Source organism: Solanum stenotomum, chromosome 1 (assembly GCF_019186545.1).
Source record: "Solanum stenotomum isolate F172 chromosome 1, ASM1918654v1, whole genome shotgun sequence".
Classification (NCBI taxonomy): Eukaryota; Viridiplantae; Streptophyta; class Magnoliopsida; order Solanales; family Solanaceae; genus Solanum; species Solanum stenotomum.
In genome coordinates this window covers 19,624,274-19,764,983 of record NC_064282.1, presented here as the reverse complement: position 1 = coordinate 19,764,983, position 140,710 = coordinate 19,624,274, and the positions used below count along the sequence as shown (strand labels likewise).

Here is a 140,710-nt window from a genome sequence, read left to right as displayed (position 1 = left end):
AATAGTAGATTTTGAATTAAAATTTTAAATTTTATCCTTAAATATATATTTGACCATAAAATTTGATTTGATTTCATATTCAATTTTTTTTTGGGGATTTTCATTCACAAAATTTAATTTTTTTTCTAAATAAATGCATGTCCAGATACATTTTAAAAAATTGGAGTTTTCATTCACAAAATTTTCAAGGTTTTTCTAAAGATAGAGTATGTCCAAATACAATTTAAATATTTATTTGACCATTACATTTAATCAGATTTAAATTTAAATATTTGTTTGACCAGAAAATTTAACTAGATTTGATCTTCAACTAGTTTTAGGGGACTTTTCATTCCCAAAATTTTACTCTTTTTCTAAATAGTTCAATAAATATTCAAAATTCAAAAACCACAACTTCAAAAATTTCAGTGTTTAACTGTAGATTTTGAATCATATTTTTAAAATTTCTCTTTAAACAATTATTTGACCAAAAAAATTGATCATATTTATTCTTCAACTAATTTTTAGGACTTTTCATTCACAAAATTTTGAGTTTCTGCCAAATCTAGTGCTTGTCCAAACCACAATTTTAAAAATAAAAAATCACAACTTCAAAAACGTAAGTGTTTGATCGTAGATTTTGATTTTGAATTTGATTTTAAATATTTGTTTGATCATAAAATTTGATCATATTTATTCTTCAACTTTTTTCAGGGGACTCGTCATTCACTAAATTTTAATTATTTTTTTCAAATATAACGCATATTCAAATACAACTTCAAAATTTAAGATCATAACTTAATAAATTTCAAGTTTAAAATCTATGATCAAACTGAAGTAAGAAAGTAGGTTTAACTACTTTATATATTAATGTCGTAAATATTACTTTAGTTATTTGTTTGAATTAATCCTCCTTGCATAAGATTTTTTTAAATCTTCTTATTTGAGTTTCTAACCCCGTCATTGTTGATAGGCATTGAATTAGCGTTTGAGTATAAATTTTGAATATTTATCTTCAAATAGTTTTTGGATTGAAAACTTTTACTCATAATTTTTTTTAAAAATCAAATATAATACATATTTAAATACAATTTAAAAAATTTAAATTTAAATTTCAAAATCAATAAACAAGCGGAAGCGGGAAAAATAAATTTAACTTTTTACTATTGACACCATAAATATTACTTTAGTTATCTCGTTTGCACTATCGCTATGTATAAGTTAAATATTACGAAATACCTTACGCACTAAGCATGGGAAAGATACTTATTAAATTATTATTAAAAACTGACTTTAATATTTCTATGTCGTTTTTTTTTTGTTGGGGGTCAAATATTTGTATGTTGGTTGAAAGAAACTGTTAATTAATGTAGTTAATTATTTCGACTTGGTGAAAAATAATTCCATTGAACAAAAAATATATATTTTAAAATACATTTTTACCTGATACGTGATACTGTTTATATTCTTATGACCAACACGGCTATCGATATACCAGTTCTGAACTTTAATATTTCTAATACAACTTGTCGTCATATATTTATTATATATTTACTTGATAATATATACTATCATCTCTTTTTCATATTATTTGATCTCTATTTATTTAAAATTTCTTAATTTTTTTATTAGATATGTATTTTATAAAATTAATCTTTTTAACATCAACAAATGTGATGTAGTGGATGAACTGCTCGTTCCCTAATCAAAGGTCTCGAGTTCGATTTATGAGTATGAAAAAATTATTTATATAGAGTACTTCCCTGAATGAGACTTTACGTGATGCGTAACGTATCGAATTTGATCCTTTAGTATGAAAAATCTTCAGTTAGGAGCGTTTCCCCCTAAATGGACTCTATGTGGCGCGAATTCGAAATAGTTAGACTCCAATGTAGATATCGAACACCACGTGAAAAATCTAAAAAGTTGATCTTATTAAATAATATGATGAAATTTTAAATTTGATTTTTATTAATTTATATTATTAAATAAAAAAAATACAATTATTTTAATTTGTTGAAATAAATAAATATAAAAGAGAGAAGAGGACAATGGAAATGCTGGGAGGAGGACGTTTTTGCCGGCCTATGTTCTACTTTGTGTTGTCCTCTCGTTATTATATTAGCATGGAGTATTCTACTTTATTTTCTTTCTTTTTATTGCTATATATAATAATATATTTGGTTTCTCTGCTTATGATAAATTTTAATTTTAAATCTAGTGATATTTAATAATTGCTAGTTATTAATTGAAAATATATATATTTAATTATTTTATTTGTAAATATTAGAAGTGGATATTTAGTGTTTTCAAAGTTCGATTTTGATAATTGATAAAGTAGATATCAAATATGTTTGGTTCAATAAATTAAACATCCTTACAGTATTATGTATCAAAGGAGAAATTATTTTGATAAGATAGTATTATAATTAACGAAGGAGAAATTATTTTGATAAGATAGTATTATAATTAACGTACTATTCTTTTAAGGAATCATGACCTAGAGGTTAGATCTCCACTCTCAACTCTAACATTATGAATTTATCGGCATAGGTTATTCAAGACATTCCAATTACTCCTTAATATTGTTGTCCACATATATGGTAAATAATTCATTAACTAGAGGTAAGCATTCAATCTTTGCTTTAGTATTTCAAAGTTTTGTTTCAATAATTAAAAGTAGATATCAAATATCAAATTTTGAAAGTTCAGTATTGTTCGCAACAAATTTTCGTAGCACTGAAAATTAACTGTAATAAAAATAAATAAAAGAAAAATGTGATTTTTATTAATGAATCTCATGAGTACAATTCTGTTGTTCTCTTGGTTCTTCTCTCCTAATAATTCTTTGTGATTCGAGGGCTGGTAGTAGCGTGTTTCTCGAATGTAGAATGATGTAGACCTCCTTGAGATGTGTTTGATCTCCGGAAACGTTGGGCGACACTTTGTTGTTTCAAGTCAATCTCCAAGAATAACTCTGTTGACCACTCCTTCGAAGAGCTATGTAATTGATGTTGTAACTTTCTTCAATCCAGAATGCTTGTTGAAGTGTGTCAGAAACGTTCTCAGAAATGTCCTTGAATGTCATGTTTGTCACGACCCAAACCGTTGTGATTGGCACCCACACTAACCCTCCGGTGGGAGAACCATTACTACAACCCAAACTAAACAACTCACCCAAAAACTAAGGCATTTAAAGTTACAGAAGCATATTTAAATGCTAAAGGAAAAGAGTTCCCATAAACTCCAAAAGTCTTAATCAAACGATTGCAGAAATAACGCCTAGAACCTGAAAGTCAATGTACCAAAAGTCTAACAAGGATTATAAGTCTAAAGGAAATGGGTACAACTCAATTAAACATAAGAAAACCTAAGTACTAGTCTAAGTCCGAAAATGTGGACGTAAACAAAAAGAGAACTCATGGCAGCCTGGAAGAACTGGCTCACCCTTGAATTCGATTGATCACTGATCTTCTAGACGAGGTTTGTCAATAGCCGCCTGAAGATGCCCTGTACTCAACAAAGAAAGAGCAAGTGCAGTATCAATACACAACCACAGTGTATTGGTAAGATTACGCGGCTATCCCAATAAATGAAATATATATAAGTCATTACAACAGTAATAAACATGCATACCCCAAACATATACAATATCAATTATCACTTACGAACAACACACAAATCCACATGCTCAAAATACATCAATATGACAAGTCAATAGTCCTCTCATGGAACCCACACCCAAACTGTTAGTGTATCGGTACGTGGTACTCGATCCAAGTTAGTGTGCCGGATGTGACACTCGATCCCATATATGCGTCGGAACGTGGCACTCGATTCAAGTTAGTGTGTTGGAACGTAACACTTGATCCATTCAACAAGCCATAATCACAATCACAATGTACATTCTCATAATAATACAATCAAGTGTTGATTCATGGCATACAATGTACATTCTCAAATTTGATGTCGTAAAGTCGTACGAATTCCTCAACGTCTTAGTTATCTACTCATGCAATCAAATTCCTTATTAAATCCACCAATCATTATCAGATTTCCCTAGACTCACTTGACTCCGATTTCATCCAATTTTGGACTAGGCTAGGAAATTTCAAGTTACTACAAAAAAGTTTTTCGGTCAAAAAATTTTCCCCATTGGCTTTTCTATAACGACGGGAACAGGTCGTTACAATGTTTATCCCCTATTTATAAAATTGTAGGGGGTTGACAAGGTTGCTTATGATTGACCAAAAGATGTCATTTTGACACTTGACGGATATGATTGATTCTTGATTTGAATAGAACTCACATCATTTGGACACATGGCGTCATCTTGTTGGTCTTGGAAGCCTAGTCATTGTGACACAAGGCATGAGTTTGGGCTTCGAGGTGAAATGAACCTTGTATTAGAATAAATAAATATGGATTTAATCAAATTTAGTATGAATTTAATCCAAATTTAGTGTGAATTTAATCCAATAAAATTTATGTGTCTACAAGTACAGTATAGTAATTAAACTCCAATACGATAAATCTTAATTTGATTTTGTAATTCAATTTTTGGAGATTTATATCCACTCTTGGTGGATGGATACTCATAGATTTTTAGCTAACTAGTCAAATCTCTAACATAATTATTGAAAACATCTACACTTTAAAATAATTATTAAAAATGTCAATATATCAATATTTTAACAAATAAAGTGTATCCATATCTTCACATATATCATTATCGCTGATTACAATATATTAATTCACAATAATATTTTAATCACTTAATCATAATATTTTAATTATCACTTAACCATAAATTTAGATAATTTGATGTAAAAATCAAATATGGGTAAAATCTTAGCAGAAATGCAAAGTAATCTGTTTTTATATCAACCTAAGTTTGGTAAGTAAAATTATTCAATATTTTTTATGACAACATATATTAGGTAAAATAAGAGAAGTTAAGTGAAATCGGTTGAGGACACGCCGTATAATAACAGCAACAAGAATAATTTTGAAATCACTCAAAATTTGATCGCATTTAATTTTAAAAATAATTTGAATTAAATTCTAAATTTAAAATATATTAGATCAAATAAATAATATTAGTCAATGTAATTGGATTAATTATATAAGTCTAATAAAAATAAATTTAATTAAGGTTCAATCCAATCCATTTAACTGAGCTATAAATGATGAGCCTATTTTGTTAAGCTCAATATTCATTTTATCCCATAGACCCAATTTGGTGTCATTTCTCAAATGGCGTGGCACACCAAGTCAAATGAAAGAGTTAATAAAATCATGTCAAAAAAAATGTCCTCAAGTCAATTAAATGTTGCAATTTTACTTCAATCTTACTCCCTCCGTCCACTTTTATTTGTCATGTTACGCTTTTCGAAAGTCAATTTGACTTATTTTCAAAGTTAAATTAGATTAGATTAATTTGATTTTTTAAATAAAAAATTTAGATATTCAAAAACTATACGAAAAATACTATACATTGCAATTTTTTACATATCAATACGATGAAAAAATATATCCTAAAATGTTAGTCAAAATTTTTATAGTTTGACTCTAAAAATGGAAAGTATGACAATTAATAGTGGACAGAGGGAGTATTAATTAGTCGAAAACATATTCTCATTATTACGACTCTCTCACCTACAATTATAAATCAGAGTCCTCAAAATTAAAAAAATGGATCAAAATTCAAACAACGAGGCACAATTAAGAGCTCACGGATTAAATACTACAAATTTCTATACAAGTTATAAGTTCAAACAATCAAATAAATTAGAATTCGGAAGAGTAAAGATAAATACAAGATACAAAAATATTAATCGATTTTATGTCCATGACAACTATCCACGCTACTTTACCTACTTAATGAAAGGAACGAACTACGTTTGTGCCTTTAGGCTTTCTTTTTGCTACTTTTAATGCACTTCCGAATAAAGAAGGCATATCATTATATATATATACTCCTTTTCTTTTCAATATATATGGAAAAAGGACAAATATAACCTTGAACTATCGTAAATGGTATGCAGATACCCTTCGTCATACTTTTTGGACATTGGTGCTCCTGCCGTTCAAAAACTAGAGCATATATGTCCTTCACTCTAACGGAAGACTAAATAGGGACACGTGGCACAATCTTATCCGTCGATCCGATATTTAATAAATTTCGGGTCGGGGATAAGATTATGACACGTGTAAGTCAGTTAATATAAAGGTTATATTTGCTCTAGTTTTTAGACGGCAGGGGCATCAATGTCCCAAAAGTATGACGGATGGTATCTGCATACTATTTACAATAATTCGGGGATATATTTATCATTTTTCCCATATATATATATATTCTACTATTATATAAGAGGGAGTTTATGATGGGACATTTGAATGTCCCATCATAAACTCCCTATATACTCCCTCCGTCCCTATTTACTTGTCCATATTTCCTTTTTTGGTTGTCCCTATTTAGTTGTCCATTTTGACAAATCAAGAAAGGACAACAAATTTTTTCCTATTATACCCTTATTTACACTTCTTGAAAATTGTAAAAGTGTATGTTGTTTCCCTCCAATTTATTTCACTTTAATTCAAATAAGTGGTTGTAATTTTGAAGTGAAAAGTTGTCATAAGGGTAAAATTGTAACTTCACTGTGCTAATCATTGTTGCCTTAATCTGTGTGCCATTTCTAAAATGGACAACTAAAAAGGGACGGAGGGAGTAATACATAATATAATAATATCATATAATAAATCATTTTTTATATATAATATATATTTATTTTCTAAGGGAGTTTATATAATATATAATATAATATAATATAATATATACATAAACTCCCTTTTATTATATAGTAGAAAATAAATATAATATATATATATAAAATATAATATAATAAATCATTTACAAATGACTTAAAATATTTAATATTTAAAATTCTACCATAAAATAGGTTGACTCTCAAAATTCTATCCGGGTCACATATATTGGGACAGAAAAAATAACATATATCATTTTAAAATTACCAAAATGGTATTATAAATAATAATAATTAACAACTGAAAATATCTGGAAGACATTTTAAAAGGGTTAATTTTGTAATTTTATCCATATCACATAAATTAGGAAGTTATTTGAAAGTTACATAAAAATATTATAAATCACAATAATTAATAACTTAAATTTTTTTTTTTAAAAAAAGTGCAAATTTGGATGACTCTTCAAATTTCATTTGTGTCACATAAATTGAGACAACAAAAATAGCATATATTGCGTCCATTTTAATTTATTTGTCTTAATTTTTTTTTATATTTACAAATTGCGTAAAAATACTATAAATCATGATAATTGACAACATAAAATATGTTTTGAAAAAGATACAAAAAATTGCACTGATTCTTGAAGTTAATCTATCGTAAAAATACTATAAATCATGATAATTGACAACATAAAATATTTTTAAAAAATATACATATAAAAAATTTCGATTGATTCTTGAAATTAATCTATCGTTAAAATTTATGTATAAAATACAATAAATCGTGATAATTGACAACTTAAAATATTTATTAAAAATGCACAAAAAAAGAAATTGACTGATTCTTAAAATTAATCTATCAATGTCACATAAAATGAGACAAAAGTAGTAATATGTATTATTTAATGTCAAATTACTGAAAACTACGTAAAATGTATTGTAAATCTTAACAATTAACAACATTTGATTAACTCTTGAAATTTTATCTATGCTACATACATTGAGACAAGTGGAGTAATATATATTAAGTATTTACAAATTACGTAAAAATATTATAAATTACATTATTAACAACTTAAAATATTTAAAAATCATATTAAATTTAAATAACTCACTATATTTTATCTGTGTCACATACATTAGGACAAAAAATAATAGTTATTGGGCCCGTGCGTAAGAGAGTTTATGCCCAAGTATAATATATAATATTCAATGACTCTCCAAATTTCATTTGTGTCACATAAATTGAGACAACAAAAATAACATATATTGGGTCCATTTTAATTTATTTGTCTTATTTTTTAAAATTTTTTATATTTAAAAATTGCGTAAAAATACTATAAATCATGATAATTGACAACATAAAATATGTTTTGAAAAAGATACAAAAAATTCCATTGATTCTTGAAGTTAATCTATCGTAAAAATACTATAAATCATGATAATTGACAACATAAAATATTTCAAAAATAAATACATTTAAAAAAATTTGATTGATTCTTGAAATTAATCTATCGTTAAAAATTATGTATAAAATACAATAAATCGTGATAATTGACAACTTAAAATATTTATTAAAAAAACATAAAAAAAATTGACTGATTCTTAAAATTAAATCGTGATAATTGACAACATAAAATATTTCAAAAATGTTGCATGTGGGTAGTCTTATTGTGCCTTGAATAGCGTCAAAGAAAGTACAGGTTTGTGATAAAAAAACTTATTCCTTTATCCACGCAAACAATCGCTTCAAAAACTTCGTTACTAGCTCCAAAACATACCATTTATATTATTGGGCCCGTGCATAGCACGGGCAACATTATCTAGTATATATAATAAGCCACAATACAACTATCATTGTAACTATCTTGTTAGCTTTCAACCAAAAGCTAACAAGATTTTTAGTTACATATTTATTATTTAGTTAAATAATAAATATGTCATTTCTATATATATTTTTCTATTACTATATATAATAAGTGGGAATATCTATTACTTAGCACATGACAAGTGTTACATGTGTTTAGATAGTGTTGTACATTCTTCTTTTATGGTTGTACCTTTAAAATTTATATTATTGGACAATTTAACACCATTAATCACAATAATTAATAAGTTAAAACATTTTTTAAAAAAATATGAAAATTTGGATGACTCTCCAAATTTTATTTGTGTCACATGAATTGAGACAACAAAAATAACATATATTGGGTCCATTTTAATTTATTTGTCTTTTTTTTTGTGTTTTTATATTTAAAAACTGCGTATAAATACTATAAATCATGATAATTGACAACATAAATATGTTTTGAAAAAAATATAAAAAATTCCACTGATTCTTCACGTGAGTCTATCGTAAAAATACTATAAATCATGATAATTGACAACATGAAATATTTCAAAAATAAATACATATAAAAAAATTGGATTAATTCTTGAAATTAATCTATCGTTACAAATTATGTATAAAATATAATAAATTGTGATAATTGACAACTTAAAATATTTATTAAAAAAACACAAAAAAAAATTTGATTGATTCTTAAAATTAATCTATCAATGTCACATAAAATGAGACAAAAGTAGTAATGTGTATTATTTTTATTTTACTATATATAATAAGTGGGAATATCTACTACTTAGCACATGACAAGTGTTACATGTGCTTAGATAGTGTTGTACATTCTTCTTTTATGGTTGTACCTTTAAAATTTATATTATTGGACAATTTAACACCATTAATCACAATAATTAATAACTTAAAACATTTTTTTTTAAAAATGAAAATTTGGATGACTCTCCAAATTTTATTTGTGTCACATAAATTGAGACAACAAAAATAACATATATTGGGTCCATTTTAACTTATATGTCTTTTTTTTTTTGTGTGTGTTTTATATTTAAAAATTGCGTATAAATACTATAAAACATGATAATTGACAACATAAAATACGTTTTGAAAAAAATACAAAAAATTCCACTGATTCTCGAAGTGAATCTATCGTAAAAATACTATAAATCGTGATAATTGACAACATAGAATATTTCAAAAATAAATACATATAAAAAAATTCTATTGATTCTTGAAATTAATCTATCGTTACAAATTATGTATAAAATATAATAAATAGTGATAATTGACAACTTAAAATATTTATTAAAAATACACAAAAAAATAAATTGACTGATTCTTAAAATTAATCTATCAATGTCACATAAAATGAGACAAAAGTAGTAATATGTCTTATTTAATGTGAAATTATTGAAAACTACGTAAAATGTATTGTAAATCTTAACAATTAACAACATTTGATTGACTCTTGAAATTTTATCTATGCTACATACATTGAGACAAACGGAGTAATATATATTAAGTAGTTAAAATTACGTACAACCTTATTGCTTTTTGTAGGCTTCGAATTATCGTGGTCATTTTTTAGGCTGATACAAGTTTTGTACATTTTCTATTTAATTTTTTTTTAATATTATAAAACTCAATAATTAATAATTTAAAATATTTAAAAATATATATTAAAAATTGAGTTGGTTTTGGGAATTTTATTTATACTATATAAAATGGGACAAAGGAAGCAACATATATCATTTACAAATGACGTAAAAAGCATTAAAAATTACAATAATTATCAAACTAAAATATTTAAAAGCTATATAATAAAATAGTTTCACTCTCAGAATTCTATCAGGCTCACATATATTGGGACAGAAAAAATAACACATATCATTTTAAAATTATCAAAAAAGTATTATTAATTATAATAATTAACAACTTAAAATATCTAAAAGACATTTTAAAAGGGTTAATTTTGTAATTTTATCCATATCACATAAATTAGGACAAAGTGACTAGTAATGTAGGTTATTTGAAAGTTACATAAAAATATTATAAATCACAATAATTAATAACTTAAAACATTTTTTAAAAAAATATGAAAATTTGGATGACTCTCCAAATTTTTATTTGTGTCACATAAATTGAGACAACAAAAATAACATATATTGGGTCCATTTTAATTTATTTGTCTTATTTTTTTTTTGTGTTTTTTATTTTTAAAAATTGCGTAAAAATACTATAAATCATGATAATTGACAACATAAAATATGTTTTGAAAAAAATACAAAAAATTCCACTAATGCTTGAAGTGAATCTATCATAAAAATATTATAAATCATGATAATTGACAACATAAAGTATTTCAAAAATATTGTATATGGGTAGTCTTATTATGCCTTAAATAGTGTCAAAGAAAATACAAGTTTGTGATAAAAAAACTTATTCATTTATCCACGCCAACAATCGCTTCAAAAACTTCGTTATTAGCCCCAAAACATACCATTTATATTATGGGGCCCGTGCATAGCACGGACACCATTATCTAGTATATATATATATATATAACAATTAGTTGATGATGAGAAATGAGAAAGACAATAAATATTTTACTAAATTAGGTGATGGTGATTCTCACGGTACGTTGGATAAATATTTTATATGATAATCTAAACTATATTATCTCATTCGATGATATATAGCTAAAAAATTTATTAAAATGTATCAAAATATCAAAAAGTAAATACACGTAAAATAAAATAAGGGAGTAAACCTATTAAATATATACATAAAAATTAAATTCTTAATCTAATTGATTAGCGGTGAATGTCATTTGACACTCTTTAGGATAAGGTGACTCTGGGCACAGAATAGATTGTGAGAAGGTGTAGATATTCCAAGACTTCAGCCCCTCGTACAGGGGAGAACTCACTCTATGTCAAGGGTGTTAATCGAAACTGCTTCGTTGAAAAAATTAAGTATTTTATATACAAAAAAATCTAGAAAAGTGAAGGTATTACTATAAATAATATTAATGACACTATTTGGACGTATGTGCTTCTTTGCTCGTTGGTTTGCAGTGCAAACAGAATTGTCAATCTTTTCAGCGTGGCCGTGTTCGAGCCCAGCAAGACCGAATTTGACTTTTATTTTTGAGGCTTTTTCAAGGGAAAGTTTAATTTAAGGGATTCGAACCTCCAACATCCTATTTCTAGTCAAATTAGGCTAAAATAAATCAATTGCGCCGAGGAGAGTTAAAGTAGTTTACTTGATTTATGGTTTATTAGTGCATTTTCAATAGTTTTTATTAATATAACATTATTATATCAATTATTAATTTTTAAATATTGACACTACTTATAAAAAATCATACATACACCGCTACTCTCGTGTGTATATATATATATATATATATTAGTTATTCACAATCAATATATTATGCAATATATGTATTTAACTAGTGATCTTGTTCGCGTCTTGCGCTATTGAAAAAATACATTTACATATTGATTTTTTTCCTTTTAAATTTGGTGAGATAAAATACATAATTTTAATAATACCAAAATCAATAAGGATTTATTTTTGTCCATACTTTATCATAAAAATAATAATATATGACTAAACAACTTATATCATAAATTTAATAAAAGAAAATTAGTCTTTATTAATCAAACACTTTTTTTTAATCATTCAACCAAATCTTCAAAATTCTTGGCAACATATATTACAAGAAAATGATACAAATAATTTGTAAGAAAACATAATCTATCACCATTGTGTGAGACAGAGAGAGAGAGAGGGGGGACTAATTTAATTTAATATATTTTTTATTCTTCATAAAAGAAAGGAATGATTGGAGTGATAAATATTTAGGCTTTTAAATTGTATAATAATGAATAGCTATAAGCCTATACGTAGAGTAGCAAATTTTGAAACATGTAAGTTTTTATAATAAACAATAGAAATGAACGGAGGAAGTAGTTATTAACACATTTATTTGTGTATAATAATAATAATTATAAATAATAATAATAATAATAATAATAATAATAATAGAAATGTAGTAGAAATTATTTTAAAACAATAAATAAATAAATATCTAATATTTAGATTTATAAGAAATAAAAAGGATAACCAAATAAAAGTTAAAAAAGGAGAAAAAAGAGAGAGAGGGGACTAATTTAATTTAATATATTTTTTATTCTTCATAAAAGAAAGGAATGATTGGAGTGATAAATATTTAGGCTTTTAAATTGTATAATAATGAATAGCTATAAGCCTATACGTAGAGTAGCAAATTTTGAAACATATAAGTTTTTATAATAAACAACAGAAATGAACGGAGGAAGTAGTTATTAACACATTTATTTGTGTATAATAATAATAATAATTATAAATAATAATAATAATAATAATAATAATAGAAATATAGTAGAAATTATTTTAAAATAATAAATAAATAAATATCTAATATTTAGATTTATAAGAAATAAAAAGGATAACCAAATAAAAGTTAAAAAAGGAGAAAAAAGAGAGAGGGGGGACTAATTTAATTTCATATATTTTTTATTCTTCATAAAAGAAAGGAATGATTGGAGTGATAAATATTTAGGCTTTTAAATTGTATAATAATGAATAGCTATAAGCCTATACGTAGAGTAGCAAATTTTGAAACATATACTCCCTCTGTCCACTTTTATTTGTCATGTTGCGCTTTTCAAAAGTCAATTTGACTAATTTTTAAAGTTAAATTAGATTACGTTAATTCGATATTTTTTTTAAAAAAAATTAGATATTCAAAAACTATATGAAAAGTACTATAAGTTGCAATTGTTTGCATATCAATATGATGAAAATATACATCGTAAAATGTTGGTCAAAGTTCTTATTGTTTGACTCTAAAAAAGGAAACCATGACAATTAATTGTGGACGGAGGGAGTAAGTTTTTATAATAAACAATAGATATGAACGGAGGAAGTAGTTATTTAACACATTTATTTGTGTATAATAATAATTATTATAAATAATAATAATAATAATAATAGAAATATAGTAGAAATTATTTTAAAACAATAAATAAATAAATATCTAATATTTAGATTTATGAGAAATAAAAAGGATAACCAAATAAAAGTTAAAAAAGGAGAAAAAAAGATAAATATGGTTCTTGATCAAAGAGACATACTACATCACCTCTTCTATATCTAACTTTATTTAATTTACTCTATATTAAATAAAAATCTATTCATTCATTTTTATTTTTTTTTATTTTTACTCTCCCCTAGGAGCTCCCGCCCCTTTTGCTCCCTTGGTGACTCGAACTTGTAACCTTCGGATTGGAAGTGAGGGGTGCTTACCATCCGAACAACCAGGGGCGGCTCAACGTATTTGGAGGCCTAAAGCGAAATTTCAATTAAAGGCCTAAAATCTTTTAGCTGAGGCAATTATTATATAAATTGTTAACATTATTCTATAAGTAATAAGTTGACAAACTGCTTATAAACCTTTTTCTTTATTGGTTTAAAAACACATGAAATAAGTCAATCTAAACAGACTTGTAATTCACTTTATCCAAAACATGATTTTTACTATTGATTCATATTTTTTATAGAGCTCTAACTTACATATAGTATAAAAGGAGTCTAGAAAATTATAACGCGAGAGTTAGTGAAGAGAATGTAAGAAGACAAAACAACATTTTTCTTGATTTCTTCTATTTGATTGAGGTTAAGGAGAATAAAATAATATATATTTTTTAAAGAAAAATACATTTGCTTTAGATAATTAATTTTTTCTATAAAAACAATTAACACGTAATTTATCGTGGTAAAAATTAGAGGCCCCCAAAAATTGGAGGCCTAAGACATATGCCTAATTTTTATAAGCATTGAGCCGGCACTGCGAACAACTCCCTCTCATCATATTTTATTCATAATTAATCAACATGCATCATCTTATTTATTGAATAAATAACATGGCTATAATAAATTTATATTATTTGTATAATATAAATATTTGTATGAATTATGAATAAGTATTATCTAGAGAGACAGAGATAAACTTTGAAATAAATAAACAAAACAAATGAAAAATGTAACAAGTTAGATTTATCCAAAATGAAAAAAATTCGTACAAAATAATAGGTCTTGTAGGCTTGATCAGCTTGTCTTGGGTTCATGGCCGTCGAAAGCTCCTTTCTTGTCGATTTCAACGCTTGATGTCTGTCCTTCAACTTCATTGAAAAGATGAAGGAGAAAAAAATAAATATAATATAAGTATAGTATATATAGATTAGTTGTACACAATCAATATACTCATTCTTTCTTCCTAATTACTTGTTCATTTTTTCTTTTTTAGTTGTTTCTAATTATTTGTCCATTTTGACAAATCAAGAAAGATCAATTTTATTATACATATTATATCCTTAATTAATTATTTTGAAAAATATAGAACTTGTTGAAACTCTTAAGTTTTTAATTCATCCACTTCATAATTAATAGGGGTAAAATGAGAAACTCACTATATCAATCATTATTTTCTTAATAGGTGTGTCAATTTAAAAATTGATAAGTAATTAGAGAAACAGAAAGTATTTGATATATCTTAAAATTAAAACGAAAAGTGAAAAAAGTTAAAGGAGATATCAAACTCTTTTCCATTATAATAATAAGGGCAAACCACATAAATCCCACTAGTTTAGGTCTTAATTATTAAGATTTTCAATAGTTTCAAATATTACTTCTCGTACCATATTTTATGCTTAGGATACATGAGTCTAAATCCATGAGATACATGCAGTATCTGTCGAATTTTAAAATTGAGATACAAAATTTATTTATTTAAATTAATTGGTTGAAACTGATTTCCTTAATTAGAGGAGTAATTGAGGATTTTCAAAATATATAGATAATTAGTTTCATTAATATTGGTATATATAGTAGTGATGTATGTCTAATAAGGTAGTTTATGTTAAAAAATCCTAATAATAATAATGTAAATCTTTGTTGGAAAGCAGAGTGGGGATACCTGAGCCGCCATTAATACATAAAATAGCGGTTTGTCTTATACCTTAAAAATAAATACAGCACCCACTATTCTTCTCCCCTTATTTTGTGGTACTGAATTAGACGCAAAGGGAATGGACCATGGAATAGTATCGAGGAGATATAGGGTTTGCCTCGATAAAAAATTACATTATATATATAAATTTTAATTTTTTTAAAAAAAATTAAAAAATAAAGCTGACTCAATAATTAAGAAAGTTTAATTTTTTTTTATTTTTCTGAACTTTTGTAGCAACTTGGATCTAGCACTGAAAGCGTGACACACACAGACAAAATTGCAACTTACTGTGGCTCCAACGAGGCATGCAGCATAATTATCAATATAATATCCACTTAGGTCTATCTTTTTATAGGCCAAATTCATTGTACTAAACATAGCATTTGGCTTGTATTTTGATAAAATTGGATGAAGTGCGGTTCATTTTACATTTAGCATAACGTTTTCAAGTTTTCTGCCATAATATATACCACCAAACGTACATTCATAAATTAAAATTTTCAACATGACTTGTTTTTTTTTAATTCAAAGTACATCACTTGTTTGTTGTATTTAAAAATTTGCAAAAAATAGAACATGACATGTCTTTGACTCTTTGTACCAAGAACAAGTCAGATATGTACCGACACTAGAGGATGAGCAGAAGGAGTATTTATAATCAACACTTTATATAAATATCTGTAACATCTCGCAATTTGAAATAACTAGGAAGAAACTAAAATTGGAAATAGTCATTTTTGGAAAGAATGAAAATCTGGAAATTTTATTAAGTTAGAATAAGTTGAGTTTTGGTCAACTTCAAACGACCATAACTTCTAGCTCAGGATGAGTTAGGTGTACTTCCAGATATGGTAGGAAAGATCTTGGAATGATCTTTCCAAGGCCGGAGAGTTTGCGCGATTCCAAGTTTGTATGAGCGAGTAATGCCCTTTGAAAGTTGGGTTATTCGAATAAGAAAAGTCAAAAACCGGATTTTAGAAGGGTAGTTTGGTCTTTTCCTTACCCAACTTAATTAATTCATTTTTAGGAGTTTAATTGGGGTAAAGTCAGATTTTAGTCAGTTTAGAAAAAGTGAATTTCACGCTAGTGCTTGGAGAAAGGAGAAAAGAGGAAAAAGGAGAAGAGAAAGCAAGATTCATCAAGATCGTCGAGTTTAGCTTGTGGATTTCGTCAAGGGGTGATCCCTACAAGGTATGTGAGATCACATAGCGTTGGGTTAGTTCACCCACGTGCCAATCATGATTCAATTCAGCGAAATATGTTTGATTTGAAAGTAAATCCTTTGAGTTCTTGATGAAATTCGTTTGAATTCTTGTGGGTTGTTTTGTTGAAACTTCTTGCGCTTTGATTCATGTTTTCGGGTGTAATTTCGGTTTGAATCTAGTATATATTGAGGGTATAAATGATTCTAAGTGTTTGGGCAAATAACCATTGAAGTTTAGAGGGTTTAGAGATGAAAAACGAGCAAGAAAAGTCGGAGTTCACCTGGACAGGGACTTGGGGAGTCGCGCTTCTCAGAGCCCCATGAGAGGCTCTCTGAACTTTTACCTCTGGGGCGCCGCGCCAGCCAAAACGGCCCAAGTCAATCTTTGAACTTTGAGGGTTGGTACCCCACGCCTTTCAGAGCGCCAGGGATGCCAGTTCTCCCCATTCATTCCACACCTTTTAGTACTTGTTCCGAAGCAATGTACCTATCTTTTCTAGTTGATTCTTACACTCTAAGGTACATCTAAATATCATGAAATCATCCATAAACATGAGATCATGAACCTTGAATCCATAATCCAATTTAAGGAACGTTAAGATCAAAGTCAAGAGAAGTTTATGAACTTTTCAAAAGTCTTTCAAAACGTTTTAACTTTGTTTAAAAACTCAAGTTTCAAGTTAAGCAAAGAGTAAAGAGTTGAGTTCATTCCTTCAAAAGAAGTATATCGGGACTATGTATTCCCAAATAGTAAAATGTTTTCACATTTAAACAAGAAAGAAAACCTTGATTTCCAAAGAGCCTTTGAGCTAATTTTCAGAAAAGAGTAATCGCTTTCTAAATAAAGCAAGAGAGGAAACTATGATTTCCAAGATAGCCTTTGAGCTAAGTTTTTTAGCAATTATCTCAAATTACAAAAAGAAGTATATTTTAAAACATAAGAGCTAATATCACATTTTTTGGAGTAGTATTGAACACCGATATGGGGGAGAATTCAGACAACTCACAGCCCTTATAAACCATGCAGCCATGATGGGTAGAAAAGGGTCATACTTTTTAGATGATTCCTTTAGTGCTTTTTAGCATAGACTAGTGAATCCACTTAGTAGTTCATGCTTTATACCTCAGCAAGGTATAGAACGGCCCTGGCAGCATGAGGCAAAACGATGTATCATCACAATAGCTCTTACGTGATGGTTGTCAGTTAGAAAAACTCCCACAGAAGTAATTGTATTCTTAAATACACAGTTTATTTGTATTTTTACATACATCTCAGAGTTATATGTATTTTGCATACACACAGAGTTGACATCATGTTTTAAATAGCTTTTCTTTATATTGCACTTGTTTTAAACTACTTTATATTGAAATAAGTTCAGTTATGTTGAGTTGAGTTCAGCCAGGTAAGTTCTTCAGATTCCATTCAAGCTTATGTTGTGTTTAGCATTCCAACTCGCATACTCGTACATTCAATGTACTGATGTCAGTTGGCTTGCATCTCATTATGATGCAGACACAGATAACTAGGATCAGCATTCAGCGCATCGTTGATCCACTGAGCACTCCTGAGTCAGTTGGTGAGCCTCCTTGCATTTCGGAGGACTCCTTTTTATTGCTTTCAGTTATTTTATTAGTTCATTAGGATGTTGTGATGTTTGTTTCGACATCCATCTCAGTTGTTTTAGAGGCTTCATAGACAGCCAGATGTTAATTCTTTAGTCTTTTTATTGTCATTATCTTATGTTAAGACTTGAGTTTGCCTTAATGGCCAAGTTGAATATTTCATTATAACATTCCAGTTTATTTCATAGACTTGACTTTGTTGAATTACGTCTTCCACTGAGTAAGTAAGCTAGGCCAAGGGCTCGTTTAGGGACAGTAATGGTTCTCTAGTGTCAGTCCCACCCAGGGTATAGGCTCGAGAAGTGACAAACTTGGTATCAGAGCACAGAGTTTAAGAGTCCTAGAGAGTCTATGAAGTCGTGTCTGTAGAGTCCTAGTTATCGGCGTGAAGCGCACCACATCTATTATTAGGAGGCTGCAACACTTGGGAAATTTTCTCACTTCCTTCACACTCATTTCGTGTGTTAGAGTTTGATCTCTAAAAAAAGGTTTCCTTCTAATTCATATTTGCACGTGTTTTCAGATAATCATGCCTCTACGAAGAGCTGTCAGAGGTCGTCCTGCTAGACGCAATGATGAGGAATAAGAGTTAATTACCAAATCCACCTGAAGTGCAACCTTAAGGAGAAGTTACCAATGCTGAGTTTCCTGAGGCTATCCGGATGTTGAGCCAAGTTGTGACCAACCAAGTTGGGTAACAAAGAGGAGCTAGACAGGAAGTGGTTGATATTTCTAGGATCCGAGAGTTCTTGAGGATGAATCCTCCAAGTTTCACGGGTTTGAGCACTACTGAGGATTCGGAGAATTTTATTGAGGAGCTGAAGAAAGTATTTGAGGTCATACATATTGCCGATACCGAGCTAGTTGAACTAGTTGCATATCAACTGAAGAATGTTGCTAGGACTTGGTTTGATCAGTGTAAAGGGAGTAGAGCTGAGGATGCATCACCTGCGTGGGCTTGTTTTGAGGAGGATTTCTTAGGGCGTTTCTTTCCCCGAGAACTGAAAGTGGCTAAGGTATCAGAGTTCCTCACACTTAAGCAAGATTCTTTGAGTGTTCATGAGTATGGGTTGATGTTCACTTAACTATCCCGTTATGCTCTGTAAATGATTGCGGAAATAAGGAGTAGAATGAGCTTGTTTGTTGCTGGATTTGCTCGTCTGTCGAGTAAGGAAGGTAGGGCTGCAATGCTGATAAGTGACATGAATATCTCAACATTAATGGTATATGTGCAGCAGGTTGAGGAAGAGAAGTTAAGGGATAGGGAAGAGTTTAAGAACAAGAGAATTAAGACAGAGAATGAGTCCGGAGAGCAGAAGAGTAATGCCAACCGGTCATCCTTCCAACAGAAACAGAAGGGACTTGCTCCATCATCTGCTAGTGCACTTGCACCTAAGAACAAATGTGAGTACAACAGTCAGAATTTCAGAGCTAAGCCTGGGTATTCTCAAGGTAGCATGGCGCAAGGGGGTAGTAAGCCTCCTGCCTACGCTAAGTGTGGTAGGAACCACTTAGGTACATGTCGTGAGGGCTCCACTGGTTGTTTCAAGTGTGGTTAGAATGGTCATTTCATGCGAGAATGCCCAAAGAACAAGCAGGGTAATGGTAATGGGGGCAATAGAACCCAGTACTCTTCAATTGCTGCACCAGACAGAGCTGCACTTAGAGGGGCTACTTCCGCTACTGGCGGAGGAACAAACCGCTTGTATGCTATCAATAGTCGCCAAGAGAAAGAGATTCGCTAGATGTTGTCACTGGTATGATCCAAGTCTTTGATTTACTGTTTATGCTTTGCTAGACCCAGGAGCGAGTTTATCTTTTGTAACTCCATATGTTGTCATGAATCTTGATGTTATTCCGGAGAAACTTAGTGAACCATTCAGTGTTTCTACATCTGTTGGTGAGTCTATTCTAGCAGAGAGAGTCTATCGTGATTGTCCCGTTTTCGTTAATCACAAGAGTACCATGGCTGATTTAATTGAGTTAGACATGGTAGATTTTGATATCATTCTAGGTATGGACTGGATTCATGCCAGTGATGCCATAGTTGATTGTAGATCTCGAGTTGTCAAGTTCCAGTTTCTAAATGAGCCAGTCTTAGAGTGGAAAAGTAGTTCAACATTGCCTAAGGGTCGTTTCATTTCATACCTTAGGGCAATGAAGTTAGTTTCTAGGGGGTGTGTCTATCACTCAGTCCGAGTTAATGACTCGGGTGTTGAGATACCTCTTATTTAGTCAGTTTCAGTAGTAAAAGAATTTCCAGAAGTCTTTCCAGATGATCTACCCGGAGTCCCTCCCGAGAGAGATAGACTTTGGTATAGTTATTCTCCCAGATACTCGTCTTATATCTGTTCCGCCGTATAGAATGGCACCAGCAGAGTTGAAAGAGCTTAAAGAGCAGTTAAATGATCTCACAGATAAGGGCTTTATTCGACCAAGTGTCTCACCTTGGGGTGCTCCGGTCTTATTTGCGAGAAAGAAAGATGGTTCTCTTAGGATGTGTATAGATTACCGTCAGTTGAACAAGGTTACCATCAAGAATACATATCCTCTCCCAAGGATTGATTATCTTTTCGATCAACTTCAGGGTGCCACTTGCTTCTCTAAAATAGATCTCAGATCTGGCTACCATCAGTTAAGGGTAGGGGAATGTGATATTCCAAAGACAGCTTTCAGAACCCGTTATAGTCATTATGAGTTTTTGGTCATGTCCTTTGGTTTGACCAATATGCCTGCAGCATTCATGGGCCTTATGAATAAGGTATTCAAACCTTATTTAGATATGTTTGTTATCGTTTTCATTGATTACATACTAATCTATTCAAGGAATGAAGAAGATTATGCTAGTCATCTCAGAATAGTTCTCTAGACTTTAAAAGATAGAGAGTTATATGTCAAGTTCTCTAAGTGTGAGTTTTGACTTGAGTATGTGGCATTCTTAGGTCATATTGTGTCTGGAGAGGGGATTAAAGTTGATACCCAGAAGATTGAGGCAGTGCAGAATTGGCACTAGACCCATATCTCCAACTATTATTAGGAGTTTCTTAGGATTAACTGGCTATTATTGAAGGTTCGTAGAGGGTTTCTCATCTATTTAATCTCCTTTCACCAAGTTAACTCAGAAGACAGTGAGGTTTCAATGGTTTGAAACTTTGTGAGAAAAAATTTTAGGAATTGAAAAAGAGGTTGACTACAGCCCTAGTTTTGACCTTACCAGAAGGTACTCAAGGCTTTGTTGTCTAGTATGATGTGTCTAGAGTTTGTTTAGGTTGCGTTTTAATGTAGAATGGCAAAGTCATAGCTTATGCCTCCAGATAGTTGAAAGTTCATGAGAAGAATTACCCAACCCATGACTTAGAGTTGGCTGCTGTAGTATTTGCTTTAAAGATTTGGTGTCATTATTTGTATAGTGTTCATGTTGATGTATTCACTTATCACAAGAGTCTTCAATATGTGTTCACTCATAAAGACCTTAATCTCAAACAAATGAGATGGTTAGAATTACTCAAAGATTATGACATGAGTATTCTTTACCACCCAGGTAAGGCTAATGTTGTTGTTGATACTTTAAACAGGTTGTCTATGGGTAGTACTGCCCATGTTGAGGAGGAAAAGAGAGAGTTAGCGAAAGATGTGTATAGACTTGCATGCTTAAGAGTTCGACTAATAGATTCCATAGAAGGAGAAGTAGTGGTGATGAATGGGGTTGAATCTTCATTAGTGTCAGAAGTGAAAGAAATGCAAGACCAAGATCCAAATTTTTCTTGAATTGAAGGCAAATGTTCATAAGCAAGAAGTATTAGCTTTTGAACAAGGGGGAGATGGAGTATTGAGTTATCAAGGTATGTTGTGTGTACCAATGGTGGATNTGAATCTTCATTAGTGTCAGAAGTGAAAGAAAAGCAAGACCAAGATCCAAATTTTTCTTGAATTGAAGGCAAATGTTCATAAGCAAGAAGTATTAGCTTTTGAACAAGGGGGAGATGGAGTATTGAGTTATCAAGGTAGGTTGTGTGTACCAATGGTGGATGGACTCTAAGAGAGGATCATAGAGGAAGCTCATAGCTCCAGATATTCCATTTATCTGGGTTCCATAAAGATGTATCGTGATTTGAGAGAGGTGTATTGGTGGAATAGTATGAAGAAGGGCATTGCAGAATTTGTTGCTAAGTGCCCAAATTGCCAACAAGTTAAAATAGAGAACCAAAGGCCCGGTGGTTTGGCTCAGAATATAGAACTTCCGGAGTGGAAGTGGGAGATGATTAATATGGACTTCATCACACATTTACCAAGGTCTCGCAGGTCGCATAATTCAATTTGGGTGATTGTCGACAGAATGACAAAATCAACCCATTTTTTGTCGGTAAAGACTACTCATTCGAAGAAGATTATGCTAAGTTGTATATTTAAGAGGTGTTAAGACTTCATGGGGTTCCGGTATCCATTATTTCAGACAGATGTGCGTAATTTACTGCATAGTTTTGGAAGTCATTCCAAAAAGGCTTGGGTTTAAAGGTGAACTTAAGTACTGTCTATCATCCTCAGACAGATGGGCAAGCAGAGCGCACTATTCAAACCTTAGAAGATATGTTGAGGGCTTGTGTGATTGATTTCAAAGGGAATTGGGATGATCACCTACCTCTCATTGAGTTTGCCTACAACAATAGTTACCACTCGAGCATCCAAATGGCTCTTTATGAAGCTTTTTATAGGAGAAGATGCAGATCTCCTATAAGATGGTTTGAAGTTGGTAAAGTATGGTTGATAGGACCAGAGTTGCTATGGAGAAGGAGAAGGTGAAACTGATTCAAGAGAGGTTGAAAACGGCGCAGAGTCGTCAGAAATCCTACAATGATGTTAGGAGAAGGGCATTAGAGTTTAAAGTAGATGATTTGGTATATCTTAAAGTTTCACCCATGAAAGGTGTTATGACATTTGGTAAGAAGGGGAAGCTTAGTCCCCGATATATTGGCCTTTACAGAATATCAAAAAATGTATGTAGTTTATGAGTTGGAGCTACCCCAAGAGTTAGTTGCGATTCATCCGATGTTTCACATTTCTATGTTGAAGAAATGCATGAGAGATCATTCATTGATCATACCAACTGAAGATATTGGGATCAATGATAGTTTATCTTATGAACAGATTCCGGTTAAAATTCTAGATTGCCAAGTTCGCAAGTTGAGAACAAAAGAGGTAGCATCAGTCAAAGTCCATTGGAGGAGCCAATTTGTTGAAGAAGCTACGTGGGAAGCTAATGAGGATATGTAGAAGAGATATCCACATCTCTTCGAATATGGAGAAGTTTCTAATTAAGGTACTAATTCTTTCTTAGTATTTATTTATAAGTTGACATGTTGTTTTGCATTTGCTTGTGGGTGTTTGAACTGAATGTTGAATGTTACACCCTTAGCCTAGTAAGAGTAATCTCATTTGAGGATGAATGTTTCCAAGGGGGAGATATTGTAAAATCTCAAAATTTGAAATAACTAGGAAGAAGCTAATAATTGGAAATAGTCATTTTGGAAAGAATGAAAATCTGGAAATTTTGTTAAATTAGAATAAGTTGAGTTTTGGTCAAATTCAAACGGCCATAAATTCTAGCTCAGGATGAGTTAGGTGTACTTCCAGATATGGTAGGAAATATCTTGGAATGATCTTTCCAACGCCGTCGAGTTTGCGTGATTCCAAGTTCGTATGAGTGAGTTATATTCTTTGGAAGTTGGGTTGTTCGAATAAAAAAAGTCTAAAATCGGATTTTAGAAGGGTAGTTTGGTCTTTTCCTTACCCAACCTAATTAATTTGTTTTTAGGAGTTTAATTGGGTAAAGCCAGATTTTAGTCAGTTTAGAAAAAGTGAATTTCACGCTAAGGCTGGAGAAAGGAGAAGAGAAAGCAAGATTCGTCAAGATCGCGAGTTTAGCTTGTGAATTTCGTCCAGGGGTGATCCCTACGAGGTATCTGAGATTACATATCATTGGGTTAGTTCACCCACGCGCCAATCATGATTCAATTTAGCGAAATATGTTTGATTTGAAAGTAAATCATTTGAGTTCTTGATGAAATTTGTTTGAATTCTTGTGGGTTATTTTATTGAAGCTTCTTGCGCTTTGATTCATATTTTCGAGTATAATTTCAGTTTGAATCTAGTATATATTGAAGGTATATATGATTCTAAGTGTTTGGGAAAATAACCATTGAAGTTTAGAGGGTATAGTGATGAAAAACGAGCAAGAAAAGTTGGAGTTCACCTGGACAGAGGCTTGGGGAGTCGCACCTCTCAGAACCCCATAAGAGGCTCTCTGAACTTTGACATCGGGGCACCGCGCCAGCCAGAGCTCCCCAAGTCAGTCTCTGAACTTTGAGGGATGGCGCCCCGCGCCTCTTAGAGCGCCAGGGACGCCAATTCTCCCCATTTGTTTCCCACTTTTTAGTACTTGTTCCTTAGCAATATACCTATCTTTTCTAGTTGATTCCAACACTCTAAGGTACATCTAAACATCATGAAATCATCCATAAACATGAGATCATGAACCCTAAATCCATAATCCAATTCAAGGAAAGTTAAGATCAAAGTCAAGAGAAGTTTATAAAATTTTCAAAAGTCTTTTACAAATATTTTAACTTTGTTTAAAGACTTAAGTTTCAAGTTAAGCAAAGAGTAAAGAGTTGAGTTCATTTCTTCAAAAGAAGTATATCGGGACTATGTATTCCAAAGAGTAAAATGTTTTCACATTTAAACAACAAAATAAAACCTTGATTTCCAAATAGCCTTTGAGCTAGTTTTCAGAAAATAGTAATCGCTTTTTAAATGAAGCAAGAGAGGAAACTATGATTTCCAAGATAGCCTTTGAGCTGAGTTTTTGAGCAATTATCTCAAATTACAGAAATAAGTATGTTTGTAAACATAATAGCTAATATCACATTTTGGGGAGTAGTATTGAGCACCAATATGGGGAAGAGTTCAGGCAACTCACAGCCCCCATAAACCATGTAGCCAGCATGGGTAGAAAATGGTCATACTTTTTAAATGATTCATTTAGTGCTTTTTAGCATAGGCTAGTGGATCCACTTAGTATTTCAGGTTCTATACCTCGGCAAGGTATAGGACGGCCCTGGCAGCGTGGGCAAAATGTTGTATCATCACAATAGCTCTTACGTGATGGTTGTCGGTTAGAAAAATTCCCACAGAAGTAATTGTATTCTTAAATACACAGTTTATTTGTATTTTTACATACATCTCAGAGTTATATGTATTTTTGCATACACACAGAGTTAACATAATGTTTAAATAACTTTTCTTTATATTGCACTTGTTTTAAACTATTTTATATTGATATAAGTTCAGTTATGCTGAGTTGAGTTCAGCCAGGTAAGTTCTTCAGATTCCTTTCAAGCCTATGTTGTGTTTAGCATTCCATCTCACATACTCGTACATTCAATATATTGATGCCAGTTGGCCTGCATCTTATTATGATGCAGACACAGGTAACTAGGATCAGCATTCAGCGCATCGTTGATCCAGTGAGCACTCCAGAGTCAGTTGGTGAGGCTCTTTGCATTTCAGAGTACTCTTTTTTATTGCTTTCAATTATTTTATTACTTCATTAGGATTTCGTGGGATTTGTCGCGACATCCATCTCAGTATCAGATGTTAGTTCTTTAGTCTTTTCATTGTCATTATCTTATGTTAAGACTTGACTTTGCCTTAATGGCCAAGTTGAATGTTCCATTATCCATTCCAGTTTATTTCATAGACTTGTCTTTGTTGAATTAAGTCTTACGCTGAATAAGTAAGCTAGGTCAAGGGTTCACTTGGGGCCAGCAATGGTTCTCGAGTGCCAGTCCCGCCTAGGATATAGGTTCGGGACGTGGCAATATCGTTGAAAACTTTAGCGACTAATAATACGATATTATCTCAACTACCACTAAATATCTTTTTTTTTATTAGATAGTCAGATAGTTTTCTTATCACTAGTGGTTCATGACTATCCCCTCACCAATGACTCACAACTATTATTGATGATTTATAACTAAAAAAACATAAAGCAAAGAAATTCTATTAGATTAGGTTTGCTTAAAATCCCAAGGAGATAGAAGTTCCACATCTCACCCGATTTGGAACTCAACGCATGTGTGCACGCCTAGTTAGGATTAATTTGATATATAAATCTTATATTATGATAAGAAATGAACTTTGAAACTAATTTAACTCAAGAACTAGCTCAAGTCCATATAAAGACACAAAAGTTCAACTCACCAAATATCCATCCATACTTCTCTAGAGGTGTGGGGTTCGAGCCAATGCGTAAGAATTTAGTAAGGATTCTTAAGATGAAATTTTTAAGTGTGAATCTGAATCAATCGACTCAAGAAGTATGTAACAAACACAAGATGGTAAATAAAAAAAAGAATGTATATATATATTTTGAAGTGAAACGTTTTGATATTTTCAACTTTTACGGATTTTCTATTTCAAATAATAATAGGGAAAATTGTACTTATAACCACAATTTCATCTAATTGTAATTCGTAGCAAACACTTGTCATTCGCCTCTCTCCCCAGAGAATCTCGCTCGCCACTTTCCCCCCGCCTCTCTCACTTTATACAAACACAAATGTATAAATTGTGTTTGTATAAAGCGAGAGAAAATTGGATATACAAATACATATATTTTCGTCATATACACTTATAATTATACAAATACAAATCTCCCCCTACCATTTCTCTTTTGCCTTTCTCTCTTTCTCGCTATATACAAACACAAATTATACAAATTACAATGTATAATTTATGATGTATAAAGCGAAAGAGAGAGATTTGATATTCAAATGTTTTATTTCGATTCAATTGTATACAATTTCAAATTTTATGCAGATATACAAACACAATCATTGATACATATACATAGTAGTTACATATATACAATTATCTAACCGATATACATATACAATCGCTGTGTTTTTATACAAACAAGAGGCCTGTCATCGATTTATACAAATCTAATGCTCCATAGCAAACTTTATTATGCAAACTATAGCTATAACATACAAATATAATTTTTATGTTTGCTAAACCTAAAATTTACTCATAATAATAACTATCCAAACACAATTTCTAACTTCTACAAACTATTTTTCTCTCTTTAACGTATAATGATTATTTTCTAATTTCAATTCAAATGCATATCCAGAAGGAAAGTTGACACATTGATAAACAGGGGAAAACTATAGTACACGATTGTCACATTCCAATAAAATTCATTAACTTTATTTCAAATTTTATTCAATAACTTTATAGAGATAACTATTCATATTGTAAATCATTGCCCATTAACTAAACATGTTGGCTCCGCCGCTACTGACAAATGTCACTTCAAAATAATCTTAAAAAATAGTGATCCCTTGTCACCTTCTTCTTGTATTTTTTCAGTACGTACACTCGTAGTTTTGGAACACTCTAGATTAATCTCCTAAAAGCATAAGATAAATCATATTTAAAAAGATTGCAATCTTTTAAAATGGAGAGAGTACCACAATATTTGTGTGTTAAAGCAAAGCAAATAAGCAATGACAGGTAAATGGACATTGTACACTAGTTCAGATTCTTGGCTGGATTTTATGGATCGGAGTAGTCTATCTTGCTTTTGTACTGATTGTGATTGAAAATTATCTTATCCCCTACAGACTATTGTCCCTAGATAGAAACAAAGCTTTCCTAATTTGCTTTTCATGAGTATATCTCATGGCCATACACCCTCACTTCAATAATATTTCAACTGTTTCATTTTATTTGTCTGGTTTCAACGTGATAGAAAATTTAAAAAGTAATTATGTATTGTGTTTTTGTATATTCTACATGATTCAGTATTAAGTTAAAACCAGACAAACAAATACAAACAGAGAGTGAATAAATCATTTTTGTTTCATTCTATAGATTGGTTGTTTCTAGCTCTAAAGAATCTATATCACTTAGATGTATATTCTATATATTAAGCATATTATATTGTGTCACAATAATTGCTTGTAGAATTATATTGCTTGATGAATATTGTGACAAGTGCAATGACATATGTAGTGTGTATATGCACATATGAAACATAAATCTAATCACATGTTTATCTTCTTCTTTTCCTTCTATTCTTTTTTTTAAAAAAAAATACAAAGAAGAAAAGAATCACATGTTTATCATATTATACCTTATGTTTATCATTTTTTGTTCGAAAATTTTAATACACCTTGTTTGGATGGTCATTAACTTTTGTGTTGTATTATTAATTTAAATACAATGTTTATTTTGATTATTATTTAAATTTGATTGTATCGTATCGTTTAAATCTATCGGTTAGGGTAACAATGAAAAGATCTATTTTATAACGATCGATTTGGTGTGATCGCGTCATTACCTTAATATTTTCTTCTCATTTTGTCTTTATTTATTTATTATTTAATCAAAATCATATTTCCTTTTGTATCCTACTTTTTCATATTAGCTCTACCTCGTACCTACTTTTCTTGTAGATTTATCATCCAAATTATGGATATATGACATTATGTACGATGGAGAACGATACAATCTATCCAAACATTGTATTCACTAAAGCAATATAGCACAATACAATACAATATAATACGATACATTATTAAACAATATGTAACAACCATTGATCCAAACAAAGTGTTAAATTGAATCGGGCTCTAATGTGAGTTTCGAACACCAGGTAGAAAACAAAAACAAAGACTAAATTTGTATCAAAGCTTTGATGATATATAGACTAGAAATATGGGTTTTTGACTACGTTTTGCCTTTTATTAATTGCTACACTTTAATTAATTGTGTTTGATCTAGGATATGTGTGTTTTACTTATTATGTGAGTTTTATTATACAGGACTTAATATTGAGCTAATTAGGAGCATTTTTAAAGCTAAAATGAGCACTATTAAAGGACCAAGTCTGAATAATACATTGGCAGTAATCATTTGATTATTATTTGTGTCATAAAAATTGTAGAAATAAGAAAAAAGACAAAGTGGTGTAAGGGGAATTAAGTTGATGATGATAAAGCAGTTTCAGTAGAGTAACCAACTGTAAAAAGAGATTAAAAAGTCAAAAGCAGACCAAAAAACTGACACATACATATTTAGAAATTAAAAACGTAAGGCATACGAACGAGCTATACGATCATCAAACAATATAGACTATAGTATAATATAGTATAAGTAAAGAATATCACTTCGAAATTACCAAGGGTCAACCTAACTCTTGAAGGAACAAGATGGAGCCAAAAAAGTTTTAGCTTCAACTAATTTAGGAGAAGAAGTATTTGCGGAGTCTCAGATTTTACTTAAGGGGATTCAACTTTTATACAAATATATACATTATTTGTGTATTCATATGGAACATAAGTTTATTAAGAATGAGGAAAAAAGATTCATGCTCGATATGAAAAAATTATTCGTATTCTGTAGGAGGATTTTATCGAAACATAGCTAGTTTCTACTATTATTGATTTATAAATCTATGATTTGTTTATTTGGTAAGATTATATAAGAGTAGGAGAAGTTTTGATAATTTTCACATACAAAATCTAGAATTTTCTTGTGTATTAAAAGATTTAAATATTTCAAATTATAATTAGACGTCATGTCCATGTAAATCCTTAGTATAACTCTAATGTTTTTCAGATATTTGCACGACCTTTTCTGCTGTAATATTCTTGAATATAGAAAAAATCAGAGCAGATTTAAATCTGTTATTTAGGAAAAAATTAAAATAGAGAGAGTGAAAATCAAGCCTTGTTTTGCAATAAATTTCTTTTGTTCTGGACACATTCTATTACAGTATTTTTTTTTTGTTTTTGGTACATTCTGTTGCATTAATTAGGCGGTAGATGGATTCTGGCCACAATTTCAAATTTAAAAGAGTATTTTTGTTGTTTTGCATTTTGTGTGTCCTGATGACTTCTGCCAATGTTTTGTTCATAAATCTTATTTATCTGCCCTTCACAAAACTTCCCCTCAAGGGAAAGATATTTTATTAATATTACCTACTGTATCGAGGAAATCTCGCATGATAAAAAAGACGAATCAGATCATGACACACGTAACTAGAAAATTTGGAGGGATCATAACCAAGGCTGGAACTCCTCCCGTGGACAAGCCCTCTTGATAGTTGTGAAACGCCTTCATAATAACTTTATGGAAGATCAACCATCAATATCGATTATTTTGTGTTGTCGGGACTTCCTCAATAAAAAAATTCGAAATATAGAAAATCATTATTTATTAGTTTGATATGGTTATAAATCTGTATTTTTACTAAATAGGATGGATTGAACTTATGGATTTATTTCATATCATAATTCAAGCGTTAAAAATAGATTTACTCTTCTTTTTTTTTCGATGCTCGTGATTGGTGATTTATTAAATTTGTGATTGGTGATCAGTGATCAGTGAATCCAATGCTATATAAATTCTGTTTGAATTGGCTTATGTCTTGAATATTCTGCCATGACAGTAGTAAAGGCGGTGGGTTTAGGATAAAGATATTTAATTGGTCATTTGTATAGTGGCTGCAGCTCTGCAATGTGATTCTCAGCTACATTCTTTTCTTTTTCTTACTATAAATAAGAATAATGGTGGAACAATATATGTATATATATATATATCCACCAATGAATTAAGTAGAAACTTCAGAGTTTGGTTTAAAGAATTAATTACTTATTATTAGATATCTAAAGTGGCACTTGCAAGTTGCATGTGATATATGCAGAGAGTTCAGAATAATGTTTAGAATTTATTATACATATCAACCAATGAAATACTGTAGGTATATCTCGTGTGTCGCACGTGTATCTCATATCACTTAAAATTAGACGCGGAAGGTCAAAATAATGAATGGTAATCCTAATTTGATAGTGGCATGTGATTTATGCAGAGAGTTAATGTGTATTGGCAGGGGCGGACCCACATAGTGTCCTTCAGGTACTCGAGCATCCATTAACCTTGTCTCAGAATATATATATATATATATCTGTGTAGAAATTAATAGGTATTTGTATAAAATTAACATATCACACTCAGCGACCAAATGATCTGACTTGTACTGTTGTACATTGGCTCTTGGATGGGTGCTTAAGGCTATTTTTGTGTTGCTGAATCCGAGTTCAAATCTCACTTTTTACCATGTCTTTTTTATATTTGCTGGAATACTATAGATCCACCAATGAAATGCCTCCAAACTTGAGCTTTCTTTAGCATTTTCATGATATATATATTGCAGAATGAGTCGTTTATTGGATGATTCTTGTAAATGGCAAAACCACATAGCCTATCCCTAGTGTTGATTACGCCTAAATATGGAAAAACTACTTTACTATGCAAATATTTCTACTACATTTATTAATTTTTTTATAGTTTGAAATAACATATATTGTTTTATTGATTAATAATTTCAAGTCAAATATACCTAGGTATATGTATTTTTGCTATCAAATACACTAAAATAGGGAGAGAGGCAAGTAAGAGAGTCAGATACATGTAAATTCACTTGGATATAGTGTATCTAAAACAAATTGCACCTAATTTTAACCTCATGTATTCAAGATACATGTATATGGATGTATCTAACGTCCAGATACATGTGTTCGAAGTCTAAAATATCATAACATAATATTACAAATTAATCCAAATAGACTCTATCATTCATAAAGTTCCAAGTTAATTTTAAAGTTGCTTAATTTGCTAAGGTTAATAAAATGGAAAAATTACATAAATTCCACCTTTTAGTTTGCTTATTACCATTATCCCCTATAAGTTTTACAAATCTCCAAAATCCCTCATTTTCGTGCATCAGATTAGTGTATCTCGTGCATCAGATTAATGTATCAGCTCTTATATTATTGTATCTCACGCATCAGATTAGTGTATCATGTATAAAATGTACATTATCTTACTTAACAATCAATGTATCTCGCGCATCAGATTAATGTATCAGCGCTTATATTATTGTATCCGTTTGAGGGATTTCTGTAATTTTAAACTTTTAAGGGATAAATTATAATTTTACCTAAAAAGTATGTGATTTATGTAATTTGCCCTAATAAAATTGACTAGGTCTTAAGTAGGGTCCTAAAATTGCTATTTGTGCACTTCGTCCCCTTTGAGAATCATGAGGCCCAATCAGCAGTAATGGGCCAAAGGAAGCTCATAGGGTCAGTAAAATCCATACTAAGATAAATGTCTCTAGTGTGATAAACAATTCAAATTCAAAAATAGCAAGTAAGCTTTTTTTTGGATAATTTCAGTGAGATCTTTAGGTTTAATCTCATAACACTACCTTCTTCGTGATTTGGATACCATGCATATCTCCTTATTTTTAAAAATAATTCTTATAATCTATTTATCATTGCAGGGTCTATTTTTTGGGGACGGCACATCCATAGGAGTTTATCTCTAAAATATCTAATTACAGACGGAAGAATCTCAATTATCCTACCACAGTCCACAGGTATTGAACGGTAAAGTAGGGTCCCAACCCGTCTACAAAATGGGGCTAGAGTTCAGTCTTGATTAATTCCACCTCTTTGCAAGGTGACAACACTAGTAGTTGTGGAGCACAGATGACGGTTAGATAAGTTTGAGAGGAAAAACTTTGGAGAAGAAAAAAAAATATTTTTTTTGAATCTATATAATTTAACAAGAAGGCTAGTTTTTTTAGACTATAAATTTGCAGCTCTTCAATGAGAACTTAATGAGCCATTAACTCTAGTATTAAAAAAGGAGTTAGTTAGCCATCAAACTGACCATTTAATTCAGAAAAATAAATTAGTCATTAAAGAGAAATAAAGTGGTTGTTACAAGAGTTTAATGCTGAACGAATCTTGATACATTTCTGGCACACTCAAAAATAGTAAATCGACCCATTTTGCCTTACGAGCCCAATTTTTACATGCGCATACTACCTTTTTACTACTCCCTCTGTTCCTAATTACTTGTCCATATTTCCTTTTTCAGTTGTCCTTAATTACTTGTCCATTTTGACAAATCAAGAAAGAACAAATTTTTTTTACCTATTATACTCTCAATTAATTACTTTGAAAAGGATAGAACTTCTTGAAAGTCTTAAGTTTTTAATTCATCTACTTCATAATTAATAAGGGTAAAATGATACACTCGTTATGTCAATTATTGTTTTCTTAATAGATGTGTTAATTCAAAAGTGGACAAGTAATTAAGGACGGAGGGAGTAGCTCTTTACAACTCCAAAGAAAGACCATATAAAAAGGACCCTTGAATTTTATTTTGCTCAAGTTATGTCTAAATATTATCCCAATTCAACTTTAAGCAAGTTTGAATTTGAGATTGTAGTGATTTAAAATATTTATATCACAAATTGATATTTACTTGGTGTTATTTTTAAGCAATGCCAACCTATAACCTATTGAATATAGACATAGGAGCTTTTTTTTATTTATTTATTTACAACAATTATTTACACACATATAAGCAACAACTTTTTTGCCAAGTAAAGAGTGCCTACCCCAATGATTACAACAACAGACTTTATAAGGTGTAACACATGAAAACATTACAAGTTCAAACAATGTCTAGTTCTTTATGAGTAACATGTAGCAAAAGCAAAAAAGAGTTTTAACATGGAGTTGGCCTATAAAACCAGTTAATTATTAGTTAGCCCTTGAACTCTCCAGGTTGAACTTCAGTGTCTGGTGACTCTGCATAGGATATTGAGATCAACTCCGACCTGTATTTATCATCTCTGATGTCGTTAAGAGATTTCACCACATTCTCATAGTTGGAATTTTCAGGTACAGATTCAATAGAAGGATCTATCTCTGGTTCACTGTATGATATGGCGATTAGTGACTCCCGAGTCACTTCTTCAGAAATTTCCTTGCCAGATTCTTTCTTATCCATAAAATGATTCTCCTTGTCTTGTAAAATTACAACCCTGAATGAAAATATAGATCAATAAGACATGACATACAAAGAAAAACTATAGTAAACAGGAATAATAACATCGGTAAAATGCAACAAACATCTTGATGGACAAACAGGCAATGAAACATCAACAACTAATACAACATCAACATTATTTGATTTCAAATTCAGATAATGCTTATTGGTTCCCTCTTCAAATTCTACCAATTCGCACGCCATTACTTTAAGACTTTCTGTCCTAAAGCAAAACATCATGGGGACTGAACACTTCAGGAAAAATATGCACTATATTCAGCTTTAAAAGTCGGTCTCATCAGTTTACCACATGGAAGACATGATTTAACATATTAAAGGCTTGAAGAGCCCCATACTTCATATTCAATCTTTTGATTGCTTGCTATTTCGGGGATAATGTCAGTGTTTGTTAACCTCTCTTCAAGAAACGTTTTAGATGAAACATGAGTGTGCCACTAGGCCCAAAATAACATAGACAGGGGTTGTCAAGATAGAGATAGATCACTTTGAGACAAAAAGGAGCACTTGGTTCCCACATAAACCACCAAACTTGAAAGTTGAAACTGTGCAGACGATAAAAATGAAAAAGGAAAAGGGGTATAATCTCACAATTTATACATGTTATACACCTAAAGAATTCTATAAAATGCACCATGATTAAGAAGATGAGCAAAAGTAACATAAGACTTGTAAAAGAAGAAGTAAAGCAGCAGACTACAAAGTTTGTTTTAAGCCATTAAGTTTAGTGGAGCCACATCATAAGATCACTTACAACCACCCCCTCTACCAACAAAGAAACCAAATTCCTTCAGCATTTGTATCCCTTTCTCATGTTTACGAAATTGCACAAACAAGCTCTATCAACATTCTACCTTCTTAGCTAACTAGCGGATAAGTCTTAGGAAAGATAATAATATTGATCAATCAAATGTAAGATTCCTGTTTACATTCTCAAGAAGCTAAACATAAGAAAAGACACAGAAAGTCTAACACACTGAGTAGGTAATGCTTGGCCAACTATGCGAGTCCTATTGGAAGAAATAAAGAACAAAGTTCCAAATTCAAGAAACATGCATAAACAACACCATCACATTCAGCTCAGTCTCCCTAACTATCATAAACTTTCACTGGCAAAAGGAAAAGAGACCTTTAGAGTTCCTATACCTATAGTGTCTTGGGAAACAGATGGAGAAAAGGACAGCAACTCTAAGCAGGCAAAATTCATGCCATTAATACTTATGTTCAAGAACCACATTAGAATTTCAGGTATAGGCGTATAGCAACTACAAATTTTGATAAGCCACAAATTTTTCCATCCCATAAGAAAATCTAAAAGATTCCTCTAACGTGGAAACAACAAAGCATTTAGGAATGAAAATACGGTTGTTGCCAAGTCAAACTCAAGATCCTGAAACAACTTCAAGGAAAATACAAAGGATAGATCATTTCATGAAATGGTTTGAACCCTGTGCTAAAACCACTATGGCCAGAAAACCACAATACATAGTGCCATAAGAGCTCAAATGACATGACTGACAGCTGGAATGCTATAACAAACATCTAGGCAAGCATAAGAGCAAACCAATTTCAGTTGGTCCAGTCTATAATTTAGTAACAACCGTTACTTTGAAGCGGAAAAACATTTTGCAAAAGGGGAACACCTGCTATAACATCATGCCTCAGTTACATTCCGTTCTGTTCCTTCAAACATCTTTTTTCTACCTACATAATTGACTTAGTCAAGACTCATCTCAATGAATCAAATATGGGGATTATGATACTCATTGACCCCTTCAGACTGGATATCTGTCAACTAGCTACAACAAGATCATACATAATATGCTAAAAAAAAAACACAATAGTTATCCATTCCATACACCACATCTTACACAATATCAAGATATTTGTTGAAATAACACAGAACCCAAAACTTGCAGAACATTCAGTTACATTCCCTTTTGTTATTCCAAACAACTTTTTTCTATCTAATTGACTAAGTCAAGACTCAACTGAATCAAATATGAAGATCATGGTTGACCCCTTCAAACTGGAAATCTGTCAACTGGCTACAACAAGACCATAATGTGCTAAAACCCCCACAATTTTATCCATTACATACCCCACAATTTGCTGAAACAACACAGAACCCAAAACTTGCAGAACAATACAGAAAAAGAAAAAACAAACAAGAGCTTTAACCCCTTAAACCAGCATAGTTGACCAAACCCATCAAACAACAACAAAAATCAAGAAAACTACCAAATACCCATGTGAGAAAGAACCCCATATTCACCCCCAACAATCAAAAATCCAAGTTAAAAGCTCATTAGTTGAATGGTTTTGCATAAGAAGAAAGGATAAGATAAAGCAGAGAATAAATTCATTGATTATTTACATGAAATTTAGAGAAAAGAAAGATAAGAAGAGGGAGGGGCTCTGTTACCGTTCTTGATTCTTGAAAATAGCTCCGAATCAGGTCCAGCTCACAACTTTGTCAGCATATATTCATGTCTTTATACTAATTGCTAGTGGCCAAGCCTTACCTCACCTACACTTATATTTTATTTTGTGTGTAAATATAATAAAGACAAGTTGGATACACCAAAGAAAAAAAAAAAAAAAAGATACACGCAAGTTGCACGTTTTTCCAAATGTGGAGAAATATTGTTCACATTTCAACTATACAATCTTCTTATTACCAAACGCACCCATCAAACATATAAAATTACCAACTTTGACACTTCTTCGTCTTTTGACAAAGTGTTTAAGAATAGTGTGAAAATAATATTTTTGTTATACTGAGATTATTTTTTATAAACTATTTTATTGTATAGAAAAAATAGCATATATTAGGAGTATAATTTATGAAAAAATAGTTACTTACAAAAATATCTTAAATATGGTGGAAAAGATCTTGAGGGATAATTGTGTGTTTTGATCATGCTAATGCATGCATTAAAATAGTTTGCATCACTAATACCATGAATTTGCATGTAACAGTAGAATCCCTCTAAATTAGTAAACTCTATAAGATAATGCTTTTTTCCCGATCTTACTAGGGCCTGGGAAAAAATTATCGATTTTGATAAGATAATATATTTTCGAAAGACCTTTATATAAATGCATGTCTCACTGATATTACAAATTAATTATTTTTAAATTACTAAATATCTAACATAATTCGGTGAATTTTTTTTATAGATTATATATATTTAAGACAATTTAGTGAAATATGAATCTTTATAAATTATATATATTTAAGAGTTTGTTGTAGCTATAATGACAGTACTTTCTTAGAAGAAAAATATATATAATTTATTAATGTGATGATTAGAATATTTCAAGAAATATGAAATATTGTAGAAGTCATTATAAGAATTTGAAGTTTTGGGATTAGTATTTCCATGGGGTTTGTTTGATTGCTGCCAAGTTAGCCTTGTTTCCAGAAAGTGCTACAATATATTTTTCAAAATAACTTCCAATTTTAATCCGAAGTAAGTAGTATTTCATTTTTCGCAAAATTTGAAAAACAAAATTAATGTTGTTAGTCGATGATTTTTAGTTGTTTTTTTTTTTTTTTTTGAAAAATGACAGAATTAAAAAAGGAATTCACTTGTTTTTTTGTTTTAAATGACAAAGTTGATAAGACATTTATTTTTTGTGCAATATGTGTTATGAATTCAAATTTTATCTCAAACAACTCGTGTACATAGATGATAAAGAGTAAAGAAACACATATTTTTTAAATAAATGACAAATGACAAAGTTGACCAAACGATTGTTTTTTATGTGAGGTTAAATGTGTGTTATGAATTCAAATCTTGCCAACATGCAAAAATCGTATAGGTAAGTGAAGAAAGGTAAAGACACATACGTATTATTCATTGAGTTTCGTATCGTGTTTCATTAGTCGTTTTAATTTACGATTATTAAAAAAAAGATATTTTATATTTATGTTATATTTAGCCATATAATTTATTATATTTAAATGTAAAGTAGATTGTAAATAAAAAAAAGTGACAATAAATTAAAATAACCCTTATCGTAATAATGTATATATAAGACCAATATTAGATTATAAGCTTCTTTAATAATATCATAGTGGATCTTAGCAGTACATTATGCTATGGATTTGGAGAAACTTGAGAAAAAATGGTTTGGAATACATGATAATTATTTATATTAATTTAAAATGAAGAGTACATTACTAGTTATTACTAGTAATAATAAGTAACTAAAAAAAGAAAAGAGTAAGTACATATGTTATTTTCCTTGAAGATGTCATATTAATTAAAAGTAAATATTCTGCATTTAATAGATTCTTGCCTTGAAAGGAAAGTAAATATTTTAGAATATTACTAATAAACTAAGAGGGTGTTCTACAAGTCAGTTTTTGACTTGCAGAAGTGTTTAACAAATATAAAAATAACTTAAAATAAGTGTTTAAGTCAGTTTTTGATTTCTAGAAGTATTTGATAAATATAATAATTATTTTTTAAAAGCATGTAAAGTCTAAAATAAATAAGTAATATTTGGCTGCAGTAGTTTTGTGGGTGTGATTAAGTTTTCCAATATTGTATTTTTGCTTTCACTTTCCTATATTAGACTTTTTTTCCTTTTTAGCTTTAGGCATTTAATTCATCACATGGTATAAGGGTATTAAATTGTATAAGAGCATTAAATGAGAATTAGATGTTAGCAAAACATACTCAACGCGTTTCTAAATCATAAAAAGGCAAAAAAGGAAGAAAAAAAAGTAGTTACATGAATATATACAAAGTTCATATAGTTACACTTATGCCCCTATATGATAGACAAAGGACCCGCTTGGTCATAGATTTTCCAAGTAAAATTTGGAGAGAAATTTGGCAAATAGTGTCTTCATATAATTAGTCATTATTTGACAAATATTTTTGGCAAATTTCCAAATATTAGAAAAAACTAGTATTTGAGTCAAATCTCATTATTTGGGAGCTTTTAAAAATTCAAATTCTACACCAAACTTTTATCCTTTACAAAAACATCTTTTATAGTAGTTGTTTGCGCTGTATTACATAATTTTTTTACGTGAACACCAAAGCAGTGATGAAATCTTCAGTGAATATGAAAGTTATGATATGGTTGTGATGTAAATGACGAACAATCGGCTTAAGGTAATAAAGCCATGTGTTTCGTATGATGTATGGAGTGATGTTTGTTGCACTCACTCTGAACAACCACATTGCTCCAATATCATGAACACTACTTGTTATTTATTGCAACGAAGATCCAAATTGACTTGTTGTGAAAGTCATGAATTTTGTTACGTCAACATTTCTATCTTGCTATGTAATACAAACTTATGGTTAATTTTGATAGTTTTTAAAACTTATGGTATAAATCATATTTATTAAAAAAGTGAAATATATTTCCCAAATATTATAGCCAAACACATAATGAAATTCTCATCCAAATAATATTTATCAAAAATATTTGAAAATTTATGACCAAACGCTAGCTTAAAATACGAAAGATTTGTCAAATGAGAACCAACGAATCTTCCGTGCACGGTTCAATAAGATCAATTCAAAGTATATAATATAAAAAATAGGAAAAACTACTAACAAGTTTGGCTAAGAAAAAAATGAAGAGAAGAAGACAAGACCATGTTGAAATCTTTTAAAGGTGTTAAATTAATGAATTCACTTTCTAATTTATGTCCTTTCTGACTTTTAGATTGTGACTTTTCTTGTTGTGAGTGATATATAATTATAAAGATGATGCACTAAGGCAAATTTTAAAAATAAAATAAAGAATTTTAAAAGTTTTCCTATGTGGAGGTAGTATTCCACTTCACACACTATGAATTATTTATGGTCTACTAGGTGGATAATAATTTCACTTTAAATAAGAATAAGTGATATGTCGATTGGTTGAAAAACTAAAGGGAAAATACATAAAAAAAAACCCTGAACTTGGCACGAAAACTTACTTTAGTACTTAAACTATACGGATGTTTATATACCCCCCTTAACATCTTTTATGTGAATTATTTTCAACCCTCCGAACATCAGCCCAGTTGAAGGCTGGGCATTGTTACCCACGCGTGTTTTCATTGGTCCACGTCGCAAAGGGTATTAAAAATATCTTACCCGTTTTATATAACCCACCCGTTCCCAAAATACAACCCAACCCATTTTTAAACAAATATCCCTAAATCTCTCTCAAATCTAAAGACCTAATCTGAAGAATAACAAGTCATTAGCGTGAAGGATTTGCTGAGTTTAGGATTTTCGTGAAGAAACAAAGGATTTGCGTGAAGAAACAAAGTTACCAGGTTAGTAATCTTCGTTTAGATGATTGTAATATTTTACCGAGTTTAGGGTTTTTGTAAAGCTTAGTTTTTTTTTATCTTTTCAGTTTGACGATGGATGTGTACGTTACCTTAAGGTTTCACCATGGTGGAAAACTACAACAAAAACCTTGTATTAAGTATGAAAGAGGTATTGTCACTGATTGTTTTGATGTAGAAGTTGATAAATTGTCCTACTTTGAATTTGTTGATATAGTTAAAGAAATTGGCTATAACTGTTCTGCTTGTGTTGTTTATATTAAACCACCTAAATGTCGACGTGTTGTTGAAGTTAAAAGTGATAGGGATATTATAGGTATTGTACATAAATTAAAAAATGAAGATATTGTTGAACTTTATGTGACTCATTTAGTTGAAGAAGCTGTTGTGCCCCCCCCCATCCCGAAATTGGATATCTAAATGATGTGGGTGGGAAATCTAGTACTACTTTTGATAAGGAATCTAGTCAAACTTTTGAGAGTAGTAAAGGTTTAGGATTTGAAGAGGCTGCACAACCTGCACAACCTGAAGAACCTATTGTGGGTGAAGAGTTGGATGAAATGTTGGGTAGGACATCTGCTAGTGTTGGAGAGGACTTGGGTAGGGCTTCTGCTGGTGTTGGAGAGGACTTGGGTAGGGATTTTGTTAGTGTTGGAGAAGACTTGGGTGGTACTTCTTCTGCTGCTGCTGCTGCATCTGATATTCCAGAAGTTGGGTTTGATTGGGAAAGTGAAACAGAAGCCAGTGATGATTCAGACAATACAAATTTGTCTGATGAAGGAGAAGATGAGTATGGTAGTGATGTTCATGAGGAGGTTATAAATCTTAGGAAAGAGAAAAGGGCTGCTAAAATAAAAAAGAGAAAAGAAAAGGGCCCTAGATCTGAAGGAGTTGATTTAGGAAAAAAAGGAGTTGATTTGGGATTTGATGAATATTTATCCAAGAAACAAACTACTTTTGAGGATAAGATAGCTGGAGATGAGCCTTACTTTGATTCAGATGAAGCTGTTAGTTTTGAAATAGATACTGATGAAGATGTTAATGAGGAAGATGAGGTTGAACAACCTATAAGAAGACAAAGAAAAGCAAGAAGAGCAAAAAGAAATAAAAAGAAAGTTGTATTTGATCCTACCTGTCAGTTAATAGTTTGGGAGACTGGTCTTGCTTTTGAAAGTGTTAAGCAATTTAGAGAAGCTATTACTAGATATGCAGTTCAAGAACATGTTGAATTAGATAAATATGTTAATGATGCAACTAGAGTGAGGGTAAAGTGTACTGCTGGTTGTCCATGGTTGTTGTTTGGAAGTATTGATTCAAGAACAGGAGATTTTGTGGTGAAGAATTATAATCCAGTACATAAATGCAATGGCACAACCAAAAATAAATTGGTGAATTCAAAGTACTTATCAGAAAGGTACAAGGACAGAATTATTTCTGAGCCTGGCATTAGAGTTTTTCAGTTTCAAATTTTAGTGAAGAAAGAGTTGAATGTGTATGTAGGGAGGACTGTAGCAAGGAAAGCTAGAAACATTGTGTTGAAACAAATTATGGGTGATCATGTGGAGGAGTTTAAAAGAATTTTAGATTATAGAGATGAGCTCTTAAAGACTAATCCAGGCAGCACATGTGTGGTGAGACTTAGTGAAGAAACTTTTGAAGGTGACAGAAAAATGTTTCAATCATTTTACATATGTTTTAATGCTTTAAAGAAGACATTCAAAGCTGGAGCTAGAAGATGTATAGGATTTGATGGTTGCTTCTTGAAAGGTGTTTCTAGAGGTCAATTACTTGTGGCTGTTTGTAAGGATGGGAACAACCAAATGCTACCACTAGCATGGGCAGTTGTTAAGGTTGAAAACACATTCACTTGGAAATGGTTTATCAATCTTGTAAGACATGATCTTGAGCTAGGAGATGGAACAGAATTGACAACCATTACTGCTATGCAGCAGGTATTTTTGTTTTCTTTTTCATTTATTCATTAAGTTAGATCTCATGTTATTCTAAATGTTGTTGTTTAAAGGGTCTTGACAAAGCTATTCAAGATCTTCTGCCAAATGAAGAACAAAGAATGTGTGCAAGACATGTTCTAGCCAACTGGTCTAAGAATAGGAAAGGCATTGAAAGAAGAAATTGTTTTTGGAGATGTGCCAAATCTACATATGAACAAAAATTGAAAAGAAATTTGGATCATATGGAGAAGTTAGGCACTGGAATATGTGATGACTTATTGTGGTACAATATAGAGAGGTGGTCTAAATTATACTTTAAGTTTTTCAGCTGTTGTGATAGTGTTGACAACAACATGGTTGAAAGCTTTAATTCATGGATTTTGGGGCCAAGACACAAAACTATCATCACAATGCTTGAAGAAATAAGGATCAAAGTGATGAGAAGAATAGGACAATTGAGGGAGTTCTGTGATACTTGGATAACAAACATATCTCCAATGGCCTTAAAGGTATTGACAGAGAGCACAACAAAGTCAATGAAGTGTAACCTTGAATGGAATGGTGAATATGGTTTTGAGGTTAAAGACAGCTGGGATAACACATTTGTTGTGAATCTAGGCAATCAAACATGTACTTGTAGATCTTGGATGCTAAGAGGTATACCTTGTTGTCATGTTATAGTTGCACTTCATTTTAGAAAATTGGAGCCCATTAACTATGTTGCACATTGGTATAGCAATGAGACTTATCTCAAGGTCTATAGTCACTACATTCAACTAGTTACTAACATGAAAATGTGGCCACAGTCGGCCAACCCTTCTGTTATTCCACCTGTTATAAAAACACTACCAGAAAGGCCTAGAAAGTGTAGGAGAAAGGAGCAGAATGAAAACAAAACAGGAAAATTATCCAAGAGAGGTGTTGAGATGACCTGCAGTCTTTGTCATGCAAAGGGTCATAATAAGAGGGGTTGTCATTTGAATAATCAAGCTAATGCAGGCAGAGGAAGAGGAATGGGGAAATGATGTGAGCCTAGTTCAATAAGGTCAAGTGTTGGTTCTTCTAGAGCACCAACTGAATCACAATCAAGCACAAAGAGAGGAAGAGGTCGACCAAGAGGTTCTACAAAACAGGTAATGTTTATAGTAATTCATTTAGTTGTTAATTTACATCTTAATCAGTCTAATATTTTTGTTGATCAACTTATGTTATAGGCTAGTGCTACTGGAAAGGGAAGAGGAACTGCAACTGGTAATGGAACATGGATTGGTGTTGCTGCTGATAGTTCTGGTGACACTGGAAGGGGAAGAGGAACTGGAACTGGTTTAGCTGGAAGGGGAAGAAGAACTAGTGTAGTTGCTACTGCTACTGATGTTCCTGGTGCTACTGGAAGAGGGAAGAGGCCAAGAATGGTTGGAATGGGGATACTACATACACAGAGTGGTTTTACAATCCACAATGTAAGTTGTCTTAATTATTTACACACATTTTAATTTTAACTTATGAAGCATCTAAGACAACATATTTTTGTGAATCTAGCCTGGAATGCCTATGAACTCTTCAGTAGTGACTGGAAATCTTGGGCATCATAAACCAATATTAGGCTTAAAATGGAAAGGAAAGGCTGCTGTAACTCAACAAGGTCTTCAAGAGATGAGAGAAAACAAAAGAATGAGAACAAGGTCCAATGCTGCTGAAGTTTGATATGGAGACTGCTTTAGTTTGATATTTTAGCTGTTTTTGGAACATTATGCAGCTGTGACTGCATTAGTTTGATTTGTTTGTTTTTGAAACAATTATGTTGCAATTGTGACTACATAGTTTGATCTATGTTTGTTTTTGAAACAATTATGCAGTTGTGACTGCATTAGTTTGATATTTTAGTTGTCTCTTTTTGAAACAATTATGCAGCCAGTTTTGCATTACTTTTATGCGTACAATTATGCAATTGTGACTGCAATTTAGCGAATGCAGTTGTAAATAAAACACAAACAAATACACAAACCACCAAATTACATTAAGAGAATAAGAAAACTCATTACAAAAGAGTTTTGCACCTAATTGGTTACAACATAAACAGTGCTACACCACACCAACATTGGATCTCACTACATCAACAACTTAAGGTAACTTCATTGAACATTTCTTCATATTTATCACCCAGAACCAATAGCTTATAGCTATAACCATAACGCAACAACAAGCTACAGCAAAAAAGAGCACATTCTGCCATGTTCTTCTCCATTTATTCTGCATCACTTTCATCTTCTCAACCTCTTCTTGCAACATTTTCAATTTCATACCTAGACCATCATCATCTTGTTTGAAATCTCCCGGCTTGTCAACTTCTTCAGTAACCTCAATCAATTCAAATGCAGTGGCTGAGGTTTGAGAGGATTCTACTATATTCTCAAGCTCACCCAATTTCTGTATTAGTTTAGGAATCACAAATTTCGACCTTGAATCAATATTTTCTTTATCCTTCCAACACCAAAAGTTGCAAGATCTAGGACTCTTCAATAATGAAAAAGGATGAAGGAATTAGTGGTTAATCAAATTCTTAATCGGCTAAAAAAATTTAAACAAAAATGATCTTTACCCCATAATAAGGACATGACCAATATCTTCTTCCGGGGTTATTTGAAGTCCAAGATGTTTTCAAACGCACCACAAGTCCATGATTACAATAAACTTTTTTCTTCGTAGTATAATCATCTTCTTCCATACAAAGATTTGTCAAATTAATTGATCGCATTGTGTGCTACAATTTTGTGCAAGAATTAACGAGAATCTGGAAAAAACAGAAAATAAGAAAAAGGGAGGAAAGAAAAATCAAAATAATAGATGAAGAAGAGTAGGTTTGAATCTTACATTTTGAAGAACACTTCCTTCAAAGATTCAACTTTTAGGTTTGAATCTTACATTTTGAAGAACAATTCCTTTAAACATTCAACTTTTAGGTTTGAAGAGCTAAGATTTGAGAAAAATAATGAATTAAGTCGCCATTTTTTGGATGATTGGGTTGGTGAGGGAGAAGAGGTATTTAGGGTTCTTCAAAAGTGAAGATTGTTCTTCAAATGGGTAATGGGTCGGATATTACCGTTGGAGGGGTAAATTTAATTTTTTAAAAATGTTAAAAGATGACTAACGCGCCGTTCTAAGCTGTAACAACACGCGCACAAGGTTGGTGTTCGGAGGGTTGAAAATAATTCACATAAAAGATGTTAAGGGGGGTATATAAACACCCGTGTAGTTTAAGTACTAAAGTAAGTTTTCGTGCCAAGTTCAGGGGTTTTTTTATGTATTTTCCCAAAACTAAAGTATATAGTTGTCTCTTTCAGAATAACTTTTATATTTCCCTATTTTACTTTAGGTGTGTTTGATACAAAATGAAGATATTTTCTTGAAAGATAAGTGAAGGTTTTATCTTAGTTTTTACGGTATGATAATTAAGTAAGAAATATATATTTTAAAAGCATGTATATGTAATCAAGCTAAATATTAGGAAAAAGAGTCTGAAATATATCCGAACTTTGATCGAAATTGTTGTTACGATACAAAACTTTATAGAGGATCTTTTACCCCTGCACTATTTAATAGTGTATTTTAAAGGTATATATGTGCCCGCGTGGACATCATAAATATTGCATCGTTTTTAAATAGTAATGTGTCCACGTGGGCACATATATACCTTTAAAATACATTATTAAAAAGTGCAGGGGGATAAAAGGTCCTCCATAAAGTTTGGTATCGTAACAACAATTTCGATCAAAGTTGAAGTATTTTTCAGACCATTTTTCCTAAATACTATGACTCATTACAGGTTGAGGAGTAAGATTTCAATCGATATAGAGAAGACAATAGACTTGAAAATTCATTTATGAAATTTACATTTTCTACTTCCATTAAAATGGTTATTTTCTTCATTTTAAAAAAACTATATATAAAAAAAAAATTGAAACGAATTTTCCTCCATAACAAATACAACCTAAAATAGGTGCATGAATCCATCATAATTTTGAATTTGTGACATATCATGATGAGACCTTTTCATAAATATGAACCACACGTTCAACTTTTAGAGTTGGACTCTATTTTCCTTTGGGATGAAGAAGCCAATTAGTGTCGGTCCATTTGCAATCATAGCACTAATTTTTGTCTTATAAATTAGTGGACTCGAAAATTGTAAAATTTGAATTCAATAATTAGTGAAACAAAACAACTAGAGTCTCATATAATTAGTTTCAGTTGTGTATATAAGTTTTCGATTATGTTAGATCAAACTTCAAAGACTATGAATTTCTTTGAGCATGCTTCTTCACATACTATCATTCATATCACATGAACTATGCCAATTTGTTTCTACTTAATAAAATAATTACAAGGAATTGCATATACTAATTTTGCAATTATCAGCCTAATGAAATGAGAGGACTAAAAGCAAAAATTGACGAATCCAGAATTTATAAAATATAGTATACTATTAGAGTAAGTGTATTAAGTAAAATTGATCAGATAAATAACTTAATATTCAATCAAATACAACATTTAACTTTACAAAAAGTATATGTAAATACCTACTTCTACAAGGAAATTATAAATTCACGTGTCTCATAATTTACCGATAAGTGTATATATATTTCTATTTCTAATACCAACTTCAGACTTATCCATATCAACATAGTTAGTTGGGACTTCGGATGGATTTGCTATTTGTGTCATAGATAGGGTATGGGCTCACAGACTTATCTCAAGCCCCATAAAAATGACGATTCTCAACGAATGTTTGGGCAATTGAAAAAAGTTCATACGTATTCGATTTTGAAATCGTCATCTAAATTATATTTATAAAGAGTAAAAATTATAATTTGTACCTCGAGAAAATTTTATGGGACTTGACAAAGTATTTAAAATTTCATATGATTCGAGTTCATTTATTTTTGTTTTAAGTTCAAACCTATTTCAAACTCCACATATATTAGAAAATGTTTCAAAGTGGATAAATTTGTGAATTTTTTTAAAAAATAAATACATGTTAAATAATAATGTTCAAATAAAATATCCTATAAAAAAATACGATATAAGGGAGAATCTATCGATCTATATATTTGATTTCGACTTTATATGAATCTGATATAAATTTAAAATCGTTATATCGAAATGTACATGAGCATACCAATTAATTGATCATATATATTTTCTCACATTAATATATTTGTTTTAGGTCCTGCATTCTTTAGAAATAAAATATTTTAGCCATAATACAAATTTTGCTGGGGTTTGAAGTCATATAACCACTTTAACTTGCTTGAAGTCACATCATAACTTGATTTAAAAAAGTATTTTAGCTTTTAAATTCAAAACAAAAGGTCAAATTAAAATGACTTTTAAATTAAAAAAATAAAAAAAGTAAGGAAAAACTTACTTTTGATTTTTGACTTATTTTAAGTTATTTTTTATATTTATCAAATATTTTCAAAAATTAAAAATTGACTTAAAAAAATAAATCTGAATAACTTTTAAGCCAATCGAAACACACTCTAATTGTTGTATAAAATTTGAAGATAAGAGTAACAAAAAGAAGAGAAAGTAATAAAGATCCACTTTTGTAGTAGTAGAATATTCAATGAAGTATCTTCTTGCTTCTTTTGCATTAAAAAGGCAAAAGCTCTGCAAACTTTTTTTTTTTACTTGACTGTGGGGTGCCGCCTACACGTCTCTCCCACACACTCCAACAGTATCCTCTGTAAAAGGCTACATACTCTTTTATAACACTTTTCATTACTATACTGTTTGCATTAGCGAAATTAGAAATTTCGTTAAAAATATCTAAAATTTAATAGTAATGTTATCATCTTTATTTTTCATATACAAAAATTAATGGACGTAAAGTGAGGTGAAACAAGAAACTTATTTTGATGGTGAGAAGTGTTGAAAAGCATATAAGGCAAAGCCCAGCCCCGCCCCACCCCACGTTGTCTCTCTCTTCACGTGCTCATCATCGAGTTATCATGTGACTAAGCCCCTCTATTCTCGGTGTCTCCTTCTTTGGCGGCCTCTCTTTCCTTTTTGTGTTCTCACTTTCTTCCTATACTTTCACTAATCATTACTATCTAGCTCATATTTGTTATCCCCTTTTTTCCCTAACAAAAGATTTGATTTTTGAAACACCCATTCTTGATTCTTGTGTGTTTGAGTTAATAAAGAGTTTAGTGAGTGTCCATTATTGTCTATGTGAGCTGATGAAAAATGGGCTGTTTACAGTCCAAAACTGTAAATGTTCAGTCCCCTGATAAAGAACCTTCTCAAGATGACTCTAAAACAGATCTTGGTATTCTTCATTTTACTTAATTTATTGTATAGTTACTTTGGTTTTCTTCTGTGTGTTCTTGGTGTGTGTGGTGGGGGGAGGAGGCTTGTACTTGCTGGTTTTTGAGTTTTTGTTAATTGCATGCTTAATCTTTGATCTGGGGTTTACTCAATTTGTCTCCCTATTTGGGTTATACACCATCTGCCTCTTCTAACTGTACTGTTATTTCTGCTTTATTTAAACTTATAGTGGGAGTTTTGATCCATGAATTTTGTGGAATATTCATTGTTTGTCATCTTGTCCTGCTGCTTCTTTTTCCATTCACTGATTTTTAGCCAAGATTTTTTTCTTCTTCATATTTCTGTATAGGGTTTCTCATTAGTACTAAAATTGATGTGGGTATCACTGGTTTCTTGTTTTTGTATGCTTAGACAAGCAGGTAAGACAGAACTATATGTACCTGAGCTAAGATTCTCAAGTTTAAGTATGTTGTGGTTTATGAGTTTTATCTGTAATCAATTTCTCTGTTTAATTTGCCTGTGTTGTTGATGAAGCTAATGGGGATCAAGTAGACCAAGATCAAGTGCCTGCATTCAAGGAATTTAGTCTTGCGGAACTCCGGGCAGCAACAAATGGCTTTAGCAGTGAATTAATAGTTTCTGAAAGTGGTGAGAAAGCTCCCAATGTTGTCTACAGAGGGAAGCTTCGTAGCAACAGGCTGGCTGCCATCAAGCGCTTCTCTAGACAGTCGTGGCCTGACGCTCAACAGTTTGTGGTAAATCTGATTATTAGTCTGCAGATTATATAGTTTTGGTCCTTTTAGCCTTTTTCATTGGTGAACGAGAAGGGCTTAGATTAAAACTTGTGCTATAAATTCGACATGACTTCATTGAGACACTCTAATTGGTAACTGACAACATCTTGTCCTTTATCGCTTTCATTCTTTTGTTGCTTTAGTGTGATCTTTGTTAGCCTTCATTAAGAAGGACACTGCGAGTACCACTTCCACCCCAAGCTTCCTATGTTCTCATTTGGTTTTCTAGTTCCCAAAGCACTCGGTATCAGTTAATGCCATGTTTTTAATACAATTTGTTTGTAAAAACTTGTGTATATGCATGCAAGTTACAAGTAAGATGTAGAACTCCAATATCAGAATATCTTTGCTTGTTCAGTCAGTTGTCTCTATGAACTTTTGGTTTAGTCCTACTCATGTACTGCAGGCAGAGGCAGCTGGAGTTGGCAAGGTTCGGCATAAGAGATTGGTGAATCTAATTGGCTGTTGTGCAGAGGGAGATGAGCGCCTATTGGTTGCAGAATACATGCCTAATGATACTCTCTCGAAGCATCTCTTCCACTGTATGGTTTAGTCTTTTGCCTGGTCTAGAACTTTTAAATGTTGAATTGAAAAAGGAGAACATTTTTTTGTGCTATTTCAATGGTCCAATATCAGGTTTTTCGCCTTACCTTATTTGGTGATGGATTTTTATATAATTAAATTAATGATACTGCTTTGGATCTCTAACTCCAAGGTCATGCCATAGTAAGGCTTCATGACCTTTGGTGTTCATTTGACATCAGTAAGTGCAACTTGTAAGAGCTCCCAGCTAAAAGCTACAGTGCTACACTATTCTTTGTGGTTATACCCGCTAATTCTGTTTCCTCAGAAGTCAGGCTACTGCATCAACTTGGTGAACTTTAGAACTAACAATCAAACTGATCTTTTAATATAACATCACAGATTTAGATTTGAGATTAGTCGTTTGGAGTTAATTAGAGGCCACATGAATGATTAGCTTGAGTAAAGCAAAGAACATTAGTTCTTCTTTTTATAAAAATTGGACTCACATTTTGATTACTTCACGTTTAAGATGAATAAAGAGCCTCAAATGCACCAAACAATGCTGTAAGACATGGGACGAAACTTTAACAAAATTTAACTTCCTCCGAATATTGACAAGCCATGGGAAGAACTGGAAGTGAGATTCAATGATGTCAGCATAGCAGAGGACTTGATTGGTACTTCAGTTTGGCTATTCAAACTCAATCAAATGGTAATTCAGTCAGTTTTCCCTCTGGAAATTGACTTAAGACAACAGGAAATGGTAAAGTATGATTTTGAGTAATACAAAGACTCAGTGGAGCAATAAAGGTACTACTTTTGCGTAAGTAGCTGGTACAATTTTCAGTGTGCTTTTTGCAATAATGAAATACTTGTCAATAGATAAAATAATTAAGCAATATAATTAAGCAATTGCATGGCTGTCTAGTATCACACTAAGAGTTGGCTTGTATTACAGCTTATTCCAGGGTTAGCACACATTTAACTGTTCAATATGCTAAAAAAAATATGGACTTTATAGATGCATACTGTTAACGCCTTCCATACCTTCCAATCTCCAGAGCTCCTTCACTTACCTTTTATAAGTATCTTTTGCTCTCTATACATGTTTAAGCATGTATACAACATCTCTGAAGATGAAGCTAAAATTAATTTTAGATTTGTGAGCAGTTCTATATTTTAATCACTACACATTCAGGTTTCTTATTAGCATGCATGTCTTTTGGTGCTGCAGGGGAGAAACAACCATTGCCCTGGGAGATGCGAGTAAGAGTTGCATACTATATTGCACAGGCTCTGGATCATTGCAATGCTGAAAACAGAAAGATATATCATGATTTGAATGCTTACAGAATTCTTTTTGATGAGGTATTCAAACATAAAATCAGGATAATTTAATTCATTTTCTGGTTCTTTTAATTTGAAAGGAATTAGATAGCATTGATTCTTGTACTATTAGGTGGCAGGAAGTGATCATTTGTTTGTTCTAATGTATGGTTTTGCAATATCTTGATACCATCTGATCTTGAATTTGCTTAATTTAATTGATATTTCAGGAAGGCGACCCTCGATTATCTAGTTTCGGTCTAATGAAAAATAGCAGAGATGGAAAGAGCTATAGCACCAATCTTGCTTATACACCTCCTGAGTTTTTGCGCACAGGTAGACACATCACTAAACACCACATTATAGATGGATGAACTGGTAATCATTTAAAAATGCTTTGAGATTCTTGATTATAATTAAGAGAGAACCAATTGCATAAACGTATAACCATTCTCTGCTACATGTCAAAAGAATCTACTCTTTGCTTTATCCAATAAAAAAAAAAATCTTGTCAAAATTAGTATAAGCATTCTCTGTTGTTCTGACAATTGTGTTGTCATGATATAATTCATTAGAAACACTAAAATGATACTCCCCCTGTCCCTAATTACTTGTCCACTTTTGAATTGACATATCTATTAAGAAAACAATGATTGACATAGTGAGTTTACCATTTTACCCCTATTAATTATGAAGGGGATGAATTAAAAACTTAAGATTTTCAAAAAGTTCTACCTTTTTCAAAGTAATTAATTGAGGGTATAATAGGTTAATTTTTTTTGTCATTTCTTGATTTGTCAAAATAGACAAGTAATTAGGGACAGCTAAAAAAGGAAAAGTGGACAAGTAATTAGGGACAGAGGGAGTAATATTAACCCCCATCATCCTATCGGGAAAAAATATTAACCCTCATTTTGTCTAAGTGGTAAGAGTGCTACTTTTGATGTATGAATTAGGTGCACGTTACAAGTTCAATCCCTACCGTGAACAGAAGCTTCTTATTTAAGTGGAGAGGGTTCGAAAGGCAGGCCCATCATTCACTAAGTATTGAACCGTGCACCATTTGCCCTTGGGGATTTACTCCGGAAAAAAGAAGGATGCATAGCTAGTTTTGTTCGGATTCATTTCTTCATGTATATAGGAAATATAGGTTCTTATGTGACTACACTACCCACTTGTGGGTGTGTTGGACTCTTGGCAAAACTATTTTATTTGCCATATTTGATGTGAAATACTTTAATTTCACAACATTGGGACCATGTTCAGTTTCTTACCTTGTTTCACCTTTTCACTTTTTTGGTTTCCCAATTAATTTCTATCTTATTCAGTTCCCTAACTTGTTTTCTTCTTCCCTTTCTCTTTTTTTCCCTTTAATTTTTATTTATAGGCCGAGTAATTGCAGAAAGTGTAATGTACAGCTATGGGACTGTTCTGCTGGACCTGTTGAGTGGAAAACATATCCCACCAAGCCATGTAATGTACTCTGAATACTTGAAAATTTCTAATACCTTTGGTTCAATTTCTTTTTTCGTTTATAATTGTTAACTTATTGCATCTAGAATCTCTCAATGATGTTGGAAACTAGATCTAAAGCTGTTTCACTCTATTACTATGGGGTTACATGATAGTCAGACCCAGTGAAGACTGTCATCTACAACCACTGAATCTTAAGTATTTAACTTTTATTATTTGATGGTAATTTTAATTACCTATTGTTGTGCTTGTGTTGTCTAGAGGGTTACACTGATTGTAAAATTCAATTATCTTTCTCTATTTATATGCAAAAATTGTAAATGAGTGTTGCATGAATAAGTAAACTTTCGTTGTTGTCCTCTGAATGTTTTATGGAAGTCGGACATTAAATAAGTTATCCAATACATGGGGCGAAGTTTTTACTTGGTCAATGAGGTATATATGTTGATCACACTGGACTGTGTTTATTGCCTAATGATCGACCGTTTATATGCCCGCTTTACCCTTTTGTTTTTGTCAGGAACTGCATCAAGTATTTTCTTCCTCTTGCTTGCATTGTCTCACTGTTCTTGGACTTTTCTCTCTTTCCAGGCACTAGACTTAATTAGCGGTAAAAATGTGTTGTTATTAATGGATTCATCCTTGGAAGGACAATATGCCAATGAAGATGCAACAGCATTGGTTGAACTTGCTTCAAAGTGTCTCCAATATGAGGCAAGGGATCGACCTGAAATCAAGTTCATTCTTAATGCAGTGGAGCCCCTTCAGAAGCAGAAGGAGGTATGCTTCTTAGAACCTCTTTGATCCTGATGCAACATTCCCTATATTTCTAATGGATTGACCCCAAGTTCTAGGATTTAAAGTGTTCCTGCACATTGTTTATCTTAGGCCGAGTCACATGTTCTGATGGGTCTTACAAAAACTCCAGTGGTGCTTCCAACCATGCTCTCTCCTCTCGGAAAGGCTTGTGCGAGGATGGACCTCACTGCTGTCCATGATATCTTGCTTAAAACAGGTTATAAAGATGAGGAGGGTGCTGAAAATGAGGTGAGCTCACTCGTTATTACTTTTTCTACTGATGTAAAGGGTACTCGGAAATCATCAAAGTTGATGCAGAAAGATCACGACATGGGGTATAGTATACAATAAGAAAAACACGAATTGTCCTCTATGGCATTCAATGTGTTTCTTTTCTCACAACTTTCTTTTATTTTCTCATGTTGGTCCTTTTTCTTCTTGTCCTCCAGTTTAAGCATTTATCATTCATTAAAATAAGTTTAGCAATTTATATGAAAGAGAAATCTTATCTAGTTCTTTTTGGTGGAGATTTGACATACTTGTTTCTACCTGAACTTTTGTAAAGCTCTCATTCCAAGAATGGACGCAACAAGTTCAAGATATGTTAAATACCAAGAAATTTGGGGATATTGCTTTTCGGGACAAGGATTTCAAGAATGCAGTTGACTATTACTCTAAGGTAATCTACTCCTTTGGTTGATCATATTTACTTCATTTCTTGGGTGTTACACGTGGATAGAATTGCTTTATTCTGAACTGCTTTTGAAAATTGCCATTTTTATTCATCTGCTCATAGGTTCATCTGTTTCATTTACATACAATAGTAACATGGGATGTTTTGCACACTAGAGACTTCTAATTTGTGTTTGGAGGGAGAACTTCTTCCGGTGATTTGAGTGTTCTGATTGTTAGATCCAGCTGGCCTGATTGTTTATGTAAACCTTTTCTTCTTGCAAATAAATCGCCTCAGAACTTCCGGTCAGGGTATGAGCTCGCTAGAATTTATCCCCAGAGAGAGAATGGGGATAACAGAAAAAGAGAGAATGGTATGAAGCTTGAACTTGTCAATGCAAAAGATGGTATGAGCTTGATAGAAAAGTGATGAGACCTTTCTTTCCTTTAGAAGTGGGAACCTGGGTATTGCTATTAATCTATCGTGCTCTCATATGCAGCTTCCGGTTGTGGTCATCAGAGTGTCTGGTCTTTTGATCTGCTGACCTTGATTCCGAAATTAGCTACTATGCCTAATCCCAAATTAATTGGCCTACTTTCTGTTTCAGTTTTGCTAAAATTTTATCTTCTGTCAAGGGCAAAACTTTTTCCAGTTCCGAGGACAACTCCACTCTATGTTTTCCCCTCCTCCCCCCAACCGAATTTCAAAGTATAATACTTGTCTTCTCATGAATCACTCCATGTTCTTGTTTTATGTTCTATCAAATTCTATTATTTATCATAATCTCATTTTCATGTGTATGCCTAACTTTGTCCTGTTTATTTTTTCCCAACAGTTAGTATCAATGATGTCTGTTCCTTCTGGCACTGTTTTCGTGAGGCGAGCCCTTTCCTACATGATGAATGGCCAACCAGAACTCGCACTAAGGGATGCTATGCAAGCCCAGGTGTGCTTGCCCGAGTGGCCAACTGCATTCTATATGCAGGCTCTTGCCCTATCCAAGCTTGGTATGGAAACTGATGCACAAGACATGCTCAATGATGGTGCCTCCTTTGAAGCAAAGAAGTTAAACAGTTGGCGTAACTGATTCCGGCACGTTTGATTTATCAAGAACCTCACATCCTTTAACGAAGCTAGATGTAGCTATAGTAAGGATGAGACAGGAGAGGAACCAAAGGTAATGTGGTGTTTGGGGATTATATTTATCTCGTCCCTCGCTCTTTAGTAGCCAATACAGTTCCATACAGAAAATGTATAAATCACTCTAGTGAAAACCCTCGTAGTTTATTCTGCGATGAATGCCAATTTTTAGTTTTGAAACTCATCAAGAGTTCTTTCATTGGTCATGTTTGGGTAAAACATTACTGCCAAGGCTTGGGTTGTTATTTACAGTTATTTTACCAGTTGATCGATCGTATTATGCAGGCGAACTAGATACTGTTTTTCTTCTTCTTTCTAATTTACCTTCATGAATTTTTTGGAGCTTAGCTTGTTCATGTAAAACATGACCAAATTTGATCATAGAAATATTTCTAAGGGAACAATGATTTTCATAGCTTAAAAGTTACCGTGTCAATTGTACAAACAAATGGATGGACTACTAAAAGTAGGAGTAAAGATTTTGGATTGAGTTAGATCTAGTGTTATGTCTTTACATGTTATCAAGGACGGATATATTCATTCTTGTTTGGGCTTCTGGTCTACTGTGTTAAGAGTGGGTTAGATTTTCGTATTGGTTGAGAAATGGACTAGTGGTCCACTTAGGTTTTGAGTGAATGGATCTTTATAATATGAATGGTATAAACATCTCAATTTTATTTACCTTCTACAACCAATATAGCAAGAGAAAGAGTAGAATGGAATGTCAACTAGAATATGCTTTGATGCTGCAAAAAATGGTGTACACCAATAAATAAATTTTACCTTCATTATTTTGGCAAAATATTAGTAATTAGCACCAACCTAGTCATAGATCCAACACGCAACTACAGTCACTTATTGTGCATTCCAAGAAATCCTCTGATTTTCAAAATTTTCTGATTTTGAAATATGGCAAAACTTCCAACGACAGTCTTCTTTATCTTTACTTTTCTTACTCTTACATCAGGTAATTCCTTTATTTTGATTATTTTGTTGATATTACAGTAATGTTTGAGTCAGTTTTTTCACGCCTTCACGATTATACTAGGTACCTTCACACTAGCACACCTTGGCGGAGTTGAAGGTAAGAAAAAAAGGGATTAATTGTGCGTATATACTATATTAGTCTTGCCCCTTATCTTGTAAAGGTAGAAAGACTGATTCCAATTCCTTTTGGATAGATGCAGCTTTGCCCAAGTGCCGACAGCGCTGCGTTAATGTGTTTTGGTCAAACTGCAAATGTAACTATTGTGAAAATACATCTGGCCCTCAAATCAACTGCAAATCTAACTATGAATGTTAAACAACACGAATATCACATCAACATCTAATGCTATGTAGTTTTCATAATTACTTTCGACTCATTTTAGATCACATGTTTCAAAAGTTTTATTTTAATTCCTAAAATGCATGTTCAGTCAAACATTTTCACATAAGCTGAAACGGAGAGAGCGTGACTTGTCGAAAATAAGGCCTTAGCCCCAAAGTAAGCGCCCAATCCACGAGTGTCACAATAATTGCTAATGTTGAAGTTTCATTATTAATATGCATGACGTATTTCGACCACAAAATTTAAAATTCTTTTATTCATTTTTAACTTTGTTTCCATTCAAACATCTTCACATAAGTTGGAAAGGAGAGAGAATGACTTATCAAAATAAGGCCTCAGCCATGAAAGTATGGGCGTCCAATGTCATCCATGAGTTTCACGATAGTGGCTAATTTTGTAGTTTTCATTATTAATACTTGAAATTTATTTTAGACCACAAGTTTTAAAGAAAATGTTTCTCAGTCAATACACCTTCACATAAATTTGAATATAAGGGAGTATGACTTGTCGATGAGCCTCAGCCATCAAAGTACATGCCCCTAATGTGATTCATGAACGTCAAACACATTCACATAAATTGAAACGGAGAAAAATCAGGGCTCAACCATTAAAATACACCCCAAATGTCATCCACAAGCGTCACGATTATATATACGACAAATCATATACTTGCCTGTCGTACCATATGTAATATACTTGGTTCAAATCAAAATTACGATAAGTTAAATCAAAAGCAATTGTTTGTACGATAGAATGACGAGGACTAGTCAAATTCAACGTATGTCTTTAGTCAAACATCATGCTAGCTATAGGAGAAGTTATTATCCATATATAGTAAGGTCAATTAAAATTAGAATTAGGTAGAATGACCTGGGAGACCCTTATACTTGACTTCGTTTGTCAGTTGGACCCTTATTAGTGCCACATAAGTTCGGTCAATGGTCACAACTACCTTAACTTAGATCAAATAATTGTGGCCAATTTAATTACAAAGCCCATACCACCTTATTCAAAGTTTTATCAAACAGACACATCCACTTTACATAAGTTTTTTTTTTCATCTGGTATTCAAAGCCTGCATTGCAATCCCAACAAATTCTACATCGCGCATTGCAGGACTCATTTGAGGGTGGAGCTCCCAACAAGATTTTCTTATAGTCAAGGCTCGAATTTGAGGCATCTGATTAGGAATAGAGCAGTTCTACCACTGCACCACAACCCAATGAATTTGCATAAGTTTTAAACCTTTACTTATTCCAACTTGTCTTTTGTCTTGTGATGCTGCTGGAGCTATCTGTATGGTTTTCAAATGATTTGACAAAACATAAATTGTTATACAAATTAAAATTTTAAAATATGAATTACAGAAGCACAATTCCAGCATCACAAGACAAAAAACAAGTTGGAAAAATGTGGTTTAAAAATTATTAAAGACGTTGTTTAGTAAAAGGAGTCAATTCTCTAAATGATCACCCAAATTTAGGAAATTGCCTTGAAATATCACTTATGTTTTATTTAGGACCAAAATATCACTAAACTATCACTATTTTCCTCCAAATATACTTGACACTTCAAAAGCCTCATGTCACGCCTCGAGCCTACACCCTAGTCGTGGCCGACACTCAAAGACCATTGTTGGCCTCAAGTGAACCCTTGACCTGGCTTACTAACTCAGCGGAAGACTTAACTCATCACATACACACTTATGAAGTAACTAGAATGTTATAAAGGAACATTCGACTGGCCATTAAGGCAAACTCAAGTCTTTAACATATGAAATGAAAAGTAAAGACAACTGAATTAACTAACTGACTGTCTAACTATTTATGAAGCCTCTAAACAACTGAGATGGATGTCGAGACAGGCCTACGACATCCTAATGAAATAATACTAAAACTAAAAGCAATGTAAAAGAGTCCTCTGGAATGCAAAGAGGCTCACTAACAGACTCTGAACTGCTCATTGGATCAACGAATGCGCCTGATGCTGATCCTAGTTACCTGTGTCTGCATCATAAGATGATGCAGGCCAACTGACATCAGTACATTGAATGTACGAATATGCGAGTTGGAAAGCTTAAACAACATAGGCTAGAAAGAATCTGAGAGAAACTGGAGAACTTACCTGGCTCAACTCAACTCAACATGACTGAACTCATTTCAATATAAAGCAATTTAAAAGCAAATGCAATATAAAGAAAAGCTATTTGAAAACATGATCTCAACTCTGTATGTATGCAAAGATACAATATAACTTTAAGATAAAAAAATACAAATAAACTGATGTATATAAAAATACAATAACTTTTGTGGGAGTTTCTCTAACTTACAACCATCACTTAAGAGTTATAGTGATGATACAACGATCTTCCTCATGCTGCCAGCGCATCCTATGCCTGGCCAAAGGTATAGGACCTGAACTGCCTAATGGATCCACTAGTCTATTTCGAAAAGGGTTCATCTAAAAAGTATGACCCTTTTCTACCCTTGATGGCTACATGGTTTAAGGGGGCTGATTGTTGTATGAACTATTCCCCATCGGTGCTCAATACTACTCCTAAAAATATACTAGCTCTTTATATTTAAAAACATACCTCTTCTGTGATTTGAGATTAGTGCTAAAAAAAACTTAGCTCAAAGGTTATCTTGGAAATCCCAGTTCTGCTTGCTTCATTTAGAAAACTATCAGTCTTTTCTGAAAACTAGCTCGAAGGCTCTTTGGAAATCTCAGTTTCCGTTCTTATTTAAATACAAAAACATTTAAAAATCTCTTTGGGAATACTTAGTCCCCTTATACATTTGAAGAAATGAACTTCAAACTTTACCTTTAACCCTTTGCTTAACTTCAAACTTAAGTCTTAAAACAAGTTAAAACATTTGTAAAAGACTTATGAAAACTTGAAATGAACTTCTCTTACTTGACTTTTGACTTTGATCTTAACTCTTGCTTGAATCGACTCTTAACTGATCCTTGAATTGAATTATGGATTCAAGGATCTTGGAAAGATCTCTTGATGTTTAGGAATGATTTCGAATAGCTAAACATGTCTTGGAATATGTCCGCGACGCGGAGGTGTTTTAACAAATTATTCGTGAAATTAATTTTTTTGGAACAGAGGAGTCCGCATCCTTTTCGTGACGCGGAGCAGATTTTTGTTCACAGTGAGAACAAGTCTGCGACACGGACTTGTTTCATGAACCTTACTCGACTTTTTCCTTCTTCGTTTTTCAGCCTCAACCCACCTAAATTTGATTATCTTCCTCAAATTCGTTTTAGATCCCGATACTGTCACGACCCGGGAGCACCCCCTAGTTGTAACCGGCGTACTCGACCTCGAAGAGGTCTAATACAAGCCTCTTAGCATTCATTCATCGCATAGACACCAAAACCATAAGGAATTAAAAACTTTCTTCACACACGAAGATACTTTCAATAAATAGCAAGCGGAAGACTTTCTAGACTTTATACAATATGTCTCAAAACCATCTAATACTTGAATATAACATTGGGACTAAGCCCACTCAAAACCTAAGCAAATACTAGAGAGACATAAAAAGAACATGTTGGTTATTGCCCTCGAATCTATGAGGACTCACCAAGTCTTCATCTTCAACTCTTAAAAACCTATCAAGTAGCCATGACATATCACCATCTCCAAATCCCTACACTTTAGTCAAAAAGCGAAAGAAAGGGGTTAGCACAATTAAGTACTAAGTATGGAGACCATGCAAGAAAATATGCACAACGGACATTTACAAGAAATGTATGCTTTCATGTCCTTTGATAAAACCTTTCCTTTACAAGTATAAGAGACATAATACAAGTCAACATTAACATATTAGACCATAGCCAACCATACATATACTTAACATAAATCCATATACAACCCATGCTTAACTTTAGAAGGACACATGTCATTTCATTACCATAGGACCTCTACCTAATATAACCTTAAGACACACTTGAGTGAGACAAGAAGTGACCGCCCACACAATCCTCTTCAAGCACACTTAAGTGTTCCCCAAGATTACCTTAGATAAGGACTTTATAGGCAAAGTGCATAATCATACCCGATAGATAGCATATTAATGAGATGATATGTATAATGATGCTTACATAAAATAAATCATATTTAGTGGGGCATAGTACATGTGTGGTGAGTGACCATCAATATAGTATTTCCAAGGCCTACCACCCCCTTGGAGAGGCGAAAGAGGTACAAACCCCTCAATGTGGTTACCCGGGCCTACCACCCCCCGAGCTAGGGACCAAGGTACAAACCCCTCGATATGGTTATACGGGCCTACTACCCCCCGTACTAGGCAACCAAGGTACCAACCCCTCGATATGGTTATACGGGCCTACTACCCCCCGTACTAGGCAACCAAGGTACCAACCCCTCGATATGGTTATACGGGCCTACTACCCCCCGTACTAGGCAACCAAGGTACCAACCCCTCGATATGGTTATACGGGCCTACTACCCCCCGTACTAGGCTTGGTCGACTCACAACACTTATATAGAGAAAACAATATACATGTGTCCATTTCATCATCATTTCAGTAATTATATAACCATCCGATTCATAGGACGTACATTGGACCTTCCATTTCCTAAGAATTCTATAAATGGGCATTTTATCAAACACAAGGTGGGCTATTGTTCATGTAAATGAAATCTTGTATTTCAAGAATACTAAGTCCAACCAATTCCAAAATCCATATAAATCAGCCCACCAACAACATACATATATATCAACCTTCATAATTTGATCATGGAAGCATGAAAACCATAAACATCACATAATAATTCCATTTCATGATAATATGCAAAATAGACCATAATAGGATGTGTAGTAGTAATTCCATAATTCAAGAGTTCATAAATAATCATAAGGACCCATAAACTTGAAGTAGAAATAGAGGATAAATGGTTGGACTTGTGGAAAGGAAGGTTTCCACAATCAAACCCACATACCTCAACTTGTTCACGAGTATATCAACCTTAGAAATACAATTACATAACTTATTTAACTTCTATTAGCTCAGTAATGTTGACGTAAAATAGGATCATCATCATAAGTAAGCCTAGCATGTACAAATACAACTATGCTCCCAAAACAGTGAATCTGGCCAGCCTAGTACCTCATGTTGCATCTTAGATTTGAAAAGGAAAATGGCAGAACTAGACTTTATAACCTTCATGAAAGATGTAGATACATCTCTTAGGGTTGCAAACAAACAAGGATCACCGCAAAATATATTTTGTACAAAAAGATATAGTCAAGACACTAGCCGCTGGTCATGCAGGATTTCAATTCTCGGAATCTGGGCAGAACTTGCCCTATGTTGCGTCCCATATTTCGTATCCATAACAGTTAAATTAGAATTTTACATAAACATAAAAGTTGTAGGTATACGAGTTAGCTTTCCAAATCATATTTATTCACTGCAAACTAAGTTCTAGAGCAAGAGATATGCCTAAAATACCAAACACTATCCAGCTCAAAAACAGGTTTCGTCACTTACATCCGAAAGGAATGCCATATCCTATCGATTCATATTCAACAAAGCTTCTAATGTATCAAGAAGAGGCACCTAAGTCTACCAAGTCAAGACACACATCACATTATAAAGATCCTTCACATTCCATCATCATCACATATGAACAATAATAGAGGACACACTTTCAATCACAATACAATAACACTTTAAACAAGATCACCTTGAGATCACATGAACACCTTTATATTCACAACATGATTGCCTTTACTTCATTTGATTCTCATTCAAGTCCTTCACATCACATTCACATATATGATATCATGTCAACACTTCAATTCCTCATATAATGCCTCCAAGGCCATAAACACAATACATTCAATAAGTAAACACCTCCACCATAAGTGGATCACACATCAATCTATCACAATTCTATATCAATTCTACCTTAACAATGAAGTTAGGTCCACTTACCCTTTTTCCCAAGCCACAATCACCATTCCTCAACTCTCCAACAATTCACAATAGATAAGCATAGATAATAATAGAAGTCAACTATTCAACTCAATCCAAGCATACTTCCATCATCATTCAATCATAAATAATAAACCCACTTCATAAGCCAACTTTAGGAAACTTGCCAAGACATGGGTTCATGGAAATTTCTTTCTTAAAACCATCAATAGACACCATTAATAACGTAAATCATCAAAAAAAATCATTTAATGCAAGAACCCATGCTTAGAATCGAAATTAGGATTTTTGTGTTTTTGGAAGAACTTTGAATCATTTGAATTGAGCTCCTTGAAAGGAAGAATAATCAAGGATAAAGGATCCCCATACCTCTAAGTTGAAAACCCACGAGAATTGAAGAAGAAAGAACTCAAAATCTTCAATCCTAGCTCCAACTTCTTCTTCTTCTTCTTCCCCTCTTCTTCTCTTCTTCACTCAAGAACCCTAACTCTTACTCTTTTAAAATGGAACAAAAATGATCCACAATCAGCCTAACACAATAATATAACCTCAAAAGAAAAGATTTGTGAAAAGACCAAAATGCCCTTAAATTTCCGGACGGACTCCTTGCTAACTGCCCAACTTTCAAAGGGCATAACTCGCTCATACGAACTCGGAATCGAGCAAACTCGGTGGCGTTGGAAAGATCGTTCCAAGGGCTTTCCAAACATAACTGGAACTACTCCTGGATCATCCTGAGCTAGGAGTTATGACTGCTCAAAGTTGGCCAAAAACTCACTGATTTCCCACACTTAACCAAATTTCCAGGTTCTGAACTTTTTCCAAAAGTGACTACTTCCAATTTCAAGCTACTTCATATTCATTTTAAATTGTCGGATGTAACACAATTAAAACGAAATTACATAAAAACCCCTCATAGAACCTCATTATAAAGTCAACACAAAGTCATAGGCTCTTGCTTAACCTATCATTTTCCGGGTCGTTACATTATCCCCCACTTGGGAACATTCGTCCTCGAATGACACTTTAAACACATAAGGGGTAACGACTCAAGTAAACAGCCCATCAACATGCATACAACATCAATACAAATGCATAAATATAGGAGGAAACATCAACTCCACATAGAAAGTCCCACACAACTTCATGCAATTCAAGAAAGTAGGCACAACATCTACTAACTCCTTATGCATCATCTTTACCTTTTCTCATTTCTCATTTCATTTCATTGGAGGTACTTCCTTCTCCAAATCATCTCATGCTCATCATAACATCAAAGGACACAATATGCAATTTTCTCATTAAAGCACATCATGCAACCTTCTCCAAAACTCAAGTAAGCATGCTCACATTATCACCTCATAAAGCAAATAGACAACTTATGCTAAATGCACATTATGCAACTTTCTCATAGAAGCACTTTAGGCAACATCATCAAAACACTTTTAAACATGCTCATAAGTCAACTCATGCAACATTTAGGCAAATCATTATAGATGCACATCAACATGAGGAACATAAATTTATGAAAACTCATTTTCTCATTTAACAAGAATTCATTTAAAACATGCATGACATAAGGAAACCATGGAAAACTCTTTTTCACATAAGACTCCAAAACATAACCCAAGCTTCTAGGAACTCTTTGGTTTAGGCTTGAGTAAGCACATATAGAAGTAGGTAAGGATATCAACACTTCTCAACAACTTCACTACTCAACATACCATCAATCTTACCAAAACTATTCTTACCCAACTCTTTAATTCACTAAACCTCTTGTAATGAAAACATCCTTCAAGCCTAACTCATAGACATCAACCACACTTAAAGACCTTATCATCTAACCACATATATCCCCCACTTAGGAGAAACTCTTACTAGTTCTTTCAAATTCACCTCCTTCCATCCTAAGGTCGGATCAAAACAACACTAGGCTTTTATACTCATTACACCTAGCATTTCTAAATCACCACACATTTCACAAATTCCTTCAACACATCACAAAACTTCCTCATGACTAAGCCGGATACTACCAACAACACGCATAACCAAAGGAATCCCATTCATACTAAAGTCATCACCACAATCTTTCACCTCACACCTACTAAGTCACCAAGTCATAGTTGGCATCACAACCAACATTCTCTCTCCCTCAATCCTTGCAACATTAAACTTCCTCAAAGGTTACACTCAAATGACCATCACCTACGGAAAAAGGGAAGACATTATAGAGAGAAACTCCATGGCACGACTAAAAGAATGTAGAAGTGAAACTTTCTTAGCACCCAATAGCCTTCTATTCATAATGTGGCGCGCTTCACATTATGAACAAGACTCTACTAGATGTGGTTTTGAGACAACCTAAGACCATCCCGGAAACTTATGCTCTGATACCAAGTTTGTCACGACCCGGGATCACCCCCTAGTCGTAACCGGCGTACTCGACCTCGAAGAGGTCTAATACAAGCCTCTTAGCATTCATTCATCGCATAGACACTAAAACCATAAGGAATTAAAAACTTTCTTTACCAAGAAAACATTTCATTAAAAAAAACAATAGCAAGCGGAAGACTTTCTAGACTTTATACATGATGTCTCAAAACCATCTAATACTTTAGAGTACAAATTTCGGGACTAATCCCGTACACAACTTAAACAATACTAAAAGACATAAAAGAACGTATTGGGTATTGTCCTCGAATCTATGAGGACTCACCAAGTCTTCATCTTCAACACTTAGAAACCTATCAAAGCCATGACATGTCATCTTCTCCAAATCCCTACACTTTAGTTCAAAAAAGGGAAAGAAAGGGGTTAGCACAATTAAGTACTAAGTATGGAGACCATGCAAAAACATGTCAAAAAGGACATTTTCAAAGAATAAATGCTTTCATATCAATTTGATAAAACCTTTCCTTTACAAGTATAAGAGACATAATACAAGTCAACATTAACATATAAGACCATAGCCCACCATACATATAATCAACATATGTCCATATACAACTCATGCTTAACTTTAAAAGAACACATGTCATTTCATTACCATAGGACCTCTACCTAATATAATCTTAAGACACACTTGAGTAAGACAAGAAGTGACCGCCCATACAACCTCTTCAAGCACACTTAAGTGTTCCTCAAGATTACCTTAGATAAGGACATTTCCTTTACAACATAACATCAATAGGCCAACATTCTTTAAGAAACCATTTTGGAGACATTCAAGCACATAAGGGGACTTTCACATAATAGTCGTTAGACTTAGGGAACTCACTTTAGTATCTTCAAAGCCTACTCGTGCCATGTGTAGATAGCATCCCATACTACTACCTACACGTTGTAGAACCTATCCAATAACTAGAGTGCACATCCCACATGATGGGAATAGGCATAACCGACATAGACCATACTAGCTAGGTATGGAATCCGGAGTCTATCCTACTCCGTGGAGGTTGTTCTACTTGCCAAAGGTAGAACTAGTAAGCAACCCATGTAGGCACATGGTTTAGGGGATGTCCAAGGAAGTTCATTGTGCCTAATCTCATACTCAACTAGGCCACCTTCCTAACCACATCCACTCGGTGCTAGCCTTGTTTCCCATAGAGTATTCAATCACATATGTACTTAGAGAAGGTTCCTTTTCTAGTTCAACCAACTCATAGTACCTCTTCCCAAGAAAGGCCCCATTTCTTAGTCATGGCCAATCAAGGTTCATAAGGATAGCTCATTAAATCCCCCTGGAAGGGTGCCTTAGGCCTACCGATTTTTCATTAAGGGTGCCTTAAGCCTGCCGGTCCAAGGTTCATCATTTCACACATGAGAAGGGCTACCACCATTAGGTCTACCGATTTCATGGTTTTACATTTACTTAGGAAAGCTAGACTTATGAAAGGGCACCATTTCTTAGTTTTGCCGATTCAAGTCTTGGCCTAGAATTCCTCTTTTAGCATTTATAGAAAGGGCACCATTTCTTAGTTCTGCCCATTTCACACATTCATGCATTCAAGACTTTAAGTAACAAGGAGGGACACTTTAGTCTACCAACCAAGTCACAACATTTTCATTTAAGGATACTTCATAATCCAACATCATTTCATATATACATCATGAGAAATCATACTTTAACTCACAATGCTATCCACTTTACATAGGATCATCACAAGATCACATAAAACTCATTCACATCATACCTTCACATATAGCTTCACATAAAACTCATTCACATCATACCTTCACATATAGCTTCACATAAAACTCATTCACATCATACCTTCACATATAGCTTCACATAAAACTCATTCACATCATACCTTCACATATAGCTTCACATAAAACTCATTCACATCATACCTTCACATATAGCTTCACATAAAACTCATTCACATCATACCTTCACATATAGCTTCACATAAAACTCATTCACATCATACCTTCACATATAGCTTCACATAAAACTCATTCACATCATACCTTCACATATAGCTTCACATAAAACTCATTCACATCATACCTTCACATATAGCTTCACATAAAACTCATTCACATCATACCTTCACATATAGCTTCACATAAAACTCATTCACATCATACCTTCACATATAGCTTCACATAAAACTCATTCACATCATTCCTTCACATATAGCTTCACATAAAACTTTACATATAGCCTCATATGTGTATAATAATACAACAATATAATAACATTCATATAATGCCCTTCATGGCCTCAATTCACAATAATACAACAAATAACCACCTCCACCAAAGGTGGATCAAACCAACCAATAACAATTATATCAATACTAAGAGATTAAGCCATCTTACCATTCTCCAAAGCCATAACCAACATTACTCAATTCCCTACTAATTCAACATTTTTCATAAAATAGGTCAACTTACCATCCTTTCCAAGCCACAATCACCATTCCTCAACTCTCCAATAATTCACAATAGATAAGCATAGATAATAATAGAAATCAACTATTCAACTCCATTTAAGCATAATTCTATCATCATTCAATCATAAACAATAACCCCACTTCATATGCCAACTTTAGGAAACTTGCAAAGACATGGGTTCATGGAATTTCCTTTCTTAAAACCATCAATAATAACATAAATCATCATTAAAAAAAACATTTAATGCAAGAACCCATGCTAGAATCGAAATTAGGATTTTGAGTTTTTGAACAACTTTTGAAATCTTTTGGATTGACTCTTTGATTGAAGAAGGAATCAAAGATGAAGAGTCCCCATACCTTATTCTTCAAGAACCAAACGAAATTAGAGAAGAAATCAGCAGCCACCATCCACCCTAGCTCCATCTTTCACCTTGAGCTTCCATGGGGTTTTGAGAGAGTTTTTTGAGAGAGGGAGGGTTTCTTTATTTTCTTCCTAATTGGAGTGATTTAAATGGAAGAATTTTGGTCAAAAGGGTTTTATAATTTCTAGGAAATAATATATGTCCTTTGGAAAAAAAATGGTCCAACACTTAGAAAAAAAATGAGGCGGGTGAACAGTAATTTCGGTCACTGGAAATTTGCATTTCCTGCCGGACAGATTTTACGAAAATGGGCATAACTTCTTCGTCCGAACTCCGAATGAGGTGAAACGAAGTGCGTTAGGTAGCTAACTCAAAGGGCTTTCCATGGATATGTTATGGGCCACCCAATTATTTGTGTGCTAGGAGATATGACCCTCCAAAGTAGACCCTCGAAAAAGGCTTCACTTGGAAATTTTGGATTTTGATATGGTTGCTCTAAAATTTGGGTTAGACCCATTTCCCACTCAATTTGACCCCCTAAACAAGAATATGAAGTCGGATTTTCGAAAAACGAAACGGATCTTTTTATATACAGCTAAACAAGTTTTCGGTAACTTCCGAAGCACATTTTAAGAACTTTTTGGGTCAAATTCAATTATAACCATTTCATTAAGTTCTCGACTCCAAACTCACATGTGAGGCTCTAGTTTCACTCTATCATTTTCCGGGTCGTTACAGATACCCAGCGTATGTACTCAAGAACCTAACTCAAAGTAACTCTAAAACACAACGTAAAGACATCGGAAACTCCACAATTCAATCCAATTCAAGAACAACATTCAAATTCAAGAATTCATGTCAAGAACATCAATTGTCAAACTCTTTTAGGATGAATTACGCTGAAACTAAACATGCTTGGCACGTGGGTGAATGAACCCAACGCTATGAGAGACTCACATACCTTGTAGGATCAATTCCTTGGCGAATCCACAACCAAAATCGATCGTTCTTGGCGAATCTTGTTTTTCCTCTTCTCCTTTCTCTTGCGTTCCTTCTCCAAAAGCCCTAACTCTATTTCTCAAAAGCGTAAAGTAAACTAACTCAGTCTTGACCCCACTTAATTTACTAAAAACGAATTTAATTAATTGGGTAAGGAAAAGTCCAAACTACCCTTTTAAATTCCGAATTGGGCATTTCTTTATTTGAACAACCCAACTTCCAACGAACATAATTCACTCATACAAACTTAGAATCGCGCACGTTGGAATGTAAATCCTAGAGCTTTCCAAACATATCTGGAACTACACCTAACTCATCTTGAGCTAGGAGTTATGGTTGATTGATGTTGACCAAAATCTCAACTTTACATTACTTAAAAATTTTCAGATTTCCTTATACTTTCCAACAATGATTATTTCTAGTTCTTAGCTTCTTTCTAGCTATTTCAAGTTGCGAGATGTTTCACCTCACTCTCTCCTAGTTGACATGACATGTCATTAATGTCTTTTTTTAATAATAGACTAATTTAATTTATTAAACTCATTTAACTAAAATAATGATCATATTATTTTGCAATATATATATATATTAAGAATAAATTTTCATACTTAAGAATCTTTTATCATAATTAAACTTTTTATTTTTTTATGTTATGAAGAATAGTTTTTTAAAACGTACTATAATGTCATTATTGATGCATAAAAAAATATAGTTGGACCACAATACTTATCATTTTATAAAATTTATGCATAAATCACCATATTTTGCTTATTATACCCTTGATAGAATAGTTAACTAATCTTGTCATTTATTAATAAAGTTGACTTAAGAAAACATTAAATAAGGGTAGAAGGGTAAAATTACATCATTTCTAAATACAAGTGTAAAGTAAAAATGTGACATATAAAATGGGATGGAGGGAGTATATTTTATCCAGAAAAAATACTAAATACCTCAAAAGTCTCATTTTATTCTAGTTGATATGTCATGTCATTAAATCATCATTTAAAAAAATAATAGACCTATTTAATCCATCAAACTTATCTCTCTGTGAAACAAATATATAAATTACATGAGAATTTATGAAGATTATAAAAAAAAAATTAAAAAATCTAATTCCTTTATATATTCTTACCAAACAAAATTCAATGAAAAAACCTCTATGCAATTATTACCTGATAATTTTTAAAATTTCTACGTAAATTATTCAAAAATTTCAAGCAATTTTTTTTCATAAAAATAATCAAATAAATTTGTAAGGTTGACAAAAAAGTTGGTAAGGAAGAGAAAATTATTATTTAACTTTTTTTAATTTAACTTTTTATTTTTATTCTTTTATTCTATATTATATTATATTTTAACTTCTCATACAATTAAACACCAATATATATTCTTATCTCATCCCAAATTCATGAAATATAAGTGATAATTTATTGAATTACGTATTTTAATTCAATAATATACATATTATATGAGATTAGTATACTAATAATTAAAGATCAAAATTTATTTTTCTAATATAAATATTATTCACTTTCTATTTTGTTTTCAAAAAAAGATATTGTAAGTATATATGGATTTCAAAGCACCCAATTAATTATTTTTTAATAGTTAATTGACCTTTGATATTATTGATTTATTATACAATTTATGATTAATTGATATAAATTAGCGTTCATGAGTGATTTGTAAATCAATATTTTTTTGAATGTGTGTGTTTATAGGTATTCAAAATTGATGACATTATAGTACATTTTAAAAACCTATTCTTCATAACATAAAAAAATAAAAAAGATAAATTATGATAAAAGATTCTTAAGTATGAAAATTTATTCTTAATAAACTAATATTTTTTAAAAAAATAATAATATGATCATTATTTTAGTTAAATGGGTTTAATGAATTATATTGGCTTATTATTAAAAAAAAGACTTTAGTGACATGTCATGTCAACTAGGAGAGAGTGAGACTTTTGAAGCATCAAATATATTTGGAGGAAAATAATAATAGTTGAATGATATTTTGATCCTAAATGAAATATAAATGATATTTTAAGATAATTCTCTAAACTTGGGTGACCATTTAGGGAATTGACTCTTAGTAAAAGTTGTGGCTGCCAGAGGATATACACTCAGATTAACATATTTAGATATTGACTAAATGGTCACCCAGAGGAATTGACTCTTTAGTGACATGTCATGTCAACTACGAGAGAGTGAGATTTTTGAAGCGTCAAGTATATTTGGAGGAAAATAATAATAGTTGAATAATATTTTGGTCCTAAATAAAATATAAATGATATTTTAAGACAATTCTCCAAACTTGGGTGACCATTTAGGGAATTGACTCTTAGGGCCCGTTTGGCCATGCGATATGGTATCATGATATGGAATCATGATATGGTATCATGATATGGAATCATGAGATGAAATTGAAGGTTTGTTTGGACATGCGATATGGAATTTTTGTGTTGTATATTTTCTCATAAACATAAAAATCCCACAAGTTGTAAAACTATTAAAATAGCCCCAATTGTTTATTCAATCTTATCAAATAAACAAAAAATTATAAAGTCGCATAATAAATTATTACAAAGTTATTTGTTCTCCACTTAAGTAATTGTTTCATCTAACTTTAATTTAATTAAAAAAATTGAACATAAATTGTACTTATATTCTCATATCTCTCAACTACTCTTACAAATAACGTATAAAGTAGAAAAAAAACATACATTAGTGAGTAAATATTAACTTAGAAGTTAAATACACTAAGATAAAAATTAACAAACATCACTGACTTCTAACTATTTACAAGAAAAATCAATAGTTAAATATTATAGAATAATGAAATTTTAAAAAGTTACCACAAGTTTGAGTCAAAAACACTTCTAATAAAATTTAATCAAAAAAATTATAACTAGTCTACTTGACTAAATATTAATAACTAATTGATCAATTTTTTCCCAAGTCTTCAATCCATTGGACTTGATATTCTTCAGTCATGTGAACGAACATTTTGCGAATACTAAAATTAAGAAAGTGCGGCACTGCCAATGAAAATTGTCTTTTATCAATTATGCTTAGTCATAAGATTAAGACGTTTTTTTTATTATGAAAAATCAAAAAAGTATTACTCCCTTTGTTCTTATTTATATTCACCAAATGAATTTCTACTTTATCATTTATATTCACCAAATTTAAAGTAATAATAAATTTTATATTGGTGAGAATAATAAATTTTAAAAAGTAATGATGTGATCATAAATTTTATTTACATATGAAACAAATGGTTAGTAGATATAAATGTGGGGTTGTTTTAACAAAATATAAACTCATGAATCAATTATTGTATTAAAATATCTCAAATCATGATATGGAATCACCATATAATTCCATATCATGGTTTTTGGAGAATATGGTATCACCTCTCATGATAAGGAATCATGAGATGGAATCAACGTAAAATCGCATGTCCAAACGGTGATTCCATCTCACAACACCATATCGTGATTTGGTATCGCATGGCCAAACGCATACTTAGTAAAAGTTGTGGCTGCCAGAGGATATACACTCAGATTAACATATTTAGATATGCTTAGTAAGTTTACGTCATCACACATGGATGCGGCTCTTTTCGGTATTTTACTAACACGGAATATTTTGTGCACTGTATTTTATTAACGTGAAATATTATGTGCATATGATACAAAGTCACTTTTGTTACATAATATTTTATTTTTCATTATGAAACTTTTTGATGCAAATCCAAATTTAATCAAGATCCAATATTAATACTAAATACAGAGCGAAAAAACAGCTAAGTCGCAAATGGTATTCACTGGATTCACATACAATAGCCTAATTAATAGGTGCCTACTTTAATTATCAATTTCCATTTTGATACTTTGAAGAGAAAAAATATATAGTTAGACTTAAAAGTCTAATTTAGTAATAAAAAAGTAGGTATTCTAATACTTAGATAGCTTGATTTCATCATCATCTCCCTAATTCATGGATTGAATTTTACTTGATTGTCAATTTTGTCACTCAATATTGGACGAAAAATCCCATTTTGGTACATGTTTTTGGGGACATGCCCTTTTGGTGCAATGTGCTCGTTAAGCGTCGGATCATATGTATGTAATTTTATCCCACCTTATAAAGATGGAGAAATAAAGACACTAACTATTAATATAAATAAAAAATGGACAGAGTTTATATCATCTTTCAAGTCCAAATAGCAAAATTGAAGGGTCTTTTCCTTGGGGCAGTTTCTTTTTCTCTTTTTGCTTTTGATTATAGATTTTAATTAGAACTTCTTATTAAAATTTGAATTATTTAACACGACTTAATAATTTGAATATTTAAATAAAATATACTAACAACTTGTCTTTCCTTATCACGCACCAAAGTTGACTTGTAAAAGTGTCATGATAATTGATATGACGTTAATTGAATAAAGGAATTACTAAAAGTTTTTGCCTTGAAAGAGCTAAACCTCATAGAAACGTAATTAGGTTTATGTATTACTTCACCTTTATTTCTCAAAAATGTTGTTTGATAAATTTAAATATTTAAAAACAAACATTTGCATATACATGTTGCGATTACATGAAATGGATATATATATATATATATATACTAGATAATTGAAGGCCCGTATACGGATTCAATATAATTACTTACAAATTTAATATCAATTTTTCATAGAGAAATTTTAAGTGTTTACTATTTTTTTATTATTATTTTTAAAGAATAAATTTGTTAACAAAAAGATTAAATCGAATTTGATCAATATTTTTTCCCCAATCAAACTTTTTGCATAAATAAAATAATGTAATAATGTTGATTAATTCAAAAACAAATTTCAGGTATTGTCGGTACTAATTATGGGAATATTTGTTATTTTGGTAATACTCATGATTTAAAATTTAATTTTCTTTTTACTAATGCATACTGATATAAATTTATAGATTTTAAAAATAATTTATTTTTATATTAAATTGTTATATGTTATTTTCTTAAACGCCTATATTTTTAATTTACTGTTCACAAGTAAAAATTAGAATTAAGAAGCGCATCTCATTATTACATAAAGTTCAACGTGTAATTTATCTTAAATAATAACAGAAAAATGATTAGTAATTAGTATGACACAATCTCAGGTAGAATGATATAGAGTTAATATTTTTTTCTAGAATTCATATCAAATTTATATTTTTTCTGTCTTAATTAATTTGTCTTGCTTTTTTTAAAAATATTTTATATATTTAAAAATTATTTAAAATATGTATAAATCACAATAATTAGAAATTTACAATATTTAGATGACATTTAAAAAATTAGATTGACTCTCAAAATTCTAACAGTGACACGTAAACGAAGACACACAAAATAGCATATATTATATGAAATGATGTAAAAATACTATAAATCACAATAATTAACAATTTTAGATATTTTAAAAACATATAATAAATTTGGTTAACTATCAAAATTCTATTAATGTCTCATAAATTAGGACAGAGAAAATAACATGAATTATTTGAAACTGACATAAAAAATTACTATAAATCATAATAATGAATAACTTAAATATTTAAGAGACATTATAAAACCAGATGATAAAAATCTGATGTGATGTGGCACCTCTTTTGGCTAAAATTGCCATTTATATTTTTTGTCAATTTTTTCCCCTTAATTTGTTCTTAAAAAAAATAATCAGAAAAATAGGTACACTTAACTTTTCTCTTTCCTCATTATTACTACACTATTTATATCTTCCTTAGATTTTTCTTTCTCATTCTTAATTTTCCTTCTCTTTTTTCAAAATAATTATATGCTTTTAAAATTTTTTGAAAATAACTACACTTACATTTTCTCTTTCCTCATTTATATTATACTACTATTTTTTATCTTTTCAAGATTCTTTCTTTTCCTTCTTTATTTAATTTAAAACATTTATAAATATAATTGTAATTAAAATATTACAAATGTAATTGTTATTTATATATAAAAAATCTATAAAATCAGATATAAGCAAAGTTATTTTTATCTTTCTTTTTTCTCCTTTTTGATTTTAATTTTTTATTTTTACAATTTATTAATATAGTAAATTCATTTTTTATAACTCACACCTCTACATATTTATTAATGATATAGTCTTAATTATATTAATAAAATACTCATAACTATCTAATCTTACATATTCATAGCTTTCATTATTTAATTTTGCATATCTTAAAAGATGGGAGAAAAATTTATTTACTTATTTAATTTTTTATAATTAAAAAAATATTTATTCAATTCAATCAGTTTTTCACCTCCCTCCATAATTGTCTTCTTTATTAGAGATTTTAATAGATATTCATGTCTTCATTCACTTTCAATTTTTATAATTCTTAATTATAATGTGAGGTAATAATATATTAAAAGATGGGAGATGAAAAGACAAAAATTAACCTATTTTATTTCAATTTCTTTTATGATGTATATTTTTTTAGATTAAATTTGTTCAAGAATGTGATTAATGATTGATATTGTATAACTTTGAAAACTGTTTTGAAGCTTGTGACTCAAAAATATAGGTTAAAGTTGATTAATTTGAACATGCGATTTGACATATTTTTCACCCTTTTATTATAATGATTGAAGCTTTCATGACAATTTGTCTACTTTTCTTAAATTCATCTAAAAAATTTTAATTTGAGTGTGTGAATGCACATATTTTAACTTTTCGAAACCATCTAAATTTATGTTGGTCTCACAATTTCCTATATTTAATGCATATTATTGTAAATTTTTATAATTTAAATTATTTATTAAACATTTCGGAGAAATACGAAAAAAATAAAAAAAATTTGGAGTTTAAATGTGAAAAGGAATTGAGACCCTTTTTAGTTTTGAATTCTACTTTGAAAATTTCTTATATTATTATAGGGTAAATAAAATAGTGTATGGAAAGAATATTGATTTTTAAAACTAAGTAGTGTATGGAAAAAATATTGATTTTTAAAACTAAGGCACTATCCATTAATCTTTTCCTTTTAACCCATTATTGTGTTATATTCAATTAGTTTCAATTAATTGTATACGGAAGAAAAATTACACTGAATAATTAATTAACTAATGAAATTTCAATGAAAATATTTGTATTTGTTAGTCAAAAATTCGATCAGTATATAAATATATATTGAAATTGACGTAAATAATAATGTAAAGCATAATAATTAACAACTTAAAAATTTAAAAGATATATAATATTATGTTTTTGCTAATACAGAATGTTGTGTCTAGTGTGTATATTTATATATATAATAGCCTTTTATATGAAATTAATTGTTTTTCATAAATATGATGAATATAAATTATTTATGAATTTAAGAAGGAATAACAAAATACAACACTTGAGTAGATTGAATGTTACACTACTTTAAAAAAAAGAAAAAAAGTACTCATATGATTTTTTAATGTTATAAACTTATTAGTATATTAAAAAAAAGTAAGAAAACTTTTGAAGGCAATAATGGGCCCTACATTTATAGAAGTCCATGTGTTTTGTTTTACTCTTCCAATGTGTGGATAGCCACGTGGCCTTAGGAATATGCTAGAATTTGGGTGATTTTTTTGGAATTTCAGTACTTTCTATGCACGAAGTACAATTGCTATTAAGCTGTACATTTTGCTTATTTACGAATTTGCCCTTGGTCGTCCTTGGTCGTCTTCACCTTTTTAGATAATAGAAATATGTTTTTCCTGAGTCGAGGATCTATCAAAAATAATGTCTTTACCCGATAGAAATATGCACATATACTATAACTACCCTTTAGGTCATTTTGAGTGCTAGAGCTTTTTATTGCATAAAAGACTCTTTCGATAGATTTAAATGAGTATTTTGGACTTTTTATAACTATAATTATAAAATTAATGGGATAGTTTTAATAATTTATTTAATTGATGATTAAAGAAAATAATATTAAAATTAGTAGTGGGTGACTTTTACCATTATTTTTATGATTAATCAGGTATATTAATTAGGGTATTAAACAATATGTAGAGAAGAAGGAAAAGTAGGGGAGAGAACAGAAAGTGGCGTAGAACAAAGAGAAAGGGCCGACGGCGGCTTCAGGTGAGCAAAATTATTGAACTTTGAATATTGAGATTGTTAGTGATATAAATTTATATAATAATAATATTATGGTTAGATTTATGATGAGAACAACTGGTGAGATAGAAAATATTATTTTGACTTTAGATGATTGTCCTTTTTATTTTGACTTTAGAGAAAGTGAACAATGTTTAATTTGATCGGTGGGAGGTTTCATTATTTAATTATTATGTTATTGATTTATGTCAGATTTGTTTTATTATTACAATAATATTGGGTGTGAAAGGAAATTAGATTAATTGAGTTGGAAAAGTTAGAAACAAAGTCATGGTGTAGTTGAACCTTGAGGGAATAATATAATGGTTTGGTTATGAATTGAAGGTGGGCTAATTAAGGGATTAATGGTTGACTTTGGGAGACAAATTGGTGTCTTCCGTTATTAGACGTGAGGATTAACTGGAAAGAAATTGACAATTGAATCCATGTGGGTTGCAACTGAGTTTGTACCAGAGGTTTCAATTTAATCGGATTTTAATTTTATATATATTGAGATAGGTAATTAAATATTAGATGTATTATATTAATTGAATATCCTTAAAGTTATTGATAATGGGAGGAATTGAGACTTACCCTTAGGTTTGAACTTTAGGAAATTGATTATAGATTGGGTGAGTTTTTGAGTCTAGAATAGACATAGAGCAGTATGAATGTCTATAGATTCGTTAACTTACAAATTATTCATACGTGATAGATTGAGAACGTTTGGAGGCCTTGAGGAAAGGAAAAGCGTTGGAGAAGTAGCTTGCCCGACTTCGGTTCTTACAAATTATGGTTTATTCTATTTGATAGATAGACTCTTAATAGTGATTGATATGCATTAAATGATATTGTGAAGTTCTCTATGTACTTGATTGTGTGATTGTGTGATTGTGTAATTGTGTAGCTTGGTTGTGTGGTTTGTGATTGGTTTGAAATCTTGAGATTGTGGAATTGATAATCTTGAACCCTCTCTATCGAAGTGATGCCTTGAATAAAGAAGGCTTGATGAAATATTGTTAATGAATTGAAAAGTGGTGATAATAAATGATAAATTAATGATATTATTGGATCGGAGTGTCACGTTCCGACACAGTATAATTGGATCGGAGTGTCACGTTCCGACACAATATTATTGGATCGGAGTGTCACATTCCGACACAGTAACATTAAAGGAAAAAGATATTGAATTAACTTAATGTACTCAATCTCAAAGAACTCAATTCCCAAATTAGTTTGGTTTGGAGGCATGAATCCTCATGTGTGATCTTGATATTGTTGAATGATTATGTACTTACTTTAGTGTTGTTGACACTGGTTCGTGTGTTTGTTGCTTGCCACCTGGTAAGTGTCATAGTTGATTTTATACTATTATTCATTACATATTAGTTTCTATTTTGGGTTGGCCGATGATATCTACTCAGTACATGTTGCCCTGTACTGAGCCTTACTTGTGTTTTTCTTTGTTTTTTTCTTGTGGAGTGCAGCGAGTGTATTAGTGACTTCGACTCGCCCTCAACTCTGGCCAGTCTCCAGCACATCAGGTTCCAGGGTGAGCTATTCATTCCAGCTCGTGTTGGATTCTCTTGGTCATGGCATGATGTCCTTAGTTTTCGGACATAAACTATTTTATTCATTTACTTTGGTGTCTTTAATACTCTTAGACTTAGTATTTGAAAATTAGATGTCCTTGATGTGATGACTTTCAGATTTTGGGGATAATAAGTGTTAGACTTTAGAGGTTTATTTGATTGGTTACTTTAATAAGTTTTGAGCTTCCGCATTATTGTTTTTTTCGTAGTTGAGTTATTGATATATGTTGGGGTTTGAATTCCTTGGTTCGCCCACTTAAGAGGTTAAGTGTGGGTGCCACTCACGACTCATTTTGGGTCGTGACATACACTCCCTAGTCCCCCTCCATAGATCCACTTATAAGAATATACTGAATAATGAATATATTATTATTGTTAGATTGCAATAAATCATTTTACTACATTACCTTAAGCTCTTATAATTCCGGTTCCTTATAAATAAATACCCCTACCATGATATAAGATAGTTTTAGTTTCTACCCTTTAAGTTATTTTCTCCCTAAATGTAGTAATATTTATTTAACAACCCTTTCCTATCGTTAATTTATCGATAAATTGGTATTAAATGGCTGCCAAATATTCATGTGGATTGTTGCCATTATTTTTCTAAGAAAATGATGTCGTAACTAAGTATTTGTCTAATCAACACCAATTATTTGTGAGATTCTATAGGTGGTGATTGATACACAGAAAATCCAATCATAGAGATGTGTAACAGTGTTCAAAATTAAATAAACATCACTGTCAAATGCAATGAATTGTTTCGATATTAAATTTTAAGACTTTTTTTCTTAAATAAATAGGATAATAATTAATTTTGAATACCGAATAATTATATATATAAAAAATCAATGGCCAAGCTAACACCTCTAGTTGTTAATAATTGTCTTTTTTTTGAGGTGTCAATTCTTCTTCTGCTCACTTTCTTTTGCGTCTCCCTCAAAATTCAATTGTGTGATTATATTGAAGTGGACATGAACACCTCCACCACTTGAATACAACTTTTCTTTAAATTTCTGCAATAATGTAAAGTCTAAAACTTCCAAAATTGAAACTTTATTTATGTTTACGCTAACCCCTTCCCCATATTACAAAAAAACAAATTACACCATAAAATTATGTATCAAATGAAAATTAGACAAATAAATTGAAATAAAAAGAGTACTGATAAATAACTTTGATACAAGTCGACAATCAACATATTATAACTAGAACCGTCAAAATGAGCTTGACTCTTGAGGCTAATCCAATCTAGTTTGCTACTTGGATAGAATTATCAAATGAAAATTCGACAAATAAATTGAAACTACGAGAAGACCGAAAAATAACTTTGATATGTGTCTCCTACTTCTTCGTGCCTATGAATTAGGATAATAATGTTTCTCAACTCTAACTTTAATCATTTCATTTGCGTACGTAATATATCTCCAATAGCTTTATTGATTTAATTGGATTCAACTTCTTTTTAGTACATTTTTTTTTTCATTTTCTAAAGTACACATTTAGATAAGTAACATTTATCTAATAATGTTTTAAAAAAAAATTAAAGATCAAGATTGGATCAATTTAACAAGTGATCTTAACCATGATTAAAATGTTAAATTTTGGAAGGCATCCTTTAATTTTGGTACTCATTAATTTTATTTGTAAATTGTACATGAAAAAATCGATAAATCAGAAGGTCGTTCATATATTTAAAATCTTGATTAAATCTAATATCATCAAAATAAATATTAGTATCACAATGCTCTTTCCCACGTCTTTTCATATATTCACCATTTTAACTAAATTAAATGAAAGGTAATTAGAGTAAATATTATCACAGATAATTTCAACAGTACTCTAGTCTGCTTTCCATTTTTCAATTGAAAATTAAAAATATGATTTCACTCCCCTCACACGTTCTTTAATTCATTTTTTCTTACAAATTGACATTAATGAGTATCAAAATATTTGGGGAGATTTATATTGCATACTAAAAATATTTTAATCATAGTTAAAATTTGTATATATTCTGTCATTTTCATATCACACTTTATGAGATTTTATTGGATATATTATTATTATTGTTAAGATATTTGCTAAATTTAATCGTGTCACTCATTTAAACGTATTAGTTGACGAACTGAAAAAAAAATATAATGGAAAGGAACCAAATCCGATTTAATGTGTGCATTGAAACATGTATAAATAGGCCACCAATTTCCATCTCTCCTCCTACCTCACATGCATTTCCTTTATTTCCTTTATCCGATCCTCCAATTAGAAAACAAATAGTATCTCTTCCAACTGAAGTTCAGCTAGCAGCTTTGTGGTCTATAACACAACAAACAATGGAGTGCTTAAACATTGGCAAAATGGTAAATTTGTATATATGCATTTCCCTTTCCATTATTACGTACTCACTCCTCTATTCTTGATCTGAAGTTAATGAATTCAGAACGAACTAACACATTTTATCATTTTCATATGTATATATGTTGTTTATGCCTTGAATTTTGTGGATTCGAATTATGATTCGATTCAAAAGGATTTTTTTAAGGCTACCGCTATGGGGGCGTTTGATGCTGCCGCTGTCAAGAAATTTTAATAAGTGAATTTAAGGAAATAACATTATGTCAAAAAGATTCAATAATTTTTTTAATCCTATTTACATAAATTTATAATTATCTGAGGATGGAGGTTCAATTCAATCCCCTTGCACCTCCTTGTATTATATCCCTAGTCTTGGTGAACTATGTACGTAGTCTGATACTATAATTGTTGGGCTAAGTCATTTCAAAAATATATACTCTTAAATCTTAATATAACATGATGTGATATTATATTTATATAATTAGTTTTAACCACCTAACCTTAGATCCGCTCTGTCTCTATTCTTAGCTTCTTCAATTGCATGCATATGTATCATGGTCTTCTACTTTTCCTTCTTTTTCTAATTTAGTTTATTCTTGCCATATGTCTTTATTACTTTTTACGATCTTTGGGTTTTTAATTACTATTCATACTAGGGCCTCTCGATCCCTTAACGAGGATTAAACATCTTATGGTGCACATCATTTCATTAATTTCTATATCGACTAGTTTTTTTTTTGGACGTCTTTTATTTTATGCACACATTGGTCTAAACTATTTTTCATTATTAGTTGATCTGTTATAATTTGTTGTAGCACATTAAACTCGAATCTAAAATTTGAATTTAATAAGTTCAACTTTTAAGGTTTTTAGTATTGGATTCATTATTAAACACTTAAAATCAGGTGTTTAGTTTTGAGTAATTTATCATAATTTTGATGAATTTTTACATATAAAAGAACATATGGGATCAAATAAACCTAGTGTGAGAATATAGGACGGAGCTAGAATACAATTTAAATCACAAAATTGAAGTCATGTCAGAGTTAGCTTGCCGTGTAGACTTTTAATTTTTAATTGAATACGAATTTTAGATGTGCAAGTTCAAGCAAAACGTGCAGTACTAACTAGTGTTTTACTATAGGAAATTGATAGCATAAAAATGTGCCATGGCATAATTATTGGCTTTAGATACACATTCTGATGATTGATGAGTATATGTGTAAGAGAGGCCAGTCACGCCAAGTAAATTAATGACTTAGAAAGAGATGTTCAACAATAAAAGAGTAGTACTAAAAGTACATCTATTTAATTCTCTATTGCAGAAAATTGTTACATTACTTTTAACGTTGTAAAAAGACAAATATATGATATAACACGTCGTGTAGAGTGTAGACGTCGTCCCTTTCACGGGATAAAGGAGAAATCATACCCACATGAAATATTGCAGAATGGTTAGGATTCTTTCACCCTAAAAGGTCTTGGATTTGATCCGTGATAATAGAAAAAATATGTTGGAAGTGTCGTCTTTGGGCAGTGTGCAATTCAAATTTAGTCGAATTTCAATATGACTATCTGATATAAGGTGGAAATTCCAAAAATTATTGGAGAAAGTAGAGGAAAAGTAAAATGTTTGTACTAAAACTTAAAAGAGAAGTATTTATATCTTGAAAACGAAAAGAAAATGCCATTTTTTGTTTGTTTTTTTTTAATTAATTAATTAATACATGAAAATATGTATTTATATAACGTAACTATCCTTTAGCAATAAAAGTGATATGTGAAGACATGTGTCATGTATTTACGGAGTACAAGTTAGCTTTACCTTGTGTTTATTTTATAGGAAGGCTTGAACAAGACCTTCTTGATACATCACACGACGACTACTTTTAACTAACAAATATTTTTCCTTGTTTTAATTTTTGAAGGATGATAACTTAGGGAATATTCCACATGAAGAATTCACCCTTGATGGAACTGTAGATCAGCATGGTCGCCCTGCTGTGCGTGCCACGACTGGAAAATGGTTTGCTGGTGTTCTATTACTTGGTAAGTTTATCATGTTATGTTACGCTTTTTTTTTTAACACAATCAACATGTAACTATTTACAGTAATTTTAACTTTACATGTAATAATCGGTTAAAATACACTGATAGTATGTCAATTTGGTAACTTTACTTTGTCTAGTAGTATTTATTTTGTTTTTGGATGATGTATATAGTGAATCAAGGTTTAGCTACACTAGCATTTTTTGGAGTTGGAGTGAATCTAGTCCTATTTCTTACTAGAGTTATGGGGCAAGATAATGCTGAAGCAGCTAACAATGTTAGCAAATGGACTGGAACTGTTTACATCTTCTCACTTTTGGGTGCTTTCTTAAGTGATTCCTATTGGGGTAGATACAAGACTTGTGCCATCTTCCAAGCCATTTTTGTCGCGGTAAGTCATTTTCCTCATTTCACTCTTCACATATGTTTAGAGTTATCAACACTCGATTTTTAGACCAGAACCATGTAATTTAACCTTAGTAGTTAAAAAATAAAGTGAGAATGCCTATCATTAACCATGTGTGTATACAAGACACATGTTATGCATTCATAGGTGTGGTGGCGCTAATAAGTCGTTACCTAGCTCATTTTCCATACGTAGTGTATTAAAATTGAACTCATGTTGAAATAGTAGGTACTAAGAATTTGAAATTTGTGTTCTTTGCAGGGACTAGTATTATTATCATTATGTTCATACATTTTCTTGATCAAGCCTAATGGCTGTGGAGATGAAGAAGTCCCTTGTGGATCCCCTTCAAGTCTCCATACAATGCTCTTCTATGTGTCCATTTACTTAATTGCTCTTGGAAATGGAGGGTATCAACCTACCATTGCAACATTTGGATCAGATCAATTTGATGAAGATCATCCTCAAGAAAGTCAATCCAAATTGTCTTTCTTTAGCTATTTCTACTTAGCATTGAATCTTGGATCTCTGTTTTCAAACACCATTTTGGTCTATTTTGAGGATAAGGGAATGTGGACATTGGGTTTTTGGGCATCAGCTGGCTCAGCTATTTTGGCATTAGTTATGTTTCTTGTTGGGACACCTTGGTACCGACACTTCAAGCCAACCGGGAACCCTATTTCAAGATTTTGTCAAGTGGTTGTAGCTGCAATTAGGAAATGGAAGATAGAGCAACCTTCAAATGGAGATGAGTTATATGAAGGTGATGGAAGAGAGCTTGCTGATAATAGCAGTCGAAACATACTGCATACGAAAGAATTTAGGTAAGTTATTCAGCCCTATGTGCTTGCATTGTTTCCTAGTTGTTGCTGTGCTGCGCTTTGTTTACATTTACAAAGGAAAAGTGGATATATTTATAACAAAAATATTCTTGGTAACAGATTCTTGGATAAAGCAGCTATAATCACATCAAAAGAGAGATTAGATAATCCGTGGCGCCTTTGTCCAGTAACTCAAGTGGAAGAAGTGAAATGCATTCTAAGACTATTTCCAATTTGGCTTTGTACAATTCTCTACTCTGTTGTGTTCACTCAAATGGCCTCTTTATTCGTGGAACAAGGCGATGCCATGAAAACCATGGTCTCAGGCTTTCACATCCCTCCTGCTAGCATGTCAAGCTTTGATATCCTTAGTGTTGCAGCATTCATTTTCATCTACAGGCGAGTTCTTGACCCCCTCGTTGCCAGTCTAAAGAAGTCATCTCCAAGAGGACTAACCGAGCTCCAACGTATGGGAGTTGGCCTCATAATTGCTGTAATGGCAATGTTAGCAGCTGGAATAGTAGAGCATTTCAGGTTAAAATATGCCAACAAAGATTGTTCACAGTGCACGAATTCGAGTTCTTTAAGTATTTTCTGGCAAGTCCCACAATATGTACTAATTGGAGCATCAGAGGTTTTCATGTATGTTGGACAATTGGAGTTTTTCAATGGACAAACACCTGATGGATTGAAAAGCTTTGGAAGTGCACTTTGCATGACTTCAATTTCACTAGGGAACTATGTCAGCAGTTTGCTTGTTTCCATTGTTATTAAAATTTCGACTAATGATAAAATGCCTGGATGGATACCTGGAAACCTCAACAAAGGCCATTTGGATAGATTTTACTTCCTCTTAGCAGCATTGACAATAGCTGATTTTGTGGTCTACCTCATTTGTGCTAAGTGGTACAAGTACATTGAGTTTGAACAAAGAAGTAGTGGAAAACAAGATGAAGAGAAGCAGGGTGATTTGAGATTCTAGGCTCAAAATTGATTAAAAAAGATCTAATCTCCATGACACAATGTTAGCAGGCTGGTCGTCTATTTGGACGAAGGATTCATTGGTACTACTACGAATAATAATGTAAAAATTCTTTTACATGCACTGTTAGTATATATAAGTTAATAGTAACAGATTAGAGAAGGGTATGATCATTGTTTATCTAAGTTGAGCCAAAGATGTGTTGAAATTAGCCATTTGAGTAAAGTGTAAAGAAGATGGCCAGCAGAACCTCAAGAAGAATGATATGTACCGAGCTATTCTTTGCATTAGTAAAATTACTTCTTGTTCTATTCCACATATTCTAACATACCTTTTTTTCCCTAAAAAATAGCCCAATTGAGCATAAACCAAATAGACCACTTAAAATATGAGAAATCAACATTCTGGTTCTATTCCTTTGACCAAAAAGTAGTGTGGATTTAGCATTATCTAAGATGGCAGTAAAGTTTCTTTACAAATTTCTACCACAGCCAAATGTTTGGTTGTTTTTCTATGTCAGAAAGATAGGGTGTGATCCAATTCAAGCACTTATTTCGATCTTGGTTATATCCTACTAGCAATACGGTATAATAAGTGGTATTTCAAATGGTACATTCAAACAAAATTCAATTTCAAATTATTGATTTGAGGGCCTAAGTAAAAATGTGTCCACCAAAATAAAAACACTTGTAATTACCATATTACCTTTGCTAGTAAGCAAACATGTTGACGAAGACGTCTTCTTAGCTACCTTGATTTATTTTCTCATAAAATATCAATCCCCAAAAGCTTGGCACAAAAAGACACTACATAATATGTGGTATATAAATCACAATTTTGTAAAATTTCAGGGGCTCAAATAGAAATACCCCCTTCTAATGACCCTTAAAATCTAAAGTTACACTTCTTGGTTCTTGAGGAAAGATAATTAAGGAACAAAACACGACTTGTGAAATTTCAGAGGTCAAAAAGATCAAACTCCAAACATTCTCAAGACTCGGCACCATGTGGAGGAACTCGGTGGGTTTCTCTTCCAAACTCCTCACATCCAAATCCTCCTACAGTCGTCTTCCTTTGCTTAATCGTGGCGTTGCTAGCAGATCCACTTCTACATCCGCCGGCTCCGGACCGGAGTCTACTGAAGCCGCCGGTACAGTAAAGGTGGGATTTTCATCGACGGAGTGGGTTCGAACCGGATCTCCGGGTTCTTCAGCTGTCGATCTTTCATCTTTTGCGGCTGCATCAGTTTTGAAAGGTAGGGATATTGTGGACATGGCTAAGCATTACGGGCGGTGTTATGCGGAGCTTTCTAAAGCTCGCTTAAGGTTAGGACTTTTTTCCGTATGAATTCTCTTATTGAATTGCTAATTTTGTGTAATAAACTGTTTATTCAAGGTAGTGTATTGGAATTATGTGGACCGGAATGGTTACATAGGTTTGATTGTCGCCCCAGCTCTGTTTGGGATTGATGGTCTAGTTGATTGATTGATTTTGTAATGGAACGGCTTATAACTAGCTGAATCTAATTATTGGAATATGTATATTAACTCGTGTATCTATTAACTTCATAGAGTTATTGGGATGTTTATGCCTGTTTGATTGTGCTTATTGAAACAACCTAAAGTTTTCATTTTGAAGAGGCATTTATATGGTTTTCCAATTGTAGATTAGGAAAAATCTTGATGGGATAATTGTAACTTTAACTTCTTTTTAAAAGAATATGGGATATTGATAGTGTAGCCCATGTTGCCTGGTTTGATGGATAACTTTATTCAGCATCTGGGCATGCGTGTTATCGTAGGTTGTTCAGTGGGTTGGTTGAGGTGCATTCAAGGGATATTGATTTGGGGAATACTTAAGACACATTAGACGTTTGTAAGGAGAATATTGAATTCTCTATGCTCCTTTAGATTTAGAGACACTAAATAATGCTTGTTGTGGCTGGAACTTCGGTTTCAAGTCGCTTTACATATCTCAGATTTTTATGAGAATTAGGTTGTGTGTAGTTCTAGATTCAGTGCTTCCACCCCTTGTTTTAATTTTCCTTTTCAATTTCGTGTGTTTTCTTCCTTTGTTTCTTTTTCTTGTGGTGGTTAGGAAGCACGAGTCACATTGTAGAAATAAGTTCCTATAATAGTTGGCTGCTGCAGGATAGTCAAATTTTTTTTTTTATAATCGAGAAATCCGTCTGTGACCCGCCCTTTGGACCAATCACAGCCTTCTAAACTCGATGGATAATGGGCCCGCCCCTCTACCCTTCTCCACTTAAATATCGGGCTTTGCTTTGCATGGTGTGGGGCTTAAACCTGCGACCTAAGCCACAAATCCTCCACCTTTTGCCACTTGAGCTAGGCCTTGGGGGCATAGTCAAAATTTTATGGGGTCAAAACCCAAAACTTTGGTAATTTGGCTGAGTTATTAGTTATTAGTTGATGTTTCTATGATAAACAGGAGCCTATAGCAATACATTAAAGGACAAACCCTTTAGAAGGTCAATGAGTCTTGCTAAAACATGATTAAATGGTGCACCCAAGGGTGTGGCCTAGTAGTCAATGAAGTATGAAACACTTGGTGGTTCTTCCCATTTGTCCTAGCCTTGGTGGACAGAGTTACTTGGTACCTGCTGCTGGGAGGTGGCAGGTATCCCATGGAATTAGTCGAGGTGTGCGAAAGCTGGTCTGGACACCACAATCATAAAAAAATACATGATTAAATGGGTGTCGTACAGCTGCTTGAGGTTGTCTGTGTCTGTATAGGGTACTTCATTGACTGATTCACTTGGTCCTTGTCTAGTAAGCGTCTACAATGTCCAATAAAGGGTTACCTTTTAATAGAATGCTTCGTTTTTAGTCTAATTTTTGTTTTCTGGGTGATGCTAGGTCTAGTTCAAACCTTAAAACATATTAAGAGGGTCCAAAAGTGAGAGGCAAAAGTTGAGCGGGATATATATATATTGTTAAACGCTCAATTCATATTCAATTCTTTTTTATTTTTGTTTGTATTATATTTACATTGCAAACATATGAGGTGAAATGATAATCAAAATAAAGCTTTGTGAGAAATATAGGAAAAAAATATTATTGAATTGTTGTTGTGTCTACATTATTACATTGAGACCCTATTTATAGACCTTAGAATACAATTCTTTACCAAGTAGGATACTATTTAGTATTCCTATTTCTATTTCTATTTCTATTCCTATTCCTATTCTAATAAGATTTTATAAATCTATTCCTATTCTTATAGGATTGTATAAACCTATTCCTATTCTAATAGGATTGTATAAACCTATTCATATTCTAACAGTTTCTTTTTCTTGTGGTGGTTAGGAAGCACGAGTCACAGTGTAGAAATAAGTTCCTATAATAGTTGGCTGCTGCAGGATAGTCAAAATTTTATGGGGTCAAAACCCAAAACTTTGGTAATTTGGCTGAGTTATTAGTTATTAGTTGATGTTTCTATGATAAACAGGAGCCTATAGCAATACATTAAAGGACAAACCCTTTAGAAGGTCAATGAGTCTTGCTAAAACATGATTAAATGGTGCACCCAAGGGTGTGGCCTAGTAGTCAATGAAGTATGAAACACTTGGTGGTTCTTCCCATTTGTCCTAGCCTTGGTGGACAGAGTTACTTGGTACCTGCTGCTGGGAGGTGGCAGGTATCCCATGGAATTAGTCGAGGTGTGCGAAAGCTGGTCTGGACACCACAATCATAAAAAAATACATGATTAAATGGGTGTCGTACAGCTGCTTGAGGTTGTCTGTGTCTGTATAGGGTACTTCATTGACTGATTCACTTGGTCCTTGTCTAGTAAGCGTCTACAATGTCCAATAAAGGGTTACCTTTTAATAGAATGCTTCGTTTTTAGTCTAATTTTTGTTTTCTGGGTGATGCTAGGTCTAGTTCAAACCTTAAAACATATTAAGAGGGTCCAAAAGTGAGAGGCAAAAGTTGAGCGGGATAAATATATATTGTTAAACACTCAATTCATATTCAATTCTTTTTTATTTCTGTTTGTATTATATTTACATTGCAAACATATGAGGTGAAATGATAATCAAAATAAAGCTTAAAAAAACAACACAAAAAGTCGGACATAGTACGCTGTGGGCCAAAAGTAAGAGGAAGGAGTGTAGTGGACAAACCAATTTTAGTCTTAGGTTGTTGATGCTAAGCTATGGGAACAAGGGAAACAACTTTGTTATCAAGAGAAGTTTTTTCCTAATGGGGTTTGTGTTTTAGTAGTAGTAGTAGTAAGAAGATTGAAGCATATAATAAGGCCTTGCTTGTTTAAGATTAAGATGTATGGTTCTATACATATTTGAATATTAAGATGTTTTTTTCTACTTTGAACACTAAATAATTAAGATTCTTTGTTGTTTCAACATCTAAATGTGTATGAGCAATTAATTAATATATTTAAACATAATAAATTTTTTACAATTCAAATTAAATAGTAATTAAATGATTTAGCAATAAAATATTAGAAAAATCTTAATTGAAACAAAATAAAATCATTATTTGATTAAATTTTGATTTTTTTATGACTTTATATTTTATTTTAGATTAGGAATATGCAATAGAGAGAACTTCTACTATGAGAAATATCCCAAATGAATTTGTCAGTATTTCTAATACTCCAAGAATTCCACCCTTCAATATCTTCTTGACTGATTTTGGTTGGTCCCATTAGGGGTGTGCAAAAACCAAACCGAACCGAAAAAAGTGTTATTGGGTTATTGGGATAACGGTTATTTAATGGTTTTACAAAAAAAAATTATTGGGTTATCGGTTCGTTATTGGTTTTTAATATTGGGTTATTGGGTTAACCGATAACCCATTAAGAATATAATAATTTACTATTTTAATTTTTAGTTATACATATATATAATATATTAAAAAAATATTAATATAATTAGTAGTATATTAGACTAAAAATATAAAACCCTACGCAATAATTAACACTACTTAACAATTAACTCTCCTCTCTACGTTTAGTTATTTAACCTTTAGGTTTTACTTTTTAGTATTACTTATTTACTGTAGTTAGATTATAATTGACTAATATTAGCTTTTGCACGATTGTAAATATCTGCAATTTGATTAACATCAGGAATTCAAATTGTGTGTGTGTGTGTGTTTTTTTTTAAATAACGTAAGAACTTCATTTAGCTACCATAAGCATGGCCTCATTTGCTACTGTTTTGACTTTTGTCTATGATTTGGTTTTATTTGATTCTCTTTATTGCATAAAGGGGACCTCGTTTTATATATATTATGGTGATCGAAAATTAACCAAGTCTTTGTTGTGATGACCAAAATACAACAAGTTGGTCCTTGTTGTCTCATTTGGAATGATTATTTCGATGTATACGTATCGCGTCAAATTATTGGATAAGTCATATATTTGTTTTGAAAACATTTTCTTATTGGTTAAACCGAAAACCGAACCGTTAAAGACCTAAAACCGATAAACCGAAAACCGATAACAAATATCTTATTGGTTTGGTTATCGGTTTAACATATTTAAAAACCGAAAACCGATAAACCGAACCAATAATATTTATAACCGAACCGAACCGACCGATACACACCCCTAGGTCCCATGGTTCTTCTCCTCAATCCTCTTCCTTTTTTGCACCTAGAGTCCATCAATCTATGCAAAAGTTGAGCTATTTCTTTTCTCTTAATCAAGTTATAAATTTTATCATTGACCCACCCCCAATCTTTAGTCGTCTGTAATTTTTTTACTGTTGGTAAGTTGGTCAACGCTAATCGAGGCTTCTCTTTCAATTGCATTCAATCAAAATAGAGACACAATTCTCTAATTTGATCCAAGACGGCAACTGCATATGAATCTAAATGTAGGTAGATACTTGGAAAGATTTTGATATCTTACCTATTCTAGAGAAGAGATTTGGCAGGTTGATAGTTGAGAGAGAATGAGAAGCGTGAAGTTCTTTTTGCAGAAGCGGATAACAATGGATGAAGTTCTTTTGCCAAAAAAATTATGCTTTTAGAAAGTTTGAATGGTATTAAGACTTTGTTATAGATTTGATTTATTCAGATTCATTTAGACCCTATTGAGAGGCTTTAAAAGGAAAACAATTGCACTTAAGCCTTATTTACTTGCACTAAATGGGGTCTGAATTTGAATCATTCAGATATCAGCCTATTAACTGCATTTTTTCTTTTCTTTTAAAACCTCTTATCTCATCCAGCCAACTGAATCTTTATGTCTTGAACAAGTAATATTTCAAATTCTTTACCTATTAGTTTCTTAGGTTCACAATTTTCTTGGTCTTACACCGTAAATCTTGATTGATTGTCTTCCCTACCATTACAATAAGAGGCTTTGGTATAAGTTGTGTGTTTGTTGGGGTGGGTTAATTCCAGTACAAAGAAGAGATTTTCTAACATTTTGATGAATCTAAGTACAATGAGTTTGTGACACTAGTTTTCTAGCATCAGAAACAAAAGCTTAAGAGTAAGACGAATTGGCTTAACAAATTTCAATAGATTACAATAGTAGGAATCTTGATTTTGATAATAACAAGTACCAGTTTTTATCCCTCATTTATCTGGTATGGATGGGTTACTTTACAAGTTTTGGGCTCGTATCTCAATGTTATTTTTAATAATTATAAAAGAAATAATAGCAAAGGATATTCGTAACCTTGCAAGTAAATTTATATGGCAAATTTTTTTGCAAGTCCATCTTCAAGGTTATGAGAGTTAGATTTATGTTCATTTTCATGGCTGGTTTAGAAACATTATCTGACTTTTCAGATGTATGCTCAAATTCAGACATCATAATCTTAATAATAAAAATAAATGGCCCCTCAATGGGCTGAGATATGAATGATTTAGATTCATATCCATGTTAAGTACAAAAGAATAGGGCCTTGGATCCAAACTAGAAGTAGAAAAAGTAGACAAGATGCTTGTTGTTCTTGTACACTGGCTACACTCTCATCTTTCTGCGTTCTGATACACAATTATTTTAGTAAGGAAAAAAAAGAGTTCTTGCACTATTCCAAATTTCAAATCTTACTAGTCCTTGGCTTCCTTGGAGTAGAAGAGCTTCTAGGTTCTTTTTACTTTTGCTGATTACTTCTTAAATGTGTTGCATATTCTGATTGTTCGTACTCTCTTATTTCCAGAATGTTAGCAAATAAGCTACACAATATAGTACCGCCCTGTACTTTTGCTGCTTCATTTTCCTCTAATTACACTGTTATCAGCATGCTTGTAGTTGCAACCTCTGGCACTGGATATATCCTTGGGAGTGGTAGTGCCATTGACTACATGGGACTTTGCTGCACATGTGCTGGCACAATGATGGTTGCGGCATCAGCTAGCACATTAAATCAGGTACAATACTGGAATCTTGCTCATAACTACGCTTTCACCGAAAGTGTTCGTAAAAAGGAGAGTGGTTGGCATGTCCCCAGCAGGGATGGGAACAGCCTTAGGGATTTACCTGTTACTAGAACCGCACTTTCACCTAAATGAAAATTATGTTAGCTCCCCTCCCCATTGAAAGTGAGAAAAATCCCTCAGTTGGCTGTAGAGAAATATTTCCCTTCTCTTTCTATGTTTTTCTTTGCGAAGCAATTAATGACAATGGGATTGTATCCATCAATAACATTTCATGCTGCATGTACTTTTACATACATTTTCAAGAAGTGGAACTCCATGCAATTAATTATTCTTGTGTTTGCTCTCAGGTGTTTGAGGTGAAAAATGATGCTAAGATGAACAGAACCAAGAAAAGACCATTGCCGTCAGGACGAATCAGTATACCCCATGCAGTAACATGGGCAGCTTCTACTGGCATGCTGGGCACTGCTTTACTGGCTAGCAAGGTGGCCAGATATCCTTTGCAACTAGTCTAACAATATGTATTGCAATTTGATAATTATCTTTCTGTTGCATGGATTAATGGGGAAGGGACTGATGTTACAATTTCTATGACAAGGTCTGTACAGGCTAATATGTTGGCAGCTGGCCTTGGTGCTTCGAATCTTGTGTTGTATGCATTTGTATACACACCACTAAAGCAGATACATCCAATTAATACATGGGTCGGCGCAATTGTTGGTGCTATTCCTCCCCTGCTTGGGTAATTGTCTTGCTATACACCTTTAGGCTTCTGCTTTATCAATCTCGGGTTTATGTACCTCTGCACAAAGGAGATGTGATTGTATATCGTTCTATTCTTGCTAAAAATGCCTCCCAATGGTAGTTGGTTTGGGATTGTTCATTGATAAGCAAATCCATGTGCTGTATAATGCAGCAAAATTACTAGAGCAATCATTTCGGCATGCTTTGAGGTCTATACTTGCTTTGAGTTTCATTTGCAAAGTATTACTGGTTTGCCTTCTGTATGTGGCTACACACTCTTCATGGAACATCATTAATTTGACTTCAGTGCCTGGAAAATTCACTAGTTATTAGTTGCAGAAAGGATGACATATTTTTTATTCCGCTGAATTGCATGTTTTCGTTTTGAAGTGATTGTTTCTATACAAATGTTATAGGAGTATAACTTGCAGCAGATTCTTAGATTTAGTTTTTGGTTAGCCATGCTTTCTGGTATTTTGTAATTGCTGTTATTGTCATGGTTCTGAAGCTGATGTACCATTCTGAAAGATTCTCTCTCCTTGTAAAGGTGGGCTGCAGCTTCTGGTCAGGTGTCTCTCAATGGAATGCTCCTCCCAGCTGCTCTGTATTTTTGGCAAATACCTCATTTCATGGCCTTAGCCTACTTGTGCCGTAAAGATTATGCTGACGGAGGGTATGCATCTTCTCTTTTGAACTTTTGGCCATACTAGTATTGATTATGTAGTGATATTCAATGTTAAGGCTGTTGTGTAGTGAATGTAGCCATATAGTTTCATTTTAATGGCCATATGCATCTAGAGGCCAAGGATTGTCCAAACATCTGCTATCTTTAAAGAGGTTCTCAGCTAGTCATCGCGTGATGATTTGTGAACAAAAATTTTGGGCTTATAGAAGCTTATTGAGTGGTGGGGGTGTGGGAAGATTATTTCTTGATAATCCTTGCAATAAAGTACATGAACAGCTTGACGTCATGTAGCATCTCTTTCCCTCATAATGTCCAATGTTATATTTTTTCTAAGTTGGTCCTAAGATTCCTGCTCGACTTATCATTTCTTATTTTCTGTACAGGTTCAGAATGTACTCTCTTGCTGATGCTTCTGGTCAGAGGACTGCCTCTGTAGCCTTGAGAAACTGCCTATATCTTCTGCCATTGGGTTACCTGGCCTATGATTGTGAGTAATTTTTCTATGTAGGAATACTCCCATTTATGCGTTGCGCTGTGTGAAGAATTATTTGGCACAATTTGAATTATTAAGTTTTATAAGGTAATTGGACTTGTATGTTTCTCTGTCCAACTTTTGGTGTCCTAAGTTAAAAATGGTACAATTGACCATTTATTTTAGTTAAATTCGATGTCAATTCTTCCGCACTTTGGCAAAATAAAAATAAAAATTATACACATTAAAATGAGTACTGAAAATTCCAATTTGTTGACTATTACTTGTAAAATCTTGCTCTATAATCTGGTCTGATCTTGTAGTCCAAAATTACTCGTACCATTACGTATCTGAAATCCTAGTAATTAGTGAAACAAAATATTTATACAAATCATCAAAGTAATTCCATCACCTACGGTCCAAAGATGAAAATCTCTTAATATTCTGAACCATTTATTGAAACCCTGTGTTAGATCACCAGATTTCAACCTTTCATATGTAAATGCAACTAATGTATCTCCTTTGTTCAACATTACCTTTAACCAAAGAAAATGTATCTCCTTTGTAAAGGGTTTCCCCATAATGGCCATGAATGATTACTCGGAAGGTGGCCAAATAAGGGTAAACAATAAGGTCCCAAGGCAGTACATAAGTAGAATTTGATAGTCAAATGTCATAATTTTGATTACCATGTGAACTTGTATAAACTGTTTGAGACAAATGAAATATTACTGTCAAGTGTCAATATGCTTGTGGGCACACTAGTGGTCAAGAATGTTTATTTTTAGGATTAATCCAAGAATAGTTTAAATTAGTCCATCAGCATATAAGCGAAGATATACTATTGAGTGACATTTGTGAAGTTATTTAGATTGTATTCTTGAATTCTACTTCTTTTCTCTGCATCCTGTTGAGATTTGAGGTTGATGAGAGTTATGTTTGACCTAGATTGTCAGATTTATAAGGCTGGTGGTTCTTGATTTGTTTACTACTGATTCTTCAAGAGTTGAGTGTGGTCTAGATTCACTATGATTATGACAATGGTGTGTTAACAAGGACATGCGAATACTTGTCAAAAAGAGATCTGATGTGTTAAGAGGGGACAAAGGTTTGTCTTGTAAAATTTCTTATGATATAAAATGTATTAATATTTCTTTACAAAGAAGGTGGACATCATCTTGGGACTGCTGAAAGCATAAATAACCTTTTTGGGTGCAAGTGTTATTTTTTCAAATCATGTCAAACATTTCAAGTCATCCTGGAATGAAAAAATGTGAAGGTTTCATTGAAGTACATAAAATCATGAAATTGTTTACATCATTATGGAACCTGAATTGTGCACATCTGGTGTTGGGTTGTTAGTTTGATTGCACTTTCTTAATGTTTAATCCTCGCTCTTCATGCTTCTATCTAGACTGCCTTCTCTTACGACCTTGTGTGTGCAGGGGGTTTGACATCTGGGTGGTTTTGCCTGGAATCGACACTTCTTGCTCTGGCAATCAGCGGTACAGCAATATCATTCTACATGAACCGTACAACCAAAGATGCTAGGAGAATGTTCCATGCCAGCCTTCTGTATCTTCCTGTATTTATGTCTGGGCTTCTAGTTCATCGTGTAACTGAGAGTGAACAGCAAATGACTGTTGAACACACGGGTAAGATTATTGAGATGTCACCTTTATTGGAAACTACAGAAGAGGCACAAGAAGAAAAAAGAAAGCAGAAAATAGGAAATGGTCAATGTCGGCCACCTGTAGCATATGCCTCGGTTGCTCCATTTCCTTTCTTGCCAGCTCCTTCATATGCTACATTTTAAGTTAATGAACCATTCCTCCAATTTTGTTGTCTTCTACTGTAATAAAAAGGGGGAGAGAACTACTACCTCTTTATAAGGTTTATTGGATGTTATATTTGATAAAGGTTCGAGTTACCCAGGATGTGGGATGTCTAGACAATTTTGTTATCTTACTACTGTAATAAAAACGGAAAGAGAACTACCTCTTTATAAGGTTTATTGGATGTTATAGTTGATAAAGGTTCGAGTTACCCAGGATGTGGGATGTCTTTAACTTTTAAGAATACACGAAAAATCGACAAAGTTGCGTAATTCCTAAAAAAAATTGTAAATGCGGAAATGAATGTTAAAAAAATGGTGAGTATACGTGGTGGTTCTCCAACTCAAACAGAGGCCCTCAAGAAGTTTTTTCAGAGTTTCTTTGGGGGTGCTTTGAGGCACAAGACCCATAGACACGAAAAATTGATTAATTTATGTAATTCCTAATAAAAGGTTTGTAAATGTGAAAATAAGCGTTATAAAAATAGTGTAAGTATACGTAGTGGTTCTCCAACTTAATATCGAGGTCCTTATGAAGTTATTTCTTCGGTGCTCAGGCGCTAGATCCATGAGCTAATACACCTGAAAAATCGATGAATTTGCGTAATTTCTAAAACAAAGCTTGTAAATACGGAAATAAGTGTTAAAAAAATGGTGTGAGTATATGTGGCGGTTCCCCAACTCAATACGGAGGTTCTCATGAATTTTTTTCTATAAAAATGTTTGAGTTCTCTGAGGAGCCAGATCCATGGGCTAATACATGAAAAATTGATTACTTTGCGTTATTCCTAAAAAAAGACATGCAAATGTGAAAATGAGCGTTAAAAAATGGTGTGAGTAAACGTGGTGGTTCCCAAACTCAATACAGAGGTCCTCATGAAGTCTTTTCAGAAAAAATATTTGGATGCTCCGAGGCGCCAGATCCATGAGCTAATACACACGAAAAATTGATGAATTTGCGTAATTCCTAAAAAAGGACGTGCAAATACGAAAATGAGCGTTAAAATATGGTGTGAGTATACGTGATGGTTCCCCAACTCAATATCAGAGGTTGAAGTTTTTTTAGAAAAGATTTTTTGGTGTTTCGAGGCGCCAGATCCATGGGCTATAATACACATGAAAAATCAATTAATTTGCGTGATTCTTAAAAAAAAGCTTATAAATGCATAAATGAGTGTTAAAAAAATGATGTGAGTACACGTAGTGGTTCCCTAATTCAATACAGAGGTCCTCATGAAGTTATTTCAGAATTTTTTTTTGGGTGCAACGAAGCGCGAGATCCATGGGCTTTAACACACGAAAAATCAATCAATTTGCGTAATTCCTAAAAAAGGACCTTTAAATGTGGAAATGAACGTTAAAAAATGGTGTGAGTATGTGTGATGGTTCCCGACCTCGATACAGAGGTCCACATAAAGTTTTTTTTAGAAAAAATGTTTAGGTGCTTCGAGGTGCCAGATCAATGGGCTATAATATACACAAAAATTGATGAATTTGCGTAATTCCTGAAAAAGGCCTGTAAATGCAGAAATGAGCATTAAAAATATGGTGTGAGTATACGTGGTGGTTCCTCAACTCACTACGAAAGTCCTCCTGAAGTTGTTTTAAGAAAAAAAAATTAGGTGCTCCGAGGTGCTATATCCATGAGCTAATACACACAAAAAATCAATTACTTTGCATTATTCCTAAAAAAAGGTCTGTAAATGCGGAAATATGCGTTAAAAATAGTGTGAGTATACGTGGTGGTTCCCCAACTCAATACGGAGGTCCTCATGAAGCATTTTCAGAAAAATGTTTGTGTGCTTCGAAGCGCCTAATTCATGGGCTAATACACACGAAAAATCGATGAATTTACATAATTTCCTAAAAAAGAGCCCGTGAGTATGGAAAAGGATATTAAAAAATGGTGTGAGTATAGGTAGTGGTTCCCAACTGAATAAGGAGGTCCTCATAAAGTTTTTGCAGAAATTTTTTTTGGGTGCTCCGAGGCGTCAGATCCATGAGCTAATATAAACGAAAAATTGATAAATTTGCGTATTTCCTAAAAGAGGTTATGTAAATGCGGAAATGGGGGTTAAAAAATGGTGTTAGTATACATGGTGGTTCACCAACTCAATACAGAGGTCCCTATGAAGTTTTATCAGAAAATATTTTTGGGTGCTCTGAGGCGCCAGATCCATAGGCTAATACACACGAAAAATGAATTACTTTGCATGATTCTTAAAAGAGGGTTTGTAGATGTGAAAATGAGTGTTAAAAAAATAATGTGAGTATACGTGGTGGTTCCCCAACTCAACACAGAGGTGTTCATAATATTAGTTTAGAAATTCTTTTTAGGTGCTCTGAGGCGCCAGATCTATGGGCTAATACACACGAAAAATCCATAAATTTGCGTAATTCCTAGAAAAAAGGCCTATAAATGTAGTAATGGGCGTTAAAAATGGTGAGAGTATATGTGGTGGTTCCCCAACTCAATAAGGAGGTATTCATGAAGTTTTTATAGAAAAGTTTTTGGGTGCTCCGAGGCGCCAGATCCATGGGCTAATACATACAAAAAATCGATGAATTTGCGTAATTCCTAAAAAAGGGTATGTAAATGCAAAAATAGATGATAAAAAATGGTGTGACTATATGTGGTGGTTTACAAAATAAATACGGAGGTTCTCATGAAGTTTTTTTAGTAAATTTTTTTGGGTGCTCTGAGGCCCCAGATCCACGGACAAATACACATGAAATATTGATGAATTTGAGAGATTCCTAAAAAAGGGCGTGTAAATGCGAAAATGAGCGTTAAAAAAATGGTGTGAGTATATGTGGTGATTCCCAAACTCAGTATAGAGGTCCTCATGAAGTTTTTTCAGAAATATTTTTTGGTGCTCCAAGGCCCTAAATCCCATGGGCTAATACACACGAAAAAATTGATGAATTTTTGTAATTCCTTAAAAATAGGGGTTTGTAAATGTGGAAATGATCATTAAACAAACAGTGTGAGTATACTTGGGAGTTCCCAAACTCAATACAGAGGTCCTCATGAAAAATTTTCACAATTTTTTTTAGGTTATTCGGGGCGCCAGATCCATAGGTTATAATACACACAAAAAATTGATTACATTGCGTAATTCCTAAAAAATAGCCTGTAAATGCAGAAATGACCGTTAAAAAATATTGTGAGTATACGTGGTGGTTCCCCAACATAATACGGAGGTCCTTATGAAGCTTTTTTAGAAAAAAAATTGGTTGCTCACAGGCGCCAGATCCATAGGCTAATACACACGAAAAATTGAATAGTTTGCGTTATTCCTAAAAAAAGCCTTTAAATGCGAAAATGAGCATTAAAAAAATGGTGTGAGTATACATGGTGGTTCTCCAACTCAATACGGAGTTCCTCATGAAGTTTTTTCAGATATATTTTTGGGTGCTTCGAGGCGCTAGATCCATTAACACATGAAAAATTGATGAATTTACGTAGTTCCTAAAAAAGGGCCTGTGAATGCGAAAATGACTGTTAAAAAAATGGTGTGAGTATATGTGGTGGTTCCCCAACTATATACGGAGGTCTTCATGAAATTTTTTCAGAAATTTTATTTGGGTGCTCCGAGCTGCTAGATCCATGGGCTAATATATACGAAAAATCGATGAATTTAGCTAATTCTAAAAAAGAACTTGTAAATGCGAAAATGGACATTAAAAATGGGTTGAGTATATGTGGTGGTTCTCAGCTCAATATGAAGGTCCTCATGAAGTTTTTTCACAAAAAAAATTGGGTGTTCCCAAACGTCAGATCTATGAGCTAATACACATAAATATTGATGAATTTGTGTGATTACTAAAAACGGCCTGTAAATGTGAAAATAAGCGTTAATAAAGTGGTGTGAGTATACGTAGTGGTTTCCCAACTCAATACAGAGGTCTTTATGACATTTTATCAAAAATATTTTTTGGGTGCTCCGAGTCGCAAGATCCATGGGCAAATACACACGAAAAATTGATGAATTTGCGTAATTCCTAAGAAAAGGTTTGTAAATGGGGAAATGGGTGTTAAAAATGGTGGTTCCCCAACTTAATTTGGAGGTCCTCATGAAGTTTTTTCAGAAAACTTTTTTGGGTGCTTCGAGGCGCAAAATCTATGGGCTAATACACACAATAAATTGATGAATTTGAGTAATTCCTAAAAAAAGGCTTGCAAATGTAGAAATAGGTGTTAAAAAATTATGGTGTGTATACATGGTAGTTCCCCAACTCAATACGAAGGTCCTTATGAAATTTGTTTAGAAATTTTTTTTTTGGTGCTATGAGGCGCCAGATGCATGGGCTAATACACATGAAATATCGATGAATTTAGGTAATTCTTAAAAACGAGCCTGTAAATGAGAAAATTGGCGTAAGAAAAATAGTGTGATTATACGTGGTGGTTCTCCAACTCAATATGGAGGTCTTCATGAAATTTGTTTAGAATTTTTTTTTGGTACTCCAAGGCGCCAAATGCATGAGCTTATACACACGAAAAATGATAAATTTACGTAATTATGAAAAAGGGTCTGTAAGTGGGAAAAATAAGCGTTAAAAATGGTGAGTATTAGTGATGGTTCCCCAACTCAATACGAAGGTCCTCATGAAGTTTTTTCAGAAAAAGTTTTTGGGTGCTCCGAGGTGCCAAATCCATGGGCTAATATATACGAAAAATTGATGAATTTACATAATTCCCAAAAAAAGAGCCTATAAATACGAAAATGAGCGTTAAAATGGTGTGAGCATACATGGTGGTTCCCTAACTCAATACTGAGGTCCTCATGATGCTTTTTTTGGAAAAAAAATTGGATGCTCAGAGGCGACAGATCCATTGATTGATTCACGCAAAAAATCGATTAGTTTGCGTAATTCCTAAAAAAGGACTTGTAAAAACAGAAATGGGCGTTTAAAAAAATGGTGTGAGTATACGTAGTGGTTCCCCAACTCAATACAGGGGTCCTCATGAAGTTTTTTCACAAAAAAATTTTGGGTGCTCTGAAGCGCCAGATTCATGAGCTAATAAACACGAAAAATTGATGAATTTGCGTAATTCTTAAATATGGGGCTGTAAATACGAAAATGAGTGTTAAAATAAATGTTGTGAGTATACGTGGCGGTTTCTCAACTCAATGCGAAAAAGGAAATTAAAAATGGTGTAAGTATACGTGGTGGTTCCCCAACTCAATACAGAGGTCCTCATGATGTTTTTTCAGAAAAAAAATTTGGGTGCTCCGAAACGCCAGATCAATGGGCTAATACACACAAAAAATTGATGAATTTGCGTAATTTCCTTAAACAAGCATGTAAATATGTAAATGGGTGTTAAAAATGGTGTGAGTATAAATAGTGGTTCTCAACTCATAAATGAGGTCCTAATAAAGTTTTTTCTGAAAAAAAATTCTGGTGTTCCAAGGCGCCAAATCTATGGGCTAATTCAAACGAAAAATTGATGAATTTGCGTAATTCCTAAAAATGGTCATGTATATACGGAAATGGGAATTAAAAAATAGTGTGAGTATACGTGGTGGTTCCCCAACTCAATATAGAGGTCCCCATGAAGTTTTATCAGAAATGTTTTTGGGTGCTCTGAGGCGCCAGGTCTGTGGATTAATACACACAAAAAGTCGATTACTTTGCGTAATTTCTTAAAAAAGGGTTTGTAAATGCCGAAATGTGCATTAAAAAATAATTTGAGTATACATGGTGGTTCTCCAACACAACACAGAGGTCCTCATTAAGTATTTTCAGAAGAAAATTTTGGGTGCTCCAAGGCGCCTGATTCTTGGGCTAATACACAAGAAAATTGATGAATTTACATGATTCCTAAAAATGGTCCTGTAATTGCGGAAATGACATTAAAAAATGGTGTGAGTATATGTGGTGGTTCCTCAACTCAATACAGAGATCCTCATGAAGTTCTTTCAAAAAATATTTTTTGGTGCTCCGAAACGCCAGATTTATGGGCTATACACATGAAAAATCTAGGAATTTGCGTAATTAATAAAAAAAGACTTGTAAATGTGAAAATGAGGGTTAAAAATGATTTGAGTATACGAGGTAGTTCCCCAACTTAATACAAAGGTCTTCATGATGTTTTTTCAAAAAAAAAAAATTGGGTGTTCCGAAGTGTCAAATCTATGGGCATTACACACGAAAAGTCAAAGAATATGCGTATTTTCTAAAAAAGGGTCAGTAAATGCGGAAATGTGAGTCAAATAAATGGTGTGAGTATACGTGGTGGTTTTTTAACTCAATACAGAGGTCCTCATGAAGATTTTTAAGAAAAAAAAATTGGGTGTCAAGAGGTGCCAGATCTATGGGCTGATACACATAAAAAATTAATTACATTGCGTAATTGCTAAAAAAGGGTCTTTAAGTGCGAAAATGAGCGTTAAAAGAATTTTGTGAGTATATGTGGTAGTTCCCCAACTTAACACAGAGGTTCTTTTGAAGTTTTTTCAGAATTTTTTTTGGTGCTCAGAGGCGCCTGATCCATGGGCTAATATACATGGAATATTGATGAATTTGCGTAATTTCCTAAAAAGGGGATTGTAGATGCAGAAATGAATGTTAAACATGGTGTGAGTATAGGTAGTGGTTCCCAACTCAATAAGGAGGTCCTTATGAAGTTTTTTTAGAATAATTTTTGGGTGCTTTGAGGCGCCTTATCCATGTGCTAATACAAACGAAACATTGATCAATTTGCGTAATTCCTAAAAATGGTCATGTAAATGCGAAAATTGCGTTAAAAATGTTGTGAGTATACGTAGTAGTTTCCCAACTCAATAGAGAGGTCCCCATGAGGTTTTATTAGAAAAAAAATTTGGGTGCTCCGAAGTGTCAGATCCATGGGTTAATACATAAGAAATAGCGATTACTTTGCATAATTCTTTAAAAAAACTTGTAAATGCGGAAATGAACGTTAAAAAAATAGCGTGAGTATATGTGGTGGTTACCCAACTCAACACAGAGGTGCTCATGAAGTTTTTTTTTTAAAAAAACTTTTGTGTGCTCCAAAGGCCTCAGATGCATGGGCTAATAACATGAAAAATTAATGAATTTGCGTAATTCCTAAGAAAAGGCCTGTAAATGCGGAAATGGGCATTAAAAATAGTGTGAGTATTTGTTGTGGTTCCCCAACTCAATACAGATGTCCTCATGAAGGTTTTTCAGAAAAAAAATTTGGGTGCTCGGAGGCGCTAAATCTATGGGCTAATACACACGAAAAATCGATGAATTTGCATGATTCCTAAAAAAGGGTCAGCAAATGCAGAAATGGAGTTAAAAATGGTGTAAGTATACGTAATGGTTCCCCAACTTAATACGGAGATCCTTATGAAGTTCTGTCAGAAAATTACTTTTGGTGCTCTGAGGAGCCAGATCCATGGGATAATACATACTAAAAATTAATTAATTGCGTAATTTCTAAAAGAAGGTTTGTAAATGATGAAATGGGCGTTAAAAAATGGTGTGAGTATACTTGGTGGTTCTCTAACTCGATACAAAGGTCCTTATGAAAATTATTTAGAAAAGCTTTTTTGGGTGATCCGAGTGCCAGATCCATGGGATAATACACACGAAAAATCGATTACTTTGCGTTATTACAAAAAAAAGGTATGTAAATGCGAAAATGAGTGTTAAAAAAAATAATGTGAGTATACATGATGGTTCCCCAACTCAACACAGAGGTCCTCATGATATTTTTTCAGAATTTTTTTTTGGGTGCTCTGAGACGCTAGATCCATGGGCTAATAACACGAAAATCCATAAATTTGCGTAATTCCTGGAAAAAGAGCATGTAAATGCAGAAATTAGCGTTAAAAATAGTGTGAGTATATGTAGTGGTTTCCCAACTCAATAAGGAGGTCCTCGTGAAGCTCTTATAGAAAAAAATTTAGGTGCTTCGAGGCGCCAAATCTATGGGCTAATACATACGAAAAATTGATGAATTTGCATAATTCCCAAAAAAGGCATGTAAATGCGAAATTTGGCGTTAAAAAGTGGTGTGAGTATACGTGGTGGTTACCCTACTTAATACAAAGGTCCTCGTGAATTTTTTTCTGTAAAAATGTTTGGGTGCTTCGAGGCGTCAGACCATGGGCTAAAACACACAAAAAGTCGATGAATTTGCGTAATTCCTAAAAGAAGGTCTGTAAATGCGGAAATAGGTGTTAAAAAATTGTGTGAATATACATGGTGGTTCCCTAACTCAATATCGGAGGTCCTCCTAAAGTTTTTTCTGAAAAAACTTTTGGGTGTTCTGAGGCGCCAAATCCATGAGTTAATACACATGAAAAATCGATGAATTTGTGTAGTTCCTAATAAATGGCCTATAAATACGGAAATTGACGTTAAAAGTGGTGTGAATATACATTGTGGTTCCCTGACTTAATACGAAGGCACTTATAAAGTTTTTTCAGAAAAAATTTGTGGGCGCTCTGAGGCGCCAGATGCATGGACTAATACACACGAAAAATTGACGAATTTGTGTAATTCCTAAAAAAGGGCTTATAAATGCGGAATTGGGCGTTAAAAAATAGTGTGAGTATACATTATGGTTGCCTAACTCAATACGGAGGCACTTATAAAGTTTTTTCAGAAAAAAATTTAAGGTGCTCTAATACACACGAAAAATCAATGAATTTGATTAATTCCTAAATAGAGCATGTAAATACGGAAATTGAGTTAAAACAATGGTGTGAGGAAACATTTAGGTTCCCGAACTAAATACGGATATCCTCAAGAAGTTTTTTTAGAAAAAATATTTGGTTGCTCTGAGGCACTAGATACATGGACTAATACATACGAAAAATTGATGAATTGACGTAACTTCCATAAAAGGGCCCGTAAATGCGGAAATGGACGTTTAAAAATGGTGTGAATAAATGTGGTGGTTGCCCAACTAAATACGGAAGTCCTTATGAAGTTTTTTCAAAAAACAAATTAGGTGCTTCGAGGCGACATATCCATGGGTTAACACACACGAAAAATTGATGAATTTGCATAATTCCTAAAAAAGGGTCTGTTAAAGGGAAAATGAGCGTAAAAAAAATTATGTGAGTATGGTGGTTCCCTATATCAATACAAAGGTTCTCATGAAGGTTTTTTAGAAAACTTTTTGGGTGCTCTTAGGCGCCAGATCCATTGGCTAATACACACGAAAAATTGATGAATTTGCATAAATCCTAAAAAAGGTCCGTAAATCCAGAAATTGGCGTTAAAAAATGGTGTGAGTATGCGTAGTGCTTTCCTAACTTAATAATGAGGTCCTTGTGAAGTTTTTTTAGGAAAAAAGTTTGGGTTCTCCGAGGCGCCAGAACAATGGGCTAATACACACGAAAAATCAATAAATTTTTGTATTTCTTAAAACAATGGCATGTAAATGCGGTAATGGGTGTTAAAAAAATGGTGTGAGTATACTCACTGGTTTCCCAACTCAATACAGAGGTCCTTATGAAGTTTTTTTTAAAAAAAATAAAATTGGGTGCTTCGAGATGCCAAATCCATGGGCTAATACACACGAAAAATCAATGAATTTGCGTAATTCCTAACAAAAGGTCATATAAATGCAAAAATGGTCGTTAAAAAATGGTGTGAGTATACGTGGTGGTTCCACAACTTAATAAGAAGATCCTCATGAAGTTTTTCAGAAAAAACTTTTGGGTGCTCTAAGGCTCCAGATGTATAGGCTAATACACACGAAAAATTGATAAATTTGCGTAATTCTTGAAAAAGGGTCTGTAATTACAAAAATGGGTGTTAAAAAATAGTATGAGTATACGTGGTGGTTCCCCAACATAATTCTAAGGTCGTCATGAAGATTTTTCTAAAAAAAATTGGGTTCGCTGAGGTGCAAAATCCATAGGCATTTACATACGAAAAATTGAGCAATTTGCATAATTCGTGAAAAATGCATGTAAATACGGAAATGGGCGTTAAAAAATGGTGTGAGTATACGTAGTGGTTCCCCAACTCAATTCGGAGGTCCTCATGATATTTTTTTTAGAAAAAGTGTTTGGGTTTCTCCGGGACGCTAGATCCTTGGGCTAATACACACGAAAAATTGACTAACTCACGTAATTCCTAAAAATGGCCTGTAAATGCAAAAATGAGCGTTAAAAAAATTGTGTGAGTATACCTGATGGTTCTCCAATTCAATACGAAGTTCCTCGTGAAGTTTTTTCAGAAAAAAATTTTGGGTGCTCTAGGCGCCAGATCCATAAGCTTAACACATTTAAAATTGATGAATTTAAGTAATTCTTATAAAGCAACATGTAAATATAGAAATGGGTGTTAAGAAACATGTGTGAGTATATATGGAGGTTTTTCAACTCAATACGAAGGTCCTCATTAAGTTTTTTCAGAAATTTTTTTGGGTGCTCCGAGACGCTAGATCCATGGCTAATACACACGAAAAATCGATGAATTTGCGTAATTCCTAAAAAAAGGCATGTAAATATGGAATTGGGCGTTAAAAAATAGTGTGAGTATATGTGGTGGTTACCCTACTTAATACAGAGGTCCTATTGAGGTTTTTTTCAAAAAAACTTTTTGAATGCTCAGAGGCGCTAGATCCATGAGCTAATAAATACGAAAGGTCAATGAATTTGCGTAATTTCTAAAAAAGTCCTGTAAATGTGGAAATGGGCATTAAAAATGGTTTGAGTATACGTGGTGGTTCCCCGACTCAATACGGACGTCCTCATGAAGTTTTCCAGAATAAAATTTTGAATACTTCGAAGCGCCAGATCCATGGGTTAATACACAAGAAAAATCATTGAATTTACGTCATTCCTAAAAGAGAACATGTAATGCGGTAATGGACATTAAAAAATAGTGTGAATATATGTGGTGGTTCCCAAACACAATGCGAGGTTCTTATGAAGTTTTTTCATAAATTTTTCTTTTGTTTTTCGAAGCGCCTGATCCATGGGCTAATTAATACACACAAAAAATAGATGAATTTGTGTATTTTCTAAAAAAGCCTAGTAAATACGGAAATGGGCGGTAAAAGAGCGGTTTGAGTATACATAGTGATTCCCCAACTCAATAAGGAAATCCTCATGAAGCTTTTTTAGAAATTTTTTTGGTGTTTCGAGGCGCCAGATCAATGGACTAATGCGCACAAAAAATCAATGAATATGCGTAATTTCTAAAAAAAATGGCTTGTTAATGTAGAAATGGGAGTTAAAAAATGGTGTGAGTATACGTGGTGGTTTCTCAACTCAATACAGAGGTCCTCATAAGGTTTTACAGAAAAATATTTGAGGCGCTCCGAGACGCCAGATCCATGGGTTAATACACAAGAAAATTTGATGAATTCGCGTAATTCATAAAAAAAGGCATGTAAATGTGAAAATGTGTGTTTTAAAAAATGGTATGAATATATGAGGTGGTTTCGAACTCAATACAGAGGTTATCATTAAGTTTTTTCAAAATTTTTTTGGGTCCTCTGAGGCGCCGAATTGATGGGCTAATACACACAAAAAATCAACGAGTTTGCATAATTTCTAAAAAAGGGACTGTTAATGCGAAAATGGGCGTTGAAAAAATGGTCTGAGTATAAGTGGTGGTTCCCCAATTCAATATGGTGGTCCTCATGAAGTTTTTTTTAAAAAAAAAAATTAGGTGCTCTTAGACGCTATATCCATGGGCTAATACACACGAAAAATGATGAATTTGTGTAATTTCTAAAAAGGGTCATGTAAATGCGGAAATGGGCTTTAATAAAATTGTGTGAGTATTTGTGGTGGCTCCACAACTCAATACGAAGGTTCTCATTAAGTTTTTTTAAAAAAAAAAATTTGAGTGCTTCGAGTCGTCATATCCATGGGTTCATACAAAAAATTGATGAATTTATTTTGTTTCTAAAAAAGAGTCTGTAAATGCGAAAATGAGCGTTAAAAAATGGTGTGAGTAAACGTGATGGTTCCCCATCTCAATACGGAGGTCCTCATGAAATTTTTTCAGAAAATTTTTTTGGGTGCTCCGAGGCTCCAGATTCATGGGCAAATACATACGAAAAATCGGCATGTAAATGCGGAAATGGACTTTAATATAATGGTGTGAGTATATGTTGTGGTTCCCCAACTCAATACGAAGGTCCTCATTAAGTTTTTTCTGAAACTTTGTTTGGGTGCTCCGAGGCATCATATTCATGGGCTAATACACACGAAAAATTGATGAATTTGTGTATTTTCATAAAAGGGCTTGTAAATGTGGAAATGAGTTTTAATAAAATGGTGTGAGTATACGTGGAGGTTCCCTAACTCAATACGAAGGTTCTGATTAGGTTTTTTTTCGAAAAAGATTTTTGGGTGCTCTAAGGCGCTAGATACATGAGATAATACAAACGAAAAATTAATGAATTTGCATAATTCCTAAAAATAAAAAGGGTTTGTAAATGAAGAAATGTGAGTATACATAGTGGTTCCCTAACTCAATACGGAAGTCCTAATGAAGTTTTTTCAGAAAAAAATTTGGGTGCTCTAAGGGGCCTAATCTTTGAGCTAATACACACGAAAAATCAATAAATCTGAGTAATTCCTAACAAAAGGCCTCTAAATTCGGAAATAGGCGTTAAAAATATTGTGTGAGTATACGTGGTGGTTCCCCAACTTAATACCGAGGTACTCATGAAGTTTTTTCATAAAAAATTTAAGGTGCTCCAAGGTGCCAAATCAATGGGCACACACGAAAAATCTATGAATTTGCGTAATTCCTATAAAGAGAAGGGCATGTAAACGCGAAAATAGTCATTGAAAAAATGGTGTGAGTATACGTGGCGGTTCCCAAACTCAATACGGAGGTCCTCATGAGTTTTTTCGTAAAAAAATTTTTGGTGCTCGGAGGCGTAAGATCCATGGCTAATACATATGAAAAATTGATGAATTTGCGTAATTCTTAAAAAAAAAAAGGAATGAATGCGGAAATTGAGGTTAAAAAAGTGGTGTGGTATATGTGATGGTTCCCCAACTCAATACAGAGGTTTTCATGAAGTTTTTTCAGAAATTTTTTTTGGGTGCTCCAAGGCACCAGATCTATGGGCTAATACATATGAAAAATTGATGATTTTTCGTAATTCCTAAAACAAGGGCCTATAAATGCAGAAATGGGCGATACACAAATGGTGTGAGTATACGTAGTGGTTCCCCAACTCAATATGGAGTTCCTCGTGAAGTTTTTTGGGTGCTTCGAGGCGCCAAATCTGTTGGCTAATACACACAAAAAATTGATGAATTTGCGTAATTCTTAAAAAAGGGCATGTAAACACAGAAATGAGCGTTAAAAAATTGGTGTGAGTACATGTGGTGGTTCCCCAACTCAATACGAAAATCCTTATGAAACTTTTTTTTAAAAAAAAGGGTCCTACGAGGTGCCAGATCCATGCCTAATACACACGAGAATCGATGAATTTGAATAATTCTTAAAAAAGGGCATGTTAATGCAGAAATGACATTAAAAAATGATGTGAGTATACGTGGTGGTTCCCCAACTCAATACACACATCCTCATGAAGTTCTTTTAGAAGTTTTTTTGGGTGTTCGAGGTGTCAAATCCATGAGCTAATACACACGACAAATTGATTATGTTGCGTAATTCCTAGAAAGGACATGTAAATGCAGAAATGGACATTAAAAAATGGTGTGAGTATATGTGTTGGTTCCCTAACTCAAAATGGAGGTCCTTGTGAAGGTTTTTCAGAAAATTTCTTTGGATGCTCCGAGGTGCCAGATCAATGGGCTAATGAAAAATCTATTAATTTGCGTATTAATAAAAAAGTTATTGTCAATGCGGAAATCGGCATTAAAAAATGTTTCGTGAATAGCCAGGACATTGAGAAATATCGAGAAAGGCATTTCAGGAATCTGCTTGATCCTATCAAAAAAATTGTGTGAGTATACGTTGTGGTTCCCCAACTCAATACGGAGGTCCTCATGAAGTTTTTTAAGAAAAATGGGTACTCCGAGGCGCTAAATCCATAGGCTAATAAACATGAAAAATATATGAATTTGCGTAATTTCTAAAAAAGGGCATGTAAACGTGGAAATGGGCGTTATAAAAATGGTGTGACTATACGTGGTGGTTCCGAACTCAATACGGAGGTTCTTAGAAGTTCTCTCAAAAAAAATTTTGGGTGCTCGGAGGCACCAGATCCATGGGCTAGTACACACGAAAAATCGATAAATTTACATAAATCCTAAAAAATGTCCTATAAATGCGCAAACGAGGGTTAAATATAGTGTTAGTATACGTGGTGGTTTCCCAACTCAATACAAATGTCCTCATGAAGATTTTTTAGAAAAAAAAAATTGGATGCTCCGAGGCACCAGTTCAATGGACTAATACAGACAAAAATTCGATGAATTGCATACTTCCTAAAAAAAGGGTTGTAAATGTGAAAATTGGCGTTAAAAATGGTGTGAGTATACATAGTGGTTCCCAACTCAATACAGAGGTCTTCATGAAGTTTTTGAGAAAAACTTATATGTGCTTCGAGGCGTCAGATCCATGGTCTATTTATACACACGAAAAATTGATAAGTTTGCGTAATTTCTAAAAAATGGCCTATAAATACAAAAAATGATGTTAAAAAAATGGTGTCAGTATACGTAGTGGTTCCCCAACTCATATAGTCCTCATAAAGTTTTTCAGAAAAGATGTTTATATTCTCTGAGGCGCCAGATCCATGGGCTAATACACGAAAAATTGATGAATTTGCGTAATTCCTAAAAAATGACCAATAAATGTAGAAATGGGCGTTAAAAATGGTGTGAGTATATGTTGTGGTTCCCCAACTCAATAGAGAGGTCCTCATGAAATTTTTTAAGAAAAAACTTTTGGGTGCTCCGAGATGTCAGATCCTTATGCTAATACATACTAAAAAATAGATGAATTTGTGTAATTCCTAAATAAATGGCATGTAAATGCGGAAATGGGCATAAAAAAATTGTGGTGACTAGACTTTGTGGTTCCCCAACTCAATACGGTGATCATCATGAAGTTTTTTTAGAAAAACTTTTTGGAAGCTCTGAGGCGCCAGATCCATGGGCTAATATTCACGAATAATTGATGAATTGCGTAATTCCTAACAAAAGATTTGTAAATGTGGAAATGGGCATTAAAAAAGTGTGAGTATACGTAGTGGTTCCCTAACTCAATACAAAGGTCCTCATAAAGTTTTTTCGAAAAAAAATTTTAAGTACTATGAGGTGCCAGATTCATGGGCTAATAATAGTACACACGAAAAATGAATTTAAGAAATTCCTAAAAATGGCCTGTAAATGCGTAAATGTGCATTAAAAAATAGTGTGAGTATACGTGTATACGTGGCGGTTCCACAACTCAATACGGTGGTCGTCATGAAATTTTTTCAGAAAAAACATTTTGGGTGCTCCGAGGCGCCTGATCCATGGGCTAATCCACATAAAAAATCGATATGACTTTGTGTAATTCCTAAAAAAGGACTTGTAGAGGAAATGGGCTTTAAAAATGGTGTAAGTATACTTGGTTGTTCCAAACTCAATATAGAGGTTTTCATTAAGTTTTTTTCAGAAATTTTTTTTTGTGTGCTTTGAGGCACCAAATTTAAGGGCTAATACACATGAAAAAATGATGAATTTGCTTAATTCCTAAAAAAGAGCTTGTAAATGTGAAAATGGGCGTTAAAAATGGTGTGATTATACATAGTGGTTCCCCATCTCAATATGGAAGTCCTCATGAAATTTTTTGAGAAAAAACTTTTGGGTGCTCTGAGGCGCCAGATCCATGGGCTAATACACACGAAAAATCAATGAATTTGCGTAATTTCTAAAAAAGGGATGTAAATGCGAAAATGGGCATTAAAAAACAGTGTGAGTATACGTGGTGGTTCCCCAACTCAATACGGAGGTTCAAAAGTTTTCTCAGAAAAAGTTTTAGGGTGCTCCAAGGCGCTAAAACTGTGGGCTACTACACATGAAAAATTGATGAATTTGCATAATTCCTAAAAAAAGCCTGTAAATACGGAAATGGGTGTTAAAAATGATGTGAGTATACGTGGTGGTTCCCCAATTCAATAAGGAGGTCCTCATGAATTTTTTTTTCAGAAAATTTTTTGGGTTCTCCGAGACGCTAGATTCATGGGCTAATCTACACGAAAAATCAATGAATTTGCGTAATTCCTAAAAAAGAGCCTGCAAATGCGGAAATGAACATTAAAATAGTGTCAATATACCTGGTGATTTCCAACTCAATATGGAGGTCTTTATTAAGTCTTTTAAGAAAAAGTTTTTTAAGTGCTCTGAGGCGCCAGATTCATGGGCATTTACACACAAAAAATTGATGAAATTGTGTAATTCCTAATAAAGAGCTTGTAAATGCGGAAATGAACCTTAAAAAATGGTGTGAATATACGTGATGGTTCCTCAACTCAATACAGAGGTCCTCTTGAAGTTTTTTCAGAAAAAACTTTTGGGTGATCTGACTGAGGCGCTAAATCCATTGGCTAACACAAGAAAAATTGATGAATTTGTGAAATTCCCAAACAAAAAGGTTTGTAAAAGCAGAAATGAGTGTTACAAAAATGGTGTGAGTATACTTGGTGGTTCCCCAACTTAATATGGAGGTCCTCGTGAAGTTATAAAATTTTGGGTGTTTTAAGGCACCAGATCTATGGGCTAATACATACGAAAAATCGATGAATTTGCGTAATTCCTAAAAAGGGCCTCGAAATGCAGAAATGAGCGTTAAAAATGGTGTGAGTATACGTGGTGGTTCCCCAACTCAATATGAAGGTCTTTATGAAGTTTTTTCAGAATTTTTTTTTTGGTGCTTCGAGGCACCAGATCCATAAGCTAATACACACGAAAAAATGATGAATTTGCGTTATTCCTAAAATAAATTGTAAATGCGGAAATGAGCGTTAAAATAATGGTATGAGTATACATGGTAGTTCCTTAACTTAATACGGAGGTCCTCATGATGTTTTTTTAGAAAAAAAGTTTGGGTGGTCGAGGGCGCCATATCCATGGGCTATTACACATGAAAATTCAATGAATTTGCATAATTTATAAAAAATAAGGGCCTATAAATGTAGAAATGAGTATTAAAAATAGTGTGAGTATACGTGGTGGTTCCCCAACACAATACGGAGATCCTCATGAAGAGTTTTCAGGAAAAAAAATTGGGTGCTCCGAGGTGCCAGATCCATGGGCTACAGAGGAAAAATTGATAAATTTGCGTAATTTCTAAAAAAGAGCTTGTAAATGTGAAATAAACGTTAAAAATGGTGTAAGTATACGTGGTGATTTCCCAACTCAAGAATCTTTCCCAAAACCCTTTTAGAACCTCTAAGAATCTTTAAGTTGTTAGAACCTTTAGAGGTTTCATTCTTAGAAACTCTGAAGACTACTTTTGTTTTTGACAAATCTGAATCTTTAGCTCCCTAGAGCTCTGGTGGCCCTATTTTGTTGCCTGAATCTATTCATTCTATCTATAAATACCTCTTGCTCGATATAAAAAAATAAGTGTCCTAACAGTAACACTCTCATGTTGTTAAAATGTAGAGTAGTACTCTTTCAAAAAAAAAAGGATATATGGTATATATCACATAGGTGCTCAAAATTTCCTCACAATGACATAATGATCTCTTTCTTGGCTTTTTCAACTACTTTTGTTTGTTCGTTCCCCTTATTTAGGAGTGATGGGTGTTTACAAAGGTTACTTTTGATACCCCCGAACCTTTGGACTATTCTTGTTATTAAATGACTATGTTCAAGACTTGTGATAGATTAGTAGATAACAATGTTAGATTAATCTAGTTTATCCAGTAATCGCACATACAATAAGGAATAAGAAAGAAAAGACACAACCTTCCTTGCAGAATCACGATTATAGAAATGGCCGGCAACATAACCATAATTGAGATTCTATTACTAACGTGTGATTCATAAATCACAAGAATAATCTAGGCTCTGATACCAACTTTGTCACAACCCAATTTAGAAATATGACAGGTGCTAAAAGGAGAAGCCTTACCAGAATTCTATAGAAAATCAGGCAAAGTTTCCTTTATTTTTAGGCATATACTATTTTTCATGTCTTAGAAATCAATAGAGACATCGCTAACTCAATACCTAATATCCATCAGTAATTCAATCGCCACACAATTATACAATTTCTTCTCCAATTACGAAAAGAAGCTTAAAACTAGTCACTTGACTACAATACGAAGGAATAATCATGACTCTAATAAAGGACTGACAAATGGAGCGACTCTAAGAGTTTTAAAAAAAACATAGAAATTCGATATATCTCTTACCACGCAAAGCAAGCTCACTAGATGCTAACAAATCACACTCTATAATTAATGAAATCCTCGTCAATACCACGTAAGTTCTATGTAAAGACATAAGAAAAGAGTGAGATGCTAGCTCAGTGAGTAATAACACTTAACTACAATCATTTTAATGAAGGAAATGCCTAAAAATATGTTAGTATGATAGTCAAAATGATGAAATCAATGCCCTTTCAAAAACGGTAACAATATTTAATCTTATTTGTCTCGTGTAAGCAAAATCAATGGGATTTTAGAAAAAAAAAATCAGAAAAACACTTTCATAACAAATCTTATATTTTGGGGGCTTCCAAGGACGAATCATGTAATCAGTGTGACCTTCTTCTTTAAGAAGTGACCAATAACAATAGACATAAAGGATTTAAATATTTATATCGATAAATCCCTACTTGAGGGATGGTAATGGTATGGTAGTTTTATCTTTCCTCACCCTTTACGTCTTCACCCTTCCACCCTCTCGCCACATCACCCCTCTTATCTCTCATCTCAAATCGACAAATCGCATATCTCATAACTTATCATATCACATATCGCATATCGAGAGAGATCAAGGATTCTAACAATTTCTTAGATTCATGAAAATTATTCACCACTGGGATCGATCCTTCATTTATATTTTTTCCACTAAGAATGTTTTCTAAACTCTTTGACCTTCGAATTTGGAGTATCCTACTACTTTTACACAATTCACAAGTTCAACAAGCAATCGATATTTCACAATCAAGGCACTATATACTCTTTGTAGCAAAGAGATATGTGATATGAGAGATTATCATTAGAGATATGAGAGAGCATAGAGAGATAAGAGATAGAGAGAGATAAAATATGAGATATGAGAGAGATGAGGGAGATAAGGGAGATGAGAGATATGACAGAGATGAGAAAGGCAGCATTGAGAGATACATGAGAGATATGAGAGGATGAGTGATGTGAGTAATGGAGATATGATCATGAGAGATAAGAGATACGAGAGTGTAGAGTTGAGAGATATAAGATTTGAGAGATAAGAAAGGAAGATGAGAGAGATAATAGAGTTAGCTAGATATAAGATAGATGAGAGATATGAGAGGGATGAAAAAGATGAAAGATATTGGAGATATGAAAGTTGAGAGATATAACAAGATGAGAAATGAGAAATGAGAATTGAGAGATATGAGAGAGATGAGAGTTGAGAGATATGAGATATGAGATTTAAGAGAGATGAGAGAGATGTGAGAAAAGAGGAGAGATACATTAAACAAGATGCGAGATGTGAGAGGAGAGATGAGATGTGAGAAAGATGAGAGATATGAGAGGATGAGTGATGAGAAATGGAGATATGATCATGAAAGATAAGAGAAACGAGAGAGTGTAGAGTTGAGAGATAAGAAATGAACATGAGAGAATAAGAGAGATGAAAGAAATGAGAGATATGAGGGTTGAGAGATATGAGAAAGAAGAGAGAGTCGAGATATGAAAGAGATGAGAAATGATATATAAGACAGATGAGAGTTGAGAGATATGAGATATATGAGAGAGATGAGCGAAATGAGATATGAGAGTTGAGAGATGTGAGAAGAGAAGAGAGAGACGTTAAACGAGATGTGAGATATGAGAGGAGAGAGATAAGATATAAGATGTGAGATGTGTGACAGGAGATTTGAGAGATGATAAATAAAAGATGTGATATGAGATATGAGATGAGATATGAGATTAAAGATAAGAGATAATATATAAGTATGATATGTGATATGAGATGAGTGTTAGGTGATTAGGGCATCATGCGGAAGCTTACAGTTTGCAAATCATATAGTTGATAAATCAGATAACAAAAACTTATACTAAAAATCAAAATATTATTATATCAAAACTAATATAAAGAAAAACATTGAAACTTTAGAGAGAATAAATCTCCCTATAAACAAGACTCTTAAACGACTACATTGTGGATGTTATTGTTATTGTTATTGTGTTAGAAGAAACAAACACATATTTATAGAGTCCTAAAACATTTTCTTACAAGAAAAGGACTAGCTACTCCAAAACCAAAAAAGGAAAAGAATAAACCAAATATGAAAGAATATTATATTTTCCTTTCAAGAAAAGTTAAAACATATTTGGTAATGTGTTTGTCTTTTTCTTTTAGGAAAAAATAAACTTCAAATAAGGTAAGACAATCAGGGCAAAACTCTAACAATGATATGAGATATGATGAGATGAGAGATGAGATATGTGAGATGGATGAGAAATAAGTTAGAGAGAGATGAGATATGAGATAGTATAGATGAGATATGAGATGTGAGATGATATGAGATATGAGATGTGAGACTCATGATATGAGATGAGATATGAGATGTGAGATATGAGATGATATGAGATATGATATGAAATATGAGATGTGAGATATGAGATATGAGATATGAGATATGAGATATGAGATGAGATATGAGATATGAATGAGATATGAGATATGATATAAGATATGAGATATGAGATTAGATACGAGATGAGATATGAGATGAGATACGAGATATGAGATAAAGAGATTCATGATATGAGATGAGAGATTCATGATATGAGATACGAGATATGAGATGAGATATGAGATATGAGATGAGAGATGTGAGATGTGAGATATGAGATGAGATATGTGAGATATGAGATGAGAGATGAGATATGAGAAATGAGATAAGAGATATGAGATAAGAGATATGAGATAAGAGATATGAGATATGAGATATGAGATATGAGATATGAGAAATGAGATAAGAGATATGAGATAAGAGATATGAGAAGAGATATGAGATGTATGAGAAATGAGATAAGAGATATGAGATAAGAGATATGAGAAGAGATATGAGAAGAGATATGAGATGTATGAGAAATGAGTGTATGAGAAATGAGATAAGAGATATGAGATGAGAGATATGAGATATGAGATATAAGATATGAGAAGAGATATGAGATGAAAGATATGAGATATGAGATATAAGATATGAGAAGAGATATGAGATGAGATATGAGATATGAGAAGAGATATGAGATGAGATATGAGATGAGATAGGAGATATGAGATATGAGATGAGAGATGAGATATGAGAAGAGATATGAGATGAGATAGGAGATATGAGATATGAGATGAGATATGAGATGAGAGATATGAGATATGAGATGAGTAGGAGATATGAGATATGAGATGAGAGATATGAGATGAGATACGAGATGAGATACGAGATAAGATATGAGATGAGATACGAGATGATATGAGATGAGATATGAGATGAGATACGAGATGAGATACGAGATGAGATATGAGATGAGATATGAGATAAGATATGAGATGAGATATGAGATATGAGATGAGATAGGAGATATGAGATATGAGATGAGATATGAGATGAGATACGAGATGAGATATGAGATGAGAGATATGAGATGAGATATGAGATATGAGATGAGATACGAGATGTATGATCTATGAGATGAGTTATAGAGATGAGAGATATGAGATATTATGAGATACGAGATGAGATATGAGATGAGATACGAGATGAGATGAGATACGAGATGAGATATGAGATACAAGATGAGATATGAGATATGAGATGAGATGAGATATGAGATGAGATATGAGATGCGAGATGAGATACGAGATAAGATACGAGATGAGATATGAGATGAGATACGAGATGAGATATGAGATATGAGATGAGATACGAGATGAGATATGTGATGAGATGAAATATGAGATATGAGATATGAGATATGATATATGAGATATGATATATGAGATGAGAGATATGAAATGAGATATGAGATACGAGATGAGATATGAGATATTAGATGAGATACGAGATGAGATATGAAATGAGATGAGAGATGAGATATGAAATGAGAGATGAGATGAGATATGAGATGAGATATGAGATAAGAGATGAGATACGAGATGAAATGAGATACGAGATAAGATATGAGATGAGATACGATATGAGATATGATATATGAGATGAGATGAGAGATATGAGATACGAGATAAGATAGAGATATGAGATGAGATACGAGATAAAATATGAGATGAGATGAGAGATGAGATATGTGAGTTATGAGATATGAGATGAGATATGAGATATGAAATGAGATATGAGATACGATATGAGATATGAGATGAGAGATGTGAGATATGAGATACGAGATGAGATATGAGATGAGAGATGTGAATGAGATATGAGATGAGATATGAAATATGAGATTTGAGATATGAGAGATGAGATATGAGATATGAAATGAGATATGAGATGAGATATGAGATATGAGCTATGAGATGAGAGATGAGATATGAGATATGGCATATGAGATGAGAGATGAGCTGAGATATGAAATATGATATGAGAAATAGGAGATATGAGATGAGATATGAGATATCAGATATCAGATAGGAGATATGAGATGAAGAATAATATATTTTTTGGATCATTATATTACATTTATAAAGAATTACGAATATTAAATATTTAATTAATGAGAATATGTAAAAATAATATGTTCATTGCAATTAATACCAAAAAAACTAACATTCATATCTCGCCTTTTGAAGTGTGGCCCAATTAATATAAAAAAATTAAAATATTAAATTGCATATATAAATAATCAAAATCTCAATAACAGTAATATATTAACAAATATTTCAATTCAAAAACTGAAAATAGATAGTGTCCATACTTAGAACTTGAATGAGAAAAATATTAAACAAAAGTGAAAATAGTGAGGAAAAAAAAGAGATAGAAGTGACTCTAAAGTAAGAAGAAGGAAAAGGAATCAGAGGAAGGAGAAATTTGAAGAAAAAAAAAAGATAGAAGAAATATATATTTGTTGGACTTCGGAGTTGTCTTATTTTTTTTTTTAAAAAAAAGGGGGCTTTAAAGTCGCCAAAGAAAACTATTTTTCAAAAGATTTAAAACAATAAAAATCAATTGAAAAAGGGTTCAGGGTTTATATTAACATTTCGAGAAAGATTTGAAAGCACCCGAAATATTCGCTAACATACGATTATTCGGTAATTAATTGGCTAATTATTTTAAGCAACTCAATCAACATTGAGAAAATAACAATTTTAAAACTTCAAATCATTCCTAAGGGGAAGGGAAATATTATAAAGGGGGCATATTACTTAAGTGAGATATCTCAAAGTAATTCAAGGAAGAGAACAAGTACTTATTCAATTTTTAGGAAAATATAAGTATTCGATTTAAAGTGGTTATCTTTTGGGGAATTGATTTAGGGAACAACCTTAAAATTAAACAAACAAATAAACAAGCAATAACAATTAAAATAAATACGAGATGAAGAAGAAATTGGGCCCAAGTCTGGTTCTGTCCGCCTGGGCCAGTACTTGGGCCTAATTTTATTTTGGGCTTTTTACCCATTTAGATCCAGCCCAATTCTTCCTTTGTACCTGTCCTAAACTAACTTGGCAATTTGATTTTTTAGTGGGCTTTAGGCCCAATCCTCCACCTGTCCTAAACTAACAAATAATAGTAAAAGACAAAGGGCTTAGGCCCAAAATAACAAAATACAATTTCTGAAATTTTGGGGACTTTTGGGCCCATTTATGCTGCATTTATACACAATATACAGCTGATGTATATCACTCCATCACGCTGTATACATCAGCTGTATATTAGATTATTTTTGGTTCTTGGGACCTGTGCATCAAATTACGCGGCTGGTATTTCGGTTTTCAACTCGAAACGAACAAGATTTAGCCTCCTTGGCTCAAAATGAAATGCACGGATCCAATGGACTCACTCAAAGGTTCATGCAAGAAAAACAAAAGAGAGAGAGCAATTAATAAGCGACTAAAGGAAAATTAATTAAAATGAAATTGTCAATCAAATTAAACATACAGACACTTGGGCACCAATAGATAATTGCTCATACATTTACATTAAGACTTGAGGAAACTATGTTCAAAAATATAATGAAACACACTAATGGAACAGAACAATGCAAGACACTAGTGAATCAATTTCATACTCGTTGTAGAGCATATAATACTATTGTATTTTCTCAAACAAACTAACAGTGGATTAAAGAAAACGTACGACTCATATATCACACTTTAACAGTAAAGAAATAAAGAAATGTAGTTTTCAACTAATAATTTAAAGAGCCAAACATTTGTGTCCTAAGCAATTAATGAAGAGATGGCATCCAAGGACAACAAGACATTACAGTAAGCTTAGCATGATTCTTTACACATTACGAATCGAAGAAATTATCCTAAAACACATATAAAAAATGAAACAAGAGAATACACACTAATTTAGACAATGAATCAACACAAAGCTTCACAAAATCCATCTCAAAACAAACACCTTATAACATAATAAACCCACTTTATACCCACACTAAGTCACTGTAATCGCCAAGAGAAAACAAATATAGTTTTCCAACAATGATTAACAGAAAGCAATCAGGCCAAGACATGCTTCCTATGACTGGAAAACGACATCACTGAATTCAAAGGAGCACAAGTAAACAAAATCTTCCTTCTTAACATACAGCAAATAGCGACTAGTAAGGAATAAATGGAAACTAAACTTCACAAAGTTGAGAACGGTAGCAACTGAGCCAAATGATACTAAAGGAAGCTGAACATTTTAGTCATGAACCAAATCAACATATAATATCAACAAAGTATGACAGAAAAATACATAATTTCTAGACATGACCGAGAATGGGACTTTATTGCTTGCAACTTCATAAAAGGGAGTAAAGGGAGGGATAGACAGTCTTAGCAAGGTTAACAAATATACAACACAAGCTTAAGGCGCAAACTCGAAAAGAACAACGAACAGAGAGGGGGTACAACCACGAACTCGAAAAGAACACAAACAGAAAAATAGGCTCAAACAAGCATTAAATCATCTTGAAAACGAAACACGCATTACTCATTTTAGAAAAATAAGATGAAGGGGATAACTCAGACTGAACACATCACATAAACTCATTTCAAATCCACAAAGAAAAAATACACCAGACCAACACAACGAATTCAAAGTGGACAACAAAAAGGGTGACGAGTTGTTTACCTTGTTGCGGGCAGCGAACGGGGACGAGACGAGCAGAGGAGACAGCGACCTCTTCCATACGAGTTCCGACTCGAGCAGCAACCAAGAAATCCAAACAAAACCCGGACAAGGAACTTCCAGAAAATTTAGAGTTTAAATTGCTAAACAGAGTTCATAGTACAAGCTCTGAGTTGATCAGTGTCTGTATTACCCCACGAACAAAATTTTGAAACAGGAAAAGACATGTAAATGTAAGTTAAAACAAATGACTTATCATGTGCACAAGATTTGCAATCGCCTAGAATCGTGCACAAACCTCAGCATAATCGAGATGGTAGTCTCCCAACTGCTTATCAGCCCATTTTGAAATTGGCAACAAGAAAGACGGCAAGAAAGTCAATTCTTGGAATCCCTTCCATTTCAACTCTAGAACGCAAACTCTTCAAGTGCATTCTCTCTTGCGGTCCCATTTGTTCCTTTAATGGTATTTTTTTCAACTGTTCAATGACATATTGCAATATCCTTTACTCTCCCGTGATGACAAACTGCAACAACACAAGGGGCATATATCGAAATAGGGCAATCACGCACCAACAATAAGCAAAGAGGAATTGATGGAGGGATCAGCTTCAACCAAGTAACCAAATTTGAAATAAGGGTGGGTAACCAAGAAAGAAGAAATTGATGCAATATGTCAGGAATTTATTTACAAACAGTTAACTAAAGAAGATGGAAGCAATTGCCTAACAGCCAATTTCTTATTGGGATAAAAAAAATTACTTACATTTGCAGAAGTTAAATAATGTGGATCGGGGAGAGGATGAGGGTTTAGTATTTCAGAAAACCAATTTTCAGTCCATGGTGAAGTTAAGGCAGTTATAAATTATAATTAGACTATAATAGCACATTTGATTTGACAAAGGTCAAATTTCTAAGTTCAATAACACAAAGAGAAAACATCATTTTTCCTTAAATAATACACACATTTAAAATAATCACCTTAATTCAGCTAGATTAAGTTACAACTCTAAGTGACTAATCACAATCTTATAGGTAGTAGCCAGGCTACACATTCTTCAGTTAAGTTAAATCAAGGTTATTTCAAAATGATGGGTAATTTGGTCTTCTTTGGTAGCTTCACCAAGGATTGTTGATATCTGTATTAATAAAAGCATAATACCTGAGTAATCACAAAACATAGTGTATGATATTTTTCCATACAACCTACTGTTAATTATGAATAGTAAAATTGCTATCAAAATTATTAAAATTCAGGTTCCTATAGGTACCACAAACGGAATGCAGATAGGCTACTAAGCAGGGAGCAGTAAGTACAACCTCACATTTGATGCATCATTAGTTTTTACACAAGGATGAAGCATCTAAAATGGCCACTCAATACTCAGGACATTCAAACAAATGAGAAACTGAAGTGATAGCCACTCTTGATCACTCCCAGATTCATTTTATGCAAAAAAGTAAACTGACATTGAATGTTAGCATCGGTCAATAAGTACACCAAGAGGACATCAGCAAACCTAACTAACATAAAAAGAACAAAGCCTTCCAAATCTTTTAGTAACTCAGCCAACGAACCACGATTTTCCTGCTACTTCAAGCTAGATTCAAGAAATATCAGTTTCTTTTCTAAATAGGAAATTGCAGGCTATGCCACATATTCCAAAGAGCTTGTGGTCCATCACCACTCAAATAATTGATAAAGAAGTAAAATCTAGTCCAAACAATTGATATACCATCAGCAGGTTAGTAGTCAAGCAAATGCTAGTAATGTTTTAAGCAACTCTAACTAGAAACCAGTATCTTTTTTGTCATTTTATACCAGTCGAAATAATACCCAAGCATAGCAAGTGTAGTGGATGGTTTCTGTGATTCCCATATTACGCCATGTGGACTTAAGAAGCTCCAAAATTTCTTTAACTTCCTGGTTGGAAAAGATGAAGTTCATAATTGGTCATTCAAACCTATAAATCGATTTCCAAAGGAATGTACTCACATAACATCATCCATTGCATTACTGTTCAGGATTTTACTATTATACACAGAGAACAGGTTATTTTGTTCATACAAAACAACTGGACCTCAATCCTAAGCAAGTAGGGCCTCAGCTATATGAATCCTCACTGATCATAATTCATACCGTTCCATTTTAAGCTCCTTAAGACCCATATTATTTATAATAATTAAATAATAATAATAATAATAATAATAATAAGCTCCAGAAGTTCTATATATTTTTCAAATGCATATAAATCTCCTATAAGACTAAAGGACTCCTACAAAACGCAAGACCTAAATAACTACTAACATGACTAAAACATAGTCCCAACTATATAAACCTTTTCTATTGTGACCTATTATTCGCTATGTCTGCATGAATTCCAAGAGATTGTAGGTTTTTCAAGATTTCCNATCTCCTATAAGACTAAAGGACTCCTACAAAACGCAAGACCTAAATAACTACTAACATGACTAAAACATAGTCCCAACTATATAAACCTTTTCTATTGTGACCTATTATTCGCTATGTCTGCATGAATTCCAAGAGAATGTAGGTTTTTCAAGATTTCCTTCCATGTGATTTTGTGGCTCATGCCCTTTTAACACCTTCACTCATCATGTCCCTCTATTACAAACATAAGTACACAACATACCAAGACTGTAAATCCAATGACCCTTAAGAATATCACCTTCTTTTAAGAGAAAGGTGACATCCCAAGAGTATACCTTTCCAGTGTAAGAAACAAGATGGTCATCTTTATCCTGGCACCATAAGGCATAGCAAGAATGGCAAGAATTAGAGAGAATGACATTCAAGTGGGTTTTACTGACCTCTGTGAGCTTTCCCTCATCTAAAACATCAAAAACACTGAGAAGTAGATTCTCGTATAATTTGACATTCAGGTGATAACCATCAGCCCAGTGGCATACTTCACCAGTTAAGTCACCTCGAGCTGGCCTTTCTGCCAGTGGCATAGCGATCTCTCTCAAAGATTTTAAACATTGTCCTTTGCATCTCTGCTGCAGGAGGAGGAAAAGACTGAAACAAAGAAATGATACTTTTTATGGCATATCATCTGGTATAGCATCAAAAAGAACCCTTTCTTTGTGATATGGTATCAGGACATGGGTGTTCATAGTGTATGGTATCAAAATGTCCGTGGATTGGGAAAAAAATAAGAAGACGAGAGTGCATATAATAATGATGAAGAGCATCAAACAAGCAAACAAGAACAAACATCAATTGAACTAATTCCATGGGTCAATAAGATTTTTTTGAAAAAAAGTCCTTTTAGGAGAGTACACAAGAATAAATAGAAGTACAAGAACATAAAACATGTCAATTTCCAAAAAATAGACACTTCCTTTTTCAAACATGAAACCCCCGAGGGCCAGGAACAGACAATTCGTAACTCAATAGATAATGAACCTCCAATCTAAAAGATGAAAACCCTCTTAGCAAAACTTTAATTCTAAGCAATCCTATGATTAGACATATGATGATCAAACTTCAAAACAGAACACTCAAGTAAATCAAAAATGTATTTAATTTGTTTGAAAGAAGTGGAGTGCATTTGTAGTTTCAATCCATATATTTAATATTTAACATACTTATTTTCGGCAATAAAATCAAGAAAATGAAATCCAACTAGGATTACCGCAAATTTACATTCATTGGCATCAACCATTAAGCAAATTGGTAAATCATGATTCAATTTACAATTCCTTTATGGAAAAGAATGATAGGTTAAATTATAATTTTGTTAGTTCGTTGTTTGTATAGATGTTGTAGGGCCACGTGCTTCCTGTCATTGTTTGTATCGATGATAGAGGGACACGTGTTTCCTGGCTCTTCCTTTTATATTATAGGTAAATAAAAGAGATCCCTAAACTTAATTAGAGCTGAAGTTAACCCTCAGGGGTTGGCCTGCTGGCAATTGACTTGAGCCTTGGGGTTTGCTCCCTTTCAAGGTCTCAAGTTCGAAACCCACTAGGTGCAAACAATTTCTGAGGGCCATCGGACTGGGTAAAACCTGAATTAACCGTGGTGCACTTGCGGGAAACTCCTTGCCGAGGGCCTGTGCACCCCCGGGATTAGTCGGGGCTCAAAGAGACTCGAACACCCGGTGCAAATCAAAAAAAATAAAAAAATAAAAAAAATTAAAGCTGAAGTTATAAAAATGCAATTAACCCAAGTCATTTCGGTTTGATTGGTTTCTTTGTTTATAAACTAAAAATTCTATTAGAAACTAACTAAACCAACTAAATGCATAATGTTACTCAAAGTCGGAGATGCGGTGTATGTTAAAGCATGTGCACTGCCTTCAAATCCTAAGCCCCCCACTCTGAGTTGAAGCTGAATAAAAGAGTACTGAAGTTCAACTTGAAAAAAATTGTGAAAGTTGAAGATTAATGAGTAGCGACCAGTATTTTCTTGAAATATGCAATCAGACCACTACTTTAAGTCTGAATATTGCATTTCACTATTTTCAAAGAAGTTAACATATTATAAAGTTCAGTATTTGGCTATTTGCAAAGATGCATGACCAATATAGAATTGCAAATACTTAAGTATTAATAAATCAGAAATTTCTCTTCAGCAAAAGTGGGACAGAGAGAAATGTACACACCTCAGATTCCTCTATCTTAGCTAAAAGAACCCTTAGCTCATTTGCTTTTCGCCCAGATTCCCCAACCCTATAGCAGGATGATTTATGAGCCCCTCCCTCCAACATGTTTAACTGAACTGACAGAAAAAGAATATGCAACAGAAATGTTAAATACATTGTCATATGAATTTAGTTTCATAAATAAACAACTTTGCAAAGCTTGTTACAACAATTACAAAGAGGAGGGGAGGAAAAAATTGAATCATCATATTAAGTGGGAAAGACGGCACTTACTTGTCTCTTTTAGTTTCATAAATAAAAAAGAAATGTTAAATACATTATCATATGAATTGAGTTTCAACTTTGCAAAGCTTGTTACAGCAATTACAAAGAGGAGGGGAGGAAAAAATTGAATCATCATATTAAGAGGGAAAGACAGCACTTACTTGTCTCTTTTGCCACTTAATATATGACTTTTTGTCGGAAAACTCGGTACGTGAAATACAACATAACAATTCCAGTGAGATCAAGATTGTATCCATCCTTTTACCCACTTCTCCAATCATCGTATTAAGGAGACCAAGTCATCGCATTACAGCAATTACAAAGAGGAGGGGAGGAAAAAATTGAATCATCATATTTAGAGGGAAAGACAGCACTTACTTATCTCTTTTGCCACTTAATATATGACTATTTGTCGGAAAACTCGGTACGTGAAATACAACATAACAATTCCAGTGGGATCAAGATTGTATCCATCCTTTTACCCACTTCTCCAATCATCGCATTAAGGAGACCAAGTCTTGTCCTGACGTCCATGGCCTCCAGAAATCTGTACATATTAATCAGGTAAGAACCCAGTAAGCATGAAACTGTAAATTCCTAAATAACAGAGTCGGATCTTCAATATCTCTCTTCCCTCTTTTTCTTCTAACATTTCCCTTTGGGAAATTTATCCCTTTTTGTTAGCTATCACTTTTATGATTTAATAATGAATGTCTAGCACTAGGAACACTATTTACATTATATACTCACTACCAACTGGCAACTGGTGGAGACTAGCACCATATACCAAACAAATCACCAACATAACAGCTCAAGGCAACTTTGTACTTTGATAATATTTGAACACCTCTTGGCATAACACCTCAACCTTAACTAAAAGAAAAAATTAAGGAGAAAAAATTACTGCTTATTAAGTTATTTCATTTTCTAAATGATTTGCAATGAAACAGCAGGCAAGCTATCCCAACTTGTTGACTTAAGGGCAAGAAACTAATAAGATATCTATGCCATTACTAGTGTGAATCGAACAACATAACCTAGAAGTAATCTGACATCTGACAGAAGGTAAAGGTCATTCATTGTCCTACCTCCATCTGGACACGCATTGTCTCCAACAAACTGACCAGTACAGATAAATGTTGTGACTGGGTCATTACATTGTCACTCTTACTACGGCCCAGCCTCCTCATCAATCTAGATGTCTTCTCCTTCTTTATGTCCTTTGATGGTACAATGATGCCTCCGTGCATACAGAATGCGTTAAAGTAATTGGATGGGAGATGTTACAAGCCAAGAAACAGAAAAGGCGGAAATACCCTGAAGGTCCAGCAGCAGCCAGAAGGATCTCATATACTGTTTCACGGAGATCATCATCACCAATAGCTAGGAAGAAATACAGCCTAAAGTATAAGTATCTCCCATCCATCCACGTAAAAGCAAGAAAAGAATACATTTTGAAAGAAGATAGTGGAATCTACAAGTGAAGTAGTGTAACCGATCAGGAAATACTGGAATAGAATATTATATTAAACTGTTTTCTCATCAAATACTTGTTCCAGTAATCAATCTGGAAGTTCCTATTACGTGCCAAAACATGTATTCAAGGCTTCAAACATTGTATAAAATCAAAGAATTCAAACATCAAAACGCAAAAGGAAGTATGGATTTAATATGAAGCTCCAAAGCAAACTCTTGCACCCCCACCATAGGCTGTTTACAAAGTAGAGGTAAAATAAACTAGTTAAATGGATATAATGACCTCACTTCATTCAATTTCACATTTAACATTTATCGAGATATTCCCCAAACAGACTTCAAACCAAGAAGGTGCCAGAAATAAGTGAGGATCAAATGACATCACCGTGTCACTGATTTTCGTGCACAAGCACAGAACTTAACTTATCATTTGGTTAGGGTTTATGAAAGATGAAATAAGCTTCAGAACAAATTGAATACTATTGCTACTAGGTACGAGAGAAGTTATCACAGCAGAGTAATAAATACTTGAATGTTTGTTGAAGAAAACATTAGCGGGAACTCTTAATGCTTAAAAAGCACCAAATGAAAAAATTAGGGCTGTCAAAGATCAGGAATAAAACTTATATAACTATTTAATAATCTGACAACTAGTTTTGTTTATGATAGTCAAAGGTCAGAAAAACATTAAACATGCATCAAGATAGTGCTAACTCTTTCTAATCTACAAAAAGAAAAAAAACATATAGGATTACAGTTTTAAAAAACTAAATAATGCCTATCAGCTGGAAGAAGTTAGAAAATCAAAAAAATCACACAAGTGTGCTGGAGATTAAGGTGGATTCTTATGCTCCTAATAAAAAGGGGACAGATATTCTCCCAATATCAAGCTACTATAGAAGTATGCTATGTTCACGACCTTGGTGCGTTGCTCGAACTACAATTAACATGGATGAGAATTGAAACCTATTTATCATTAGGATACAATGCTTGAAAGTATAGTGGTTAAATTCCCTTATTAAAAAAATCCATTTATCATTGAGTGAAAATTGCACAGAAACTAAAGCAGTTATACAATACATCTGCATCAATGTTGTTAATAGTTTCCTAGTCATGTGTCAGCACCCTAAGCACAAAGTAACCAGTAGTACAAATATAGAACCAGAGAGAAATCTCGAAGTACTCTTACCCTCCCGGTCTTTTTTTTTTTGAAAATGGTAACCATTACTCTCCCCATCTTTTATTTTTCTGGTATAACCAGTACTATAGATATAACACCTTAGAGTTAAAAGACAAGCAAATTACAACCTAATACGGCCAAAATGAAATGGTCACACTTATGATAGCAGAAGTTACTGGTCCACCATACACATATACACCTATAATAAGCATGCTTACCAGTAGCAAATGACGGCAATCCAAGCACAAGATCAGCAGCATCATTGAGAACTCTTCTTGAATACCTTTGACTGTCAACTTCATCTAGATCATCATCGTCATCGAAATCCTCAATGTTGTCAACTGTTAACTCTTGTTGTTGTGTGGAACTGAGAGACTGAGATTTGGACAAACTGGACAGCTCTTCAAATGGTTCAGTATCAATTGATTCTGACGTTGAGAGTGTTCGCAAAATTGGTGATGTGGAAATAGGGACAGGCAATCTTCCTGGAGGCAAACCCGAGAGTTCAGGATTTGTAGCTAGAAAGAATTCATCATTTGAACTTGCATTACTCTTACTACCAAAAGGAAACCGTCGAAGAATGAAAATAAACATTGATAATAGAACACACTAAATAATGTTTTGGAATAGGTAAAAAGTGCTGCACAACAATACCGTATGGAATAATTCTATGCTGCAGTAGATAAACCTCTGGAACTGGAACATTCACAAATAGTAACTATTCAACAGAAATTAATGCATGTGCAATCCCGAACAAGAACATTCATAAAATAGCGACCATTGAACAGAAAATAATGTCTGTGCAAGTCTGAATTTACCATATGAGGGACCAGAGTGTTGTCGTGATAATCTCGAATAGCTTCAGATAGTTCAAGAAGTTCGCCTACTCAAAAAAAAAAAAAAATCAATCCTGACTTGATGATTGCAATCCATTTTAAAGCAAATATGTAGAGGCTATATTTTGTGGAGGACATTCCCTACCTTTTCTTGCACAATTGAGGAAAAAATCAAGGCTAACTTGATCAAGATCAACATCATCCAAGGAAACAGCTCCGGGAGGAATTACCACCTTCTTGATTAAGCTTCCTGAAAGTATGCAATTTAATATCCACCTATCTCTCCGAAATCTTTGTAGAAACTCTGTAGAGTTCTCCCTGCAAATACAAACAACACATTCAATTGGAGCCCAATAAATTCTCTACCATCAAATCTCTTAACACATCAAGAATCTTTCACCTTAAGATTGACTTCAAACCAACTTCAAGATCTATTAATCAAAACAAGGAAAGAATCCACTGGATTTTAAAGATTACTTACTCTTCCATTGCAACTTCAACGTAAACCCACTTGCTTAACAACTCACACTTGCATTCACCAAGGGCGGAGTGGCTTTAGGCCCCCAAAAAATAAGAACCCAAAACCCCCAAATTCAGTTACCGAAGATGCACAAAAAAGAAACAAATTCCGTTAAGAGGCAAGATTAAACGAACAACCAAAAGCAGATGAATGAGTTACACTTTGGCAAAATTGATAATCTTCTTGGAGGCAAACCCCATAGAAAGAAATCATCATTTGAACCTTCATTACTCTTAATTCCAAAAGGTGACCGTTGAAGAATGAAATAAACATTGAGAAATAAGAGGCTCACCACATTACCCTTATTTATAAATGTTGGACGAACTATGCATTAAAAAGTTGTACAAATTGAATTGCAGATAGTACTATAAAACTAATCTTGGCCCATTAAAAAATAAGTTGTACAAATTGAATATCAAATAGTACTATAAAACTAATCTTGGCCCATTAAAAAGTAAACACATATACTACACGTAGGGGTGTTCATGGTTCGGATAAAAACCGATCCAAATCGAAAAACCAAATCAAATCGATTAAATAAACCGATTTAATTTGGGTTTTGGTTTGGTTTGGTTTTAGATTATTAAGAACCGATAGTATTTGTTTTGGTATGGTTTTGTTCGAAAAAAATCGAAGAAATAATCGAACCGAACCAACAAGTTATATACATAAATTTTATTACTATACATACATAATATATTATATTCATAAACAATTTTAAAGATTTTATATATGTTTCATCAAAAATTATTTTTATAATTTACGTATGAAAGAAAAAATGTCCAAGGTGAGAACATTTTTCTTATTGGTTTCTTGTATATGAGTGTCTATGGAAATTCTTTGTGGGACTAAAAATGTCAATCTCTTCCTTCTATGCCAAAATAGTGAATTTTGAAGTTTTATTCAGTAAATTCAATGATCGAAAGTTTTGTAATGCCAGTCATTCTAACTATTTTTTTGTTAGAATGTATTGTTGTCACTTTTTTTCACGTTTTGAATGAATTGTTTATTTTATTTTTATGTATGGTTAATAACCGAACCAAACCAAACCAAAACCGAAAACAACCAAACCGATAAATGTATATTATATTTGGTTTGGTTTGGTTTGATTTTGATAATTTTAAAACCGATTAAGTTGGTTTGGTTTTGGTTTTGACCAATAACCGATCCAAACCAAACTATGAACACCCCTAACTACACGTGTGTTTCTACCCGTACAACAGCCCATATGCACCTCCCTTTTCCAATTTATAATTATTTTTCTTGATTTTTTCCTCAATTTCTCCATTTTCTCCCTCTCAGTATCTGTTTTTCTTTTTCTTTTTACGGAAAAAGATCTAATATATTCCTCAACTTTGTCATTTAGAGCTGACATATCCCCGTTATGAAAATGGCTCATATATATCCCTATTTATATACAAATGACTCACATATANCTCAAATATATATTTTTTTATTTTTTTTTTGTTTCAATGACTAATTTAGATTTATTATTTTGATGGTCAAATTTATTTATGTTTCATTAATATTCTTATAAAACTTATTATAGATGACCAAATTTTTTTCTTCAAATACAAAAATTAAATTATAATATAGACAAAAAAACTAGTTTTAAATTATAATATAGCCACAAAAAAATAGTTTTAAATTTTTTTCTTTACACTAAGAAATGAAAAAAAAAATAAGAATAAGAAAGTCAAATAATTATAATAAAAGAAGTCAAAAAATAATTTATGTATGAAAAAGATTAAACTATACCTTGAACTTTGTTAGAAAAATCATATATACCCCTAAATAATTTTTAAGAAAATTAAAAGTCAAAAATATAAATTTAAAACTAATTTTTTCACTTCCGTTAAATGAAGGGTATATGTGAGCTCATTTTGTAACGGTAGGGATATATGTGAACCGTTTGTATAACGGTAAGGGTATATATGAGCCACTTTCATAATGAGGGGCATATCAACTCCAAATGACAAAGTTGAGGGGTATATCAAACCATTTTCCCTTCTTTTTATACTAGTAAAATTATCCACGCTTCATGCGGTTATATATATATATATATATAAATTGATAGTTTCTTATTTTTAAATGAAGTGGTATGTAATATTTATATACATTGATATTAGGCAATGAAGATAATACAGATAGTTTTTTTTCATTTTTCTTCAATATGTACAATATTATTTGCTAAACAAAAACTGATATATTAGTGGCAAGGTAAATGAAATATAAGAGGTTAATTTTGAAACAATAATCTACTGTATTGAATTGAAGATATATTTTATTTTAAAATTTTCTCTATCTTTTGTAGACTATAATCTTCTATGTAGACATTTATTTCTTTTTTGAAACAAAAGTTTTTGAATAACATTATCAATAGGTGTAACAAAACTACTATTACAAGTCAAAAGTAAAAAAAAATTCTAGCAAAAATAATTTCTATATATGCTTCAAAAAGTTTTTTAAGCCTTCCTTTACAAGTAGATCCATCATCATGTTCCACTCCCTGAAACTGTGCCAAAGCCCTTATCATATGCTACTAATTAATTTACACAAAAAATGTATGTACGATTGTTGATATAATACTACAATATGCATGATATTTATAATATTTTTATTTCAATTATACCAATTCAAAAATAATTATATGAAAAGAGAAGAAAGAAATATATATTATACAATACATTTGCAAAAAAAAAAATAATGAGTGTACTAACAATCAAAATTCATGATTACTTGAAATCTAACAAATATTATAATCAAACTCAATTATGTAATTGTTAAATTAGATTAACTTTTCGACCAACCATACATAAATAATGCATTTAAAATATTATTACTACTATCAAAACTACCTCAATATCATTGTCATGAAGATTTTCTTTATTGATCATGTATATATACTTACTTGGAGAAGTATAACGAATACGTAAAAAACACATTCAATTATGAAAGTATAACTAACTACATAAAAATGAGAAGATAGACTTGAGATGAAATATTTCTTATCTTTATATATTCCTTTTGTGTTACAAGTTATAAAATACAACTCAAAAGTGATGAAGAAAAGAAAGACCAACTTTGGGAATATTCATGAACAAAACATGAGTTTATATAGGGAAAAATAGGGGAATACAATAAGGCATTACAAATTAAAGTTTGGGGGTTATGAACATAAAATTGTGGGAGTTATAGATGTTATTAAGAGTAGAAATTGAAGAGTGATGAATTATGAGTAGTTACTCCTTATAAATACATTAAATTTATAATATATATATATATATATTCTATATATAATAAGCCACAATGCAACTATCATTGTAACTATCTTGTCATTGTAACTATCTTGTTAGCTTTCAACCAAAAGCTAACAAGATTTTTAGTTACATATTTATTATTTAGTTAAATAATAAATATGTCATTTCTATATACATTTTTCTATTACTATATATAATAAGTGGGAATATCTACTACTTAGCACATGACAAGTGTTACATGTGCTTAGATAGTGTTGCGCATTCTTCTTTTATGGTTGTACCTTTAAAATTTATATTATTGGACAATTTAACACCATTAATCACAATAATTAATAAGTTAAAACATTTTTTTTTAAAATATGAAAATTTGGATGACTCTCCAAATTTTATTTGTGTCATATAAATTGAGTCCAAATTTTATTTGTGTCACATAAATTGAGACAACAAAAATAACATATATTGGGTCCATTTTAATTTATTTGTCTTTTTTTGTGTTTTTTATATTTAAAAATTGCGTAAAAATACTATAAATCATGATAATTGACAACATAAAATATGTTTTGAAAAAAATACAAAAAATTCCACTGATTCTTCAAGTGAATCTATCGTAAAAATACTATAAATCATGATAATTGACAGCATAAAATATTTCAAAAATAAATACATATAAAAAAATTCTATTGATTCTTGAAATTAATCTATCGTTACAAATTATGTATAAAATATAATAAATCGTGATAATTGACAACTTAAAATATTTATTAAAAAAACACAAAAAAAGAAATTGACTGATTCTTAAAATTAATCTATCAATGTCACATAAAATGAGACAAAAGTAGTAATATGTATTATTTAATGTGAAATTATTGAAAACTACGTAAAATGTATTGTAAATCTTAACAATTAACAACATTTGATTGACTCTTGAAATTTTATCTATGCTACATACATTGAGACAAACGGAATAATATATATTAAGTATTTAAAATTACGTACAATCTTATTGCTTTTTGTAGGCTTCGAATTATTGTGGTCATTTTTTAGGCTGATACAAGTTTTGTACATTTTCTATTTTTTTTTAATATTATAAATCGCAATAATTAATAATTTAAAATATTTTTAAAAATATATTAAAAATTGAGTTGGTTTTGGGAATTTTATTTATACTATATAAAATGGGACAAAGGAAGCAACATATATCATTTACAAATGACTTAAAAAACATTAAAAATTACAATAATTATCAAATTAAAATATTTAAAAGCTATATAATAAAATAGGTTCACTCTCAAAATTCTATCAGACTCACATATATTAGGACATAAAAAATAACACATATCATTTTAAAATTATCAAAAAAAATTTATAAATAATAATAATTAACAACTTAAAATATTTAAAAGGGTTAATTTTGTAATTTTATCCATATCACATAAATTAGGACAAAGTGACCAATAATGTAGGTTATTTGAAAGTTACATAAAAATATTATAAATCACAATAATTAATAATTAAAACATTTTTAAAAAAAATATGAAAATTTGGATGACTCTCCAAATTTTATTTGTGTCACATAAATTGAGACAACAAAAATAACATATATTGGGTCCATTTTAATTTATTTGTCTAATTTTTTTTGTGTTTTTTATTTTTAAAAATTGCGTAAAAATACTATAAATCATGATAATTGACAACATAAAATATGTTTTCAAAAAAATACAAATAATTCCACTGATTTTTGAAGTGAATCTATCATAAAAATACTATAAATCATGATAATTGACAACATAAAATATTTCAAAAATGTTGTATGTGGGTATACTTATTATGCCTTAAATAGTGTCAAAGAAAGTACAGGTTTGTGATAAAAAAACTTATTCCTTTATCCACACAAACAATCGCTTCAAAAACTCCGTTATTAGCCCAAAAACATACCATTTATATTATTGGGCCCGTGCATAGCACGGGCACCATTATCTAGTATATATATATATAAACAAAATATTAGTATTAGTTTATAATCAGAAGAAGGTAAAATGAATTGAAAATTTCTTGACCTAAATTAGTATAATATTATTTTTTTTCCAACTTTAGTGTATATATATTAAAAAGTATAAAATAAAATATGGAAATTTTAAAAAGAGTAATTAAGATGGATTACGAAAGGAGAAGACATGGAGTGGCTTTTCACTTCTTCAACTGATACAGTATAATTAATAAAATCAATGTAGTAGCTTATAGACAATGAATTAATATGTGATTGTTAAAATTTTTTTTAATGAAACCTCATAAATAGGATAGGTTATAGTTAATTTTTAAACTAAGAAATAAGAAAAAAAATAGAGAAAATGTCAAAAAAAAGATAAACAACAATGGTGGCCTTAAGAGAAGTGTCACCTTGTCTACATTTGACTTTATATTATATATAGATTCTTCATTTTCCCCTTTTTCTTTCTCTTTGGTTTGTTCTCTGTTACTTTTCTGCATTTTAGTTTAATATAACTATAAATTTCTTTCATTTTATTTTTTACTTTATCCTAATTTTTCATGTTGGGTTTCTACCAATTCAATTGATCTTACACTTTGCAGATGAATTAAGAAATGAAAAGTTTTGCATATGCACATAACTTATTTTGGAGTTCACATATTGCGAGGTAAGGAACGAGACGACTGCTATGAAATTGTTTGATAATTATTGCTTTTCTAAAGTAGTTAATTTGTTATGTGTATCATTTTTGCCTAATTTTGATTTCAGAATTTCTTTATTCTCTTTAATCGGTGATATATTCCTATAAAATGGTAGTATATCATTTGGGAGGATTTCATTTGATCAACTTGGGGACATGACATATGCACGTAAGCATTTAAGTCCATCATTTGATTGCAATTGAGCGACTATCTCACCCACAACTTAACTCTCCAAAAATAAATTTGAGATGTCTTAAGAAATTTTTTTAATAAGAATAAAGTTTGAAAGTACGTTAGCTAAAGCGGAAATAATTTTAAATTTTTCAAGTAGTGTAAAGATGCTTGTTTAACTATTTGGTATATACAACTTTCTATTACGATTTCATTTGTTATTTAAAAAAATAAATAGATTATTTAGTAACACGTAGTGGTGCACTTCACATTATTGCTACTTTAAAAGTACGATCTTTGTTGCTTTTTGTACAACTTTTCTACAATTTATTTGATTTAGAGTTATTGATTAAAAAAATATACCTAAAGTATCTCAATTTTTCGAGTTGCAGAATTTCAATTATCAAGCGTGTGAATTTTCTATCAGGACTATTACCAACTATTTGTCAAAACACACTTCAACTATCAGGTTTGTCAATTTCCTACCTGAAATATCACTATCTTTCCGGTAGAACAATTGATATTTGAGGTTTTTCAGTAGGACAATTGGTATTTGAGGTGTGTTTTTTTAATGATGAATAGTTGTTGATAGTTCATGTACTAAAATTAAGAAAAGAAAAGAAAGAGATAAGTGTTCTATTTATTCAAATCTTCAATAAGTTCCAATGATATGTTAATCTCCAATATGGATACACATATTCAATTGTAAGGATTAGTCGAAACTTATGTATCCACCTGATGGGAAAAGAACACCTTAGGGAACCTCACCGTGTTAAATTGTCATGATAAGAAGAGTTTCAAATTTGTGGACTAATTATGCATTTATTGAAAAACTAGCGTAATATGAAAAAACAGTTTTAGTATCATATAACCTCCACCATTTTTCTTTAAAGGAAAACCTCTTGATGTTTACTATGGCATAGCAGATAGGTGAGTTTTAATTTAGATCATTTTTTCAGGGGGCTTAAAAGTTCTGCTCTACTTTTCAAGAGCATACTGGCTTTTTTATTACTGATTGTTGAAGAATATTCCAGTTTAGTCTTGCATACTTTTCAATAGCATACTTGCTCTACCTTTGTATGTTCTCGATGTGAAATGAAATTGAGATTATATATACATGTTTAAAAATTGTCTCTACCATCTTGTATTATATATTTGCAGGTTGCTATCTGCAGGAGAAAAAGTTCAATATATTCATACTCAACAGGTGTATAGTCACCACATGTACTTTGAGAGAATGTTCCTCTGAAGAAGCTCAACATTTTCATACTCAAAAGGCGTATATATAGCCACCACATGTATTTTGAGGCGTGGAAAATCCTTTTAGATGGATGAAAATGCTCACGTATGATGGTGTACTTATTTTTTTTCTAAAATCATGTTTGTGTAATTATAACAAAAGTGATGTTATGTGAATATCATTCCTATAGTTTGGTGATGTTTGCCCCTTTTAATTAAGAGCAACTTTCACATATAGCAAACATAAAAATCATATTTGTATGCTATAGCTATAGTTTGCATAATTGCGCTCCATAGCAACATCGCGTATATTTGTGCAATTATAACAAAAGTGATGTTATATGAATATCATTCCTATAGTTTGGTGATGTTTGCCCCTTTTAATTAAGAGCAACTTTCACATATAGCAAACATAAAAAAACATATTTGTATGCTATAATTATAGTTTGCATAATTGCGCTCCATAACAAACATACGCGATGTTTGCTATGGCCATTAGTATGTATATTTCGTTATACATATACAAAGAAACAATTATATAATATGTTTCGGTATACATATACAAAAGAATCAATTGTATAATATGTGTTTATATAAAGAGAGAAATACAAAAGAAAACTGGGAAGGGAAAGAAGACAAAAGGAAACTGGGTAGGGAAAAATCTGTATTTGTATAATCATAAATGTATAGGATGAAAATATATGTATTTGTATTTGTATATACAATTTTCTCTCGCTTTATACAAACACAAACACAATTTATGTATTTGTGTTTGTATAAAATGAGAGTGGCGAGCGAGATCTGGGAGAGGGGAGAGAGAGGAACGAAAAGATATGTATATATACAATTTTCTCTCGCTTTATACAACACAAACACATTTTAGACATTTGTGTTTGTATAAAGTGAGAGAGGCGAGGAGACACTACCCAGTGAGAAACAAGAGTGACGAGCGAGAAATTCAGGGAGAGAGGCGAAATGGCAACAATTTGCTACAGGTTACAATTAAATCAAATTGTGGTTATAACATTTAATTTGAATTAATAGTTTGCTATTTTATACAATTTTCCCTTTAATTAATGCGAGCTAACTTATACATGTATAAAAAGAGACTAGCTCATATTGGACATGTTGGACCTGTGCATAGCACGGGCTTACCTTGCTAGCCTATATAGAAATGGGACTTTTGAGTACGAACATAGCAATGGATTGTTGTACGAAAAATTGTGTAGATTGTACTGCAAGTTATGACCAATTTTATTAGTGAACAAACACGTTGATTTCAGTTCTCTTTAAGTAACCACATGTAATTGTAACCATTTATCTTACTTATAACATACTTTCTCTGTCTAACAATAGTTGTCCGTTATTGATTTGGCACACCTCTTAAGAAATAAATAATAGAGGTAATATTACTATATTATCCTTTGACTTTATTAAATTTTAATATTTTGAAAATGTGTTAGATGATAAATAGTATTTAATTGCAAGGGTAAAATAGACATAAAAGATAAGTTATCTCTAGATTTTTTAATCCTACTACTGAACCCGGAAATTGCATAGATTGCTTTGCTTGGGATTCCCTAGGTAACCAAACCAATTCCTGTCATTTCACACGAAAAATGGTATGTTGTGAGTGTTTGAAGTGGATGAACAATCAGCGTACGTAATCAAGTTTCATGCCATCATGTCTTTCTTTTTCTAGCTTCTCGCGGATTCTCTATATTTTCTCCCGAACAACGAATTTCCTCTTTCTATTAAGAAATTCTAAAGAATAAGTCCCTCAAAGAGGGAAGAAGAGGCTTTTGATCGAGATGGGTAGAAGAAGCACTGCAATGTATGCAGACATTACAACTAACTCATAGAGGTAGAGAAACTATTTTCGAAAGACCTCGGCTCGAGTGCAACAAATCCAAATACAAAGGATAAGGAAACATTGCACCAGAAAGTCTAATCAATAAAGGCAAGACCATACTAATTGTAACACCCCGGAAAAAATTTGAACTAAGACTCGAACCATCCTTCGTAGTGAGTAAGTTTTTGCCAAGGAATTAAAAGATTATTTAGTATTAAGGTCAAGTCACTAGATGTAGCATCTTGAGTTCTAAAAGAACTAAATTGGAAATAACAAAAATCTGAAATTTGGAGAGTTAAGCTAAGTATGAGTTTTGGGTCAACCTCAACCGACCATAACT

The 140,710-nt window shown here is 32.4% G+C and overlaps 3 protein-coding genes, 1 long non-coding RNA gene and 3 pseudogenes across 4 annotated transcripts; 5 read left to right on the top strand and 2 right to left on the bottom strand.

Moving 5' to 3' along the window:
• Positions 1 to 33,964: 33,964 nt before the first annotated feature.
• LOC125853457 (uncharacterized) lies at positions 33,965 to 37,001 on the bottom strand. Its single transcript, XR_007445169.1, has 2 exons — positions 36,904 to 37,001; positions 33,965 to 34,455 (listed from the first exon to the last, which is right to left on the bottom strand). It is a non-coding gene; the product is annotated as an uncharacterized LOC125853457 (long non-coding RNA).
• Positions 37,002 to 43,736: 6,735 nt separating this feature from the next.
• LOC125862535 (uncharacterized) lies at positions 43,737 to 44,447 on the top strand (annotated as a pseudogene).
• A 4,275-nt stretch (positions 44,448 to 48,722) lies between these two features.
• Positions 48,723 to 56,068, top strand: LOC125875082 (serine/threonine-protein kinase BSK2). The gene is made up of 10 exons (XM_049556164.1): positions 48,723 to 49,074; positions 49,608 to 49,828; positions 50,274 to 50,409; positions 51,627 to 51,760; positions 51,949 to 52,054; positions 53,106 to 53,191; positions 53,783 to 53,971; positions 54,080 to 54,238; positions 54,555 to 54,668; positions 55,498 to 56,068. Exons 1-10 carry the CDS (start codon positions 48,993 to 48,995, stop codon positions 55,747 to 55,749), a joined length of 1,479 nt encoding a protein of 492 aa, XP_049412121.1. The 5' UTR covers positions 48,723 to 48,992; the 3' UTR covers positions 55,750 to 56,068.
• Positions 56,069 to 81,242: 25,174 nt separating this feature from the next.
• On the top strand, positions 81,243 to 86,034 carry LOC125875012 (protein NRT1/ PTR FAMILY 7.3-like). Its single transcript, XM_049556065.1, has 5 exons — positions 81,243 to 81,467; positions 83,391 to 83,511; positions 83,685 to 83,902; positions 84,179 to 84,741; positions 84,859 to 86,034. Exons 1-5 carry the CDS (start codon positions 81,249 to 81,251, stop codon positions 85,718 to 85,720), a joined length of 1,983 nt encoding a protein of 660 aa, XP_049412022.1. The 5' UTR covers positions 81,243 to 81,248; the 3' UTR covers positions 85,721 to 86,034.
• Positions 86,035 to 86,634: 600 nt separating this feature from the next.
• On the top strand, positions 86,635 to 97,023 carry LOC125875091 (protoheme IX farnesyltransferase, mitochondrial). Its single transcript, XM_049556175.1, has 8 exons — positions 86,635 to 87,045; positions 92,967 to 93,096; positions 93,453 to 93,590; positions 93,714 to 93,847; positions 94,397 to 94,522; positions 94,918 to 95,021; positions 96,452 to 96,855; positions 96,974 to 97,023. The coding sequence occupies exons 1-7, from the start codon at positions 86,726 to 86,728 to the stop codon at positions 96,820 to 96,822; spliced, it is 1,323 nt and encodes a 440-aa protein (XP_049412132.1). The 5' UTR covers positions 86,635 to 86,725; the 3' UTR covers positions 96,823 to 96,855; positions 96,974 to 97,023.
• Positions 93,140 to 93,246, top strand: LOC125854035 (U6atac minor spliceosomal RNA; annotated as a pseudogene).
• A 23,265-nt stretch (positions 97,024 to 120,288) lies between the features above and the next one.
• On the bottom strand, positions 120,289 to 131,405 carry LOC125875117 (protein unc-13 homolog; annotated as a pseudogene).
• Positions 131,406 to 140,710: the final 9,305 nt, after the last annotated feature.

Coding starts and splice junctions, on each gene's coding strand:
- LOC125875082 (XM_049556164.1), top strand. CDS start 48,993: ATGGGCTGTTTACAGTCCAAAACTGTAAATGTTCAGTCCCCTGATAAA. Junction 50,410..51,626: donor CTCGAAGCATCTCTTCCACT/GTATGGTTTAGT, acceptor TTGGTGCTGCAG/GGGAGAAACAACCATTGCCC. Junction 54,669..55,497: donor CAGTTGACTATTACTCTAAG/GTAATCTACTCC, acceptor TTTTCCCAACAG/TTAGTATCAATGATGTCTGT.
- LOC125875012 (XM_049556065.1), top strand. CDS start 81,249: ATGGAAAGGAACCAAATCCGATTTAATGTGTGCATTGAAACATGTATA. Junction 81,468..83,390: donor GCTTAAACATTGGCAAAATG/GTAAATTTGTAT, acceptor TAATTTTTGAAG/GATGATAACTTAGGGAATAT. Junction 83,903..84,178: donor TCCAAGCCATTTTTGTCGCG/GTAAGTCATTTT, acceptor TGTTCTTTGCAG/GGACTAGTATTATTATCATT.
- LOC125875091 (XM_049556175.1), top strand. CDS start 86,726: ATGTGGAGGAACTCGGTGGGTTTCTCTTCCAAACTCCTCACATCCAAA. Junction 93,591..93,713: donor CTGCTTTACTGGCTAGCAAG/GTGGCCAGATAT, acceptor AGGTCTGTACAG/GCTAATATGTTGGCAGCTGG. Junction 94,523..94,917: donor AAAGATTATGCTGACGGAGG/GTATGCATCTTC, acceptor TTTTCTGTACAG/GTTCAGAATGTACTCTCTTG.